The sequence below is a fragment of the Mytilus galloprovincialis genome, chromosome 3 (genome assembly GCF_965363235.1).
Source record: "Mytilus galloprovincialis chromosome 3, xbMytGall1.hap1.1, whole genome shotgun sequence".
Classification (NCBI taxonomy): Eukaryota; Metazoa; Mollusca; class Bivalvia; order Mytilida; family Mytilidae; genus Mytilus; species Mytilus galloprovincialis.
In genome coordinates, this window is record NC_134840.1 from 71260657 (window position 1) to 71404835 (window position 144179).

A 144179-nucleotide genomic window follows, 5' to 3' on the forward strand; every position below is an offset into this window, starting at 1 on the left:
CGAGCCTGCAACTTTTGTTGCAGAAAGCTCGACATAGGGATAGTGATCCGGCGGCGGCAGCGGCGTTAGCTCACTTCTTAAAAGCTTTATATTTTAGAAGATGGAAGACCTGGATGCTTCATACTTTGTATATAGATGCTTCATGTTACGAAGTTTCCGTCAGTCACATGTCCAATGTCCTTGACCTCATTTTCATGGTTCAGTGACCACTTGAAAAAAAAGTTCAAATTTTTTGTAATGTTGAATTCTCTCTTATTATAAGTAATAGGATAACTATATTTGATATGTGCGTACCTTGCAAGGTCCTCGTGTCTGTCAGACAGTTTTCACTTGACCTCGACCTCATTTCATGGATCAGTGAACAAGGTTAAGTTTTGGTGGTCAAGTCCATATCTCAGATACTATAAGCAATAGGGCTAGTATATTCGGTGTATGGAAGGACTGTAAGGTGTACATGTCCAACTGGCAGGTGTCATCTGACCTTGACCTCATTTTCATGGTTCAGTGGTTATAGTTAAATTTTTGTGTTTTGGTCTTGTTTTTCTCATACCATATGCAATAGGTCTACTATATTTGTTGTATGGAATGATTGTTAAGTGTACATGTCTAGCGGGCAGATGTCATGTGACCTTGACCTCATTTTCATGGTTCAGTGGTCAAAAGTTAAGTTTTTGAGTTTTGGTCTTTTTATCTGATGCTATATGCCATAGGTCAACTATATTTGGTGTATGGAAATATTTTATGATCTTTATGTCAGTCGAGCAGGTTTTATTTAACCGTGACCTCATTTTCACGGTTCATTGCACAGTGTTAAGTTTTTGTGTTTTGATCTATTTTCTGAAACTATAAGTAATAGGTCAACTATATATGTTGTATAGGAGCATTGTTAGCTGTACATGTCTGCCTGGCATGGTTCATCTGACCTTGACCTCATTTGCAAGGTTCATTGGTCTTTGTTTAGTTATCTTGGTTAATGTTAAGTTTATGTGACAGTTGTAATAAAGCTTTATACTTAGGACTGTCAACATAATATCAATGATTAGTATAGAAGGCGAGACATTTCAGCGTGTACACTCTTGTATACTTATTACTATGTATAAAGAAATGTCAGGTTTTGGACTAATTGCAAAAAAAGTGGGGGGGATGATAGTTGTTTTCATTTTTAGCTTTTCTCATCACTTGGCGTCCGGACGAATGAATGTTCCTTATGAGGTGTTGACCAAGTGTTGTTACTTTGTAGCCGATCCATCATCCAAGATGGCCGCCAGCAGGGGACTTAGTTTAACATATGACCCTATGGGAAATGCATACAAATGACTTCTTTTAGAGAACCACTGAATGGAATGAAACCAAACATAGCATGAATGTTCCTAATGAGATACTGACCAAGTGTTGTTACTTTGTAGCCTATCCATCATCCAAGATAGCCGCCAACGGGGGACAGAGTTTAACATAGGACCCTATGGGAAATATATACAAATGTCTTCTTTTAGAGAACCACTGAATGGAATGAAACCAAACATGGCATGAATGTTCCGTATGAGGTGCTGACCAAGTGTTGTTACTTTGTAGCCGATCCATTATCCAAGATGGCCGCCAGCAGGGGACTTAGTTTAACATAGGACCTTATGGGAAATGCATACAAATGACTTCTTTTAGAGAACCACTGAATGGAATGAAACCAAACATAGCATGAATGTTCCTAATGAGATACTGACCAAGTGTTGTTACTTTGTAGCCTATCCATCATCCAAGATAGACGCCAACGGGGGACTTAGTTTAACATAGGACCCTATGGGAAATACATACAAATGTCTTCTTTTAGAGAACCACTGAATAGAATGTAACCAAACATGGCATGAATGTTCCGTATGAGGTGCTGACCAAGTGTTGCTACTTTGTAGCCGATCCATCATCCAAGATGGCCGCCAGCGGGGGACTTAGTTTAACATATGACCCTATGGGAAATGCATACAAATGTCTTCTTTTAGTGAACCACTGAATGAAATGAAACCAAACATAGCATGAATGTTCCTAATGAGATACTGACCAAGTGTTGTTACTTTTTCGCCATTCCAACGTCCAAGATGGCCGCCAATGGGGGACTTAGTTTAACATAGGACCCTATGGGAATACATACAAGTTTCTTTTTATAGAGAACCACTGAATGGAATGAAACCAAACATAGCATAAATGTTCCTTATGAGATGCTGACCAAGTGTTGTTACTTTGTAGCTGATCCATCATCCAAGATGGCCGCCAGTGGGGGACTTAGTTTAACATAGGACCCTATGGGAAATACATACAAATGTCTTCTTTTAGTGAACCACAGAATAGAATGAAACCAAACATAGCATGAATGTTCCTAATGAGATGCTGACCAAGTGTTGTTACTTTGTTGTCATTGCAACATCCAAGATGGCCGCCAGTGGGGGGGACTTAGTTGAACATAGGACCCTATGGGAAATGCATACAAAAGTCTTCTTCTAAAGAACCACTGAATTGAATGAAATCAAACATAGCATGAATGTTCCTTTCCTTATGAGGTGCTGGCCAAGGGTTGTTACATTTAGCCAAATTTTATATTTTTTATATGATGTCAAAAACCCAAGTAGAATCAGGTGAGCGATACAGGCTCTTGAGAGCCTCTAGTTTTTTTTTCAAATTTCTCAAATCTAAATTTTTGAAAAGTTAAAAGAAGAAATCTTTAATTGCACAATATTGTGCAATAAATTTGTAAGATCTTGACATTTGTTTTGTCTCAGAAACCCATATTATGTCAAAAATTTGATCGCAATCCAAATTCAGAGCTGTATCAAGCTGGGATGTTGTGTCCATATTTGCCCTAACTGTTCAGGGTTTGACTTCTGCGGTCGTATAAAGCTGCGCCCTGCAGAGCACCTGGTTTTATATAGATTAGACTTGGTTTTCCTGTTCGATTTGTTTTACACTGGTCATTTTTTGGGCCCTGTATAGCTTGCTCTTCAGTGTGAGCCAAGTTCTGTTCTGTTCTGTTTTGTAGTATTCCTCCACTATCTTGGAGAACCGTTGGTATACATCGTAATACGTCCACTACTGAGTGGCTCCGAGTTGAAGCCCGTACTGTGACCTATAATTGTTTACTTTTACAAATTATGACTAGGATGGAGAGTTGTCTCATTGGCACTTATACCACATCGTCTTATATCTAGTTGTTGTATTTTGTGTTTATACATGTAAGCTGTGTAGAACTTTGTCCTTCGGCCATTAAATGTTCTAATGGTACATTGGGATGGCACCTAGATAGTTGAAGAGAAGGAACAGTACAGATATCTGGTTCTAAACAAGAATTTCATTGTTTTCGTTTGTAATAAATAAGACTGCTGAGAAAAAAAAACTTATAATCGCATGAATTTTTCAACCATGAAAAAAATGATAAAAGATTCCAAATGTATGGTGTATGTGATTTATACAAGTTCTTAACATATGGTTCACCTGATCCTGATTTCGTTTTATTGATCAATGATCAATGTTAAGTTTTCGTGGTCTAGAATCCTTATCGTAGATTAGCAGCAGTCGATTTTTATTTGCATAAATATCAATAAAGTAGTTAAAACGTATTTACAGGTAAAAACATTTAAATTTAGTTTCAATATGTAGTTCTACCTGCACCACAAAAACATAAGTTTCATAAATATTTAATCGAATCATAATAGAAATGAAATGACAATTTGGAGATATATATTTTGGTCTCTAACACATTGGCTGTTGGTGTTTTAACGCAACTTTTAAGCGGCGCCACTTTATGGCTATTTCGTGGTGGTCAGTTTTTATTAGTGGAGAAAACCAGCGACCTTCGATAGGAAAACTGACAATCTTAGTCATTTAAGATTAGAATCCCGCATGGGCGGTATTCGAACTCACAACATCAGTGTTAACTGGCTAGTGATTACAGTAGTATAACTACTTAGACCACTTGGTCACCAAGACCACTAGTTTCTTATAAAAAGTGGTGTCATTGGCAATAATACCCAAAATTCTTTTTTTTTTTAATTTATAATGACAACTGTAATTTGTTATTTCAGTTTATGCAGCAGAACAGCTCGCAACATGGATATATACTAGTAAGATCAAATGTATAGAATTCTTGCTTCATATTTTATTCAGAAATAAGGAATCCAGAAATCATGCTCCAATGATCAGGATCACTATAAATTTTCTCGGTGTCGCCGTTTCTATGCTTTATGTACACACGGTCTTCTTTCTTTAATTTCATAACAATGTTAGCTGAACCTGTTTGAGGACCTTGTCCTGGGTACATTCCGACAGTTTTTTCATTATTTTTCATAAGATATGAATGGAAGTATGCTCCATGTGCAGACATTGTTGTTGCAGATATTTGATAGAATCCTTTCCTTGGTGCTGTGAAAATTCCAGTATTTGGGTCAAATCCTTTCCCCTCATTGGTCAAAACTTTATCAAACGGAACAACTGCACCAGAGCCAATGGATTTTGTTGCTGACAGCGAAGCTGTGAAAGCAATCACAATCTTCTTGCAGCTACAGGTAGACGGTTCTGCTAAAAAATATGTTAATTATCATACAACACATGTGTCATTTTAAAAACAGAAAGTTAAATGAAATAATATAATAAAGATAATCCATGGATTGAGTTTAGTTTGATCAAAGATTTTAACTGTAAGGTTATGTTTAAAGTAGATCATTGGTTTGATGTAAATTGTTACACGTGCCACCATTTGTCATTTAAGTAGTGTCTATGTTTCAGAAGGGGGGGGGGGCGATACCTTTTTATGTTAACCTGTTTTGGCCTTTTCAATGAGTTGTTAACTGTTAAATTAAAACTTGGAACGCTTTTCCTCAAGTGTGGTTTATCCCAGAATTTGTATTTGCATGAGTAACACGTCGGGTGCCACGTGTGGTGGAGGATCTACTTACCCTTCCGAATCACCTAAGATCACCCTGATTTGTTGTGGGCTTTGTGTTGTGGTCTTTTGTTTTTCTGTGATATGTTAGGTTATACTGTTTGTCTTTTGATTGTTTTCCTTTTTTCCATGGCATTGTCAGTTTGTTTTCGACTTATGAGTTCAATTGTTCCTTTGGTACCTTTTGCCTCTCTTACATATCAGGAAAACTCAATGGACAGTCATTTCATGTCCATAATCACATTTTTGAATTTCAATTTGCTTAATACAATTGTCAATTAAGCATTTAAATATTATGATATATATCTAATGATGCTTGTTTACAAATTGAAACACATTGGACCAACACATTTCTATGAACATCTCAATCAAGGAAACACGACTAAGGGGCTTACCATGAAATAAGTATCCAAACCTGCTATTGAATGTTTATGATTAGTATGCAAAATGCTGATATAAATAGAAAATGAATATGCTAAATACTATTGAAAGAACATACCAGAACTAGAACCCTTTATCTTCATCATCATATTTAGAAGATCTTGAAAGAGTCCATTCTCTAAAAAAGATATATAATTAAATTTAAACGTTGTTATAGAAAAATATATTTATTCGAACATGTTTACATTTCATTTCATATTTTCTTCTATAGATAATAAAGTAATCTGATTTAATAAATACTTACGAAGTTGAGTATCACAGGCAGACTCCACTTTAACTATCTGTGCCCATATCATAAGAGCAATCATAAGTGTCCTAAACATTGTGTTCAAGGGAAGTGACTTGTTTTATCAAATAAATGTTTTGGATGTTGTTGTTTTCTCTGCGTCTCAACTTGTATTAATACTTAACTGAAACCCTGCAAGCTGTTCTATTTGTATATCATTAAATGATATATGATTTCGATTGATTATATAGGACATGCAACTAAACTTTTTTTCCAAGAATTTGTTACAAAAATACTTCTCTAAATCTAGCTGCGGACCGTAGCTCTTAGGTCGTTATGTTATTTTTTAAACGACCGCAAAAATTGAAAAAAATTTGGTCGTATAATTATTGGTATGACCAAGGAGGTTATATGAGAAGGAGAGTGAACACTCTGCTTGATACAAAATTAGCATCCCCAGCCAGGATAGAAGTTCGATCAGAGAAAAATTATAAAATTATAAAGAAACCGACATGTTTGTCACCCACGTACTTGACATGGCCCTCTGATGTACCGGGCTATTAGATAAATCGCATATGTCACGTGATTGTTATCAGTGACTGGGTCATTAAAGTTCAGGTGTATTTTTGTTAACAATGTCTTCTTCTTCTTCTTCTTCTTCTTCTTCTTCTTCTTCTTCTTCTTCTTCTTCTTCTTCTTCTTCTTCTTCTTCTTCTTCTTCTTCTTCTTCTTTCTATGATGAATGGCTCGGTGTTAGTTTCAAGGCTGTCATTATACTCGGGAAAATGAAAAGGTAAAAATCAATTATCGACACAAAGAAAAGTTGACTTTTTGGGTCCCTATCGATAAGTTTGTATCATACAGATTCAGATCCAGGGGGCTAGGGGCCCGGTCGATCCCCTCTCCTTTGTGGTCAGTCAGTACCCGCTTACAAAAAGTTCTGGATCTACCACTGGTATAGGCAATGATGTGAGACCGTGTATCGATCTTAAATTACACAAAATCAACATCTTTATGAAAATCTTCTAATATAAATATTTTAAATTTATGGTCTTCCAACTGCTGGCCAAAGCATAGGTCCAACAGGTCATACACTTTATCTGGAAATCTCAATTTCATGCAATACTTCTGTATATTCCACAAGAGTTGTAAGGTATACAGACACATATAAAGATATATGTTAAAATAATCATATGGATCTACATGTATCATTTTTATTTCAGGTACTGTATTTGAAGGGTGAAATGGCAAAGCAGACACAAGAGATGAGGAAATTAGACCTTCAGATAGAGTTGCTGGAAATAATGAAACAAGACAAAGAGAATACTCCACTAACATTTTCTCAACTTTTAATGAATTAAAATATTTATTTTTCTTATCAATTAACAATTCTTTGCAAGACAGTTTTCACTTGACCTCGACATCATTTAATGAATCAATGAACAAGGTTAAGTTTTGGTGGTCAAGTCCATATCTCAGATACTATCAGCAATAGGTATAGTATATTGGGTGTATGGAAGGACTGTAAGGTGTTCCTGTACAACTGGCAGTGTCATTTGACTTTGTCCTCATTTTCATGGTTCATTGGTCGATGTTTAGTCTTCTTGGTTAATGTTAAGTTTATGTGACAGTTGTAATATAGCTTTATTATGTAAATCAATTGTATCTGATTTTATGCCCTTTATGGGCCCTGTAATTTTGGGAATAAAAATATTCTATTCTATTCTATTTTATATTAAGGACTATCCACATAATATCAATGATTAGTAAAGAAGGCGATATTTCAGCGTGTGTACTCTTGTTTTAATTCTGGCTATGCATTTATTTGGTATGTTTATATTCGTTCATATCGTTTGCTTTACATCCAGTGGCAAATATTTCATGCATGTTCATGATGAGAACAAATTAACAAAGAGTACAATATGTATAATCAGACCCCTCACACGATTTTGTAATATGCATGGCGTTACACTTATCCATACAACGCAATCAGATTATACGGATGTGCCGGCGTATTTACACACCCAACAGTCTATGGAAGACCCATTTTGCGACAAGGGTTTCACTGATTGCACGAACAAATTCCAAAGGATGACTTTAAATATATACCTTAATCAAGCCTTGGGGTAAAATGTCATTCAGTGTACAATTAACAATCGATGATGTTTAAAAAAGCGTGACGACCGACACTTCGTAGTGCCAATAACTCATATTACCGCAAGTGTATTTATGAACTCATTATTTGCTAAGCCTTCAATTCAACATGTCGAATGCATGTGTTTTGAGAAAACATAACTTGTATTATTTATCACAATTTTATATTGGATGAAAAAATGAAGACTCTTGTGTATTAAACATGTATTTCAGTTGAAGAAAACTCATGCGATATGCTCTCTAATGTGTCTACCATCCTGTTCTCCTTCAAAATTCGGAACTTGCACTGGCTGGTCTTGCTGAACATGTACACCACAAACATCTTCCAAAGGTTCATTCCTTGTTAAAGCTATGTTATGTAGAACAGCACAAGCACCAAACACTCGACAGACTTTTTCTGGTTTCATTCTGACCTGAAATTTAATTTCATAATTATGGGCAGGAAGATATCTTTCAATTTAAAAAAAAAAAAAAACTGTTTCAGAAGTGTATTCCCATCTACAATATTGTCTCCTGGAAAATTACCCATGCAGATATCAACTTTAACAAAAAAAAATACCATGTTAATGATTATTTGCACTGCATCCTAAAAAAAAAATACCGATAGTTACGTAAATAACAGGTTCACTATAATCCCTATTAACTGCGGCTCATTCTGTAACAATTGTCTCTAGTTTTTCAGAGCTTCCATTTAATTTTTATGGGGATAGTGTCGCTTGTATGAAATTTAAAAAAGTCAGGACAAGAGTTTCGAGTAAAAAAAGAAGCAGGATGGAAGTGTGAAAAATAAAAAGGCATTTTTCATACTAGCCCCCCCCCCCCCTCAAACAATAAATGGTAGCTCCCTAATTAGTATCCTTTTTATAATTAGTTTCTTTTTTGTGTCCCTTTTTACTCAATATATTTTTTTCTTCATGGCTGAAATTTTTTGGGCATTTTTTTGTATGAAACTGCTGAGGTTAATGAACCATTTAAGCTATGCATCACTATATAGGATTATCTCATTGTTGAAGGCTGTACAGTTACCTATCGATGTTAACTTCCAAGTAATTTGGTTTCTAGTTTGGAGTATTCTCATTGGCAATCAAACCACCTTTTTGTTATCATATTTTAAAGTATTCTATAATTATTTTTACCTCAGAGTGTAAAACATGAAATCTTCTCTTTAAGATTCCAAAAGCCCTTTCAATAATGGATCTTGTACTGGAGTGTGCTCTATTAAATCTTTGCTGGTGTCTTTCTCTGGGATTTAGATAGGGTGTCATGAGAAAAGGGCGACATGCATACCCGCTGTCTCCTAGTATCAAACCGTCTGCAAGTCCTCTGTTGTTTGTCTCCAGGTAGTGACATAGGTTTGATGTGTTGAAGATGTGGGAATCATGGGTTGACCCTGGCCAGTTAGCAGATATATTGGTAAATTTTCCTGAAAAAATATTAAACTGATTTAATTCTATGAAGAGTACTAATGAATGTTACAGTTAACTGCAGCTTGAATAAAGGTCACTCAGTCTATTGCTACTTGTGACAAATAAGAGGGGGTAAAGGAATTTATCGGGACTCCAGTTAAAAATGATATTTTTTTTCAATTAAAAAGTGTAACTCAATAAGAACTATTCTAATTTTCATTGAGGCTTATTGAGGCCCTAAAAATGCATACAGATGAATGAAACTATTGGTATATCCAATAATTTTATTATTTATGAATGTTCAAAATCTTTTTCAGTGAAAAAAATATGTGTTTCCTTCAGTTTTAGGGTGGGGGTTCCTGATCGAGAAATCCTGGGCTTTAAAACACAAAATCCCGAGATCCAGAAATTCGAAAAAAGAATTCCCGGATCCCGAAAGGGTCATTCCCGAAATCCCGAAAAGTGTCATTTTTGAAATCTTGAGCTTAAAAACACCCGATCCCCTACAGAAAAAATACAACACTAATATTATGCTTTCCTTCATCAACATTGTAAAGATTAGAAATAGCACATATAAATAAGTGGCACGTATAACCACACTGTTTGGAGTCACAGGCGCGCTGTCTTATTGGAAAAGATAGCACACAATGACCCGATCGTCGATCGATCACCTTTAATATTTGGGTCGTATAAGATCGAGGGCCGAATTCTTCTTCTTCTTCTTCTTCCAGTTAAGCGGCCGCAATCAACTGTCTGATTATTCTGCCACTGTGTGTTGCGCATGAAAGTCCAAAGAAAATAAATTTAGTTATATTTACATTTTGTGAAAGTTAAAATCCTATATACAGGTGCTCATTAAAAACAAGTGTTTGTGTCTATTTTGTTAGCCGAGCCTTGAAGCATCCAAGACTCGGGGCGGTGATAGTGGAAAGTGGTAAGGCATTCCATTCCCGTATTGATTTTGGATAGAATGACATTTTCCTTATATCCGTTCTACAAAGAGGAACCTGGAAACATCCAGTCCGAGTTGTTCTTGACGCTCGGTTTGTTGGAATAAGCCTAGATGTTGCATCTATATTAACTAGGCAGTTAGTTATTTTGTACATCATGCACATCCTTGTTGTTGATCTCCTCTCTTCTAGTTGTTGCCACTCGAGTTGATTTATCATGGCGTCTACTGATGATGTGTTACGGTATTTGTTGGTAACATACCTAGCCCCTCTGCGTTGTAACATCTCAATTTTTTTCTTGTTGTTCTGTTGATGGGGGTCCCAAACTGCGCTTGCATATTCAAGTGTTGGTCTGACTAATGACTTGTATGCATTTTCTTTCAGTTGTTTGTTACTGATGTTTAGATTTCTTTTTAAGAACCCAATAGTTTTATTTGCTTTTTGGCAGATGTTATGTACATGAGTACTCCAATTTAAATCTGAGCTGATTGTAACTCCAAGATATTTTGCATCCGATACTCTCTCCAGTACATGGCCATGAAGGATATAATCTTTTGAGATTGGATTTCTTTTCTTGCTGATGGTCATGACATTGCATTTGTCTGCGTTGAATTTCATGAGCCATCGTTGTTCCCAGTCTGATAATTTGTTCAGATCCTCTTGCAGTGTTGTTGTATCTGCATCTGATGTTATTGTTAGATAGATGATTGTGTCGTCGGCAAACAATCGTGTTCTAGATCGAACCCCCTCTGGCATATCATTAATGTAGTAGAGGAAGAGTGCTGGTCCAAGGACTGAACCTTGTGGTACACCTGATTCTACATCAATGAAGCCAGAGCTTACACCTTCAACCACTACTGACTGTTGTCTACCACTTAGGAAACTCTGGATCCATCTGTTGGTTTTTCCATCAATCCCGTATCTATGTAGTTTATGGATCAGTAGTGAATGGCTTACTTTGTCAAAAGCCTTGGAGAAGTCCATGATTAAGCAATCAGTTTGCTTTCCTTCGTCCAGGTTTTGCGTGATATCATCTATGAATTCGATGAGTTGAGTTTCGCATGATATTTTTTGCGGAACCCATGCTGCATAGGATGTAGGATATTATATTTGTCCGAGTGAGCCATGATGTTGCTGGTAATTATGTGTTCCATGATTTTGCATGATATACACGTTAAAGATACAGGGCAGTAGTTCTCTGCTTTGTATTTTTGGCCTTTTTTAAAGATTGGACAGACGTTGGCTGATTTCCAGTCTATTGGTAAATACTAACCATATGTCATTGATGTTACTTTTGCTGTTTGTCATTGTTACAATTTCATTCTTAATATTATTTATATCTTCCCTCATCTTATCCCAATTTGCTTTGCTGTATAGAGGAATCTTTCTTGCTGCTTGCTTTTTTCTTGAAGGGATGACACTTATTTCAGCAAAGACGATGTCATGATCAGATACTCCTGGAAGTATTTCCACCCTTGTAAAACTGTTAGGATGATTTGTTATTAGCAAGTCAAGTGTGTTTGTCTGCCTTGTTGGTTCTTCAACAATCTGTAAGAGACCATTATCATCCAGTATATCTCCGAATCTTTGATGTATTCCAACATGTTGTGTGTTATCTTTTAGGCATTTTGCTTTCCAGTCCCATCCCGGAAGGTTGAAATCCCCACCAGAAACTATGAAGCAATTCTTAATACTTGCTGTTTGATCAATGCTTCTTTTGTATTCCAAATATCCTGGTTCATTTGCTGTCTTTGGATTGTAAAATGATGATATATACATATTTTTCTGGCCAGCCAATTCTATTTTACACCAGATAATTTCACAATCTGTGTCGAGCTCTGGAACAGGTGAACTGATATATGTATCTTTAATGGCAATAAGTACACCCCCTCCACATAGCTGTCTATCTTTCCGGTATATCTTATAGCCAGATGGAAAAATCTGTGAATCCTTTATAGAGGAGTCAATCCAAGTTTCCGTTCCAATTACGATGTCTGGGTGTGTGCTCTCTACAAGATTTTTAACTTGGCATTGTTTTGTCTTTATAGACTGAAAATTTACATTTAGTATTCTCAATGGTGTGGTATTGTTTTTTTTTTTTTTTGTAGCAATTCCTACTTGATCTATCGGGTGTTGAAGAATGAATAGGTTTTATTCCAGTTTCAGTAGGTGAATTGTTGGCTTACTGACGAGAAAGTTTAAGGGAGATAATAACAAAGGTAAACAAATAAACAGACGAAGAGGAGATCAGACACATGAGATTAACAAACTAAAAAAGTACCTTCGTAATCACACACAGCCTGCACGTTCACACTATGGAACCCCTTTCTGATGACAAAAGCTGCCTCGTCCTCTGATGGCCCTTGTATCTTGATGTGTGTGCAATCAATGCACCCCAAAACATTTGGGAAGTTCATTTGTCTGTGGAAACCACACTTCATCCTGTTTTTAGAATTGATGTCTTTTGGCCACTGGATGAAGTTGTCTTTCACATCAATTAAAGCATTGGTAACACCATTCACTGCTCTAGATACAGTTGCTTTGTCGTAGCCCATTGTATCTCCAATTACTTGTAAAAATGACCCAGAGGCATAAAACCTCAAGGCTATGCATACTTGTTGCTCCACTGTTAGAGCAGTTTCCTTTGCTGTAGATCTTCTCAATTTATCTCCCACAATATTGCATATGTAGGCTATAGAGTCTTTTCCAAACCTATATCTTATCCTCATTTCATTGTCAGTCAAATTGTTTAGATGTGAAACCATTCCTCTGAAGATTCTCTCTTTTCTTTGCCTAGGTACCATTAACAGAGCAGCCATTTTATCAATTAAAACACTTCGTTAAGTATTTAACGAAGGTCTATAGCAGCGTTAGATTTTATAGAAGTTATAGACAGTTTAACGTTGCGTTAAATCTAACGTAGAGATGAACAACAGGATTAACCATACGTTAAATTTTAACGAAGCGTTAGCATATTTTAACGACAGCGTTAGACTTAACGACAAGTTGAACAACCGGCCCCTGTAGTATTAGGTACCACCTTAATATATAAATTGTTACAATTGATTGTTGGTATCTTAATCCAACCTTACCACATATGTTGTGAACACAAAGTCATGATTATCAGTGATGTGAATTGAGATGATAAAAACGTTTTACAGGTACATGCCTTTACATAGTATTTTCAGGTACTGGTATATCATTTTTAAAAGCTTAATAAGAAACGATCACAGGAGCAGTCAAACTTGGCTCTCTTATCATTCTGCTACTTTGTTATATGTTTTGCTTTTTCAACATTTATAGAAACACAAGAAAAAACATTTTAGTAAAAATTAAAAAAAAAAATGATTATGTACAATTTCAGATAAATGGTGTAAGATCAACCATAAACCTGGCTATTGGTAATGAAGAGAAGGTATCAGCATGGGGACCTGATGCTATCTATAAAATACAGGAAGCAGCAAGGAAAAAACTTTTGGAGTAAGTCAAATTTTCTTTATTTGTCTTTCTTTACTTATTTCTAAAGATTTATACTTACATATGCTACCAGTATTCCTTTAAGACTCAGTGGTTTCTTTTGGTTACATATGTTGAAAGAAAGCTGTGTAATAAAAATCCATGACATCCCCCATAAGCCAAGTCAAACTGACCCTAAATGTTTCTCCATCAAGTACGACATATGTAGCAATTAGAGCTAAAAGGTGTTATATAATTTATATTATTATTTTTTTTAGAGTTGTATACAAGAAACGAGAGCGTGTTGATCCTGTAAATTACAACAACCCATATTCCTGGAATCAGGTATGTTACTGGTGATGAATTGTTTTTATACCCTATATATCTGTTGTTTCCAAAAGGATGCAACTGTGCTCCTTGTGTAATGTTGTTTAAAAGTTGCTTCAAAGGATTCATTTTTTCCTGCGTTTTATGATTCATATCAAAAGTTTTATATCTGATGTTGTCAATCATTTACAAAGTCACATTATTATTGTGAGGCGTATCTAACACATGGTCATAATAAGTACTAACATTTTAGCTTACTTGTTCACATAAAAAAAGGGCTGCATTACAGTGCTTATAATGTAGACTATAAATATACTGATCCCCATGTGCAAACCCGTTGTTAATTAAAGTTTGTCCAATAATGTAAATCAACAAGTTTTGATTACATTGTAAAGATTTTTTAATGAATAAGCTTTTTTTGTAAATTTTAAAGTAGATTTGAACAAATTTGTTGCATGATTAATATTTCCTGTGACATTTCATCAATTAACACAATCACAAAATGCACCATTCTTGCTTTCATAAACATAAACATCTCATTATTTCGCCCTGGATTTTGGTCATATATATATATATCCCTATAACTTTATATAAAACTGGGAAATCTCATTTTGAAATAGGTGAAATTGGGGTTCAAATAGTTAACCCTATAAGAGAAGTCAAGTTCATTTTCAAAAGACAGGTATATTTCTGCAAAATTGGACTATTCCAAACAGCTCATTCTATTTGATTAGTTGAATTACACTGGGAATGGTATGTTCCAGAGAGACCAGTCCATTTTAAATACATTTTATCCAAACCACAGTTAATCATAAATGATATGATATAGTATTCAGGTACTGAGTAAAAGTCAAGGTTGATCATTCATTCATCTTGCAGTCATTTTAGTTATACATGATCACATTTCATGGTTAAATTTCAGTTAATATTGCAGGTTGTTTGCAAAACATAAGATTTGTGTTCACTTATGATAAAATTTAGAAAGTTGTTCACTTGAAGTAAATACTTAACAGTAATTATTTTATTTTCTACATGAAGACTTATGTGTGTTATCTAGTTTCTTTGAGGCAACCTAACAATATTTACAATGAACCATATCATATATTACATCCCAGCTCCTTTGTTCTAACAGGGGTGATCTGAGCCGGATCACACCTTCCAGATCACCCCAGTTTGAGTTTCTTTTTTATGCATGCTTTCCTTTGTTCTGTAACATTTTGGCGGGAATGCCAAATCCACTATAAAACTTATAATTAATTATACGGAAAAGACAATCTATCCAAATTCACGTCGAAAAAATCCAGTGCATATGCTGGGGTTCGAACTCAAGACCTTTAGCATATCAAGCCACGACACATTCCACTACACCAGGACGACTGGATACCAACTATCAGTAATGTAACATAATTCAAGGAAGCAAGATATTTTTATAAGTGGGGCGAATTGACAGACCTGTATTCAGTGGGGTTCAAACCCTTTTCGTTAATAAGTGAGTTGTCAGACTGATACTTCAATTTGATTTTACACTTTTTCAAATTGAGCGAGTCGGTTAACAAGAGTGGGGCATTTTTTTTTTTATAAAGTGGCGATATAGTGTGGGCCGATTGGCCAGTGGGGTGAGTTGACATTATTTGATATCTACTCATCGTGTTCGGGGGTCATTAAGGGTATACATCATACAGTGATATATAAAGTATATTATAATGGTTATGTGGTGTTCGCACCTAGATTTTATGAATTGTAAATGGTTTTTCGTCTAATCTTAAACAGCTGGGATGTAAAATAGTTATCCCATTCGGACTTGGTGCGTCAGTGTTAGATCACCCTCTGGCTTTCGGCCATCGGGTTGATCTTACACTGACACACCGCGTCCTCGTCGGATAACTATTAATTATCTTTGAGAATATATACTGTGTTTGTTGTCTCACTTCTATTAAATAGTTTTATTGTCATGTATTGTAGTTTCAAATAGTTCAATGAAAGAAAAAAAATCACCACAATTATTTGTTCACTTTAATTTAAACTGTAATTGAACTGCTCCTCGGGGCGTCTTGATTGACAAATAAAAAAATTTGTTGTTATATTTTAAAGCTTTACACCCAATAAATAAGTCTTATGTTTATAGTACATGTCTCTATTGGCTTCAAAATGCAATTAAAAGTACAGTATTGGGCATTTGTTAGTAAGACAGCTGTTTAGAACACTCTACTATATATCAATAAATAAAGGTCTTTTTTTTTTAGATTTTAGTTCCAAAATTCATAATAATAAAAAGAGAAAAGAGACCCCTTATGATAATACTCCACAGAATGAAGTGAAACATAATATTGCATTTATTTAGTTTGATTAAGAAACCATATTGAACTATCACCACTTCTTGCAACAAAATCCCTAATTGCATCTTACAAAGCCAAGAGCAAAAGGAACACCCCTTTTGTGCCGCTTATCATACCAAAGTCTCAGGGAAGCCTTCAACACTAAGCAAACATTTACACCTCACTAAAAATTGAAGTTTATAGTTTTCATATTTTAATTAGAAAATTTACATGAACTTATCTTAAATTAAGTTATTCAAGTGTTTTATGTATGCAGTAATGTATTTAGTACCACCAAAAGATAGAGGAGTGTTCAGCTTTTGTCAAAATATAAAAAATAAATATTACAGACAAATCTTGGCCCTTTGGTTTGACATGAAAATTGAATTTGTTTGCCATAACTATTGTGCTCTTGACTAGATATTGCTGTTGGATCTGAAGTGATGTACAGAATTAATCAATATATAAATATTTGTAGGTGGATCCCGATGATTTGATCGAGACGTCATTAGAAGGAACTCCTGCTGATGCCCCACATCTCCTTAACCTACACAAAGCCCAAATGTTAGAAGAAGAGGTCTATGTGGATAAAGCAAGTCCTGAGTATTTGAAAGAACATGCACAATGGTTGAAAAAGGCTTCAAAAGAGTGAGTTGATTTCTTGTGTTTAATTATAAGCAATAAAATTGAGAATGGAAATGAGGAATGTGCCAAAGAGACAACAACCCGACCATAGAAAAAAACAACAGCAGAAGGTCACCAACAGGTCTTCAATGTAGCGAGAAATTCCCGCACCCGGAGGCGTCCTTCAACTGGCCCCTAAACAAATATATACTAGTTCAGTGATAATGAACGCCATACTAATTTCCAAATTGTACACAAGAAACTAAAATTAAAATAATACAAGACTAACAAAGGCCAGAGGCTCCTGACTTGGGACAGGCGCAAAAATGCGGCGGGGTTAAACATGTTTGTGAGATCTCAACCCTCCCCCTATACCTCTAGCCAATGTAGAAAAGTAAACGCATAACAATACGCACATTAAAATTCAGTTCAAGAGAAGTCCGAGTCTGATGTCAGAAGATGTAACCAAAGAAAATAAACAAAATGACAATAATACATAAATAACAACAGACTACTAGCAGTTAACTGACATGCCAGCTCCAGACTTCAATTAAACTGACTGAAAGATTATGATTTCATCATATGAACATCAGGCACAATCCTTCCCGTTAGGGGTTTAGTATCATACCATCATAACATATATGAGAAGAACATAACCCGTGTCATGCCAACAACTGGTTTTTGAATAAATGTGTTTAGTTCCGATGCAAAGACCCTATAAGTGAATCAATATTAACGCCAAATAAATAGTCTTTAGAAAAACCACTAATTCAAATGTTCAAGGAAGTCAAAATAAGCTTGTTTGCAAAATTTGACAAAACCATGAAGTTAAATATTTGCAAAAAAAAAATCAATTTTACCTGAATCCATGTAAAATTAACGAACCACTGTAATTTCAAGCAAAAAATCAGTGGAACACACAACAAAACAGCAGAAAAAAATTGTTTATTAAAATAGTTTGGATCTGTGTGTTTTCTGAGCATTATGGAAAAGATCAACAAAAACAACAGGATATATATACATTACCATTTTATTGAAGCAGGTCTTATAAAACAAATAACAGTTTTCATTTCAGTCTGTTCTTTCATTACATTTTACTGAACATATAGTTACTTTTTTATGTATTTATATTCTGAAAATTCCTGAAATATTTGCCACTGGAAGTTAAGCAAACATCAACTAATCAACTTTTTAAATTAACAATGAAATGGATAATTTGAACCTTACCATGCTTTTTATTTTCAGCTTCACAAAGAGAGAACCTATCACGTGTGAGATATGTGAAATGACATGGCACACACCACAGCTGTTAGCAATACACATAGAGACACGCAGACATCAAGAAAAAGTGGCAGCTTTGTACCAGAAAGAAGATTACTGAACAATATTCTCAAGTTCTGTAATGTACCACGAACAGAAATCACTATGATGATTTAAAAAGTACGAACATTCCTGCTTAGCTTCAATGATTATGTTCAGTCTAAGGTCTCAGTGACCTTGTGGAAGGGATGATCTTATTTTGGAGGACAAAATTGTTCAGATTGTGATACAGAAACTTGTTGAATTCAAAGGTTCCGTTGTGTGAAAGAAATTGGTCAATCAATGATGAAGCACCAATTAACTGTTGAATATTTTAAATTCACTGTAGCAGAGGGGCTTTTTGTTTTACATAATTGAAATGGAGGGAAAGAAATAAATTCTGTTGAGTTTTAATTCATAAGTATAACTATATAGAGTTATAGGAGCAAAAATCGATGTATAATCCAACAGATTTCTGAAAACTACTGTAAAAGTTTTACTTAAATTCCTTTGCAGATGATATCAAGGTCTAAGATAGTTGTTTGTTCATGTTTTAATATGTTTATATTTTTTCTATTTTTATTACTCTAGTCATAAACAAAGACATCTGTATATAATCTTAACTCCATACATGAAAGTGTATGTGAAACAATTGATGATAAATGTTTTATATATTAGAGAATACTCATTGGTATCATTTTGAGGGAAGTTTTGATATATGGGATTGTCAATTTTTCATTTCCATTGCTATTCTGTTAAAGAATTATAATTTCAACCATGTGGGAAATTGTATGGGAAATGAATTATCTTATTTCTTTTTGATGTCATTTTGAATTTAAAGTTAAATTTTGTCAGTTTTTTTTGTTTAAATGCATATTAAGGAAAATATGTATGGATTGTTTTGTTAAATGATAACATTGTTGAAAGATAAAAAAAAAATGTCAAAAAAGTATTCTCAAGAGTTTAACTCTGTCTTTCATGTTTTAGCAATCATTTGTTTTTTTGTATCAAGTTCTTGGAAAGGAACTTTCAATTTCATGGAAATTAAATAAAAGTATCAAATAAATTTTCTTAATTTCCTAAACAAAGTATTATATATTCTATATTTGTAGGGCAAATGTATAATTAAAACGTTTAAAATAGAATAATGCATTCACAAAATTTACAGTTTATCACAATTTTGGCATTTCATGATGAGCTTCAATAATGATGATGAATGGCTAACAACTAATGGCAAATAAAAGACATATTCAGGAGGAGAACAGATTTGAAAATGCCATATGAATATCAACCCTGCTATATATAAAGCCAACATTCTGTTTGATGTGAGCCAAGGCTCCGTGTTGAAGACTGCACTTTGACCTATAATGGTTTACTTTTACAAATTTTGACTTGGATGGAGTGTTGTCTCATTGGCACTACTACCAAATCTTTTTTAGTTTTACTAGCCAGATTTTTTAGGTGCTAGTTCACAAGGTAACTGTCTACAGGAAGATGTGACATATTATTCTGACTGTATAATGCAAAAACAGTCTTTGCTCTTACTCTTTAATTCTTTGTGCTTAACAGAGAAGAAGCGAATAAACGTTAAAGGTCTTTAGTTCAACCAGAATGGAAAAAGTAAAATCACAAAAAAAATGAACTTAGAGGAAAATCAATTCGGAAAGTCCATAATCACATGGCAAAATCAAATAACAAAACGCATCAAAAACGAAGGGACAAGAACTGTCATATTCCTGACTTGGTACAGGCATTTTCAAATGTAGAAAATGGTGGATTAAACCTGGTTTTATAGCGCTAACCCTCTCACTTTGATGACAGTCTCATTGATCACAAACTCTATGCCAGCACTAGACCATCCTGGTAAAAAAATGCAGTCAATGAGACAGCAGCCTTATGACAAAAACTAAAAGAGAGTTGTTTTTTATCAGAATTCCTGGAGGTTTTTTTAAATTTTGTGACTAGTATTTTCCAGTTTCATAGTCAATACTTTTGCATGAAAAGGGTGCTTATTCTTCCTGTCAGTCTTTAACATAACTATTTATTTGGTTATTCTTATTTCTTTAAAAAAAATGAAATCTAGTTGAAAGCAAAAAAAAAAATGTAGAACACACTAAATAAGTTATTTAAAGAATATAATGCCGTATTTTAAAATATAAACTTGAAGATTTATACTACCTCCACACAGCTGTCTTTTCCTGCTCTAGTGTTATATGAAGAATTTAATATATAATATTGAATTTATAACAGAAAAGTAAAAAAAAAACGTACTATTCTTCAGGGCTATTGTGATCACTGTTGGTATCATCTAACTTATGATTCACGGATTTTGTTTTATTTCATTATCATTTAAATTATTTGTTGGGTTTTAGATTTGTTGAAAATAGTTTTCTGGCATGTTGTATTCTTGCAAATGTGCCAAATGTGGAGCAGGATCTGCTTACCCTGACGGATTACCTGAGATTATCCCCAGTTTCTGGTGGGTTTTGTGTTGCTTAGTCTAGTTTTTGTGGAAAAGTTGCAGAAAGCTCGACAGGGATAGTGATCCGGCAGTGGCGGTGTTAGCTAACTTCTTAAAAGCTTTATATTTAAGAAGGTGGAAGACCTCCTGGTTGCTTCATACTTTGTATATGGATGCCTCATGTTACAAAGTTTCCGTCAGTCACATGTCCAATGTCCTTGACCTCATTTTGATGGTTCAGTGACTACTTGAAAAAAAAGTTATGTTAAATTCTCTCTTATTATAAGTAATAGGATAAATATATTTGGTATGTGTGTACCTTGCAAGGTCCTCATGCCCGCCAGACAGTTTTCACTTAACCTCGACCTCATTTCATGGATCAGTGAACAAGGTTAAGTTTTGGTGTTTAAGTCCATATCTGAGATACTATAAGCAATAGGTCTAGTATATTCGGTGTATGGAAGGACTGTAAGGTGTACATGTCCAACTGGCAGGTGTCATCTGACCTTGACCTTATTTTCATGGTTCAGTGATTAAAGTTAAGTTTTTGTATTTTGATCTGTTTTTCTTATACTGTATGCAATAGGTCTACTATATTTGGTGTATGGAATGATTGAAAGATATACATGTCTAGCTGGCAGGTGTCAAATGACCTTGACCTCATTTTCATGGTTCAGTGGTTAAAGTAAAGTTTTTGAGTTTTGGTCTTTTTTTCTAATACTAATTGCAATAGGTCAACTATATTTGGTGTATGGAAATATTTTATGATCTATTTGTCAGTGGTACAGGTTTTACTTGACCTTGACCTTATTTTTACGGTTCATTGCTTAGTGCTAAGTTTTTGTGTTTTGGTCTATTTTTCTTAAACTATATGCAATAGGTCAATTATCTTTGTTGTATGGAAGAATTGTTAGCTGTACATGCCTGCCTGGCATGGTTCATCTGACCTCATTTTGATGGTTCATTGGTCAATGTTTAGTTTTCTTGGTTAAGTTTATGTGACAGTTGTAATATAAAGCTTTATATTTAGGACTATGAACATAATATCAATGGTTAGTAAAGAAGGCGAGACATTTTGTGTGTGCATCTTGTTTATGTTTTGTCTTGTGTACTTCTGTTTGTCTTTTTCTTCTTTAGCCATAACATTGTCAGTTTTTTTATCTGTGCCACTTGTATCTTTCACCCCTCTTTTATAGACAAGAATTCCATTTTAAGGAAAGTTTGCAATGAACGAATACTGTTAAGAAACAACTCTTCAATCACATGAATTTTTCACTTTTCTTGGTGCAAAAATATAAAAAGTCAAATCACAAAAATACTGAATTCCGAGGAAAATTCAATGCGGAAAGTCCCTAATCAAATGAAAACACACATTAAATGAATGAACAAATAAAGGCAACAGTAGTATACCGCTGTTAAAAACTCATAAATCCATGGACAAAAAACAAAATCGGGGCAACAAACTAAAACTGAGGGAAACGCATTAAATATAAGAGGAGAACAGCTACACAACATTAAAATGTAACACACACAGAAACGGACTAAGCATTAGACAAAATCCTATGAGAATAACAAATATAACATCAAAACCAAATACATGAATTTGGGATAATCCCAAGATACAACTGGCATATTCCTGACTTGGTACAGGCATTTTCAAATGTAGAAAATGGTGGATTCAACCTGATAAGTATAACGTAATCAAGCATTTAAGAATTTTTTTTTGTCTATGCAACATAACAGTTCACCAATCAACAGGAATATATAAGATAAAATTTAACAGAATGCATGCTGCATAATTTATTAAGAAATCAGGAAACCAGAAAACATGTTCCAATGAGCGCCATCACTGTATATTTCCTCTGTGCCGCTTCGATGTTTTATGTACACACGGTCTCCTTTCATAAGTTGTAGTACAATGTTGGCTGAACCTGTATGATAGCCAGCTCCAGGGTACATTCCGACAGTTGTTTCATTATTTTTCATAAGATACGAATGGAAGTATTTTCCTCTTGGAGACATTGTTGTTGCAGATATTTGATAGAATCCTTTCATTGGTGCTATGAAAATTCCAGAATATGGGTCATATCCTTTTCCCTCATTGGTCCAAACTCTATCAAACTTAACAACAGCATGGGAGCCAATGGCAATGGCTTTTGTAGTTGACAATGAAGCCGTGAAAGCAATCACAATCTTCTTGCAATTACATGTAGACGGTTCTGCTAAGAACAATAAGTTAATGATCATACAATAAACGTGACCGTTGCTAAACAGAAAATTTAATGAAATAATAAAATAACAAAGCCGGATAATTTAGATAATTTGTAGATTTAGTATAGATTGATTACAGACTTGTACTGTACCGTCATATATATATATAGTAGATCATTGGTTTAATGTATACGGTTACCTATGCATCGTTTGTAAGTTAAGTAGTATCTTTGTTTCAAATTCACAATTTCCAGTGAAATCAAATTGCTAAAGAACAGTTACAATTTAAGGTTAATTAAGCAGGCAAGTGTAAATAATTGTAAATTATCGGTATGGAGTTGTATAGTATTTGTACTACTGTGCTTAATCCAGAAGGCTGTGTCCTATCGGCATATCCTAATTGCAACAGTAATATACCGCTGTTCAAAAGTCATTAGTCGTTTGAGAGAAAAACAAATCCGGGTTTCAAACTAAAACCGGGGGGAACATATCAGCTATAAGAGGAAAAAAACGAAATATCAGAGCACATAGGTGCAAAAAAAAAAAAAAAAAAAAAAAAAAACATCTTAAGGTGGCTCGTGGGTACAAAAATTTCAGCAAAAAATTGAACCTTTATTTTTTCATTACAAATTTTATTTATTACACTATTAGTTATTACTTTATGTTATGGTAAAAAAATCAACCCAAAAAACCGATTCGGTTTGGCCCCAGATGACTTTTAAAATGTTTATATCATTGAAAAAGCTCAAATTATCTCCCTTTGGTGCAAACATGCCATTTTTTGGCATTAAATTTGAAATATCTTTTTTTAACTCATCGGTGACCTATATTTTTTATTATTGTTTTCATATAAGCTGTACATAAACTAAATAATTGTAAAATTTAAGCGATTTCTGTAATTAGGTTATTTTTTTATTTCGATATTACCTCTATTTCTCCTATTAGTTCAACAGAAAAAAAGGACATTAACAAAAATGTATGCTTCTTCCGGAGGCAGATTTTGGGCTTAAATGAACGGTGACCCCATTTTTTTATTTCATTTTTCTTTTAAATATATGATAAAGTTCATTTATAAAAAAATATAGCGAAATCCTATATTAGAAAAAAAAATTGATTTATACCCAGGAGCCCCCTTAACATACATAGAAACGAATAATTAGATAAAAACTGCCATATTCATGACTTGGTACAAGACATTTTAAGAAAAAAAATGGTGGATTGAATCTGGTTTTGTGGCTAGCCAAACCTCCGCGCTTTATGGTAATATTAAATATACCGTAAAAAAGTTTTAGCAAATTTGAGTATGTATTCACATCTGTAAATAGATCAACTGCACTTCGGTGTTGACATGAATATCAATAATGTGGTCATTTTTTTTTTTTTATAAATTTCCTGTTAACAAAAGTTTAAATTTTTCGAAAAACTAAGGATTTTCTTATTCCAGGCATAGATTTCATTAGCCGTATTTGGCACAACGTTTTGGAATTTTGGATCCTCAATGCTCTTCAACTTTGTAATTGTTTGGCTTTATAAATATTTTGATATGAGCGTCACTGATGAGTCTTATGTAGACGAAACGCGCGTCTGGCGTACTAAATTATAATCCTGGTACCTTTGATAACTATTTACACCACTTGGTCGATGCCACTGCTGGTGGACGTTTCGTCCCCGAGGGTATCATCAGCCCAGTAGTCAACACTTCGGTGTTGACATGAATATCAATAATGTGGTCATTTTTTTTTATAAATTTCCTGTTAACAAAAGTTTAAATTTTTCGAAAAACTAAGGATTTTCTTATTCCAGGCATAGATTTCCTTAGCCGTATTTGGCACAACGATTTGGAATTTTGGATCCTCAATGCTCTTCAACTTGGTAATTGTTTGGCTTTATAAATATTTTGATATGAGCGTCACTGATGAGTCTTATGTAGACGAAACGCGCGTCTGGCGTACTAAATTATAATCCTGGTACCTTTGATAACTATTTACACCACTGGGTCGATGCCACTGCTGGTGGACGTTTCGTCCCCGAGGGTATCACCAGCCCAGTAGTCAACACTTCGGTGTTTACATGAATATCAATAATGTGGTCATTTTATTTTATAAATTTCCTGTTAACAAAAGTTTAAATTTTTCGAAAAACTAAGGATTTTCTTATTCCAGGCATAGATTTCCTTAGCCGTATTTGGCACAACGATTTGGAATTTTGGATCCTCAATGCTCTTCAACTTTGTAATTGTTTGGCTTTATAAATATTTTGATATGAGCGTCACTGATGAGTCTTATGTAGACGAAACGCGCGTCTGGCGTACTAAATTATAATCCTGGTACCTTTGATAACTATTAACAGTTTAGCTCACTGCTTTTGTAAAAAGTTGTTTATGTGAAGTTTATGTGAAGTGATTTCAGCGATACAGAAATAATGCTTACCGTACCAAGTCCAGTTATTTAATGTCTTTGTCTTGAAATTGAAATAAAATAATCACCTACTATAAAGAATAGGACTGGTTTATTTTGGTTATGGAAATTTTTATCCTTATGAAATACATGAATAATTAGGTCCATAAACGTCTTTATCATTTGATATAGTGATACGGCAAAGCCAATTCGATTTTAGTTTGTTTGCCTTGACATAATTAGTTTGTTTTCGACTTTTGAGTTTAATTGCACATTTGTTACCTTTCGCATCACTTATATACCAGTATAACTCAATGGACAGGCATTTCATGTCCATAATCACATTTGTGAATTTCGTATACATTTGCTTACAAGTAAGCTTCATTTATATATTATGATTTATCATATCTAGTGATACTGTACACACATTTGAATATCCCTTTGTTACCTTTCGTCTCACTTATATATCAGTAAAATTCAATGATATATCATTTCATGTATTGTATTTGTATATACATTTGCTTACAGAAAAATCAACAATCAATAAGGCTAAATTTGTATATCATGATATATATTTAAGATGATTGTAAACAAATTGAAACAATTGGATAAACAAATTCCTATTGACCTCTCAATAAACGAAAACACGACAATGGGACGTACTATGAAATAAGTATCCAAACCTTATATTGAAAATATCACATCAGTTTGCAAAATGCTATTGACAGTAGAAAATGAGTAGCAAAATGATGTTTTATGTAGAAAATGAGTATGCAAAATACTGTTGAAAGAACATACCAGAACTAGGACCTTTTATCTTCATCATCATATTAAGAAGATCTTGAAAGAGTCCATTCTCTAAAAAAAAATAGACATACTTAGTTGTTATAGAAAAAAAGACTTACTTAGTTGTTATAGATTTTTTTTTAAATATGTGTACATTTCCTTTCATATGTTCTTCTTTTCTTCTTTGAAAGACAAAGTAATCTTTTTAAATAAATACTTACGAAGTTCAGAATCACAGGTAGACTCCACTTTAACCATTTGTGCCCATATCATAAGAGCAATCACTGATGTCCTAAACATTGTGTTCAAGGAAAATGTAATGAAGTAAATGCTTTGGATGTTGTTTTTTTTTCTAATGCATCTCAACTAGTATTTATACTTTACCGAAACCTTGCAAGCTGTTATATGTGCCTATCATTAAATGATATATGATTCATATTGATTAAGTGGGACATGCAACTCAACATTTTCCAAGAATTTTTCACATAAATATTTCTCTAAATCTTGTCATTCTGAAAATGATTCCTATGAACACTTGGTTGATACCACTGCTGGTGTATCCCCCACCCCGAGAATATCACCAGCCCAGTAGTCTGTACTTCGGTGTTGTCATGAATTATTGATATGGTCATAATTATAAATTAACTGTTTACAAAACTGAATTTTTGAAACTAAGCTTTACGACCTCAGGATTTTATTACCTTAGCTGAAATGATGATTTTGCAGAGCTTTTGGAAATGTTTGGTCCTCAATGCTCAATGCTTTATTTGGCATTTATAACTTTTGTTTTATTCGAGCGTCATTGATGAGTCTTTTGTAGACGAAACGCGCGTCTGGAGCAAATACAAGATGTCAATCTCAGTATTGATAATGAGTTTATTTCCTCTGTGTGTCAGTTTGTGAATGAAGGACTTTCAAAACTTTTCTAACTCTGAAATGATGATTTTTCATATGAATACATTATGAAAGTGGATAATAACAATAGAAAAAATTAAATGATAAATGACCCAAGAAATTGATTAAATTAAGACAACCGGAAGATATGCCATTCTTTTGAAGTTATTGTAATGAAACTTACAAACACATAAGTAATAAAAAAAAACAAGTGAAACTGTGAGCTACTGCTCACTGATGATACCCCCACCGTAAGTGGATAGTTTTAATAGTGTAAAAATATTCAAGTGTTCGGAAAACAGGAAGTTGTTGAGTGATGAATCTGAAAACGCATCACACGGTATAGCTGACATGTATAAATCCTGAAACCAAATTTCAGAAATCTTTGTATTGTAGTTCCTGAAAAAATGTGACGAAAATTTTCAACTTGGTTATCATGTGTAAAATAATACAAGTGTTCGGTAAACAGGAAGTTGTCGAGTGATGAATCTGAAAACGCATCACACGGTAAAGCTGACTTATATCAAGTCTGTAACCAAATATCAGAAATCCTGGTAGTGCAGTTCTTGAGAAAAATGTGACGAAAAATTTTCAACTTGGCTATCAGGTGTAAAAATGATACAAGTGTTCGGTAATCAGGAAGTTGTCGAGTGATGAATCTGAAAACCCACCACACAGTATAGCTGACTTATATCAAGCCTGAAACCAAATTTCAGAAATCCTGGTAGTGTAGTTCTTGAGAAAAATGTGACGAAAAATATTCATGGGACGGACGGACTTACTGACAGACTGACGGACTGATAGACTGATGGACTGACGGACTGACGGAAGGACAGACAGAGGTTAAACAGTATACCCCTTTTTTCAAAGCGGGGGTATTAAAATAATGCAAAATGGTAAGTGTTCGGTAAACAGGAAGTTGTCGAGTGATGAATCTGAAAACGCATCACACGGTAAAGCTGACTTATATCAAGTCTGAAACCAAATATCAGAAATCCTGGTAGTGCAGTTCCTGAGAAAAATGTGACGAAAAATTTTCAACTTGGCTATCCGGTGTAAAAATGATACAAGTGTTCGGTAAACAGGAAGTTGTCGAGTGATGAATCTGAAAACGCATCACACAGTATAGCTGACTTATATCAAGCCTGAAACCAAATTTCAGAAATCCTGGTAGTGTAGTTCTTGAGAAAAATATGACGAAAAATATTCATGGGACGGACGGACTGACTGACAGACTGACGGACTGATAGACTGATGGACTGACGGACTGACGGAAGGACAGACAGAGGTTAAACAGTATACCCCCTTTTTTCAAAGCGGGGGTATTAAAATAATGCAAAATGGTAAGTGTTCGGTAAACAGGAAGTTGTCGAGTGATGAATCTGAAAACGCATCACACGGTATAGCTGACTTATATCAAGTCTGAAACCAAATATCAGAAATCCTGGTAGTGCAGTTCCTGAGAAAAATGTGACGAAAAATTTTCAACTTGGCTATCCGGTGTAAAAATGATACAAGTGTTCGGTAAACAGGAAGTTGTCGAGTGATGAATCTGAAAACGCATCACACAGTATAGCTGACTTCTATCAAGCCTGACACCAAATATCAGAAATCCTGGTAGTGCAGTTCCTGAGAAAAATGTGACGAAAAATTTTCAACTTGGCTATCAGTTGTAAAAATGTAAAATGGTAAGTGTTCGGTAAACAGGAAGTTGTCGAGTGATGAATATGAAAACGCATCACACGGTATAGCTGACTTATATCAAGACTGAAACCAAATATCAGAAATCCTGGTAGTGCAGTTCCTTAGAAAAATGTGACAAAAAATTTTCAACTTGGCTATCAGGTGTAAAAATGATACAAGTGTTCGGTGAACAGGAAGTTGTCGAGTGATGAATCTGAAAACGCATTACACGGTATAGCTGACTTATATCAAGACTGAAACCAAATATCAGAAATCCTGGTAGTGCAGTTCCTTAGAAAAATGTGACAAAAAATTTTCAACTTGGCTGTCAGTTGTAAAAATGTCAAATGGTAAGTGTTCGGTAAACAGGAAGTTGTCGAGTGATGAATATGAAAACGCATCACACGGTATAGCTGACTTATATCAAGACTGAAACCAAATATCAGAAATCCTGGTAGTGCAGTTCCTTAGAAAAATGTGACAAAAAATTTTCAACTTGGCTATCAGGTGTAAAAATGATACAAGTGTTCAGTGAACAGGTAGTTGTCGAGTGATGAATCTGAAAACGCATCACACAGTATAGCTGACTTATATCAAGCCTGAAACCAAATTTCAGAAATCCTGGTAGTGTAGTTCCTGAGAAAAATGTGACGAAAAATATTCATGGGACGGACGGACTGATAGACTGACGGACTAACGGAAGGACAGACAGAGGTAAAACAGTATACCCCCCTTTTTTCAAAGCGGGGGTATGAAAATATAATTTCCATTTCATATTTTTGTAAATAGTTGGGATGTCAACGAGTACTCTGGTACTCGCTCGGAAGTCGGAGTACTCGAGTACAATTTACACGTACACAAACAATAACTGATATCATGATAGGTTATTTGTAGAAACGGCGGTCGGAAATTCATTGATTAATTGACACAAAAGAACAGAGGAATAAGCTATGTTTGTAGTACGTTTGCCTTTTGTGAATATGTTTATGAAAAATAATAGCAGAAACACTGCATCCCACCTAAAATCTAAACTTTTCAATAGACGTTTAGATTCACCCGAGTACTCGAGTATCACGACCGAGTATCCGAGTATTAAATTTTAGATCTTTTGACATCCCAACTTATTAGAGAAAAAAAAATGAATTCAACACTTTATTAACATTCTAGTTTCGAAGCACTTTTCTGCATTTTTTTTAAATTCAATTTCTGGTAGCTAGGATGTTGTACCGAATGTAATGTGAAACATCCGACCAGAGGAAAGAACTGTTTGAATAGAGAGATGGAGCCAATTTCCCAAAACAAATTAACACAATCCTTCGCTGGCATGGATTTTTTTTACTTATATTATTTCAAAAGAGGTTAGGGCCAATTTTGATTTTAGTTCTCTATAATTCTTTAGATACTCTGTCTGCATCAATAAGATGTTTACCTTCTGGAAACTATTAAGCATTATTACTCGGTTGTACTTTTTGAAGATTTCACAAACTTTGCTTTGACATTGACAAAAAGCTCAGCAGAATCTAAATACGTTTTTTCGATTTCATTTCAAGATTTATCAAGTCAATTCCTTTAAACGTGTTATGGTGTAACTGGATCCCTGCATCTTTGGACTGATGAAGTGATTGTGAGTGTCTGACATTTTTTCCAAAAACTCGTCGTTATTCTGATCTACATAGTCTAACATGCCAAAAGAAAAATAATAATTGTATCATTCAAAAATCAGTTATCGAGGCTGTCACAATGAAGTTATCTTCCATTTGAATATTCACCCTTTAGCCCAACCTACAAACGTAGATTTTATGCCAAACAAACGCACAAATGACTTCAAATAACGTCATCTTAAACCAAACACTTTAACGGGTGGATTCCGATTGGAATCGAGCTTATTGCTCCACAAGAATGAATATGACATTTTAATTGCTGATCATTTGTATCAACAATACAGAATCAATATCAAAATATTACAGTTTTTTAAATAAAATTAGTTTAAACACTTAAAAAAGAAACACATTGTCGTTTGAGGTAAGTTCCCAAAAATTCTTTGGTCTTTACAATCTACTGGAGATCTGGTTTAGTCTCCTGAATGTTACTGTAATACACACAAAAAAGAAAACATCAATTCGTAAAATGTGAAATAAGAAACCCAATATTTTTTCGATTTCGAAAAATATGTGTTTTTAATAATTTTTATGCAAAAATCTGATCTGTTGTGGAATGCTAAATAAATTGCCTCAGCATTTTTGTCGAGCCTGCGAATTTTGTCGAAGAAAGCTTGACATAGGGATAGTGATCCGGTGGCGGCGGCGGCGTGAGCTAACTTCTTAGAAGCTTTATATTTAAGAAGGTGGAAGACCTGGATGCTTCATACATTGTATATCAATGCCTCATGTTACGAAATTTCTGTCAGTCCAATGTCCTTGACCTCATTTTCATGGTTCAGTGACTACTTGAAAAAAAAGTTAAGATTTTTTGTAATGTTAAATTCTCTCTTATTATAAGTAATAGGATAAATATATTTGCTATGTGCGTATCTTGCAAGGTTCTCATGCCCGTCAGACAGTTTTCACTTGACCTCGACCTCATTTCATGGATCAGTGAACAAGGTTAAGTTTTGGTGTTCAAGTCCATATCTGAGATACTATAAGAAATAGGTCTAGTATATTTGGTGTATGGAAGCACTGTAAGGTGTACATGTCCAATTGGCAGGTGTCATCTGACCTTGACCTCATTTTCATGGATCAGTGGTTATAGTTAAGTTTTTGTATTTTGGTCTGTTTTTCTTATACTGAATGCGATAGGTCTACTATATTTGGTGTATGGAATGATTGTAAGGTGTACATGTCTAGCTGGCAGGTGTCATCTGACCTTGACCCCATTTTCATGGTTCAGTGATCAAAGTTAAGTTTTTGAGTTTTGGTCTTTTTTTCAAATACTATATGCAATAGGTCAACTATATTTGGTATATGGAAATATTTTATGATCTATATGTCAGTCGTGCAGGTTTTATTTGACCTTGATCTTATTTTCACAGTTCATTGCTCAGTGTTAAGTTTTTGTGTTTTGGTCTGTTTTTCTTAAACTAGAGGCAATAGGTCAACTTTATTTGTTGTAAGAAAGAATTATTAGCTGTACATGCCTGTTTGGCATTGTTCATCTGACCTTGACCTTGATCTCATTTTCATGGTTCAAAGGTCAATGTTTAGTTTTCTTGGTTTATGTTAAGTTTATGTGACAGTTGTAATAAAGCTTTATATTTAGGACTATCAACATAATATCAATGATTAGCAAAGAAGGCGAGACATTCCAGTGTGTGCACTCTTGTGTAAACATTTATTACTAGTATATATAATAATTTTGTTAAATGCTTTAAGAATTAACCATATATAAAACACCTGAATCTAAACAAAAAAAATGTCACATATATAAACTTTTTTCACTTATAATTGCAGGGTAAAAACAATCAAATTTTTAAGTACTTGAGATTCATTCAAGGCCTACAAGTTTCCTGCATATTGTACATTTTACCTGGGAGTGTTCACCTGAAATTCATGGTTAATTGTTCAACACTGAGTTTTCGTGATATGGTCTGTTTCTCAGTCACTTCAATCAAAATTTCAACAATACTTAGTGTATGGAATAATTATAAGATGTGTATGTGTTTGTTGGGAGATTTATCTTACCTTGACTTTGTTTATGGCTCATCGCTTAATGTTTTTGTCATCTGGTCAGTTTCCTATGACAGCAAGACAACTATATTAGATATATGCAATGAATGTTAGGTGAACATATCTGCTCAGCAAGGTTTATCTGACCTTGATCTCATTTTCATGGTCCATTGATCAACATCAAGTTTTGTTATGGTTAGCTCTATTAAAGCCATGTTAACTATATTTGGTGTATGAAATGAATGAAAGGTGTACATGTATGTCCGACAGAATGCATCTGATCTTGACTTACTTTTTAAGTATCATTGATAAGCTTGTTCACTTTTAACATCAACTTCAATCACCCTCAGAAGAGCAAGCGAGAAATTTAAGCGTGTGTATTCTATTTTAACATGTAAGTGAAAGTTTAAGGCATGCTTGTTTTAACAAGACATGGATGTTTAATTTTCAATCATAATTGCATGCCATTTATACAAAAGCCATTAGGTATTCATCATTTTCGCACAAAACTGTATTCCATACACCTCTCAAAACTTATGTTTGGAAACAACTATTACTAACCCTCATTCAAACCAATACAAACTTACAGCTGACATTTCGGATATTGGACGTCACAGAAGTTTCAAACCAGTTTGCATTTGAAAAGATGAAAAAGATTCTTTGTTAAACTTTGCTTTGCCAACAAAGGTTTCGATGCCGTCAACTTGGACTTCAAAATACTAATGAATTTTCTGATTCAGTCGAGGATTATGCCAGGCAATGGGCTAAACGCGAGAAAAAAAGACGTAGATACTCTTGTCGAATGGTATAAGGTTGTGAGGTCGTTGATACAAATTAGATTAAAACAACTGAATAGGTCTATCAATACCCATACTACGATACTACGTCAATCTACAAAGTCCCAAATGTTGCAAAACACTTGTCCTACCTCTATGACAAACATGTTGTTGTCCCCACAGACAAAGCCCCAATTAACATAGTTTGTGTGTTATTCTCAAAAACAAAAACTGTTTGATAAATGAATTAGGTATTGACAATTCAACCAGAAACTCAACATATACCCTAACAGACTTGGGGTCAATTACATTGGAATGTAATTAATTAAATTACACATTACAGACATTACATTGCAAAAATAATCAATTACATTAATTGCCATTACTCCGTTTTTTTTTTTAATGTAATTAATTAAATTACAATTACTTTACTAAAGTAATTAATTAAATTACAATTACTTTACTAAAGTAATTAATTAAATTACAAATTACAAATTATCATAAACAATATACATATATAGCATGTGTAAAATATTCATGTAAGCTTAAACAATTTGCATTTGATCTTTATTAGTAGTTTTAATGTTTTGTCATTTAGTCTACATCTCTCTGGTCTTAACATGTTTACTTTGCCAGCAATTCTTAATAGTCTTTCGACAGGAGATGATGTGGCAGGTATCACTATATCATAAGATTTGTTGATAGAAGAGGGAATATGTTCCTATTAACTTAATAATACATTAAGGGGTATTTAGATCTTAGAATGCAATCATTCAATAAAAATAAGAAGAATAAATGAAAAATGTCTTCATTTTTTTTTACTTATAAATATTAAAAAGTGCTCTTGTCACAAATTGAAAATAAGTTTTAGTTCAATGATGTATAATGTTTAAATATTAGCCAAATATTTCTAATTAGATTAAATACATGTAATAGTGGCATTGTCCCTAGGCTGTTTTATTACACATTTTAATCTGATTAATTGCTGGTTTTTTTTTTACAGCAGTTATTTTTATTTCTGTAATCCTTTTGTGTGTACTTATTTGACAAAACGGTTGTGTGCAGTGATTTAAAATTCTAAATGAACAGTTTCAGAAAGATTATTCAACAATGTTTACACTTTTATTTTACCATGCCTACATGTATTGATGGTACATGTATAGCGTTTTAGCCTAGGATTTTTGTTTAACAAACTGATTAAATACTAATCAATCAATTTAGATCTTTCTTAAAAACAGAACAACACTAATATATGATTCTCACCTTATTATCTTGAATTATTAAGCAAACGTTTCTGTATGTCAAATGAATAATATGAAACTTTAGAATAAGTATTTACCTGATATATCAAGATTTGTTGAATAAATATCATTTTACAATTTATATTAATATAATTTTTATCATTAGCACCATACAAGTACATGTAATTGAAATGTAATTCAATAGTAGTTCAGCATTGCATGCTTTTTTCATGCTTATTAATTAAATTACCATTACATGTAATTTAAAAAATGCTCAATTACACATTACATTCAATAACACGAAAAATTGTAATCTATTACACTCAATTACCATTACATTTTCAATATCCCGTCCCTGTACCCTAACGACAATTACCAAATAGGAAATCCTGGATAATCATAGATCTGTTATGAGTTCCTTTTGAAGAACTGGATCTTACATCACTATATTGGATACCTAAACTACATATGAGTCCTTACAAACAATGATATATTGCTGGGTCTTCCAAGTCCTCCGCGAAACTTTTTTCTAAATCATTAAGATCTATTTTATCAGCAATAAAAGCCGAATTCAAAGTTATTGTGAAACTGCTTATTCTAGAGGTGACCTGAATCAGATGTGGATATTCAAAATTCTTGAGCCCTGTTATATAGTACATACAATCTAAGACTCTTTTATCTTGCAATAGTATTAAAACATTTGACTTTTCTACACTTTAAACAAGTATTCCCCATTCCGAACTAAAAGACAAATTGAAAGAGTTGGTATTGCTTTGTCTCATGCGAATGGCTCACGTAGATACAAGAATCTAGTCTTAGGGAGGTATAAATATAAAAAAGAAGATGTGGTATGATTGCCCATGAGACAACTCTCCACAAGAGAACATAATGACACAGAACTTAACAATTATAGGTCACCGTACGGCCTTCAACAATGAGCATAGCCCATACCGCATAGTCAGCTATAAAAGGCCCGAAATGACAATGTAAAACAATTCAAACGAGAATACTCAATAAAGCCTTCTTTGTAAAGAATCACTCTGATTCAAACGAAAATTTCTCTGAAACTGACATTTTCAAGATGCTTGATTTCTTGATTGATAACATATTTGTTACGTTTGGAGGACGTGTTTTTCAACAGACTGTCGGCATTCTAATGGGAACCAATTGTGCCACTCTTCTTGCCTACTTGTTTCTTGATTATTATGAGGCTGACTTTAAACAGGAACTTCTTAGGAAGAAAGATAAGAAATTCGCAATATCCTTAAATTTACTTTCCACTATAAACAATGATGTTCTCTCATTAAATAATTCAAAATTTGGTGACAATATTGAACGCATCTATCCCGTCGAACTAAAGATAAAAGGATACAACAAGAACAGTCAAGTCAGCGCCTGCATACGGAGTATATATCTCCCAATTGATACGATATTCCCGGGCTTGTATTTCTTATCATGATTTCCTTGAAAATGGGTTGCTGTTCACATGGAAGCTATTAAACCAAGATTTCAAATGCTGAAGTTGAAATCATACCTTCGTAAATTTTACGGACGCCATCACTAGTTGGTTGACCGTTGCGGAATATCCGTTTCACAGATGATATTGGATATGTTCTTAATGGCGTAACTACAATCCCGTTCATTTTAACGAATGTGACATTCCGAATTATACTTTTGACCGGGTTAGTGATAACATGTGCAACTCAACGGGTGCCACATGCGGAGCAGGATCTGCTTACTCTGCCGGAGCAACTGAGATCACTCCCAGTTTTTGGTGGGGTTCCTGTTGCTAGGTCTTTAGATTTCTTTGTTGTGTCTGGTGTACCATTTTTTTCTGTTGTCTTTTTCTTTTTAAGCCACGGTGTTGTCAGTTATGTTTTTATCTATTGAGTTTGACTGTCCCTCTGGTATCTCTCGCCCCTCTTCTATATACCCAGGGGTCGAAATAAGCGCTGGTCCGGTGGTCCGAGACCAGTAGAATTTGTGTCGGACCATTAGATTTTGTCAGTTAGTGGTCAAGCGAACCAGGAGAAATTTGTCGATAAAAATCACTGATTGCAAATAAATAAACCTGCGAAATCAATTACACGGTACTGTGGGTACTAAGTATAACAATTGATCAAGTTAATTAATATATCGGGTGAGCGTCCTTCACAACACAAAATGTGGAAAAAAATTTAGGAGTGAAACCGCCTGACAAAAATATTTATTTGATCTGGTCCAGGCTATTGAAATGTGGAACATATCTGGACGGCACTCCAGACGACCCAGTCAGGCACCCTATGGTCGTCACAAGGATTGTGATGACGTGGAAGACAGATAGTCACAATGTTGACATTTTCTGTCCTTCATCTTGATTTTGATTAAAAAAATCATTAAGATTATCAAAGCCTTGATCAAAACCAAGATCAAGACTCTCCGTTTCTTGTCTTACATATGCAAAAGAAAGCATAAAAGTAAAAGTATACAACTATCATTTATAATAATGTGTGTCAAATGAATGTCATTTAAGCTGAACAGTAGATTTGCAGCCGGACCACTAGATTTGCAGCCAGACCAGTAGACTTTTCAGTTCACTGGTCCGGCTGTCCAGTACACAAAAAAAGCATAAATTCGATCCCTTTATATACCATACTATTCCCGCAACTTGTTTTCTTATCCCTGAAGTTGCAGCAATAGCTATTGTATTTCCTAATGTCTTAGAACTTTTTTTAACTTATGTAACCATTTTAGCAGATGGTATTCATTTAAAACTCGTTTTATTTGGACTTTTCTCTCACCTTAAGTAGAATACTTGGTGGGTTGGTATCACATTTGTAAACCTACCAGTGCTTCCACATTTTCTTATTTTTATGTTGTGAGCTGCACATTGTTAATTGAAGCATTTTCACTGGGAATATTCGAAAGTTATTTTATCTTATGAACTCACACACAATAGTTTTTTTTTTTTTATATCTAAAACATGTAGGAGGTAGGGAGAAAGACAGCACTAATAAGATGTAGTAAACTACTTCATCAGTTTTTAACCAGTTACTTGATCTTTTTATAAGTTTGCACGCATGTTGAAATTGTGCACTTTCTATTATAGAGTGGTAAACATTTTATTTTCAACTTTTTTTACATTAGTGTTGCCATGAATTTAAATGTTAAATATGAACTACCTTTGTCAATTGCTTAAGACGTTTTTAGTGAAACATGACCATTTCAGTCATAGGATTTTTTTATAATTATTATTTATGGTCTGATTGAAGTAAAAATATCATTTTTTATCTAATAGTATAAAACAATAGCTGAAATGACCTCATTCAATTATGACTTTTCATCACAAACAAGAAGGTCTGTATCATATCTTGAAATTGACAATGAGTGTCGGTATAGAAAAAACTTTACAACAAAAGAGATGATTCAGCGTCCCAAGTAGGAACTTTCCATTTTATGTAGCAAAATTCCAGCAGCGCCTGCATATACAGTATACATCTGTCAGTCGTTCGTTTTATGCCATGACATTGTCAGTTTATTTTCGACTTATGAGTTTGAATGTCCTTTGGTATCTTTCTATCTCTTGATGTTAAAATTGATCAAAGATTTTTATAGTAAGAATAAGTTTATGGTATGCTTAGTTTGGTGTATATCAATGCTACCATTTGTAAGTTAAGTAGTGTCTATGTTTCAAAATCACTCTGCTAATGTTCTTTGTCTATACGTCATTTTGTTAATCTTTGTTGACATATTTGCTTGTTTTTATAGTGATGAAAAGTTATAACACAATGTTGACTGCTGTACCCGAATGTTTTACATGTTTACCTATTATGTCGGTTTGTTTTGTTAACACATCTAGGTCAATATGAAGACATGCATGCTATCCATTCGTTTCATATGTTTTGAGCTTTTGTTTTGCTGTTTCCTTAGGGACTTTGCGTTTAGAATTTCTCTCGGAGTTTGGTATTTTTGTTATTTTACTTTTTTGAAATTATTTGTTAAGGTCTTTAGATTAATTTAATTTGAACAATCATAAGTTAACACACTTTATCTAAAAGGAAAGACAAGTATTACGTATGTAAGAATCTAAGAAAGGAAATGCATTGTTTGCTGAAAAAACACCAGACAATATGAATAAAAGATCAAATATAATTAGAATGTGTATTCAGTGGTAATGATGCCATAAACATGCTCCAATTATTACAAACTACTGTTGATTTCCTCTGTGCTTCTAAGATGCTTAATTCGAACACGGTATTTCTTTGATTGAGTACCGTTTTAACTGAACTTTGTTATATCTTTTTTATGGATCTTAAGTTTATTCTTAGTATTTAGAGACATTTCGATGTTTTCCTCGGTTGTGTTTTTGTAATCATGATTTTTTTTCTATCAATCGATTTATGACTTTTGAACAGTGGTATGCTACTGCTGCCTTTATTCAACGCTCTATTATTATTAAAAGAAACATTAAAGAATTTAACTTGAGAAAAATTGAGCAAAAAAAAAACAACTCATGCAATTTGATGTTTTGTCTGACCCTTAGTCATATATTTGATTTTTGGTGGATGGTTGTGTCATTGACAATGCGGGTACTTCTCATTATTGTTGTGTCAATTATTTTCACTAGGGAATTGATCCCAAGTTTGTCTTATTAAATCATACTACAGTTTTAATCCATAACCATCAATTCACACATATTGAAGATGTGCACCTAATGTTATAGGATTTTCTTATCCCAGGCATAGATTACCTTAGCCGTATTTGGCACAACTTTTTGGAATTTTGGATCCTCAATGCTCTTCATCTTTGTACTTGTTTGGCTTTATAAATATTTTGATATGAGCATCACTGATGAGTCTTATGTAGACGAAACGCGCGTCTTGCGTACTAAATTATAATCCTGGTACCTTTGATAACTATATAGAGTGTTTTTAGATATTTTTTTCTCTTTCAAAAAATTGGTGCACGAAAGATAGTACCAGTAGGGTATAATAAACTCCTTCTGTAGTTTACAAACAAGATCCTTGAATTGATATAGGACGATGAGGTATGAGTGCCAATGACACAGCTCTCCATCCAAGTTACAATTTATAAAAGGAAACCATTATAAGTCAAGGTAAGGTCCTCAACACGGAGCCTTGGCTCACACCAAACAGAAAGTTAACAAGAGGCTCTCAAGAGCCTGTGTTGCTTACCTGTATTTACTGATGCTTTGAAATCCTGTAAATAAGGTTAAAATCGTAATTAATAGTATTAGATTTTATATATTATAATGATATCGTGGATAATAACTAAAAACTGCAAAACTTAGAGGCAGCAATCCAACAACGGGTTTTCGGGGTGATCTGAAAATTACCTGGCAGATAAATCTAAATCTGATGAACATTTTTGCCACCTGTAAGATTTGCTCTAAATGCTTTAGTGTCAGAGATATAAACAAAAAAAACTGCAGTTTACCCCTATGTTCTATTTTTTACCATGTCGGCCATGATGTTTGGAAGGCGGGGTCATCGGACACATACAGAGTATCTCCATCTATACTAAAATTCAGGAAAATAACCAAAAACTGCAACATTTCCTAAAATTACTTATTCAGGGACATCCACCCAACAATGGGTTGTCGCATTCGTCTGAAAATTTCAAGGCGGATAGATCTTAACCTAATGAATATTTTGAATCCATGTTAGATTTGCTCGAAATGCTTTAGTTTCAGCGCTATAGGCCAAAAAAAGCATTTTACCCCTATGTTCTATATTTAGCCATGTCGGCTATGTTGGTTGGCATCCGGGTCGTCAGACACATTTTTTAACTAGATACCCTAGTGATGATTGTTGCCAAGTTTTGTTAAATTTGGGCCATTAGTTTCAGAGAAGAAGATTTTTGTAAAAGTTAACAGACGACGACGACGAGAACGGCGTACGCCTAGTGATGAGAAAAGCTGACTTGACCTTTCAGGTCAGGTGATCTAAAAAAAAGGCCCCCAAAAATTACTAGTGTTAAACCATTCAAACGGGAAAAACAACGGTCTAATCTATATAAAAAAGAAAAAACAAAACGAGAAACACTTATGAACCACAAAAAAACAACTACTGAACATCCGATTCACAGGTGACTTGAAGTTCTTAAAACGTTTGAACGCATATTGAAGTTGATGACCTCCTAATTAATAAGTGTGTTTCACTGTTTTTTCCTGCTATTTTTTCCATTTTATAGATGTGTTGAAATGATCACTATAATCAACCATTTTTAATTGTTTAAAAAATACCTCTTTATTTCAGTCATAGAAATATTTTGGCTGGAATGCTGTCTGATTAAGGTATACACTCCATCATCCATATGTCTTGTTATATACAGTACAAAAAATTTAAAGTCAAATACCTTCATAGCTCTTTAAATTGATGAAAGTTTTGCAACTAATATCTGTATGGGTAATGTAAGGTATATCACTTAATTCAAAAGGAAAGACAAGTTTTAGGTATGTAAGAATTCATAAATGAGAACTATTTGTTTGTGCAACATAACAGCTCACAAGCCAATATAGATATACAAGATAAAATAAAATTATTGTCTCAAATTTTATTCAGAAATAAGAAATCCAGAAAACATGCTATAATGATTGCTATCACTATAAATGCTCTCGGTGTTGCTTGCATGCTTAATGTACACACGGTCTCCTTTCTTTAATTTCAGAACAATGTTTGCTGCACCTGTATGATGACCTCGTCCTGGGTACATTCCGACAGTTTGTTTATTATTTTTCATAAGATATGAATGGAAATATTTTCCATTCGGAGACATTATTGTTGCAGATATTTGATAGAATCCCGTCTTTGGTGCTGTGAAGACTTCAGAATTTGGGTGATATCCGTTTCCCTCATTAGTCCAAACTTTATCAAACTTTACAACTTCGTTTATGCCAATGGATTTTGCAGCTGACAGCGAAGCTGTGAAAGCAATTACAATCTTCTTGCAGTTACAGGTAGACGGTTCTGATAAAAATAATATGTTGATTATTATACAATTAACGTATCGGTTTCAAATCAGAAAGATAGATTAAATGATATAACAAAGATAAATCATATATTAAGTTTAGTTTGATTTAATAAAAAAAAAGAGTGTTGTTGTAAGGTTATAATTATAGTAAATCATTTGTGTGATAAGAGATATCTATAGTGTGATGTATACAGGTATCTATGCCACCATTTTTAAGTTAAGTAATGTATATGTTTTGAATTCACAATTTTCCATGAAACTCGAATTGCTCAAGAGCAATGCAATGGAAATTTACAAAGCTGTAAAGTGTAAATAGTTGTATGGACTTATATAGCATTTTTGTTACTGTGCTTAATTCAGAAGGCTGTGTCCTGACAATATACAAATTGCTCAAAACGTTTCAGCAAATTTGAGTATGTATTCACCTCCACAAATAGATCAACTGGTAAAACAGTGCAAGTCCCTGCTTGAGTAAAAGATTGTTTGTGTGAAGTTATTTCAGTGACACAAAAATAGTGCTTACCACCTTTATAGAATCAATTTGTTAATGTCTTTGTCATGAAATTGAAATAAAATAATCACCTACTAAACGATCGGGAACTGATTTTAAAAAGGTCCAACTCGGATATAAAAACTTTAATCTAATGGAAATTTTATGAATAATTAGGTCAAAAAACGTCTTTAGCAATTGATAACGTGATAAGGAAAAGCCTCCTTGCTTTGCACAGTAAATGAATTTAACAAACCATCGACAGCAAAACATTTTGAGACACTCATATAATTCTGATGTTTGTCTTTTGATCCTTTTTTTAGGTTTTTATCCCATGGCATTTAGTTTAAATACCCGTTTGGTACCTTTCGCCTCACTTGTGTTTTAGTAAAAGACTAGATATGGACAAAGACCCTCTCTGCTTTTCTGCTCTGCCATATGCATTCGTATAGGTCGACGTTTTTTTTTAAGATTTAATAAACAGTGGTGTTGGCTGCAACTTGAAATTAACTGCTGTCTGTAGGTCACAAATGATTCCCCCGCCTGACCATAGGAAATTATAAGTTCAACATTATGTATGATTATGTAACTATAAGAGGAGATAGCTGGACAACTGTGATATCTTATGAAGCTAGTACCAAAAAAAATGACTAAGTCCAAATAACTGTCATTTTCCGAATATTTGAGAAAAAAAATCATGTGAACAAGCACACCTTCATTTTATGTATAAACATCCTACAAAATATTAAAGTTCTGCGTCCAAAACTGAAAAAGGAGATAGCCGGACAAACAATGTATCCTAATCAGGATACACGGACGTACAGACGGACGAACGGACAGACAGGGGTAAATTATTATGCTCCTCGACATTTTGTCTCAAGGGAATAGAAAAAACAGCAATTAACCTTCAGTTATATATCATGATACATATTTAAGATGATGCTTGCAAACATTGAATTCAAACAAATTAGATAAATTAATCCCTATTGACCTCTTGATAAAATCACGACATAATGGCGTACTGTTAAATATTATCCAAACCTGCTATTGACAGTATAAAATGAATATGAAAAATGCTATTAGTAGAAAATGAGTATATAAAATGCTTTTATAAGTAGAAAATGAATAAGCAACATGATGATATAAGTAGTAATAAGTATGCAAAATGCAACCATAAGTAGAAAATGAGTATGCAAATTACTGTTGAAAAACATACCAGAACTAGGACCTTTTATCTTCGTCATCATATCAAGAAGATCTTGAAAGAGTCCATTCTCTGTAAAAAAAAAAGATATATTCTTAAATGTACCTATTTGTTATAGAAATAGAGAGATTTGTTATTCAATCATTATACATTTCATTGCATATTTTCTTCTATAAATGGTAATGCAGTCAGTTTTGATAAATACCAAACTGTTTTGGCATATTTGAATTTACCTCAACAAATAGATCAACTGGTAAATAGGTTGTTTTTGTAAGGTGATTTCAGAGATATAAAAAAAAATTGCTTACCATCCCAAGTCCATTTATGCAATGTCTTTGTGATGAAATTGAAATAAAACAATCATCAACTTTAAGATCAGGAACTGGTTAAAAAAAGTATAACTTGGATATGAAAACTTCTATCCTAGTGAGATGTTATGAATAATTCGCTCAATAAACGTCTTCAGTAATTGGTATAGTAATAGGGAAAAGCCTTTTCCATTCTCAATTTTATTCTTGATAATCACATTAAATGATTTTGTTAAAACAAACCATTGACAGCAAAATATTCTAAGGCAACAACACTAATAATACTGTTGTTTGTCTTTTTATCGTCTTGTTTATTAAATTGCAATCATGGTACCTTTGACTATTAGTTTGTTAGCCATGGCATTATCAGTTTGTTTCGACTTATTTGTTTGGATATTTCTTTGTTACCTTTCGCCTCACTTACATACAGGGATCGATTACCTCAAAATGTAATCGATTAAATTACAATTACTTTGCTAATAAAATGTAATCGATTACATTACAATTAAAACTTATTTCAAATTTAATCGATTACATTTCTTTAAAGTGGTCATGATAACTTTGGATTACTTGTGATTACATTGTATTTTGCAATATCAAGGAATTTCTTAAAACTTTTTATCCTAACGTAAAAGCTAACTTTGTTGATTTTTTTAAAGGCTTTATTCATTCATATTATTTAAAAGAATATAGACAATTACAATGCAACATGTGTACTTTGATAACATAGCTATAGACAAGTGTTCTTTCTCTATGTAAAAGATATAACTTTGGTTTTTTTTCTACAAATTTTAACCAACTGTGCAATTAACAAAAAACCTGAACAAATAATGAAAAATTAATTAAGTACAGTTTTATTGTCTGTGGTGACATAATTGACTAAGAGGCTAACAAAACCTTTAAACAGACTTAATAAGAAGGGATATAGTTACGATACTGTTGTCTGGTCATTAAAGATTGCATATCTTGGCTTTAATATTGATTCACTTATATGGCCTTTGCATCGGAATTAAACGCATTTATTTAAAAATCAGTTGTTGGCATGACACGGGTTATGTTCTTCTCATATATTTTATGATTTTATAATACTAAACCCCTAACGGGAGGGATTGTACCTGATATTCATATGATGAAGACATAATCTTTCAGTCAGTTTAATTAAGGTGTGGAGCTGGCATGTTAGTAACTGCTGGTAATCTGTTGTTGTTTATGTATTATTGTCATTTTGTTTATCTTCTTTTGTTACCCCTTCTGACATCGGACTCGGACTTCTCTTGAACTGAATTTTACTGTGCGTATTGATATGCGTTTACTTTTCTACATTTGGTTAGAGGTATAGGGGGAGGGTTGAGATCTCAAAAAACATGTTTAACCCCGCCGCATTTTTGCGCCTGTCCCAAGTCAGGAGCATCTGGCCTTTGTTAGACTTGTATGATTTTTAATTTTAGTTTCTTGTGTATAATTTGGAGTTTAGTATGACGTTCATTATCACTTAACTAATATATATGTGCTAATGGGGCCATCTGAAGGACTCCTCCTGGTGAGGGAGTTTCTCGCTGCATTGAAGACCTATCGGTGACCTTCTGCTGTTGTCTGTCCTATGGTGAGGTTGTCGTCCCTTTGACACATTCCCCATTTCCATCTTCAATTTTACATCCATGATAAATGTTTTTACAGGTTTTAGTCACTACTTCCATGTTTTTAACACACAATAGATGAGCTAGGATATTAAAATTGTTTTGCCTTAATTGAAATATCAATAAGGTTGTAAGTGGTTAATTGAAAATGAGTGTAAAAAATTAAACTTGCAACGACAAAACGAATAATTTGAAAAAATAATTAAAGACTGGAATAAAGAAATTTAACTATGTTAGGTAAGATAGCTCTTGTTAAATCATTAATCTTACCGAATATTACTTATGTTGCGTCTGTAACCGTAATTGATAAAGAATACCTAGCAAAATTCAAAAAAATAATATATAGTTTTATATGGAATAATAAACCAGAAAAAGTTAAAAGGGATATAATAAGATCAGATCAACTAACATATAAACAAATTAGACAGCAACTTATATGGGGCAATAAAAATATCAAATTAAACGGTAAATGTCTCATTTACAAAAAAACTAGATAAACAGTAAAATTTTATTTATAAATGACATTATTGATAATAAAGGAAAATTAAATCAAAACATGATCTTAGATAAAGTATCCTGCCATGCTAGCTGGTTTTCGGAATATTCTAAATTAATGAAAGCAATACCAAAACAGTGGTTACAAGAGCTAACTAAAGAAGAATCAATTAAAACAAAAGTTGCTATTGACTCCGAATATAAATTTAAAGATAGAAAAGGAAAAATGTTATCATTTAAAAACATTTCTTATAAAGACATTTACATCTCTCTCTTAAATAGATATTATGAAAAACCAATAGGATTTCAAAAATGGGACGAACATGTTTATCTTAGAAAACAACAGAAGCAAAAGACAACAAATGCTGAACTATATCTTTTGTTATATACAAGATAATAAATTCATAATGTTAAGATGGAAATATCTGCACTACATTTTACCAACCAAACAATTACTTTTCTCTTGGAAAATAACTAAAACTCCGCTATGTAATATTTGTGATGTCATCGAAGATTATAAGCACTACTTTTTGACATGCAAATTTTTGAAATCATTTTGGGATCAAATAAAACTATTACTTGATAAACTTAAAATAGGACATCATATAATATCAATTAGATCACTTTTGTACGGATACAAAATAAACGATACAAGTTATGATGTATTAATGATTTAATAACAATTATAATTTTTACTGTATACAAAGGATACTATATATCCGAACAAAAAAAACAAAACACATTAATGTGTTTGAAATTTTTAAAAAAGAATTTCTTCAATATCATGAAATATTGATAAATAAAGAAGGCAAATATGAAAAATTCCATATTCTGGTTGCAGCAAAAATTAAATTAATTTCATGAATTAGAATTTATAATATATCATGTTATCTTATTTCTATTCAGTTGCATATATGTCATCATTACTATATATATATATATATATATATATATATATATATATATATATATATATATATATATATATATATATATATATATATATATATATATATATATATATATATATATATATATATATATATATATATATTGTGCACTAACAAGTATCAACCTTATCACTGAAATGCTATATACTAACGTTAACGAAGCCGGGATAAGGTACCGGCACTTTATGTATCCCTAACAAATGTAAAATTCAAACAAAATATTAAAACACTTTAAAAAAAAAAAAAAAAAAATTGGTTAATTAGCATTATCTGTTTGAAATTGTTTAATACTTGATTTAATAATATCATAATAATTATGGAAAACTTACATGACATTGGAGTAAATAGTTATCAAAGGTACCAGGATTATAATTTAGTACGCCAGACGCGCTTTTCGTCTGCATAAGACTCATCAGTGACGCTATATTAGAAGTGTTCAATTAAGGAACAAAAAATGCTTTCAAGGCATATTCTTGTATCGTAAGAGCTCAATCTCACAACGAAACATTGGAAAGGCAAATTCCTTTAGTAAATTGTTAACAAAATAAAACACTTGGTTAGATAAAACTTGTTATATAGATAATACAATTTATCCCATTTGATAAAGTCCCATCATAGTGAATGCTAGTTACATAATTTTTCATTCATGCTTTAAATTTTTCTTATATCCATATTGTCTCTCAAAAACTATTTTCATATATATACAAGATTTGTAATCAGCAAGTAATCATATGAATGTAATCTTAAAGTAATCTAAAAGTAATCATGATTAAACCTGGATAATCTATTACATTATGATTACTGATAACATAGGATTACACTGCAACATGTAATCGAATACTGTAACAGCTGATTACGATTACTGATTACGATTACCCCATGCCTGCTTACATATCGGTAAAAATTCAATGAACAGTCATTTCATGTCCATGGCCACATTGAATTTGCATATACATTTGCATATAGAAAACCAAAGGTTCATTCATATATTATAGGACATATCTAAGATTAGGCTTGCAGGGGCGGATCCAGCCATTCTCAAAAGGGATAGGGGGTCCCAACTCAGGAAAAAGGAGGGGGGTTCCAACCAAATATCTTCATTCATATGCATTGATCGTCCAGAAAATGGAGTACCAACCCACGGACCCCCCCCCCCCAAAAAAAAAAAATTGATCCGCCACTGGCTTGTAAACAAATTGAACAATGGATAAAAAAAATTCCTATGGATCTCTCGATAAATTTAAACACGAGAAGTTAGCGTACAAAGAAATATGTATCCAAACCTGCTATTGAACGTATAAAATTAGTATGCCAAATGCTATTGAAAGTAGACATTGAGAATGCAAAATTAAGTGAAAAAAATATAGTATGCAAAATTCCATTATAAATAGAAAATGAGTAGAAAGAACATACCAGAACTAGGACCTTTCATCTTCATCATCATAGTAAGAACATCTTGGTAGAGCACATTCTCTGAAAAAAGGTATATCATACTTAAATGTACTTAGTTGTTATAGAAAATATATTTTTTATAAAATATGTGTACATTTCCTGTCATATTTTCTTCTTTAAATGGCAAAGTAATCTGCTTTAATAAATACTTACGAAGTTTAGAATCACATGTAGACTCCACTACAACTATCTGTTCCCATATCATAAAAGCAATCACTGGTATCCTAAACATTGTGCTCAAGGGAAGTGGTTTGAAGTAAACGATTTGGATGCTTTTTTGGGGGCATCTCAACTTGTGTTTAAAATTAACTGAAACCTCGCAAGCTGTTCTGTGTGTATGTTCTCATTTAATGATATATGATTCGTATTGATTATATAGGACATGCAAGTCAACTTTTTTTCCAATAATTTGTTTCAATATTTTTTCTGTGAATCTTGTCCTCCTGAATGACTTTCCGAACTTTACTAACTTTTATTTGCATGATTTTTTTATATGAAAACATTATGAAAGTGTGATGCTTGGTTTCTTGATTGACAACATAATTGCAAAAGAGGGACGAAAGATACCAAAGGGACAGTCAAACTCATAAATCGAAAATAAACTGACAACGCCATGGCTAAAAATGAAAAACATAACAGACAAACAATAGTACACATGACATAACATAGAAAACTAAAGAATAAACAACACGAACCCACCAAAAACTAGGGGTGATCTCATGTGCTCCGGAAGGGTAAGTAGATCCTGCTCCACATGTGGCACCCGTCGTGTTGCTTATATGATAACAAATCCAGTAAATAGTCTAATTCGGTAGGTCACATTCATGAAAGGGAACGGGATTGTAGTTACAACATAAGGAACATATCCGATATCATTTGTGAAACGGTTATTCCATAACGGTCAACCAACTCGTGATGGCGGTCGTAAAATTTACGAAGGGATGATTTCAACTTCACCATTTGGAACTCTTGGTTTAATAGCTTCCTTGTGAGCAGCAACCCTCTACCAAGAAAATCATGATAGGAAATGCAAGCACGGGAAAATCGTATCAATTGGGAGATATATACCCCGTATCCAGGTGCTGCTGGAATGTTGCTGCTTAGAAATGGAAAGTTCACAATTGGAAAGCTGAAATCATCTCTTTTGTCGTAAAGTTTTGTTTTCAACCGACCCTCATTGTCAATTTCTAGATGTAAGTCAAGATATGAGGCCGACTTAACTGTATCTGTAGAATCCTTTATCTCTAGTTCGATTGGATAGATGCGTTCCACATAGTCACCAAATTTTGAATTATTTAGTGAAAGAACATCATCTATATAGCGGAAAGCAGAGTTAAAGGATATCGATAACTTCTTATCTTTCTTCCTAAGAAGTTTCTGCACGAAGTCAGCCTCATAAAAATAAAGAAACAAGTCGGCAAGTAGAGATGCACACTTTGTTCCCATTTGAATGCCGACAGTCTGTTGAAAAACACATCCTCCGAACGTAACAAATATGTTGTCAATCAAGAAATCAAGAATCTCGATAATATCTGTTTCAGAGAATTTTTTGTTTGAATCAGAGTGATCCTTTACAAAGTAGGATTTATTCCTCCCTAAGACAAGATACTTGTATCTACGTTGGCCATTCTTTTTAATGAAGCAAAGCAATACCAACTCTTTCAATTTGCCTTTTAGTTTGGAATGTGGAATACTTGTGTAAAGAGTAGACAAGTCAAATGTTTTAATACTGTTACCAAGATGAAAGAGAGTTAGATTGTATGTAATCAAACGTTTGGAAGACGTGTTTTTAATCAGGTAAAATTAAAAGAAGTAAGCATTAACTTAAAATTCACGTTCCGGTAGATATATATAGGTGATGTCCTCTCATTGAATAATGCAAATTGAAGTGATAACGTTAAACTTTACAATAAGTGTCGGCAGAGAAGAATACTTTACGACAAAAGGGATGATTCAGCTTTCCAATTGTAAAATTTCCATTGTTATATAGCAATATCCCAGCAGCGCCCTGCATATAGGACAGATATATGTAAGTTAATACGATATTCTGTTTCTCTGTTTTTGTCTGTTGTTTTCGATTTATGCGTCGAAATGTCCTTTGGTGTCTATTTCCTCTCTTAATTGAAGTGAAGTTTTATCAAAGATTTTTATTGTAAGGACCAATACCACCATTTTTTCTGTTAAGTAGTGTCTGTGTTTCAAAGTCACAATTTTCCTTGAAATCTAGTAGTCAGTGATATCGAGTGATATAACAGATTTTGTTATCGTGAATATTTGTTCTTATGAATTTTACGAAATTTGAACATCGGATGACTTCTGGATTTAGCTTGACATTATCATAAAGGGATCTCTGATTTATTTTTGACGTTCTATTTATGAAAAATTCATAACGCTGTAATAAAATATTTGCACCCATTTTGAAGTTGTGCATTGCATATTATTGCATTGAGTTGTATAGAGTTTGCATTCAACTTTTTTCATTTTATTTCTCCATTTATTTAATTGCTTATTATAGATAACCGTTCTCGATTGTATTTAGTGTCATTTGCCTTTTTGAATCTTAGATAAACTGTAATGCAATTGCTATCTGATTGATGTATACCAACATCACCTTTTAATCGTGTTATCAAAGAACAAGAATTTGAAAGTCAAATGTTAAAAAAGAGGGACGAAATATACCAGAGGGACAGTCAAACTCATAAATCGAAAATAAACTGACAATGCCATGGCTAAAAATGAAAAAGAAAAACAGAAAACGATAGTACACATGACACAACACAGAAAACAAAAGAATAAGCAACACGAACCCAAAAACTAGGAGTGATCTCAGGTGCTCCGCATGGGTAAGCAGATTCTGTTCCGCATGTGGAACCCGTCGTGTTGCTTAGGATATTTAAATTGATTAAGTTTAAACAAATGTTAGCTATATGGGTGCATATTATGTCATCTGTAACAATTTATGAAGGAAAATATTTCATCTGTTCAACAGAACATCTCCCCAGACTACATGGATATAAGATAAAAATGTAACAGAATTCTTGCTTCATATTTTATTCAGAAATAAGGAAGCCAGAAAACATGCACCAATGATTACCATCGCTGTAGATTGCCTCAGTGCCACCACGATGTTTAATGTAAACACGGTCTCCTTTCTTTAATTTGAGAACAATGTTAGCTGAACCTGTATGATAGCCTTATCCTGTGTACAATCCTACGGTTTTTTCATTATTTTTCATAAGGTGTGAATGAAAGTATTTTCCCTGTGGAGACATTGTCGTTGCAGATATTTGATAGAATCCTTGCCTTGGTGCTGTAAAAGTTCCAGAATTTGGGTCGTATCCTTTTCCCTCATTGGTCCAAACTTTATCAAACTTAACAACTGCACCAGAGCCAATGGATTTTGTGGCTGACAGCGAAGTTGTGAAAGCAATCACAATCTTCTTGCAGCTACAGGTAGACGGTTGTGCTAAAAGAAAATCGTTAATTATTTTACAACATTTGTGTCGGTTTCAAAACATAAAGTTAAATGAAATGATATAACAAAGATAATCCATGAATTTAGTTAAGTTTGATCAAAGATTTTATCTGTTATGTTATATTTAAAGTATATCATTGGTTTGATGTTTACTGTTACATGTGCCACCATTTGTCATTCAAGTAGTATATGTTTCAAAGTCAAAATTTTGTTTGAAATTCGGATTGCCATGACGGGTAGTATATAAAAAAGAAGATGTGGTATGATTGCCAATGAGACAACTTTCCACAAGAGACCAAAATGACACAGATATTAACAACTATAGGTCACCGTACGGCCTTCAACAATGAGCAAAGCCCATACCGCACAGTCAGCTATAAAAGCCCCGAAAAGACAATGTAAAACAATTCAAACGAGAAAACTAACGGCCTTAGTTTATATAAAAAAAAATGAACGGAAAACAAATATGTAACACATGAACAAACGACAACCACTGAATTACAGGCTCCTGACTTGGGACAGGCACATACTTAAATAAGGTGTTAAACATGTTAGCGGAATCCCAACCACCCCCTAACCTGGGACAGTGGTATAACAGTACAACATAAGAACGAACTATAAAAATCAGTTGAAAAAGGCTTAACTCATCAGATGGACAAAAATACAAGTGGACGTGGCCGGGTACTTGTACATCCCGCCAACAAAAAAGACACTAGGAACAGGTTCTGGTTTAGTGCAGAGTTTCTAAGTTAAAGAAAAGAATATTGGAACTATTTTCTTCAAGTGTGGTTTATCCCATAGTTTGCATTTGCATGAGTAACACGTTGTGGTGTGTTATGTATACTGTTTGTTTTGATTTTTCGATTTTAACAAATTTTTATTGCCATATAAATTAAAGAAAACACGACCAACGGGCTCGATTCAAAAATTGCTATTGAATGCATATAATTAGTATGCAAAATGCAGTTATAAATAGAAAATGAATATGCTTAATACTATTATTAAAGAACATACCAGAACTAGAACCCTTTATCTTCATCATCATATTTAGAAGATCTTGAAAGAGTCCGTTCTCTGCAAAAAATATATACTTAAATGTATAAGTTGTTATAGAAAATATATTTATTCAAATATGTATACATTTCATTTCATATTTTTTTTCTTTAAATGATAAAGTAATCTGCTTTAATAAAAAAAAAACTTACGAAGTTCAGAATCACAAGTAGAGTCCACTTTAACCATCTGCGTCCAAAACATCAGAACAATTATAAATGTCCTAAACATTATGTTCAAGGGAAGTGACGTGTGCTATCAAATAAATGTTTATAATGTTGTTGTTTTTTTGTTTGTTTTGTTTTGTAGCTCAACTTGTATTTATACTTAACCGAAACCTTGCAAGCTGTGATATGTGATTCGTATAGATTATATAAGACATGCAACTCAACTTTTTTCCAAGAATTTCTCTAAATATTACCATCCTTGACACGAATTCCTCGTCGTTGCAGTTTGCGAATGAAGGACTTTCCAAACTTTAGTTACTCTTATATATGATGGTGTTTCTTATGAAACAATTATGAGAGTGGTTGACATTTGCTCCAAAAATGAAATGAAATCGTACAAGTTAAAGCAACCTCCCTTATTTGTGGTATTGAAACTTTCAAATGTATTAGTTATCTTACCTCCTAAAGATTTATGGGGATATGATTGGTTTACGGACTACACGTGGTGACTATATATATTTGGTATAGGGTGCCTAAAACACATGGCTAGTTACCATATTAGATATGCTTCAATGGATTGGATATCTTCTGGAACCTAATACGCATCAGAACTATGTTGTTCGTTATGATTATTTTGGAAACTGCTTGAAATTAACCAAAAGGTCCGAAGAACACGAATTGCTCACCTTGCAAGAATATAGCATTTTGATATCGATTTTGCAATTGCTAATCATGTTTATTAACAATACAAAATTAAATATCAAAATAGTCTGACCGTCTATTCTAGTTTTTGGGATAATGGACATTAAACACTAAATATAGAAAAGCATTGCCATTTAAGGGCAATAACTCATATAAGAAGTCATGTGTTTGTTTCGTCATTGAGTCATTTGATAATTTTGATGTAGATTTTTGCATTCTGAATAGTTTCCCTCCGTTGTTTGTTCTCTGTGTACCATGGTTGTCAAGAACTAAGACAGATGATGCATGCAATTTATGTTCTATTTCCATTGAAGGTGTTGATGTTTGTTGATTCGGTGACAGGAACAAACAAAACAAAAAACATGTTACTATCAACATTTTTCTTATGGCTGATGTTGATTGATATTTGTCAAGTGCTTTCCGAGAAAAAAGGTATGTTGTAGCCCACTTGGTCTTAATGACAAGTGAGTTGTTCTCATCACTTGCCTGTGTGCATGTTTGCGATCGTCGTCTGTTGGTATTTTAAAAGAAGAAAGCCTTTCAAATATGCACAGTACCTCTATATCTTACCGCTACGATATTTCATTAGTTTCCTTCAAATAGTTAACTTTCCATTACTTTATTTTTGTTGATTTTCTTTGGCTAATGCAACTTATAAAATGCTTATGCCTCAATTGGTTAGATATGTTCGTATCTCATTACTTTATTTGTTTTCAATTGGTACAAACTTTGATTGAATTTAATCACAACGCGATTCTCTATCATGATCTTCTTAATACTTTTCTGTTTACCAGGAGATTATGAACCAAGGATTCATATACATTGACAATTTGATATTCGGGATCGGGGATAAAAAAATAATATTCTGGCCTAGTATTAAGTGGGAAAATATATAACTTTACCCAAACCACGAAGAAAACAATACAGGAAATAGTTATGTTCAAGAGTAAAATAAATAAGCCATATTACAGTGAATTGACTGTTGGTGTTGCTCTTCAACTATTGCAACCCATTCAAAACTCTAAGCGAATTGTAATTTGTTTTATCAAACCAAACTGTTCAACTTGTCACAATTTTGAACAAACTGTTGAGTCAAATTGTGAAAGTGCAAGGTGATAAAATAAAACATACTTACAATCCTATATAATATTCATCCACTTTAAGTATGTTGTGAAAAATCAGTTTGATAGTTTGTATAGATATTCTTTAGTCATTCTCATGCTAAAGGTGAACTGTTGTAATTTTGAATTGCTATAAAAATGTCCTTACTATAAGCTTTCATATAGTTTTTCTTGTGAAAAGTCTTCTATATTCATAAGAATCAGATATCATTTGAATTAAAACAACATATATTCATTAAACTATGTGTAATTTAAGTCTTATAGGACTGTAAGTATGTTTTATTTTATCATTTTGTACTTTCATGACTTGGCTGTGGTTTTCTACAGCAGTTTGTTCAAATTTCTGACCAGTTGAACAGTTTTTTTTTTTTTTATAAAACAAATAGCAATTTGGTCAGAATTTTGAAAAAGTTGCCATTGGTGGATAACAACACTAAAAGTCAAGTCTCAGTAATAGCAGGTGATGATGAATATTGCATTCATGGCGATAAAAATGCTAGAAAATCAAATGGTCGTCCACTTTAAGGGTTTCCGGCATGTTTATTCTTCCGGAGTCCCGGATGGACTTCATACTACTGCGTTAGTTTATTTTGTGTGTGTTGCATGGTTTAATACTTTTTTTCAAAGTGTGTATTGTTTCTTTTGTTCATAGTCTTGTCTTTCTTTTTGTCCTGCAAAGTCTTATTTCGAATTGATTTTAAACTTTAACATGTGTTCATGTTTTGGAAGTACGGATTGTTTCTGGATTTGGAGATGTATAACTAATAGACAATAGCCGTTTACAAATCTGCCTTGACATTAAGATTAAGTCTTAAAACATACTATAACTAACAAAATTTTAACATGAGTACAATGGGTTTCGCCAGTGGACTTGGAATTGTTGATATATATAACCAGACTTGTTACGATTGCAAATTAAACAACTCTACACCAGAGACCAAATGACAAAAAAGCGTTCCGCCTTCAACCAGGAGCAAAACCCATACCATGCATATGGCAAGCTTGAGTATCGTTTTGTGTACTTGTTTGCCTGTTTATATATTTTTTTCCTTCTTGGTAAGTGTTGTTTGTTTAAAATTAATTTCATTTCTCCATCGTCCCCTTGAAATCGTCTTTTTAATGCGTAAGAATGAATCAACTTGTAAGAATCTACTAGTAATAAAAAGTTATGTTGAAACTTTCGCAAATGTATGTTTTATGGAAACATAAAAGTTTAGAAATTATCTTTTTGATCTCTTTTAGATTAAAAAAGATGATTAATAATTGTACTGTTTATCACTCATTACGTACGATGACAAGTTTTATTGCGGAATTAACTTCAAGTCTGTATTTATAATTTTAAACACTTATTAAAAGTTTCTGCATTGAAATACTGAACTGATTTAACATTGGAATGTGCAAGTTCGTGTCCTCCTTGTACTTTCGTTGGTGTTGCAATTTTGAAAACAGCTGAATAATTCTGCCGCCAATATTACAGAATAGGTCGGCATAAATTCATTTCGGTAGATCAGACACCTTTTGTTTGATTTCAGTAACTGAGAACATTTTTTGATATTGTACTGTTTTAAAATGTGTGCATGTAGTTGTGTGTTTCTTGTCTGCCACGAAATTCGTGAAAGGAAAGACTTGATGAACCTTAACTAATTTCAATACTTTAAGGGTAAACTTTTTTTTACAGTCACACTTTCACACTGAACAATTTTTTTTATGATAAAATAGCAACATATGATAAGGAAAGGTCACAAAAATTAACATCTAACGGAAATGTCACGAAAATTTCACAGATACCATGTAGATTAAAATCTTGTCCCTCATTAATCCGTATTTTAATAGTTTGTGGTCTTAGTTTTGATATTGTAAACGTCATTTCAAATGTTGGAACAGTAACTGGCATTCTTTTTCAAACACACAAGGAATTTTACAAAACTTTCATCGTAATGGAAACCAGGAGATAGTATTTTGAGCGAAAACAAATCATACTCGTCTTCTTTTTTTCAATTTTTGTTCTCACCCGTAACGACAGTCTCGCAGACGAGACAAAATGATCCTACATGTGTCGGTGTCATTCAGGACGGTTCGTGGTTGAATATGCTAATAGGCATCATAAGTCCTCATGAAATTTAATCAAAATTGGACAATTTTTTTTAAGCGTCTTTATCAAAATTTTGTTATCTCGGTTTTTTTATGTGTTTTGTTATTATTGTTTGTTGTTTGTTGTTTGTTGTTTTTTTTTTTGTTTTTTTTTTGCATTGGCTATTTCGCCAGCTCTGATTAAAATGCCCTTATTCTAAAGCCGACAAAATAGACTATTTCTATATAGAAATTGCTATTTACCGGCACCAGCAATATCATGAGTGAACTTTCTATTTTGAAGGTTCTTTAATTTAATATTTTCTTTAATATGAAAAAAAAAAGTAAAATCACAAAAATACTGAACTCTGAGGAAAATTCAATCGGAAAAGTACTATGAAAAAGTATCCGAAACGGCAAAATAGCCACTGCCTTTTTTGTCAGTCACTATCACTCTTTTACGCCGACATTAGCAGTCGCAGGAAAGACGCTGATATCGCTATTACTTCTATACTAATATACTTTCCAGTACATTCTAAAGTGCTTTTACGGATTTATCTCATCATGAACATTTAAAAGACCCCAAAAATTGCAAGGACATATATAAGTGCATGAGTACGTGCGGAGCTAGTACATGAATTTGTGAGGAGCTAAATGATTGATAATGAGCCAAAAGAGCCAACATTTATCTATCAAATGTCAAGCGAAATTATTCATATACAAAAAAATATATTCAGTAATGCCATGGAAGTAATATTTAATATTACTTACATGGTTATGCATAACTAGAATATTAGTTTTATGTGCAACTGTTATTTCAACGGAATGTGATTTTGGCTAATATGTATACATTTTAAAAAAGAAAATGTAAATTGCGATCGAATGGACTGTTCATGATATCATCGAGTTTGCTTAAAAAACCAACTACTCATAAAAATCTTAATTAGTGCCAATATATAAAATAGTTTACAAATGGTTCTGTAACACTGTGTCTTTGTATTACTGAACAAGCTATGTTTGGGAATTTTAGTGGCAACACCATAGTCCTTCAATTTATGTTTAATTTCAACCACGGTCAAATTTGATGACGTAAAGCCTTTATATCATCATTCACTTTTGCAGTCGGTTGTCCACTAAATTTTTCAGACATCTTTAACTAACACTGTACTTGTATTCAGTGTTATTTAAAAAACGCGAGTTGGTATTATATGATTTTAACGGTTTCAATTGCCGGTAACGAATTTTGTAGAACACTACCATCCTCTGTCCTTACAAATATTTTCTTATACATAAAATGTAGTCTAGGAGAAAGTCTAATAGTAAAATCAACTGTTATAGTTAGTCCTTGTCCATTAGAATTATATTAGTTAATCCGATAATTCCACGACTCTCTTGGTGGCAGTCTACTAAAATCGTCTACCAAATTCAGTAATGCAGTTCATCTGTTTGAAAACAATATCTGTATACATCCACGTCAAATCTTAAAGACACGGAGTGACATCTATTCCCGGGTTTCAGTCTATTTCGAATGATATCTTCAAATGTGTTTGCTGCATTTAGGCGATCATGAGGGTTAATATTGCTACATTGTAGGCATATATTCACAGAGAGAGATCTCTGGTCAATGTGGCATGTTGTTTCCCACATTGTGTCCGGATAGCCACACCATTTTACTATAGGAATAGATCATCCTGAAAAGCAATTGTATAAGGTGTTAAAGAACTCAAGTACAATTATCAATATTTTTCTCGATTTTAGGAATTGCCAATAATTGCTGAACCGAGGTCAACGTATTATAACAGGGGTTTTCGTCGACCCTGTTATATTTAGAATTCGGGGGAAAAGTCACCAGATACTGATGAAACAAAACTAAGTTTAGCTTTACGATGGTTTATATACAACTTCTTCAATAGTGCAATACATTAATTACAATAAAAGTACAACGGTAAAGATTCCGAAAAGACAAAACAAATGGTAATTCCAATAAATGTTCTATACTAAACACAATGAATGTCACGTATCATCAAATATTTGTCCCCCAAAGTGGAACTCTACCACAGTCAGTGTGAGAATATGGCTATTGAACATTACCTTATGAAAAACATATCTAGATTCTCAGGAGGGCAAACCCTACCCAATTGTTTATGCAATTAACTTTATATTCCTGAAATATTTGCCACTGGATGTTAAGCAAGCAACAGCAATTTAAAAAAAAATCCTTGGCATATAAATATGAATATCTAAATTATTGAATACAGACAGTAGATAGTTGAGTCTTTCAATTGATAATTTTTGTTAAGCGTTTTGCCACTGACTTGTTGAAGCAAGCCATGCAGTGGAAAGGTCAAATGCCTATGTTAGGAAACTAACAAAGAATTGTTTTATATGATTGTGTGTTTAATTACAAATGACAGACGCTTAAATTATGTGAGAAATCAAGCCCTATAAAATTAAATATCAAACTAAAAATTGATTTAGTTGTTTAAACGTAATATTAAATGCAAATATACATGTTCCACTTTGTTTAAAAAAATAGTTCTTTTCATATACTCGCATATTCAAAAGTCGTCAAATGATAAAGTAAAGATGAAAATTCTGAAGTCGATATCACACTGGGTTATTGCCTTGTAGAACCTAAGATTTGAACAAAACACTGATTCCCCGGCCACCCGTCAATTCCAGATATGGTAATTATGTCATAAAATTAATATATACTTGACGCCTGACGACTGGCGACTGATGGCTTATATAGTCGAGATCAATAAACACCTAAAATGTGAATATCAATTCATTTAGATGTACTTGTCTTTAAAGGAAATTATTCTAATTACTTTCAAAATAAATTCGAGTAAAAATTCAAACAAAATCAGGCCAAAAACAAGTATTCTGTAAGGTTAGCAATAGAAATTATGAAAGGGTGAACCAATGAAATTACAATATCATACTGTTGATTTTTGTTGCCATTTATGCATAAGGTACGCTTCACTTTAAATTTCGAATCTAAAACGATGTACTGCAGTGACTGTCTATCATTTTTTTTTTGTAATGAAATTCCCCCCAAAAAAAGAATTCGAAATGAACATGGTTTATAATTATGGTTCAATTCAAAATGCGAGCTCATTATTTGCCCATCCACGATGTCAAGGTAGAACAGAATAAGCATACAGCATCAAATACTCTATGTTTATGGTATGAATGAAGAAGATGTGGTGTATATAGGTACACGTCAACGAGACAGCAACCCAACGTCAAATATTATAATTAAAAGACATTTCCAGGGAAGTATGTTGTCTTCAACAATAGACAATAATCAACAATGTCTTTTCAAAATGTCAGTTTTAAATCGAATCGAGTCTATAAAAGTTGTGAATAAATTAATAGGAAACAATCAATGATTTGCCATTAACGTTTATTTCGTATCATAAATCAAAACAGAAAACAAATAAAATGTATATATAGCTTAAGACAGACGTGACTCCCCCCTTTTTGTTTTATCTCGATTAGTGGACGGGTAATACGACGAACGTTTTACTTTAAAGTAACAGTTAGAAAAAGATACACAAATCAGTTACTATCATCAAACTTTTATGAATGCCATATATATAATAGGTATTGAACATATTTTATCTTCTTTGCTTTTAATGGAATATCGTGTTCGGAATACTGGGTCATACTGATTTCGAATAAAACTTCTTTTCATTGTACTCGAAATGATGGTAGTGGACAGACTTTAATGAATTATTCAAACTACAGCTTTTAATACTTGCAAATTTAGAACGGGTGATATTTTTTTAAAACTCTACATGCATAGATTTCATGATTCGGGAGAGGAGCTTGACTCGTAGTCAAATGTACAAAAATCAGACAGTGTAGCCACCATAAAATAGTCTTGAAATTTGGTATCACACAGATCACTAAATAAATTGTACTATACGTTTTTACTAATTACTCCTCATTGAACTAATAAAAGACTGACTCTGCCTGAAAATTAGTTTACAAACATACTGCATTTGATTTTCGAATAGTTACTTAAGGATGAAATGTTATTTCGTGTGAAAATTCTTGAAACTGCATCAAACCCATTTTTTCGTCCTGTTCTTCTATGACCATAGTCTAAAATTCGTGTTTATTAAAGAATGTCTGTTTTTTCAGTCATGTAGTGTTCAAATATTATGTATGGGGATATTTTCTCTCTTTTCCTTTTATTTTCATTTCTAATAGACTTGTATTTGTGGGGAATAACTTTAGTGACATTTTTCTTACTTTTATTTCGGGTCGTAAGCAACTTGTATTTTTGAAGAAAAAAAACGACCACAGAATTGAAAAATAATGATATAGTGGAATAAAAAAAATAACGTGGTAGTATAAAATACAAGATAAGTACCTTTCTGGGGTTCTGTTCCTTTGCTATAAGTCTTTCTATCTGGAACGAACCATCAATGATTTGTCTGTTTACTACTTCTTTCTTAGCACTACGAGGCTGGCAAAGGTTCACCAACGCATAGACGTTTCCAGTCAAGATTATTCATTACGGCGACAAAGATTATGTGCAGATGTCATTTTTTTTTTTTTATAAAGATAGCTTTCATTATCGAGTCTGTAATAGTTCAAATATTCGTGTGCAGCAATTTATTTAATTGCCTTCGTTTTATTGGTTTGGTAATATTATAAAGAATATTCCAGGTGACCAGCGCCTGCTGGGGACACTTCAGGTAACACACTAGCATGTCATAATTCACGTGTACATGCTTTACGTAGATGTCAAGTGACTAAATAACGATTTCTTAAATATGTTTTCATCTGATTAAAATATAAACGCAATTCAATGAAGGAATTTATTAACAAACATAATTATAATATTATGTCTTATAATTAAAGCACATCCATCATTATTTTCATTTTCTGTAAGTTATATGTTGTCAGTAATTAAAAGACAAAACACTATCTCGAGAACACTATACATGCATTATTCTGTGAAACATGATCTATAACATATTATACACACAGACTACTGTCTTGCTGTAATTATATCAACAAATACATTGTACCTCTGATGCGATAGTGTGCAAAAATACCCATTTTTAAATAACATAATTACGGGGGTTATCATTATGATATTTTGAAATAAAAAGTACCATATTATTCCTCATTATCCCCCGTTTTTCATGATCTAAGGGAAAACTTTACATTCCTAATGCAAGTTATATTAATTTATTTTTAAAAAAGTGCCATATACAAATAATCCAATAATGTCCCTATATGGACAGTCAAATTTTTCATGACTGCATTACTTATTTTCAAATAAAAAAATACGGGTCAGTCATTAACTTTATTTTAAATTTGAAAACATTATTTGAAAGACAATAGAATTGTTTTGTTCATTATCACAGGGAAACTGATGAAAAGTGTACTGGATTCATGCTACAACCATTAAAAGAAATATATCCTTAATAATCTATATGAATTTTTCATTTTCCTTATTGACCGATACTAATTAAATCTAACGCATGCGCGGCAGGGGAGGGACACATTCTTGGATATGCGGATTGTTAGATAGGGTGTTAACCTGTCTCATAAAACATTACATATTTTTAAACGGAGACTTTCAATACCATATGCAAACTCAGTTCGCGCCCTATGCGATAAAGTAACGGGAGTTGTAAGTTGGAATGCAGAATTCTGTCTGTCTGTATTTGTGAGTGTTTTTGTTGATTTCTCATTAACGTATAATCCCAATCACCACCATCATTTCCCTTGTCTATATTTCAAACACGGATTATATTCTTCGAATATTTCATTGTTCACAGTTGCGTAATGATAATCATGAGCATAAGAAAAAAATTTGTTCGATTTGCAGATTTAGCAATAAAGTTTTGGTATATGGTAATGATTACGAATACTGATATAAAAAGAAGATGTGGTATGATTGCCAATGAGACAACTCTCCACAAGAGACCAAAATGACACAGAAATTAACAACCATACGTCATCGTACGGCCTTCAACAATGAGCAAATCTCATACCGCAATTCAAACGAGAAAACCAGCGACCTCATTTGTTTACGAAGTATATTTAAAAAAAAGCACTAGAGTGCTAAATCTATAATAGTTAAGAAAACAAGCCAATCAAAAATTTATTATTTATTTCTTCATTAATTTCAAGCTTTTTTCCTGAATTTTAAACTATAGCAAATCGATGTCCATCATTTTAAGCTTAATTTTTGTAGAATCCTCAGTTGCACCATCAAAAGGCACACCACTCCACGTTTTCCCATCGTCTGTTCGAAGAGAAGGAATGCAATCTGCTGGAGTCAGGGCTTGTGTATTGCCTTTTTTCAGCAGACGTTTTCTCTCCCATGGCGGTGCTGTCAATTCAGCTTCGGGTACTTTAGCCCAAACACTTTCAACTTTCAACGGAACAAGCCTCGGGATACCAACACGTTTAGACGCATTCTCCTCAGCTGTCGGTTTCAATATTCCCAATGATCTCAGTTCACCAATAGTTTGTTCTTCCACTGTCTTCGGTCTGACGATACCTTCTTTTCCAAGTTGATATAATATATCATTCTGACCTGGCCTTTTGGAAGTCACTGGGTTTAATGTATCGAATGGCTCATCGGCAAAAACATTATTCCTACGAACTCTTAAGATGTCGTCATTTTTCAAGAACAAATGAGGCCTTGTTTGTTTTGGTCGAGTTGAATCCTTTTCTATACCAATATGTCGTGTCTCTTTAACATTGTCTTCCTTTATATCTTGACTGTTTTGCAAGACTTCTGTGTTTTCTGGTAGCTTTGATTTTTTCGTTTCATTCCCATACATGCAGAGGCGTTTTTCCGCATCGCTAACAGGTTGAAATGTATTCTTCTCTATGTCGGCTGCTGTATCAGAATGAATAATCTGATTTGTCACTGTACGGTTAGACTGATTGGTAAATGCTGGAACCGTGTTTTCAGGTTTTATATCATCCTGTAACTTTTTGTTCGTGCCTGTAGTTCCATGGTTGTCAGATTTGTTTGGGTTATCGTTGATAATTTCGATCAAGGGAGTCTCTTCATCACTGAGACTTGACAAACTACCGGTGCTGATAGAACTGCTTTCGGCATTAACGGACGAAAATGTGTGAAAGCTCTCAACTAATATTAGGTTTTCACTATTTTTAGACTTAATAATCGGTCTTTCCTGAGTCGTACTTACATTGACGCCCATAGTGCAGTCCATACAACTTCCTCTCACCACGTTGTCCCCCAACGGTTCCTATAACGCCGGTATACGTCATTTAATTGTCATGTCTTAGTTACAGGATTCGTCAAAAAGAAAGGCGCGCTTTCTCCTGTGCAATGGGGTCTGCAGCTGGCAAATGCAGTCTTGAAGCCACAGAACAAAGATCAGCATCACAGTCCTTGTCAAGCAGCACGGAACTTTTACGCAAAGAAATTCAACATTCCAGACGAGTTGGTAGTGGAAGTTCAATAAAAGAAAGGAAGAAATCAGCAAGCAAATGTTACACAGAAAAGACGTATGCTCGTAGATCGGCGGGTAAAGGACCAAAGTATTTGTACAAAAAGAAGGAGACACGATTTGTAAATACAACGCCGTTTCCATATACTCGGCCGAAATTAGTTCGCATGAAAGCCAAAGATAGCGTTTTAAATAGTGATAGTCACGATAGGTCAAGATTCTCTACTTCATACAGTTACAATGTTAAAGGTACAGTTGTCCAGAGAGATGTTCTTGACCTTCGTAAAGAAGATATTTTTACTGAAGATAGACGAAATTATTGAAAACTTTGAAATTCTCTGGTTTTAATTTAGAAGACTTTATTACATATTTACATTCTGTTCAATTAAATCTATAAAAAATTGTAATAAAAATATGATAAAATATACTTTCTGAGATTTCCATGAATAAAAGGAGATGTACTTTAAACATTTGTTGTCGTTATTATTACAATAAACAATGATAGAAAAAAGACAAATATATCGCAATGATAATAATCTTTGCGCAGTGTATATAAATAAAAGTAGGTATGTGTGTGTATGTCAGCAAGACATTAACCCAACGACATAAGTATCACAAAATCATGAGAAGGACAACAGATAGGCCTAGTCTTCAACAGTGGACAAACGTTTATATGCATTACTTCAAGGTCTAAAAGGTCCCATATATAATCCCAAAAAGGTAGTTTGATTTTACGTGACGTGTTTCTTGTGCCAAAAAAATATTTAGTTAGTCTGTGTAACTCTGGAAAACTAATAGATAATCCAATATTGAAACCATTTTTTTTTCGCAAATACTTATCTTCGCTTTATCCCTTTCAAGCAGACTTTGAGGAGAGTTGACTCATTAGCAATTGATAATACCGCATCTTCTTTTTTTATATTTGCGATGATATAATTTCGCGATTTACTTATTTCAAGATGCATTTATGCGAGAAGAACATGGTTTTACTTACTCGCGCATTTTTTCTACTTTCGAAGATAGCGAAAAGTAAATCGGTCGCGAAATTTAGTTGATTTATAGTATACCATATACTTACTAACTATACTGAAGTTTGTGGCAATACATCATCCTTCAAAGATTCTTTTTCTAGCTGGACGTAAATGCATTTTCAAAAACACTACAACAAGTACAAGGACGTAATTCGGTCAGTACATCACGATTTCATGTCAAAATCCATCAAAATGACAGTATTCCTTTATATAACTATTTTGTCTTCTATGCAGCATTTTAAAATTATCGTGGAATGACTATTGTGTTTCACGGTGTCTTACGAAGTGCAAAGTGGCTTGTTTACTTTGATAATTTCGTACCGGCTTGCATGTTGGTTTGATTGTCCGGAGTCCGGTCCGAACATAGTTTCAGTGCGTACCGTTTGATTGATGGTTGCTTGCTTTATATCCAGTGGCAAATACTTCATGCGGATATTATAACTAAATAAATAGGATAACTGTAATAATTCGCAGAAATAATCAATTATCAAGTTGAAATAAGCATAATCATTGTCGTCTCATCCTGGTCATTAAATGTTGTAAACATGCAGATTTCTATCTTTCAAGTATCACATCACTGTAAAGACAATGTATGTTCTTTATATGATCTGTCTTTTATTTGACTTCAAACTTTTTGCTAATAATCATTAACGCTTCTGTGTAGGTGATGATATAATTTGTCTTCAAACAAAATTGAGAATTTGATCTTGCTTGCAAATAAGAGTTGTTTTTTTATTTGGGATAAGAAAGCAGAAAGTTTTTTGTTGTTGTTGTTTTTAAGGGAGCAGGAGCCGTCCCACATATGGAGCTACATATGTGAATAAGTGATTAATGCAAAGACTTCAAAGTTCCACTAGTTAAGTTGAGAAGTATTAAAAACCCCGGATCCGCATCTGGTTCATGTACCAATAATCATGTTAACCGCTCATGTACCAAGACATCAGAAAAAAAGGTTGTAATAGACGACAAAGCTATAATATGTTTTATCTAGGCCAAATTAATTTCAATATAAATTAGGAATAAAAAAAGTTGCACATCCGAAGTGTTAGTATCTATACATAGAAATCCAAATCTGTTGCAAAACATAAATGGTGGTAGTAAGGTTAGATTATTTGAAGTGCCTGCTATGCAACTTATTGATTACTATGGGCAAGTATGTGCCAGCATTAATTTAAGATTAGAATGCAATTATCATTTCCAAGAGCGTTTTTAAAATAAACATGTTACACAGGGACTCGGTTAGCAGATTAAAAATTTGTTAATCAATGTTTTTTTTATATCTTTTCCATATCCGTATACTGAAAAAAAATACTAGTTTTTTTCAGTATACGGATATGGATAGTAAAGTGCCAGTGGCGTAGCTAGGTAATTTTCAAGTGTACGCCCGAACCTCGGTCAGGGCCTAAAGGCCCCTATTGGATCCAGGCCAATGAACCAGCTGGTAGAAGATGGGCGGGTGCTAAGCCTTCGGAAGTTTTAAAGTTATTGAGAATGACATACCATTTCTGTTACTGAAAACTCATATCAATAACAACATTCTGTAGATTGAAAATGGTTATTTTTTTATGTTTAATCTATTCATTGTTTATTTAGAATCGTAAATGAACATGAAATGATTAATTTTCTGAGTTGTTCAGGTGCAATATTAAAATGTGTAGATAGAAACCCTGGTTCTTGCCTGAAATTTTTCATTTCAGTGATATTTATTTATCAGTCCATTACAGGATTTAAACAAATGAAATATTTTCATTTAATTTCTGCACAGGTTTTATGACAAAATATGGAGGTTTATAAATTAATCATGTAAATTAACTCGACATCATAATTACCAGGATGGAAATTTATTCTTATGCTATACGCGTTTTCCTCCAAGAAAGTTTCATTAACTTTGACCACGGTTTTACAAATAATTTATATGCACCAAATTTTAACCTCAGAATGTAAATCAAGTTCAAGAAATTCCTTTTAAACATCCATAAATTACAGAAAACTCATCATATATAATTTCGTCATGATGCGCTGGATACTCTTTTGACCATAAACAGTTTTTTTTCAGCTATCGCAAAATCATGCGATAGTTTGACATAAATAGCTATTGATATATTAAAATTTTAACCACATACTGAACCACACAGTTATAATAAAAACAAATGCAAACCCCATTTCGAATCTAAGTACATAAGGACATTCTTTTAAAAAAGGAAAGCGAGTATAGAAATCACGGAAGATTTAGACTTTGACAGAAAATGAATAAATATATAAATATGACACCAATTTTGTCATTTTTATTCGAAATTACAAGCTGAGACTACTATATACTAAGTTATAGTAGTCTCAATTACAAGCAATTGAAGAAAGACTTAGAAGGTTGATGTACTGTTAACCAATTCTTTTAATAATATCTAGATGAAAATATTTTGTTTTACCAAATTCAAGTGTACGCCCGGGCGTTTTGACGTAAACGTAGCTACGCGCATGAGTGCACATTGCTAGAAAACAAAGAAATATCGAAGGCATCGTCAAATACGTTAATAAAGTAATACAAATAGACAGGAAATACTAAAAAAAATATAAAAAAACATTGATTAACAAAATTTTAATCTGCTAACCAAGTCCCTGTGGCAAAAACCGGAAGCTGAGACCCTATACGAGTAATTTCCAATGTGTTTAAAACAAAATAAAGAACTTAAGTCGGTATAAATGGCTAAAAAATTGTAAGTTGCTCTTTATTGTTTTGTAATTTTTGCTTATATTCAAAATTGAAATAGATAAACAGATCAGCAAAAATTAATATAAAAAAAACTTCAATCTAATTAAAAACCGATCTCTCATCACTCCCGTTTTCTGATATCGCGACATATCAGAAAACGGGAGCGATGAGAGATCGGTTTTTAATTAGATTGAAAAAACTTACGACTTAGATTGGTCTTAAGTCATTAACAAATCAGTATACTTACGATTAATCTTTGTCGTAAGTTTTTTTGTGAAATCGACCACTGATTTGGACCCATATATATATATATATAGGTTCCATTCAACACGGATTCTTGTTTTGATTTATGAACATTAAATATGTCTTTGAAGATAAAAACATAACTAGCCCCGCATCATTTTCTATGTTTTGTGGACCATGAAATTGGGGTAAAAAATAAAATTTGGCAACAACATTTGAAAGATCATATCATAGAGTACATGTGTACTAAGTTTAAAGTTGATTGGACTTCAACTTCATCAAAAACTACCTTGACCAAAAACTTTAACCTGAACCTGACAGAAGAAAGAACGGACGCACAGACCGGAAAATATATTGCCCCTCTACTATCGTAGATAGGGCATACATATGTTATACTATATATATGTACAGTAAGGAGTCAATGATTCTACAGCTAGTCAATATTGTTTACTTTGGCATTGCAGATTCATTCATTACTCAGAATGTTTAGGAGGTTTTTACACTAAATCTGTTGGAAGTGTACCAATTGATACTTTTATATGGGAGAACATGATTCAATTATCAGTTGCAATTGGCTTTGAACTAACACTTAGAAATTGGAGAAAATATAACAACTTATTTTGGAGTTTATTGCCTCATAAATATTGATTTTCCTTTTTATAGGAGTTATTGGCTGTTAGTAAAAACTAGAGGCTCTAAAGAGCCTGTGTCGCTCACCTTGGTCTATGTGCATATTACACAAAGGACACAGATGGATTCATGACAAAATTGTGTTTTGCTGATAGTGATGTGTTTGTAGATCTTACTTTACTGAACATTCTTGGTACTTACAATTTTCTCTATCTATAATAAACTTGGACCTTTAGATACAGTGAAAAATATTTTGTAAAAATTTACAAAAATTTACCAAATTAGTGAAAATTGTTAAAAATTGAATAAAATGGGCAACAACTCCTTAAGGGGTCAACTGACGATGTTGGTCATGTTGACTTATTTCTAGATCTTACTTAGCTGAACATTATTGCTGTTTACAGTTTATCTCTATCTATAACAATATTCAAGATAATAACCAAAAACAGCAAAATTTCCTTAAAATTACTAATTCAGGGGCAGCAACCCAACAACAGGTTATCCGATTTATCTGAAAATTTCAGGGCAGATAGATCTTGACCTGTTACACAATTTTACCCCATGTCAGATTTGCTCTAAATGCTTTGGTTTTTGAGTTATAAGCCCAAAACTGCATTTTACCCCTATGTTCTATTTTTAGCCATGGCGGCCATCTTGGATGGTTGGTCGGGTCACCGGACACATTTTTTAAACAAGATACCCCAATGATGATTTTGGCCAAGTTTGGTGTAATTTGGCCAAGTAGTTTCAGAGGAGAAGATGTAAAAGATTACTAAGATTTACGAAAAATGGTTAAAAATTGACTATTAAGGGCAATAACTCCTAAAGGGGTCAACTGACCATTTCGGTCATGTTGACTTATTTGTAAATCTTTCTTTGCTGAACATTATTGCTGTTTACAGTTTATCTCTATCTATAATAATATTCAAGATAATAACCAAAAACAGCAAAATTTCATTAAAATTACTTATTCTGGGGCAGCAACCCAAAACCGGGTTGTCCAATTCATCTGAAAATTTCAGGGCAGGTAGATCTTGACCTGATAAACAAATTTACCTCATGTCAGATTTACTCTAAATGCTTTGGTTTTCGAGTTATAAGCCAAAAACTGCATTTTACCCAAGGTTCTATTTTTAGCCATGGCGGCCATCTTGATTGGATGGCTGGGTCACTGGACACATTTTTCAAACTACATACCCCAAAGATGGTTGTGGCCAAGTTTGGATTGATTTGGCCAAGTAGTTTCAGAGGAGAAGATTTTTGTAAAAGATTACTAAGATTTGCGAAAAATGGTTAAAAATTGACTATAAAGGGCAATAACTCCTAAAGGGGTCAACTGACCATTTCGGTCATGTTGACTTATTTGTAAATATTACTTTGCTGAACATTATTGCAATTTACAGTTTATCTCTATCTATAATAATATTCAAGATAATAACCAAAAACAGCAAAATTTCCTTAAAATTACTAATTCAGGGGCAGCAACCCAACAACAGGTTATCCGATTTATCTGAAAATTTCAGGGCAGATAGATCTTGACCTGTTACACAAGTTTACCCGATGTCAGATTTGCTCTAAATGCTTTGGTTTTTGAGTTATAAGCCAAAAACTGCATTTTACCCCTATGTTCTATTTTTAGCCATGGCGGCCATCTTGGATGGTTGGCCGGGTCACCGGACACATTTTTTAAACTAGATACCCCAATGATGATTTTGGCCAAGTTTGGTGTAATTTGGCCCAGTAGTTTCAGAGGAGAAGATTTTTGTAAAAGTTAACGACGCCGGACGACGACGGACGACGGACGACAGACGACGGACGACGGACGACGGACGCCAAGTGATGGGAAAAGCTCACTTGGCCCTTTGGGCCAGGTGAGCTAAAAATGTAGGAACTTGGTTAAAGTGTAAATTCCCAAAAGGATCAGCACAACAATCTACACTGAAAATTGAAAAAAAATCTATAAACTAATTTGGAGTTTTGCACCTGAAATATTATTTTTTGGCAATTAAGGAGTGTGCACTGCAAAAATATTCTGCTTTAAAAATCAATCTTATCTGAAAGTTTGCCCCTGATCTGATTTTAAGCATTTTTCATTTTGGCTTTTATCTAGAAACTATAGGAGCTATGTCAAAACATGTTGAATGTAAGAAATGGTCAGCAACACAAGAGTAATCTAGTATGTGTATGTTAAAGTCCCAATAAGCAAACTAGTGATTTTTTCTTCAGACACATGTGGGCTTCTTGTTTTGTGTCTTGTACCAATCTATTCAGTAAAGCCATTTGTAACTGATTTTTATAATCTGTCCTTATGTTGTGCTGTATCACCCCTTTGATAGATTAGGGGCAGGTTCAGTTTCAGGACTCACAAACATGTTTAACACTGCCACATTCTTTGTGTGTCCAGTCAGGAACCTTTAGTTCAGTGATTGTTGTTGGAAATTGTATCGGTTTAAATTAGGCCATTTCATGACAGGTCATTTTAAAGCGGACTATATGGTATAGGTTTTTCTCATTGTAGAAGGCTTTGGTATGACCTATAACTGATTAACCATTCACATCATTCCAACTCTGGTAGCTTTACCATCATTTGGCTCTTGGTTTTTTTTAGCAGTATCTGTGTCCATCTTTAATTGTCAGTTTATTTTAAGCTGTACCTGAATCAAGTTTTATCTATATCAATTTAATTTTCTACATACAGCTGTAATTTTATTGTGATATTTTACTGCATGTATATTTTTTGGGGAAAATGATTTTTTATTTGAGCAATGTCTATGTGATTTTTAGACATAACTATGCAGTCTTTTGGCTGTGAGAACTTTGTTACTACATTATGTATGATATTTAACTATCCTAATCACTGAAGGCAATACAATACCCATGGCTGCTCTTCATTTTCACTTATCCATTTATTGTCTCAACTTTTATATACTCTTTTCTGTATACATGTATATACATTATTTCTCAGAACTCAGTCTGAGTTCCTAGAATAAGACTGGGTATTGTAATTGAACATCTCTTCATGACAGCAGTTAATAAAATCTAAATCATAACAGTCAATGTTGTCATTACAGGACGCCAAGGCAAAGCATGTGCCCTTATTAAAAAACTGCACTTCTGGGTTCATTTTAATATCTAACATAAAAACAGTGAAAAGCAATTTAGAGGGAAATGCTAAAACTAGTTTTACTGTATTCAAGTACCATCATCTTTAAATTGTATTTCAGCAATGATCCCACATATTGAAGTAACAACACATGTGTATAATGTCTCTTAAATACTTTTATTAGTAAGACTTATGACAAGCTTTACAGCTATGCAAAGACAAACATAATGCAGAAGACACAAAATAAAAGTGTACAATACGTTTGCAAATTTTTTTTCTTGATAAAAATTACACTAAAGAATACCATGCCTATATTTGAAGATGAGAAAGGTATGGCTCTTCTAAATCAGTTTCCATGTCTGTCAAAATTTAGTTTCACTAACAAAATATATAACTTTACTAAGGTATTTTCTTAAAACTAACAAAATTTAAAGAAAATAATTCTTTGTTATCATTGGTTCTCTAGAAAAACTTACAATTTTTTGTTATAAAAATGTTTTTAGAATGGTTATTTATTCTTGAACAAATTTCTAACGGAGTCCTTCAAAATTATAGTATGCTCTGTTTCACAAGTCATGTATGCCAAATAATAATCGTTTTTCTGGTCATTTGCAAGGGTTCTTTAAACATGTCAAAATCATCTAAATATTTCAACTTTCATTGACTGCTATGTATAATGTTATGTCCTTGGTTAAAATCATGAATTGTTTAGGTTACAAATCAAATGACACTATTGTTCTTTTCATTTTTACATGATACACATTAATGTCTATTGAGTATAGTGTCCAGGTAACCTAAATTTTCAGCACATCTTTTTAAATGCGGGGCTGTTTCGAGATATAAAACACCAGACTATCTGTGCCATTTGAAGCAATGGGATGAACAGTTTTAGAATTCATAATCATTTATCAACCTTTTGAACAAAAATTTAAATCTTTACACATTTTTGTTTTATTTAGGGCTATTCCATTAAAAGGTATGTGGAAGGATAGAAGAGTAAGTTTAATTATTGAATGTGGGTCATTGGTCTTTTTTCAGTTAACATCTATTACCATTATGGAAAATTATCTAAAAAACGGTTTTGGTTGTAGGGATATTTTTAAAGTCCCTTCCTACCCTCCCACATACATTTTTAATGGAATAGCCCTTACATCCTAGTTGCTACATGTTCTCCCAATTCCATATATTCACGTTATTTTTCATAAATAAAAGTACTAAATACAATGCTAATAATACAGCTTCAAATGATAAATAAGCAGTTTTCTTCATGTCACATGATTTAGTTGGTCGAATAAATAATAAACAGTTAGCAACAATGCACCATCAACAACCACCAAAATATTGCACTAATATTGAATAGAAATAATCTATATAAATCATTGTTTTTCCGAAGATATAGAACACCAGTCTGTTAAATGTCCATTTATAATATACAGATCTCTGGTCACTGATTTACTGGGTAAAGTCTCTAATGCTCCCATCATAGCACCTACAATATAAACAGATAAATGAAAGATACAGACATTTATAAAGATGTTAACCCTTCTTGCAGGGATTCTGGAAAGTTCTCACTGATAAAATCCAAGATTCTGGATAAATCAACAGCCCAATTGAAATGTTCATTGCATTTAAAAAATACTTGCAACAACCTTTTGTAATGAGCTTGCAAGACAATATTTCAAACGAAACAACCCTAAAAAGCTTTCATATAGTTTCAATAATCAAGTCCCCTAGTTAATGCATTTATCAGATTTATTATACATCTTAATCTCATAGTTGCGCATTTAATATTAGTGACAAGACAATCAATCATGATTTCTCCTATAAAAGAATAATAGATCTACCAACTTCCACATTTATGGGGAATTACCCTTATGAGAGATGTTGACCTGCATGTAAATTCTTTCATTAAATATGCTGTATACTTTAAAGGGTCACTAGCTACGAGATGTATAAAAAATCTAAAGTATGATTTTATTTGTTCAATCATTAATGAAAGCAAAATAGTGAAATAATAATTTGCTTTTATCAGCTAAAATGGTTTAATTTTGTCAAATTAAGCTAACAAAAATAATTTAATTGATAATGAATTATTTACTTGCAAGTGAATAATCTTATCTTATTAAATCTGTATTCATGTGAACTCCAATATAGCCCCGTAGAAAGAGATAGAATAATGCATGCATTGTCTGTGTATGGTTATTTAAAGGAAAAGAATGTCAACATTGAAAGTGAAACAAAGGTAAATAATTTGATTAACTGATTCGATCCACAAAAAATCATTCTTTTATAGGTAAAAACAACAATAAACATAGATTTTTAAACAATAATACAAAGTTTCACAGATCTATAAAATCCAATTGCACAATTTGCTTAATCTATTTATATCCATGTTTATGTTTACATCGTTTATATGGTCATAGAAGGTAAACTTGATAGTTAATTAGATGGCGTCTTGGCTAAAATTCACACGAAACAAAGCTACATCTTATTGAGACCATGTCATGTAAATTGATTATATTATACTTTTGATAGTTTGGAAAATTGTTTTTTACATTGTTATAAATAAAATATGAGAATTTGAGTCAAATCCGTGAACATGAATTTGGCAGCTAGTGCCCCTTTAAAACATGCAGGGTTTGAAAATAGTTAAAATGACATTTTTGTCCTTTTTTCACAAATTGTAATGATAAACGCATGCAATAATTTCTGAATTTACAGTATCCAGGTTTTGCCTCTCAAAACATAACTCAACTTTTATTTCATATTGCCTGAATATGGATTAGCTAGACAAGCAAAAAAAAAAATATATATATATGGAGGCTATCACAAGTTAAACAATAAACATTTCTTTGCTATGATATAATTTTACCTCCAAGCCAAGCAGCATAGTTTTGTTTTGCAGGCATTTGATGAAATCTAAATTCTTTAATAGCTAGACTATCCTTGTACTTTGGTTTCTCTAACAAATCATAAAGTTCTGCTCTAAGTCTGTGATGAAAGCCAGCTAACATTGATGTGCCACCGATTATAACTATATTCTCTGATAATACTTTCCTCATATCTATGGGACACTGAAGGTAGGTACATGAAATAAAATAAATCTAATTATAGTTATCATAAAAATTCTTTGACTGTTCTATCTACTACTAATATATTCTGGTTATTGTAAACCTTATTGAATGTTATGACTTTCCACCTCATTTATTTTTTTTCGATAAATTAGGCCATTAATTTTCTCCTTTGAATTGTTTTACTTTTTTCGTTTCAGGATCTTTTATAGCTTTTTATGCCATATGAGTTTTGCTCATTCTTGGAGGATGTAGGGTGCCCTTGAGTTGTTAATGTCTACATCAATCAGTCACTGGTGGAAAGTTGTCTATTGGGAATCATACCACAACTTCTTATATTCATATTTATTGCCAACTCCAAAAAATATTGGTTTCTAATTTTTTTTTTACTTCTACCATAATATAATATATAAACTAATTTATAAATCTAAAACATTCGTACATTGCAGATATTCTTTCTTTTTACCATTGCTCCTCATTGTAGCACAAGTAATGAGTTTTCGGACAGGGAAATAACTTATATACAATATACAATTGTAATTTTACTAATTTCTGCTCACTGAATGATTTGATGTCCAATAATAATTACCTGTATGATGGCATCTAATATAAGTGTTGATACTGAGACTTCTTCATTATCTTGTTCAAACAAAACTTCACAACTGTGCTCTCTGTATATATATATATAAAAAAAAAAATATTGCAACATTTTTCATCAATGCTTTTGTTCAGTATGCAAATAGTGTCTGGTATGACGATAAATCATGATTTTCATTTAAAACATTATTCTAATTAAACTCCATGTGGTGAACCAACGCCTGTGTGAATCATTTCGTTAGAGTCCCTGAAGTGGATACCTTGGTATGCAGGGTTGTCAAATTATGCAAATAAATGCAACATTAAAATAATACTCAAATTGACAACAACACTTCGAATGGTCTGCAATTTTATTTGCTATGGTCTACATGTTTCGCCTGCAAGGCAGGCTTCATCAGGACAATTTTTATACAGATATTAATCCCTGAAGTACTCAAAGTGGTGCAATTTGACGTCGTCATGGTGAGAGAACAATCAAAAGTGAAAGTAGCAATACAGAGTTATAAATAGATAAGATAAATATAGAAAATTAAGAAAATTAAGAAAATTAAAGTTTGTTTACAATTGTAAACAAACTTTAATTTTCTTAATTTTCTTAATTTTCTACAACTTTAATTTTCTTAATTTTCTTAATTTTCTATATTTATCTTATCTATTTATAACTCTGTATTGCTACTTTCACTTTTGATTGTTCTCTCACCATGACGACGTCAAATTGCACCACTTTGAGTACTTCAGGGATTAATATCTGTATAAAAATTGTCCTGATGAAGCCTGCCTTGCAGGCGAAACATGTAGACCATAGCAAATAAAATTGCAGACCATTCGAAGTGTTGTTGTCAATTTGAGTATTATTCTAATTAAAGCAACTGTTTTGTGACCCTCATCTTATGGCAAAAGGTCAGCATTTCAAAGATGCACCTCAGTCCTGCAAACATGTACCTAAGGCCACACCAATCTGATTCCTTGTTCGATGGACCCGCCCGCACCTATTTTTTTCAAAACAGAATTTTTTATTTTTTTTTATTTTCCCGCTTTCCGCATCTGGAAATGTAATCATGTCCATTTCCCGCACCGTTTTTTTTTGTAAATATTATAAAAAGATATCAACTTTTGTTTTTAAAATCAGTCTAACCTGTATATAACGATTTTAAACATAAAAGCACCCCACCACACTTTGTAAATATCTGTGAGAATATTTGTTTCAGCATGAAACCTATTTATCTAAAGTGGGAGTGCTCCGATATAAATTTATAACGGCGGAAATACCTGTAAAGAACAAAAAATTGGTTACTTTCCCCCTTACTTATATTCCCTATCAAAAAATGTTCGTTGTTGGAATAAAGTACAAAGAACTTCTGAAGGATTTGCCTTCAACTGCAATTATATTGTATGCTGGCGAAACAAAACTATCCATAGCTGCTGCATGTTTATGCACCTGTCCTGATTGATTGAGGGGCCTGTCGTTCAGCAGTTATCGTTTGTTGATGTTCATTGGTATTTTCCCGTTTGGATATACATGATATATAAATTAGATCGTTGGTTTTCCTGTTCGAATTGTGTACGCTAATAATTTTGGGGTCCTTTATAGCCTGTTGTTTGGTCTGTATCAAAGCCCTTTGTAAAAGCCGTACTTTGACCTGTGTTTGTTATTATCAGGTTGAGAACAACCCTCCCTCAGCATGCTCAGACAAGGGGTCATTTTACTGATGTAGAAAAGAAAATAGAAATACCAAGGATTTGTATAGTTCTTCTATACAAAACCTTTGAAAACTTAGAATTTTGTACTCAAAAAGAGGAGAGTTCCATCATATTTTAAACAACTTTTTCTAAAAGAGGGGTCCACTTATTTTGAATAATATTAAACTGTTAAAGTAAATGTGTTAACATGGTTAAAGTCCAGGAATATTACAAAATTCTTGGACATGTTTTGACCATTTAATACCAGATAGATATATAGTTCTTTGAGAAAATATGAGCCCTTTTGTACAAACAAATATATACAAATGATATATATTATAACTTATATTGATCCCTCATAAAACATGTAAAAGGGATATTTATAACATTAAGGGGTTGTCCCCAAACTGATTATGACTTGGATGGAGAATTGTCTCATTGTCAGTCACTCATACATAGACCAGATTTAATTATTTCTTGGTGAACAGGGGAAAAATACTTCAGAAATTAAAGAAATGTCAAAGTACAAGTGATAAATCAAGCTTTAATATTGTCAACACCTACTATTTTATGTTTACAAAAAAAAATTATAATCGCTCGCCTTTACTTTTCAAGCTTCGCCTCAAAAATTTGCAAATTAAATATTTTTTTATTAAAATTTTGAAATCGCTCGCTCGCCCCAAATTTTGGAGTCCAAAAATCCGTAGAACAAGAAATTAAAGTGGCGTGGCCTAATTATATGATTGTTTGTTTTTGCTTCTTATAACTGGTTGCAGACAGACATGCCCCATGGACATGAATCCGTGTTCTTCCCAGGGCCTTTTATAATTAGCATCATGATAATATGATGCTATAATCTTGAATGTGGTGCTATCTGAAGTGGTTTTCTTATACTGTGAATTCATTTATTTTCGTGGGTATCAATTTTCGTGGATTGCTGAAAACTTGCATATTCGAGGATATTTTATTTCGTGGTTTTGCCAATCTCTGTATTCAAAGCCTATTGAAAAAGTGCTATTCGTTTAACATTTGAATTCGTGGTTCACCTGTCCCCACGAAACCCACGAAAATTGGTATCCAACGAATAATAATGAATCCACAGTAGATTGTGTTATGGATGTGATGCAAGGCTTCTAAAACGGTCATATAATTCGGACAATTGTATTATGTCCAGTAAAAGTCCGGCTGGGCAAAGCAAGAAATGGTCATCTACTTTTTACCGTAGTTTTTAGGTTTTCTAAAGAGACGGTTATTTTAACATAATTTGCGATCTTTTTGACCAAACCTTTTGCCTTTAACAGCCACACATTTCCAGTCATAAAAGTGACATGATGATTTTAAAAGTACATGTACTATCAAAACAACCCCTACTTTAATATCTTCTCATTTTAATCAAGGCTAATTAGTTGTCGAACAGCTGAAATTTACCTGTTCAGGTGACAGGTAAACTATTTTGAACCGGACATTGATTGGTCTATTCAAAGTTGTTTTCTTACATTTCAGCAGGTTTGCATCTAATTAATTTAGTCAAATTTTAAATGATCAGAATTACGTTCACAAATATGATTTTATGAAAAAAATAAAGGTGATAATGAAAAATCGTCAAAAGCATGTTGTTTGAAACAGAGACATGTCTCTGTCTGAACTAGAGTAGTACAAGTGCGCGCAGGTGTGCAATTTAATTATGAACCCTAATTTTTTTTTCCAAAAATGCTCTAATTGTCATTGATACCTTTATGTCACGTTTATTTCAAATATTTTTTAAAGAAATAACGTAGAAAGATGTGATGCTATACTTTTTAGAAACAAGATGGTATTTCAATTTCTCCTGTTAACCAAGATGCTAAATGAAATATCTGGGAAGAACACTGCATGCATGCATTGGTACACCTTTAATATTCTTGTATCTTTGTTCATTGGAGTTCAAAAGAGCACATGCAATCACAAATTAAATTTTTAAAAGCCATTGTTATAATTCAGAGACATATGGCTCCCAGTTACCTGAATATATGTTACACATGCAAATAGCTTTAGTAACTGACAGCCAGGAAAATACTATATAATTACCCAAATTACTAGAAATATGATATTTGACCCCTATAAAAAGAATATTCAACACAGTAGGAAAAGGTAACTACTATATAAATTTACCAGTAATATACAGTATATTGTTTTACCTTCATCCTAGAGATATAGAACATGAAGAATGAAGTAAATGAAACATACCTAATTTCTCCAGATATATGTAGAATTTTACCTCCGTCCAGAGGATATTCTACACTTGGAGGTGGAGTTGGTAACTGTAAAAGTTAATGAAAAATAATAATGTTAATAAGCAAAAATTAATCATTCATAATCTGATATTTCCAGAAACTATATCTTTATTGTAATACAAATACTTTTTATTTATGTAGATTGAAACCAAAAGTTAGCATAGAGCTTGACATTAATTTAGGCAAACAATAATCAATTTAGCAATCAATCTATGGAAGTAGTGTTTGAAATTATATCCTAGATGGTATAATGCATTTTGCAAGGTCACAAATATCAATAATACAAACACTATTTCCTATACCTTGTTTTGATTTACTGTGGATTCATTATTAATCATGGTTAATCACTTTTCATGTATTTTCTGGGTTCCAGTGAACCACAAATGTAAATGTTCAACACAATACACATTTAGTTTAAACAATATTTTATTTTTTCAGAACGTGCACAAAATATAATTATACAATATAAATACTAGGATTCGGAAACAATAAAAACTTTATATATAAATATAAATATTAAATAAATGTGAATACATATTTTCTATAGGCTTGTTTGCAGACTTTTGTAAAACCACAAAATCAAATATTCACTTACCGGTAAGTTTAGATTTTTCCTTAATCCACAAAAATTGGTACTCATGAAAAATCAGTAAATCCACAATACACTTGATATGAGGAGTGAATAATTATATAACAACAATATCTACCTGGTCTTTACTTTCTCCCTTCACAGTTACTTCATGTATCTCTTTGGCCCTTTTTAAATTTGTCACAAAACAGCAGCGAACTACAAAATACAGCAGTCATTTAAGAAACCTTATGTTAAATTAATGTATATTTCATAATTGTGTATAACTGCACCCTCTTTTCATCCCCAACCCCACCCCAATTGTTTGAAAAGTCTAGTTCACTGCAAAAAGCCTTTGATAGGAAACTTTTGAACTCTGATGTCCATAAATAACAAAGGCGGATCCCTGGGGGCCTGGGCCCCCCATTTGTGGGAAAAATTTGGTTGATAATATAGGGATGTCAGGTGCATAATGGTATATTTTATTACATGCATATGCATTTAAAACTAGAGGCTCTCAAGAGCCTGTGTCGCTCACCTTGGTCTATTGTGCATATTAAACAATGGACACAGATAAATTCATGACAAAATTGTGTTTTGGTGATGGTGATGTGTTTGTAGATCTTTCTATACTAAAAATTCTTGTTGCTACAAAAAACTCTATCTATAAAGAACTTGGCCCAGTAATAACAGTTGAAAATATTTTCTAAAAAATTTACAAAAAATTTATGTAAATTGTTAAAAATTGACTATAAAGGGCAATAACTCCTTAAGGGGTCAATTGACAATTTTGGTCATGTTTGACTTACTTGAAGATCTCATTTTGCTGAACATTATTGCTGTTTACAGTTTATCTCTATCTATAATAACATTCAAGATAATAACCAAAATTTCCTTAAAATTACTAATTGGGGGCAGCAACCCAACAACTGGTTGTCCGATTTGTCTGAAAATTTCAGGGCAGATAGATCTTGACCTAATTGACAATTTTACCCCATGTCAGATTTGCTCTAAATGCTTTAGTTTCAGAGATATAAGCCAAAATCTTCATTTCAACCCATGTACTGTTTTTAGCCATGGCAGCCATCTTGGTTGGTTGGCCGGGTCACGCCACACATTTTTTAAACTAGATACCCAAATGATGATTGTGGTCAAGCTTGGTTAAATTTGGCCTAGTAGTTTCAGAGGAGAAGATTTTTTTAAAAGAATACTAAAGTTTTTGAAAAATGGTTAAAAATTGACTATAAAGGGCAATAACTCCTTAAGGGGTCAACTGACAATTTTTGTGATGTTGACTTATTTGTAGATCTTACTTTGCTGAACATTATTGCTCTTTACAGTTTATCTCTATCTATAATAATATTCAAGATAATAACCAAAAACAGTAAAATTTCCTTAAAATTACCAATTTAGGGGCAGCAACCCAAACGGGTTGTCCGATTCATCTGAAAATTTCAGGGCAGATAGATCTTGACCTGATAAACAATTTTATCCCCTGTCAGATTTGCTCTAAATGCTTTGGTTTTTGAGTTATAAGCCAAAAACTGCATTTTACCCCTATGTTCTATTTTTAGCCATGGCGGCCATCTTGGTTGGTTGGCCGGGTCACCGGACACATTTTTTAAACTAGATACCCCAATGATGATAGTGGCCAAGTTTGGTTTAATTTGGCCCAGTAGTTTCAAAGGAGAAAATTTTTGTAAAAGTTAACGACGACGACGGATGCTGGACGCAAAGTGATGGGAAAAGCTCACTTGGCCCTTCGGGCCAGGTGAGCTAAAAAGGATTTGAGTTTTAGATTACACATACCATCCTCAACTATAGGCATTTCACACTGTTGTTTTTGTATGCAAGTGAAGATATACTGTGACTTCATTATTATTCGTTGAATAACAATTTTCGTGGGTTTCATGGATACAGCTGAACCACAAATATAAATGGTCAACGAATGACCCAAATGATGATTGTGGTCAAGCTTGGTTAAATTTGGCCTAGTAGTTTCAGAGGAGAAGATTTTTTTAAAAGAATACTAAAGTTTTTGAAAAATGGTTAAAAATTGACTATAAAGGGCAATAACTCCTTAAGGGGTCAACTGACAATTTTTGTGATGATGACTTATTTGTAGATCTTACTTTGCTGAACATTATTGCTCTTTACAGTTTATCTCTATCTATAATAATATTCAAGATAATAACCAAAAACAGTAAAATTTCCTTAAAATTACCAATTTAGGGGCAGCAACCCAAACGGGTTGTCCGATTCATCTGAAAATTTCAGGGCAGATAGATCTTGACCTGATAAACAATTTTATCCCCTGTCAGATTTGCTCTAAATGCTTTGGTTTTTGAGTTATAAGCCAAAAACTGCATTTTACCCCTATGTTCTATTTTTAGCCATGGCGGCCATCTTGGTTGGTTGGCCGGGTCACCGGACACATTTTTTAAACTAGATACCCCAATGATGATAGTGGCCAAGTTTGGTTTAATTTGGCCCAGTAGTTTCAGAGGAGAAAATTTTTGTAAAAGTTAACGACGACGACGGATGCTGGACGCAAAGTGATGGGAAAAGCTCACTTGGCCCTTCGGGCCAGGTGAGCTAAAAAGGATTTGAGTTTTAGATTACACATACCATCCTCAACTATAGGCATTTCACACTGTTGTTTTTGTATGCAAGTGAAGATATACTGTGACTTCATTATTATTCGTTGAATAACAATTTTCGTGGGTTTCATGGATACAGCTGAACCACAAATATAAATGGTCAACGAATGACAAATTTGATATAGGCTTGTATGCAGACTTTGGCAAAACCATGAAATCAAATATCCACGTGACGAAAATGCAAGTTTTTTCAATCTACGTAAATTGGTATCCATGAAAATAAATAAATCCACAGTAGTCATTATAACAACTTACCTTTGATGTCTTCCAAAAGTTCCTCAGTTAAACATTCTGTAAAAAAGACAACAGTTTAAAACAATTTAAAACCTGATTAGGTCACATACAAAAATCAGAGATACAAACTGTCTGTTTTTGACATCATGTTAAAATGATTAGTTTCTTTCCAAATTGATTACCACATAGTTGTGCAAATGTTCACATTTTTCACTCAAAGTTCATTGTAAATTCAGATATTTTGTGATGATTTCTTCATTGTTTAATATGCAGTTTCGTGCCAATAAGAAATTTCATTCAAAATTCTAATCTCGTTATTTAAATACATGATTTTCTGAAAACCAAACTATGTCTCTAATGAAAATACCGGTAAGTGTATTTTTTTTTACAAATATAAAGATTCAGTTCATGAAACCTTCTTTTCTTCAGAGAACAATTTCAACTAAGCATAATAGGTCAAAGATTTTCATTCTCAGAAGCTAATTTTACAAAAGATTCATCAATATTTCTGAAAACAGTATGTAAGGATGTGTGTCTCCAATAATATTGATACCCTGGGTTCTTTGTTTTAAAAATCTGGAGTATCAACCTCTTACAAAGAATTCCATTTCATCAGGTGTTTAGGGCTGTCTTGGACTTATGTGGTGAGGTGTAATATTTTGCTGTACATTGATAGCCTTACAGTGACCTTAGATGAAGAACAGCAACAAAAGTGCTATGCCTCTTCCTTTATCAAGTGCCTGTCATGAATATCCTACTTTTGATATTACAATCTTATTATTTTAGATTTTTGTTCTTACCTGGAACTTCTGAAACAGGTTTGTCTTCTCCATCTTCAGTTATTTTAGCAGTGTCCTTTAACAGATCTTCTATCTTCCTATAAACAATATCAATGTTTGTTAACAAGTATTATCTCTCATAAACATATATAAACATATATGAATACATGTACTGAAATACTGATATGCTTGCATTTTCTAGAGAAAAAGGTGATCTCAATATTTTTTAATTGCTACACATAAAGCTAGATCTTGATTTCATGTTATATTATCTTCAGAATTTACACGTTCTCATTTCTTCAAATTTATAATGGTCATTTTGCGGATATAAAACACAATGTTATGTGGTCACAAGTCTAGAATAAAATTTGTTTTAACAGGCTTGTTCAAGTTTGAATAATAATTTGTAAGCTATTTGATTATTTTACGTTTTGATTTTTCATTTCAATTGATCTTTTGGGTAAGTTTAACAAGAATGTGTCCATAGTACACAGATGCCCCACTCGCACTATCATTTTCTATGTTCAGTGGACCGTGAAATTGGGATAAAAACTCTAATTAGGCATTAAAATTAGAAAGATCATATCATAGGGAACATGTGTACTAATTTTAAGGTTGATTTTAAGGTCCCTCTACTATCGTAGGTGGGGCATAAAAATGCATCCCTGTTGCTTATTGCTATCTACTGGAACACATATGTATAAACCTTACCTATGTACTGCCTTGCCAGCTACAGGTATAGCTTGTAAAGCTTTGATAACTGGAATGCCTTCATAGACCTTTATACAAATTAAGGAAAGTCATTGGAATTCAGGTGAGTCAATGTAGTTCCTCTAAAACACTTCAAATATGAATATAGCCAAAGTCTTAACATATAGCTTGTATGGCTAAGAAATGTATTGCTAGAATTTGAAAGGGCCTTCTCTATTTCTATACAAGAATGCTAGGAATTAGTGCTACCTACATAGTTGCCTGCCAGGCTCTAGCAAATATTTTATAGTTTATACAGTGGATTCATTATTATTTGTGAATGACAATTTTCATTAAACAAATTTCAAGTTTACAACCAGATGCTTCGCAGGGCGCAGCTTTATACGACCGCAGAGGTCGAACCCTGAACGGTTGGGGCTAGTATGGACACAACATTCAAACTGGATACAGCTCTGAATTTGGATTGTGATTAAATAGTTGACACAGCATAGGTTTCTGACACAGAATGAATGTGGTCTAATGAACTTAAAATGTTTTTTTAGCTTTTGAGCTATTCAGTATGCTGTTGAATATTAATCCTTTGATATTTGAAGAAATTTTCTTTTTCATTTCTGAAATCTGAACTAAGAAAAATTGAACCCCACCAATTTTTTTCACCTCCCCCTTTCCCTTATTCCAACCAGGTGCTCCGCAGGGCGCAGCTTTATACGACCGCAGAGGTCGAACCCTGAACAGTTGGGGCAAGTATGGACAAAACATTCAAGCGTGATACAGCTCTGAATTTTGATTGTGATCAAATTTTTGACATTACATGTTTTTTTTTTACACAAAACAAATGTCAAGATTTTACAAATCAATTAAAGATTTCTTCTTCAAACTTTTTAAATCTAAAATTAAATAGTTGATCATGACACAGCATAGGTTTCTGACACAGAACGAATGTGGTCTAATGAACTTAATAGTTTTTTTTTGCCTTTGAGCAATTCACTATGCTGTTGAATATTAATCCTCTCAAAAAAATGTTTGAAGAAATTTTCTTTTTATTTATGAAATCTGAAATGAGAAAAATTTAAACCCCCCCCCCCTTTTTTTTCACATCCCTGTTTCCCTTTTTCCAAAACTGATATCAATTCAAATTTCTAATGGAGTTTGCAACAATAACTACTCTTTTAAATACATCATAAAATATTAAAATGTAAAATAAAGTGCTTGTTATCACTGAATGGTAAAGATTGGTTGGTAGTAAAAGTGAATATACATTGTTTATTGTATAAAACAATAAAAAAAACTTCATCAGCAACATTTTATATTGGCAAATTTCCAATGAAGTTATTTACATAAAGTTATTGGCAAATAAAAATAGAAAATGACATCATAGTCATGTCTGGCAAATGTCCAACATACATTATCTAAAAACATTTTAGATAAGATAAGGAAAAAAAGCTTCATCAGCAACATTTTATATTGGCAAATTTCCTATGAAGTCATTTACAAAAAGTTATTGGCAAATAAAAATAGAAAATGACATCATAGTCATGTCTGGCAAATTTCCAACATATATTATCAACTACTATTCTATACAAAGAAAGATAACTCCAATTGAAAATTAATTGCTATTGCACAATATTGTGCAATTAGATATTTCTTGCTATTGTGCAATACTGTGCAATTGAAAATTTCTTGCTATTGCACAATACTTGATATGGAATCCTGATTTGGACCAACTTGAAAACTGGGCCCATAATCAAAAATCAAAGTACATATTTAGATAAAGCATATCAAATAAGCCCAAGAATTTAATTTTTGTTAAAATCAAACTTAGTTTAATTTTGGACCCTTTGGACCTTAATGTAGACCAATTTGAAAACTGGACCAAAAATTAAGAATCTACATACACAGTTAGATTTGGCATATCAAAGAACCCATTTATTCAATTTTTGATGAAATCAAACAAAGTTTAATTTTGGACCCCCATTTGGACCAACTTGAAAACTAGGCCAATAATTAAAAATCTAAGTACATTTTTAAATCCAGCATATCAAAGAACCCCAAGGATTCAATTTTTGTTAAAACCCTTTGGACCTTAATGTAGACCAATTTCAAAACGGGACCAAAAATTAAGAATCTACATACATAGTTAGATTCGGCATATCAAAGAACCCCAATTATTCAATTTTTGATGAAATCACACAAAGTTCAATTTGGACCCTTTGGGCCCCTCATTCCTAAACTGTTAGGACCAAAACTCCCAAAATCAAACCCAACCTTCCTTTTATGGTCATAAACCTTGTGTTTAAATTTCATAGATTTCTATTTACTTATACTAAAGTTATGGTGCAAAAACCAAAAATAATGCTTATTTGGGCCCCTTTTTGGCCCCTAATTCATAAACTGTAGTGACCTCAACTCCAAAAATCAATCCCAACCTTCCTTTTGTGGTCATAAACCTTGTGTTTAAATTTCATTGATTTCTATTTACTTATACTAAAGTTATTGTGCGAAAACCAAGAATAATGCTTATTTGGGCCCTTTTTTGGCCCTTATTTCCTAAACTGTTGGAACCAAAACTCCCAAAATCAATCCCAACCTTCCTTTTGTGGTCATAAACCTTGTGTCAAAATTTCATAGATTTCTATTCACTTAAACTAAAGTTATAGTGCGAAAACCAAGAAAATGCTTATTTGGGCCCTTTTTGGCCCCTAATTCCTAAAATGTTGGGACCAAAACTCCCAAAATCAATCCCAACCTCCCTTTTGTGGTCATAAACCTTGTGTTAAAATTTCATTGATTTCTATTCACTTTTACTAAAGTTAGAGTGCGAAAACTAAAAGTATTCGGACGACGACGACGACGACGACGACGACGCAGACGCCAACGTGATAGCAATATACGACCAAAAAATTAAAATTTTTGCGGTCGTATAAAAATGATCTCAATTCAAATTTCTTATGGAGTTTTCAAAAATAACTACTCATTTAAATACATCATAAAATATAAAATGTCATACAATCATGATTTAAATTAATTTAACTACTATTCTGGACAAAGAAAGATAACTCCAATGCAACATTTTATATTGGCAAATTTCCAATGAAGTTCATTAACCTAAAGTTTTTGGCAAATTTCAAATGGAATTTATTAATAATAAAGTTTTTGGCAAATTTCCAATATACATAATTTAAGAGCAGTTTAGGTGAGATATTAAAATGAGTTTCAATTACAAACCTTACACTGCTTTTAAATTATGTTTTGCACTTAAGTAATTGTCCATTAACCTGGAAACCCATTTCCCCCCTTTTTTGCATCTTATTCCTTAACAGTTTAAGCCATAACTCCCAAAGTCAATACTTACCATCCCTTTGTGGTATTCCAATATCCAAAATCTAAATACATGGTTAGATTCATCATATCAAAGAACCCCAAGAATTCAATTTTTGTTAAAATCAAACTAAGTTTAATTTTGGACCCTTTGGACCTTAATGTAGACCAATTTGAAAACGGGACCAAAAATTAAGAATCTAAATACAGGGTTAGATTCGGCACATCATAGAACCCCAATTATTCAATTTTTGATGAAATCAAACAAAGTTTATTTCATTGATTTCTATTTATTTATACTAAAGTTATTGTGCGAAAACCAAGAATAATGCTTATTTGGGCCCTTTTTTGGCCCCTAATTCCTAAACAGTTTGGACCAAAACTCCCAAAATCAATCCCAACCTTTCTTTTGTGGTCATAAACCTTGTGTTAAAATTTCATAGATTTCTATTGACTTATACTAAAGTTACAGTGCGAAAACCAAAAGTATTCGGATGCCACCTCCAACGACGACGCCAACGTGATACCAATATACGACCAAAAAATTTTCGATTTTTGCGGTCGTATAAAAAATTGTAAATCACAAGTTAAACATACAAATGATAACCTTTGTAATATAATAAAAGAAATTAAGATGTCTACATGATTTTTTTTGACACGGTCTAAGGATACAGGTACAACAACTGTTTCTGAGTATCCAAGATCGATAACTAAACCAGTGTTGGTCCCCAAGGTCAACATAGACAACAGGTGACCAGCTCCAAACATAACAGATGACACCTGGAATATATTGAAATGACATGTTTATTATGATGACATACATGTATAACAGCTATAATGTCTTTAAAAATTACTCATTTTAATTTGCTTTAAAACACATAGATTTTAAATCTTTGAGAATCCTTAATATATCTATTGAAAGCAGTTCTTGAATATGATATGTACTAACCTCAAAATGTATAAAGAGAACTTTGGCTAGGGTTTCTCTCACTTGGGAAGGACATAGTATAGATTCACACACCACTAGTCTTCTGTCTTTAGCATTTACCAATAAACTCCTGAAAAGAGAACAATTTCTTCATAAAAGTTGTACCTACATCTATCAGCTTATTCATGATACAGTTTAATTGTCAGTGTTATCAAATACCTTTATTTAAAAGAAGTCTGTGGAGACATGGTTTTATTTTTTGTTTTTTCAGTTCATCCTAATATCTAGAAGGTCTGATAACAATCAAGGTTATACTATGTATCACATATGACTTCATATTGTTTTTCATATAAGTTTTGTTTTTGAGAATAATATCCTTTTAATAATTTGTTTAATTTCTTTATAAACTTACCTGAAAAATAATTGAAATAGAAAATTTTTGAGATTCTCATATAATTCTTCTGTACTGCTAAACTCCCATATTTTCACAATCTGTAACAGATATAAAGGAATGAATCTATGTTATTTGTTATTTACAATCTTGTTATTTGTTGGCATTAAATTGCACATATGTATTCATGCATTTCCATTACTTGGCAGTCAGGTTCACTCCCAGATGGAATTGGAGTGCCATTCAAGCAATTGAAGCCTCTGGAAATCATTGATTTGCACAATTTCACAGATAAATTCTTTTTTATCCCCTTCTGGTCCTCATTGGAAAAGTGGTCTACATGTCAGTAGTTTGTTTCCTCGATCACTAGCCTATCGTTACTGACTACTCTAGTTAGAAACCTGCTTGTAGCAATGTGTGTTCTACTTGGACCTTAATTGAGGAGGATTTTCTTTTACTGGCATTGAAATACAAGGTGAATCAGGTAAGATAAACAAAAATTGGGCCTAACAACAGGTAACAGTAGTTTCAAATACCTCTAACATTCATATACAGGTACCTCCATGTACCTCCGTAAGTTCTTAAACAGATAAAACATGAGTCATCAACATCAATTGGTATCAAGGTCAAGATACATGTAGAAGAAATCAAGTAGTAGGTAAGCAAAGTTTTAAACACTTTTGTACCACACCTATTTATGTCACATTTTAAGTGGAAACTTATTTATCCAATACAGCAATGTAATGAATTATTGTTAATCATTAAATTACAAAATGGAAAAATGTAATAACTTCAACTTCTCTACTGTAAGCATTATTTTTACACATTCAAAAATACATTTACATGATGTATATGTAACCGAGGGGCGTGGTTACGGGGTCATGATTTTATTTGTAAAATCATTAGAAAAACAATTAAACTATAACGGTCACCAATATCAGGAACTAGTTGTTGCAGTTCACAAAAATCCAACACATTCAAGTTATATAATTTAATTCCAAGCCAAAGTTCTAGTATAACATATACAAAGGATAACGTCAACACAATATGACTCCTACTGTATCTAATGGATCTTACTATTTTCTCTCGTTCTCAACTGAATTTTCAAAGTTTACAATAAGTATTTATACTTAATATTGAAAATAGACAATACTCAATTAACATGACAATACTCAAATTAAAAATGACATTTCATAACTTTAAGCTATAAGTGACAGTATTCACATTAATTAATACAAAAGATAATTATAATTTATAATATTCATATAATCTCATTCTTTCAATTATTTTCACACCTTTAGTATGAATTAACGTCTTTCATATTAATTTCTGTAACTCAATAAATCTGTCTCAAATATTTGAAATCATATGTCACTAATTAAGATTAACACATTATTTGTCTATACATGTAAATATTTAAATTTGTAAAATAATATCTTTTCCAAAAGTCCAATTTCTAAATAAATGATAAAATTAAAATTAAGTCCAAATTAGCCTGGTGACAAATGGCTCCTCCTCAACAAAAAACACGTCCTCGTGTTTCTTAAAGTTAATAAAAACGTCCTCTATTGTTCCTACTGTTATAATTAGAATTAAACGATTGTCTTTGATTGTAATAAACATTCAATGGTTGATGCCGCATCTGCTGTTGTGGTTGTAGTTGTTGTTGTGGCTGTTGTTGTTGCAATTGTCTTATCTGCATCTCAAGCTGTACTATCTTTATTTCATATTTTTCTCTTTCTTCTTTTCTACCCATTGTTGATTCTTTAAATAAATCTAAAGTTTTTTGTAATTGATCATAATCTAGTTGAAGTTCTAAATATATTGGATGTTTTTTCACTATTTCATTGTACTCTACATCAATTTTGCTTTTCTCTAAATGTTGTTGTTTCTTTAAATCATTACTCACTGTTATTATCCTTAAATTTTCAGTCCTTAAGAATTCATTTTGCCAATAAAGATCATTAATATTTAGGTTTTCTGGTGTTGATTTTAATTTATCCAATTCTTCGCGAAATTCCTCATTTTGTTTAACATAAAGTTGAACTCTTTCCCACATTGTATGTAGTTGTTCTTTTAGGTTGCTTATTTCCTCATCTTTCATATTATGTTGATCCTTAAATTTTTCACTGTTGATATTTTTCTCCTTTAATTTTTCTTTTACTCTATTTAATTCCACTTTAACTGAATGATTTGTTTCTAAAACATTTATGAAGGCTGCATTTCTGATATTAGAAAATGGCAATTCGAACATTGGCTGTTTTCTGTCCATATGTTGAATCCATCTTGATCTGTCCCGTTCTGTTCTCCTTTTACTTTTCACTTTGGTTTTCTTTATTGTTGTTTGTTGTTCTTTTGCTTTCACTGACGGTATACGAGCAAAACACATTCTTGCATAATGTCCCTTTTTTCCACATTTGAAACACATTTTAGAATTAGCAAAACAAATTCTGTTATGTAATATTCCACATCTGCCACATACGGGTCTTTGACTAGGAAAGTTCCAGAGTCTCTATTGAGGTCTTAAATTAATATCCATGATGATAGTTGTTCTTTGAAATAAGGAACACTCACTTGCTGCTGTTAAAGGTACTGGAATCGTTGTTGAGCATAGAAGTCAACGTGCCTGGGTCCTCCACCATAATGTAACCGAGGGGCGTGGTTACGGGGTCACAATTTTATTCGTAAAATACTTAGAAAAACAATTAAACTATAACGGTCACCAATATCAGGAACTAGTTGTTGCAGTTCACAAAAATCCAACACATTCAAGTTATATAATTTAATTCCAAGCCAAAGTTCTAGTATAACATATACAAAGGATAACGTCAACACAATATGACTCCTACTGTATCTAATGGATCTTACTATTTTCTCTCGTTCTCAACTGAATTTTCAAAGTTTACAATAAGTATTTATACTTAATATTGAAAATAGACAATACTCAATTAACATGACAATACTCAAATTAAAAATGACATTTCATAACTTTAAGCTATAAGTGACAGTATTCACATTAATTAATACAAAAGATAATTATAATTTATAATATTCATATAATCTCATTCTTTCAATTATTTTCACACCTTTAGTATGAATTAACGTCTTTCATATTAATTTCTGTAACTCAATAAATCTGTCTCAAATATTTGAAATCATATGTCACTAATTAAGATTAACACATTATTTGTCTATACATGTAAATATTTAAATTTGTAAAATAATATCTTTTCCAAAAGTCCAATTTCTAAATAAATGATAAAATTAAAATTAAGTCCAAATTAGCCTGGTGACATATACCTTTTCATTTTTTTCATTCTTCACTACAGAAGGAATAATACATCTTGGTCCAGTTTCACCTGCTAAACCACATCTGCAACAAAGATACAACATGTACAATGCCTAGAGCTATACCAATGCAATTTTATTTGCAGTTTATTTATTATGACTACCGGTACATACATTCTTTCAAAAGAAAACATATCCAGTATTTATCACAGGCACTTGTTTCTATCCATGGGAAGCCCTACTATCATAACAACATACAATGACATATATTTACGAGAAGGTACAAACTACATTTTTCACCTCTCTGCTTCAAACCCTTATATTGCTGTCAATTCATTCCCGAATTTCTTGTTCCGTTAACCATTCGATTCTTTCAAATGGTATGCATTGTATTTACCCTTAGAGTACCCTTACCTCCAATAAGGTGGGTAGGACCTTTATCAGGACTCTGGGATGGGGTGTTTTCAAGCTCGGGATTTCGGATTGACACTATCGGGATCTGGGAATTCTCTTTTCGATTTAGGGATATCCCGATTTAAATTTATTTAAATTTGGGACCTCAAGATTTCGTGTTTTTAAGCCCGGGATTTCAGGATCAGGACCCCTCCTACCCCCCCTCTCCATTACACGTTATCGCTAATCCCGGCCACTTGACCTTTAGATGCATACAACAATCACTTTTCCATTGAATCAGATATTTTGTTTTATGACATCAAGGAATTTGTGTGATATCCAGTAATGGCAGACAAATAGCGATAATGTATACACAAGATGTGTCAATAAATTTTCGGCATGTGATCATTTTTAGTCCACCTACAAAATACCTGTGGTATTGTTACCTTTAAGATTAATATGGAATCACAATATTTTATGAGCACTCCGAAGATCAGTCCAGATAATCATGCCGTCTGCTGTGGGTATTTTTTCGATTTTAACTTTTTTTTTATCCCACATTGATGCAGGAAGGCGTCCCAGAAAAAAGTTAAAATAGCCTTGCCAGACGTGATAATTATTTGGACTATCGGAAGATATAATACAAGCCAAATTCTATGAGAAAAGTAGCATTTAACTGTCATTATAGACAGTCCTAGTTGACTTATTGACAGTGTGAGTTGGCTTCATAGACAGTCAAAGTTGACTTGGTCCCTCTTGCCATCCACGCCGAGATGTCCCACATAATAATTTCCTAAATTATAATATAAAACACTTTTTTTACGAGCCGATTAGGGAGCTACCATTTGATTTTTATGGGGGGGCTAGGATGAAAAATTTTGTCCTGCCTTTTTTTTTTAGCTGTAATCTCTGTCCTGCCTTTTTTTTTTTTTTACTCTGTTCGGTCCTGCCTTTTTTTTTTTAGTTTATCCTGACTTTTTTTTACCTTAATTGTCGTCCTGACTTTTTTTTTTTTGGAAGTGTCTCATCCTGCCTTTTTTTTTACTCAAAACTCCTGTCCTGCCTATTTTTTTCAAATTTCATCCTAGCCCCCCCCATAAAAATCAAATGGTAGCTCCCTTATGTGGAAATTGGATAGGGTTTATAGTTGCACACTGAACAGAACTATTTCATACTCTGTCCTTACTTTGTATATACAGCTCCGATGTCTAAAATGACAACATTTTTATCACTGCTATAACTTAAGGCTTCAAACAGCGGCATTTCCACCAAATATATGTTCAGGAATCGGATTTTTCATTACCGGAAATTTATTAAAGTTCGATAACTCGAAATGGTAGAAGTTATTACCGAAAGATAATTTAAATATCTATACATAATAACGAACTGATTTAAAAAGAACACACCATAATTTTTAAATAAACAGTTGAATATAACAATACTTGATAAAAATAAAAAAGTAGATTACATTCTAACTAAGCTTTCATTAACAGGACCAATTTGGTATTTTAACCCCTTATTTTTATGGCTGCTGGATAAATTTGATTAAAACAGAATATTTTTATTACCAGTTGAGTTAAAGACAGAATTGATACCATTCTATGTAACAATATAGATACAGATACTTTGAGTAAATTTATGTGTCGTTACTTTATAACAACAGAAACTTTGTTGTTTTATAAATGAAATTCTATAGCTACTATGCATTATTGGTTTTGGTCATTGTTGCAGGCAATTAGAGATCAACAGTTACTTACAATGATGATGATTGATTGATTGTGTTTAGGTTTTATCATTAAATTGTTACCTTTATGCTTGTTTCTCTGTGTCTAATTCTATGTGGGCAGTGGCGGATCCTGAAGTTTTCATAAGTGCCTGCCTAAGAAGTGGCCCGGTCATGCTTCAGTGATTCCCTATATAAGCAACCAAATTTTTCCCAGAAAAAGGGGGGCCCGGGCCCCCTGTAAATCCGCCTCTGGTGGGATGCAGAGCTTTTAAGCCCTGAATCCTAGATCACCACCCTTTGGTTCATATCAAAGCTAAACCATTCCCAGCAAATACAAAAAAAAAACAATAAAAATAAAGAAGAAATAAAATAAAAATAACTGCAAACAAGAATGTGTCCATAGTACAGGAATGCCCCATCCACATTATCATTTTAATTTCTATGTTCAATAGAACGTGAAATTGGGGTTAAAACTCTAATTTGGCATTTTTAAGAATTTTAGAAAGACCTAAAACCGTAACCTGTAGTGGAACAGACAAACAGACGGAAGGACTGATGGACGCATCAGACCAGAAAACATAATGCTCCTTTACTATTGTAGGTGGGGCATAATAAAATCAGGTGACAGGATATTTAACGCATCTCTAGAGTAACAACCCTTGAATACTTTTTTTGTATCAAACATATTATATGAAAATAAGATGTGGTGTAATTGTTAATGAGACATCTCTCCACCAGATCAAATGACATAGAAGTTAACAACAATAGTTCACAGTACAACAAATGGAAGTATTTAATGACCTTGACAGGCTATACAGCCCTTGCACAGTAAGTAGTTTACAGTACAAACTTCAACCATGAGCAAAACAAATACCGCATAGTCAGCAATGAAAGGTCCAAAAATGACAATAGCTTGCATCTCTCTAAGTCTATATTTTAGGTGATTTATATGACGGTCATGTAGAATCTTGTATGTTAATAACATTATATTTGTTATACTGGTATGTGTATGTCCCCCTGAGGACCTATTAGATTTGGAAAAACAAATATCTTTATCTTTATCTATTTTATCTTATAAGCCTTATAAGTCCTGGGAAATATATTTCATGACTGTTCAGATAGATATAAGAAGATGTAGTATGAGTGCCATTAAGACAACTCTCCATCCAAGTCACAATTTTGTAAAAGTAAAACCAATATAGGTCATAGTACGGTCTTCAAAAAGGATCCTTAGCTCACAACTAACAGCAAGCTATAAAGGACCCCAAAATGACTTGTGTAAAACCCTTCAAACAGGAAAACCAATGACCAGATGTAGTTGACAATGGTGACATCACTGGTAATTTCTACTTATGTTTCAAAGATGTGATACACAAATTTTAAGGAACAACTAAGGAGAGTGATATAGGCATTTTTCATGTTTCTTAATTTTGTATATTGCAATTGGTAGTCTGGTACCTTTTGAAATATTTCCAAATAGTTTATAAACAGTTGGGACATAAATAATTCTTAACAAGTTAATATTTTATTACATTTTTATTTCATAACATTATTAACATAAAGTAATCAATGGTTTCAAATAATGACAAAATAAATTCTAAACAATGCATTGTGAAACTAACCAGTTAATTAAATATAATACCATTTTTTTTATTACTGTAATAATCTATTTCATTCAAGTTTACATAAATTAAATACATAACAATAAAAAGTTCATAAGACACCATGATGCTTCTAATTCAAACAAATATCCATATTTGGCACAAACCTGTGTGTGTTTTGAACACCCTTATGGTATCCTTCACTTAATAATTCATAAATATATCAAATATTTAATTATTTGTGTTTTATATTTTCAATTTATTTCAATCACAAATTCTGTTGAAAAATTATGCATAGCATGTCTTTAGATGAATTCAGACAGCACAGAAAATTTGTAATTTTGTATCATTTTTTCCACATTGTAATTATGTTTGTAGTTGTACTGAAAATACATTTCAATAACTTATCAAAGTGGTAGAATTCATATATTGATATGTTATTCAAAGGCATAAATGCCCATGCATAAATCTTTTCAAAGCAAGCAAACAACATTTCTAGTTTAGGTGTTTCTTTCTTTCAATAATAAATTATATATAAAACAAATTTTCAACATATTTACTCCTAATATTTTATAAATAATTATAAATGTACACAGTACATGTCTGGCAGTATAAAAAAATGTTTTATGTCAACATAATATAAACTTATAATCCTTGACCTTGAAATGTTCATCTGATAGACCAGCTATTCAACCTTCATAACATTCATAACATTAGCACTATTTTCCTGGGACTATAACATAATATATTAGTCCTAGTATTCACTCAACAAAATGCAAATACTATAAACTTCCTTATGCAAGCAAATTATCAAACAAAAATGGAAATTTACACGAATAAAACTAAAACTGGGAACTCCAATGGAAAATGTAAAAATGTATGATATATCATCCATAATTTTGGTATGTGTTTTACTTTATCATAATATGAATTATTGTCCTAACCAATAAAACATTAAGCATCAACCATACTGAAGGTAGTTAACTTTAAAGTTTCGCAGTGCCAAAAAGAAATGATGATATGTTGTAAAACATAAATGTTAAATTTTCCCATGTATAAGTTACTGAAATGTTGTGTTCACCCATATTCCCTGAGAAAATAAGTTCATGAACAAATAGACAATAGACAGTTAGGTTAATATTAATTGACAGAAGTCATTTATCAACCCTTTACTTAAATACTTAGTTGGGATAATACCTAGCCTCTCTATTGTCCTATAAAAGATTAAAGGGAGAATATTAAGTTTTTAAAGCTGGGTCACCTGGGGAGACTAAATAAATCAAGAAAAATGTTACCAGTTGTCTCCCTTACTGAGGGGAGTAATAATTAACATTCTTTACTGAACAACGGAACAAAAGAAGACAACTATGGGTTGATTTCTACTTACCTAAACAATATTTTCTAGTATCACTTCTGAAAAATTTGTTCCCTTACATCACACACATTAAAACTAATTGATACACATATTCTATCTATGCAAATGCAGTCATTGAACACAAGAAGACAAATGCAAGCAGATGGAAATACATACAAATTGTAATATTCCATTCCGTCTAGAATTTATATTAGACAGGTTATTGCCAACTACAGATAAATAAGATTTATGGATAAGCTGGTTCTCAAGATACTAAAGTGTGTCCACTAAGAGTAAGAATGGTTTTGCATGCATAAAGTTACATTTGTCTTAATGGTTAATAAATGTACATACTTAAAAAATGCTTTTATACAAATCTTATACATGTACATCTATATTTATACACTTTATAGAATATAACTGATATATTCCTTTTTGTCATGGTTTGCTTATTTAGAAACATAAAATGTATGTTTATAAGAGATAAATAATGTATGCATAAACAATATATATTAATCATAAATTCCGATGCTATTAATTTTTTTTACCAGCGATAAAAATGGACATCATACATGTATAATTTGAGTGTGTTAAATCCTAGTTTACCTACAAGGATGTGCGATGCAATCCCAGATGATTGAACGATTTCCTTCTTTCTAAATGATCATTTATCTGGATTTATTTCGTACTAATTTATTGTAAATTCAGAAAATACTTTTATGTGATTTATTTTTAATAAGACAAAAATATAAAATTAATTATTTGTATTGTGATTTCAGAAAAATCGGCATAAAAAATATACATATCAGAATGTGAGTTCTTGTTATTGCTATAATCACCAAGTCGCTTTATTTGCATTAAAAAAACCTCAAAATAATATCTGAATTTACAGTTATCAGATATAACAGTAACCTTCTGAAGGACTTAAACAAAATCTGGTGAAAAGATATCACATTACAATCAATAAGACAAAATCTTGCAATCAAACCTATAAATATATTTATAAAATTCAGAGGTAAAAAACTTCACAACCATCAGCACTGCACCAACCCCCAAGGAATTCTCATTAACATAGCACTTTTCTCTTGAGATTATGCTTCATAAATTATCAAGTATGTCTATACTCTGAGGTTTAACCTACATATGATGAAATGAACAAAACTTTCCATATTTATACATATCAACTTTCCCATTATAATGGTTAAATAAGCAGTATGGTTATTGAACATAGAAAGAAATAAGTAGAACTTGTCTTTGAATATTTGTTTTTATAAATTTATTCTCGCCTTCAAAAATGTTACATACTCCTCCCAGTAATAAAAATATTGTCCCTGTATTCTCTTTAAAATCATACTGTGATTTATTCCCCGTTTTCAATTGATTAGGAAATGTTTACTCCTTATATACTAGTATTTTCAATATTAAATTTGGATGCATATAATTAAACAAAATGGATAAATCATATTAATTTCAAGCATCTATATATAAAAAATGATATGTGGATGGATAAAAATCAATGCCATGAAATATTAAGAAACAACAAACACTAATCAAACAGCACCCCTTTTAAAGTTACAAAATCTTATAACAGTAAATCAAATCAATTATTTTTTATTACCATCACAATAAATAATATAGAAAATTGTATTAAAATTAAAAACCCCAAAAATAATTTTGGATGATCTAGTTTATCAGTTGATTCTTTTATGTGTGTCATTCATCTATCTATCTAAAATGAGTATTTTCTTGATAGAAAAAATGTATATATGTTCTAAAAATTAAGTTGACTGCATTCCTAATTCATTTTGAATGTTGATTATTGAATCATTTCCTCCATAAACACACCTTATCGTTCTATGAACTGTGTCCCTTTCAGCATCCTTAACGTGTCCCCTTTTCTGTCTATATACACTGTAGTCACCACTAGAAATGTCTGATATCAGGGGCAGATCCAGGATTTTTAAAAAAGTGACATAAATGTGTAGTCCCTCTGTGCCATAATTGATAAATATTCCAAATAAATTATGCATATTCTATAGAGATTTTAAGATTATTTTTTTTAATTTTGCAGATTGCCAACATTTAAAATAAAATTTATATGAATGTAATACAAAATCAGAATAATTGAATTCAATGAACACTATTCTCTGTAACCCAACAACAAATAAAATTGAAATTTTTTTTGGGCAGTAGCACAAGTCTTTGGCATACAAATTTGCATGAAAACTTATGCACAAAACTCAATCAAAATTATGAGGAAAGGTTAAAAAGCCAAAACATAAAAAAACCATGTGAAATTGCTTATAACATTGTAAACATAACAATGTTAACAATTAAAGGGAATGAGCACAATATTTCTCCTGAGTATTGTAATTCAAATCAAAACAAATCAATTGCTATGCCTATTTAAGAATATATTTTTTGTTTCTTCCAAGCATAATGCCATCTGAACTTAAACCTCCAATATAATTCATCACTATTTCAATATAGAAGAAAAATGCTAACCAGCTACAACTGTCAGTAACAGTAATCCCTTAGAAGTCGTTTAACATTCATTTTTTAAAATTTGACTTGGTCAAACATAAAACTAGATCAAGGTTACCTAATTGTGTCTATGAATATTCATATTTCTATCCAAAATGTCTAAGAAAATATCTTTTCTTTGACCTTAATAAGAACCTTAACTGCATACTCGATCATATATAAACTGCAAAGGTGAACTTTTTTGTATGAACTATACAACTATCAAAATTTCATCTACTAATAAATTATTTTACAGCTGCTTACATTTTACCTTCAAAGCAACAAACTAAACCTTGACCGTCCTCCATAAAATGCAGGTTAAGGTTACAAAATTTTGTATAAAAATTAACAAATCCAAGATGTTATCACTAAACAAATAAACATCCTTTATGAATAAAGGTTGCTTCATTCTGGAACGTAATATTAGAGGAAACAGTGACAAATTGATGAAATCCTTTATCCTTTAAAGGATAAGCTGATGTTGCAAAACTGAAGAGAATGTAAGCTGTAGAAGATAAGTGGCAGCAGTTGTTTTGACCAATGGTCAAACTATTACAAAATGTAACATCTTTACCCTATGTAGAATGAAAACATTCACTTTATAATTATTTTATCTAACAAGTTTAAATATATCCATGTTTAAAAATAGATAACTTATTGAAATATATGACAACACTTTCGTTTTTAATTACAAAAACAAAATTTACATATCTAATGCTAAACAGTACAAAATTACCTTTATAAGGTGAACAGATATATCTGATTACTAACTAATACACATCGTACAGCAATATTATTGCATAAAACAGGGAGATCTTTCATTTACTGATTGTACCTAATTAGCAATAATTATATAAAATAACTACTTATATCACTTTCAAAATAATCAAATAAAAACTACAAAGTTTGTCAAATATTTCCAGAAGCTGAAAATAATCTAATTACAAAATATATAGACTACATGGATTCCTTAATAAAACCATAGATTGGAGTCTACAAAAGAAAGTTACATTTCAAGCGACCTTACTGATTTCCTGAAACAACCATTTAAAGTTAACATTACAGATTTGACTGTATACCCATCAACACTCTGAGGATAAGCATTTGCTAACTGTAACTCTAAACTTGATGAAAACAACTCAAACAAAACAAAACTAATTTCCATAATCCTTAGATAATTTCTTTAGAACAGTTTATCGGTTTATAATATTAAATGAAAGCCAATGTCACAATGATAATGAAAATAACTGGGCTTAACACTATGAGACCAAATAAAAAGGCCAGTAAAATAGAACATTTCATGTGTGCAAAATACAACAATGTTGAGGAAACTCTGGCCAGTGTTTCTAATGTCTGAATCATTCAAGTGTTACTAATGTCTGCATCATTTTTTTGTTTTAAAGACAAATATGATTGTAATTATATGGAAAAAAAAAAACAAATGTAACTTTTTTTTTACAGAGTCTCTGTTACTGAGAATATTAACTGTTTATATAGACAACTTGTGATTTAAAGAGGGATTTTTTCATTGAAAAAAAAAAACAAATGTAACTTTTCTTTTACGGAGAATATCAACTGTTTATATAGACAACTTGTGATTTAAAAAGGGATTTTTTCAAGTCGAGAATACTACTCATACTTTAAGAAAATAACCATCTAACGTGTCCATAACTTTTAAATATCAAGCAAAAATGTAAAAAAAATAATCACAAAACAAAAGTGCTATTGCTATCTTAAACTTTAATTTTCTTATCAAACAAAACTAATGATAATGTATTTCTATCTAACTGTCTGTGTGGAATAGAAATTTTTGCAGTTTTCCTCCTACTCTTTTTACTGCACTTGACTGTCTTGGAAGACTTCTGTTTCCTGTATACCTTTGGAATAAAAAAAAAGTAAATGCAAATCAATTAAATAATCAGAAGATTAAGATGCAGGTTTCCAACTGTTCAAATTGATCCCTATGAAAGTCAAATTAATTTATTAAACCTATTGTCTGTACATGTATATTCTTATTGTGGTTTCATTTATTTTCATTAATAACATTTTTCATTGAGTGAGAAAAATGTCATTTTTTGTGAATATATGATAATGCCAATGTGAGCAATCATATCGAAAATTTGCAATTTCTTGAATTTAAATTTGTGGTTGACATTTACCTCATTGATTGAAAAAAAAATTACTTTTAGTGAATACAGTCGAACTTCGTTGTGTCGAAGTCGAAGGGACCAGACGAAAGTATTTGACTCATCCGAGGTTCGACTAATCCGAGGTCGAGTGTGACGTCATATATTTGAAATGTATGAAATACCAATATGTGATTTCTGTAAACTAGATGCATGTTTATTGATCATTGTGCTTTTTTGATATGATAATATATGATTGTGTATTTATGTTCCGTATTTTTAAGATTCAACACACAACATTGACAAATAAAATCAATACACAAATATTTACAAAGGTCAGTCACTATAATTTATGGAATCACTCGCGAAAATATTTTCATAACTAATCTTTAGAGAACGTCAGTGTTCATAGATTAAAAAGACCGACTTATAATAATTAATAAAATATTTTAATCCTTTTAATTATTGTTCTTATTCTAATGGTTAATTTAATCTCAGCTTGGGTCATTAAAATTCGTTTCGTTTTTATACCAAGTGAAATAGGTTCGGCACATTCAAGTTCAGCTTGGACGATCAACAAAGGTGTTGATTAGCGGTCATCATAAACATGTCATTTTAACTGTTTTACAAACAAGTATGTTTACACAGCTTTAATCACTATGGAATTTACACAGCTTTAATCACTGATGGAAATGAATAGGTTAAACAAGAAAAACATCCGTTATGAATTTTATTTTTAAAGTTTTTATTTCTTTCAATTTTTCTTTTTTAATTTTGAACTTCGAGACATCAGGGTCAATTTACATTAATTTTACATCGACGGGACTTAAGAATTACCTCGACTTAATCGAGAATTTGAATTATCCGAGTTCAACTCATCAGAGGTTAAAATGCATTGATCAAACGGGAAATATGCCAGGACCGAGAAATTACTTCGACTCATCCGAGTTTTTGACACAACCCAGTTCGACACAACGAGGTTCGACTATATATGATAATGCAAAGTCTGTGAACAAGTAGAAAATTTGCACTTTCTTGAACATTTAACAATGTTTAAATTTGTGGTTGACATTTATCTATGTTATCAACAGAAATTGGTATTCCACAAATAATAATGAATCAGCAGTATGCTAAATAAAAAGTTCCAGTATAGCCTTTTGTCTGCATTAAACAGCATGGCATAAGGTTTTTCAAAACAATCAGTAAGAAGAAAAGCAAGTGAAATTTAACCCCTACTTAACTGATTGTGATTGAATTTTATGTTTAAAGTCTTGCATGGTATCTATAAACTCAACAGAATTGTTAAGGCCAGATAAACAAATTCCTAGATTTGTGTTCTAAAGCAGCTTTGTAATTACTGATCTTCTATTCTGTAATTTAATTTTTTGTCATGTAAAAGAAAAATGTGTAAGGGTTCCGCGGAACCAAGTGTCTTGTCTACTTTTGCTGTTAATCGCAGGCTCAACAAAAGTGAGGAAAAAAATCAATAAAAATATTCCTCTTGATACTATATTTTGATTGTAAAAAGCTTCTGTCCAAGTTTGGTAAAAATCCAAGATAGTTTATGAATGCAATATATGTTTTAAAAACTTTAACTGCAGACTGTATGTAATGTTAACTGGAAAAAAACTTAGTCTATTTATATGTAAAATACAGACATGACAGATACACAGGTACAACATTAAAACAAAATTTCCTTCTAGATACTAGCTTTTGATCATAAATAAGCTTCTGTCCAAGTTTGGTACAAATCCAAAATAGTATTTAAGAAAGTTATTAAAATTTTTAAAACTTTAACCACAGAGTGAATGTAATATTTCCTGGCAGAAAAACTAAGTCCATTTATAAGTAATATATGGAAAAATAGAATTTTATTTTTACAAAATTTACTTCTGTATACTATCTTATGATCACAAACAAGCTTCTGTCCAAGTTTGGTACAAACCAAGGATAGAGTAAGAAAGTTATTAAACTTTCAAAAACTTTGACCACAGAGTGAATGTAATGTTTTCGGGCAAAAAAACTAAGTTCATTTATAATAAAAATACGGAAAAAATGGACTTTTATTTTTACAAATTTCCTTCTGGATACAATCTTATGATCATAAACAAGCTTCTGTACAAGTTTGGTAGAAATCTAGAATAGTTTAAGAAAATTATTGAAATTTCAAAAACTTTAACCACAGAGTGAATATTTGTGAACTAAAGTCGAAGGCTCGACAAAAATGATAAGTTGAATGTAAAAATTCTCCTATTTTCGAGAACTGTTAAAAAAATTCCATTATTCGTCCATATCTTAAATAAGCACATTATACATTGTTATACTTACCAGGAATTGTGTTAGATGTCATTTTAACATTTGCTAACATTTCATCCAGTTCTCTTTCAAAATCATCAGGACTAACATCACCTATCAAAATCAAAAGAGAATTCTAATTATAAACCATATACATGCACAAAGAAATTGGCTTTTATACTGATGTGAAAACAGTTCAACCAATTAACATAAAACAAAAACACAACAGAGGAAAACAGAACTAAATCCTATATGAAAGGGTATTTGTAAACAAAATAAGAATTGACAATCTAATTTTTGTCTTTTGCCATTGACTGTACTAGTACATGGGCTGGTGAAGCTAAAAAAAAGTTTACATTATGTATTTAAATGTGCATTCTCAAAAACCAAGAAACATTACGTTTTTATCGATATGGGCTATCTTAATCTTTGTTAAGGGGGCTCCTGGGTATAAATCAATTTTTTTTTCTAATATAGGTTTTTGCTATATTTTTTTATAAATGAACTTTATCATATACTTAAAAGAAAAATGAAATAAAAAAATGGGGTCACCGTTCATTTAAGCTCACAATCTGCCTCCGGAAGAAGCATACATTTTTGTTAATGTCCTTTTTTTCTGTTGAACTAATATAGGAGAAATAGTAGTAATATCGAAATAAAAAAATAACCTAATTACAGAAATCGCTTAAATTTTACAATTATTTAGTTTATGTACAGCTGATATGAAAACAATAATAAAAAATATAGGTCACCGATCAGTTAAAATAGATATTTCAAATTTAATGCCAAAAAAAGGCATTTTTGCACCAAAGGGAGATATTTCAATGATATAAACATTTTAAAAGTCATCTGGGGCCAAACCGAATGGATTTTTTTGGGTTGATTTTTTTACCATATCATAAAGTAATAACTAATAGTGTAATAAATAAAATTTGTAATGAAAAAATAAAGGTTCAATTCTTTGCTGAAATTTTTGTACCCACGAGCCACCTTAATAGGACTATATTTCTTCTTTTGTTATGTTTTTGTAAAGAATATCTTTTAAAACATCTGAATATGAGTGGATTACACAAATTATAATTATTATACCTTCTGAATGGTTAGCTGGAACATTCAATCCATCCATGGTACTAGCTAATTCTTCTGTCAGACCATTACAAGAAGATTGTGAATTATCAGGAACGACTTCTAGTCCTTCAATAGCATTTGCTAATTCTTGTGTAAGTCCATTTAATGTCAGTGAAGTTTGGAAATTAGGTTTGACTACAGCATCTTCAACATTAGTCCACTGTTCAGAATCGTAGCTCCCCACACCAGAGTCAGTTTCCCTATTAGCTATTAGTTCTAATTGTCTATTGTTTATCACAACATTAGATAATTCAGAATTTTGAATATCATTTTTATTGCTCTTTTCTTCTGAATCTGAATTCTTTGGTAGAGGATTTTCGTCATTGTTTGATTGCACATTTATTTCACTATGATCACCATTTGCATCCATGTCAGGAGTCACAACACTAACAGTACTTAATTTTGTGTCTGTAGACTCTGAAACATTGGAGTCTTTTGTAGAACCAGTTTTTGTAGAGTCATCACAGATAATTTGGTTAAGAAATTGGTTTACACTTTCATTTACAAGAGCATTAGTAACATCAGAAACAGTCAACGGTTCTATTTTTGGAATTGATGTTATAGTGATTTTATCACCATCACTGTTCATTATATCTGAATTATTTGGAATTTCACTGGATGAGTTTATTAGCACTGGCTGTAACGGTAACACTGGCGTTGAGGACGATAGTGCTATTGGATGTTCCCCTACTGGTGGTCGTATAGAAGGTATACTTAAACCAGAAGGATGGGGAGCACATTTCGTGACTGTGAATATTTTACGGGCTTTCACAGAGGGACAGAACTGTGGGGACAGAAGTAATTCCCCAGGAGGAGTTGTAATAACAGAGTTTGGAGCTGAAAATGGAATGTAATCAACAGGTTCTTCTGTACAACGAGGCGAATCTAAAGTGACTTCACGGGGACAGTCTGGCATATATAATAAACTAGGCCGTCTAACTTTATCACAATGTTCAAAATATGTCATCTCTGATTCCTCATCATCATGTTCTTTAGCCTGTTTGGCTTTCTCTAAATTTTTCTCTCTTTCCAATTTATAAAACATTTCTCGATTATCCTCTAACTTTTTGTTAATGTCCTGCAGTAACCTTTTTTGTTGATCTGCATAGTCTTTTATTCCCTGTAAATAACACCAGAGCTAAAAGCTATAAATTCACTATATCTAAATTTGAAATGATTCATGCATTCTAATTGGTTGACAGTTTAAAGTTTGATGTTGTATAATTAAACAATTATTGGCAACGGCAACATTTACAAAGACTACTTTTTATAAATTTTGATGAACATGAAGTGTGCATTTTATTGCTTTTTGTAGTTGTTTAAAGCATTCAATTTTTTAAAATTATTGAATGTGCATACATTTAGTTGTTTTATTGATGTGTAAAGTGTTGACATTTCACATATTTTTTATATAAAGTGGATTCAATAGATGAATAAATCTTTAAAATATAAACAAGAGTGCACACGCTGAAATGTCTCGCCTTCTATACTAATCATTGATATTATGTTGATAGTCCTAAGTATAAAGCTAAGCTTTATTACAACTGTCACATAAACTTAACATTAACCAAGATAACTAAACAAAGACCAATGAACCTTGAAAAAGAGGTCCAGGTCAGATGAACCATGCCAGGCAGACAGGTACAGCTAACAATGCTTCTATACAACAAATATAGTTGACACATTACTTATAGTTTAAGAAAAATAGACCAAAACACAAAAACTTAACACTGTGCAATGAACCGTGAAAATGAGGTCACGGTTAAATAAAACCTGCTCGACTGACATAAAGATCATAAAATATTTCCATACACCAAATATAGTTGACCTATGGCATATAGCATTAGATAAAAAGACCAAAACTCAAAAACTTAACTTTGACCACTGAACCATGAAAATGAGGTCAAGGTCACATGTCATCTGCCCGCTAGACATGTACACTTAACAATCATTCCATACAACAAATATAGTAGACCTATTGCATATGGTATGAGAAAAACAGACCAAAACACAAAAATTTAACTATAACCACTGAACCATGAAAATGAGGTCAAGGTCAGATGACACCTGCCAGTTGGACATGTACACCTTACAGTCCTTCCATACACCGAATATACTAGCCCTATTGCTTATAGTATCTGAGATATGGACTTGACCACCAAAACTTAACCTTGTTCACTGATCCATGAAATTATGAGGTCGAGGTCAAGTGAAAACTGTCTGACAGACACAAGGACCTTGCAAGGTACGCACATATCAAATATAGTTATCCTATTACTTATAATAAGAGAGAATTCAACATTACAAAAAATTTGAACTTTTTTTTCAAGTGGTCACTGAACCATGAAAATGAGGTCAAGGACATTGGACATGTGACTGACGGAAACTTCGTAACATGAAGCATCTATATACAAAGTATGAAGCATCCAGGTCTTCCACCTTCTAAAATATAAAGCTTTTAAGAAGTGAGCTAACGCCGCCGCCGGATCACTATCCCTATGTCGAGCTTTCTGCAACAAAAGTTGCAGGCTCGACAAAAAGTATGTTGTATGTGGAATAAAACTTGCTTTGCTATGGAATATTGTGTTGTTTCCTTTTTTCATTTGATTGGTGTTGAGGGCTTTCTAGTAAGTCTACCGTTACTGTTTCATGTGTTTGTAAACTTTTATAAAATGTTGATAAATTTCTATAAAGGAACACTTACAGTTTCTTTCTTTAAGTCCTTATCCAAGTCCAGTCGATGTAAAATATCGTTGACTTTAAGTGATAATGATAATGCCATCAGACCAGCTGTTTTTATCTCATTTTCCCGCAAATCAATCCGTAAAAAATTCTGACTGTCTGCTATTACTTCTGCTAATGCTACTGCTCCTATATTAAAGAAAGGTGAATGATGTATTATTTAATGACTATATTTCTTTACTTTTGCCTTTATCTTTTTTATATCAAGCTGCAGTACTAAGAATGATTGTTCTCAGCCAAGAAAAGTGAAAACTTGATGTTAAACGCCAATGTTATAAAATCATGTATAAGTTGTTTTTCATTTATTGATGTGTTTGAGCTTTTGATTTTACAATTTGATTAGGACCTTTCTGTTTTAAATTTTTCTCAGGAGTTCAGTATTTTGTGATTTTATCTTCTACATGTATAAGTTTAAATGTATAACATGAAATAATACTTTTATTATTTCAACATGCAGAGGTTCCATTTGAGTACTTCACATCAATAGTATTAACAATTTACAAATAATTGGGTTAGGTTTTATGCATTTCTTGTGAATGTGAAATAATTGAAAATTTCTCCTGCAGCAAATTTACAGATATCTGTTTGGTTTCTATTGGCAGTAAAGTCGATAAGTGCTTCCTAGGTCAAGTTATACAATTTTCAGCTAAAAAAAAAAATGATAAAAAAATTTAAAAGCACCTCCTACAGGCTACACATAGCTATCAACGAAATAGCACAATCAGAATTCAATATACAAAATTTAAGCTTTGAGGATAATAAAATAACTCAGATAAAGTACTAAAATATCATCATTTCTTTCATTCAAACCTTCACAAGTGACTTTAGTTCCCTGTAGACCAAGACGTAATAAAGATTTGTTCTGTAGAAGTCCCTCCTTCATTTGATGAATTCCTTCGTTTGTTATATTATTGTGTCCTAAGTTTAAAGTTTCTAGACATTGTGTAGAGGTCTGAAATAACAAGTCAATAAAAGTATTCAAAAAAGTTCATTCATAACATTCTATGATTTTTTTAAGATTAAAAGGTTGCAGTGATTAAGTGATGACTGTTTTAGCCACTCAAGTTAAATAATATATGTTGGATGGGAGTTCAAATAACTTTTCTAGATATCTTTACGTAAATATTTTCAATTAGATACGCGGGTATGTTAAGGCATTTTTTTCAGGGGCAAATAACTCTTGTGATGCTCATGAATATTAATGAGTAACGTTGCGTCTCCATAGTGACGACGCTGTCCGCTTCATTTCTCTGGTCGTCAATCGCTCTTGTATTTTGATCTTTTTATTGATAAACTATGCAGAACTAGATAAATAATGATAATTTCTTGAAAATAAAAATAAAATGTCACATTATTTTACAAGCCATAACTTGTATTGTATGAAAATCCTACTTGTCGATCTCGCAACGGAGGCGTGGCTTGTTTTCCTTATTTGGAAAACCGATTCAACAGGAAGCTTGAACCACATGTTTTGAACGGACGGAATGTTTTTGTTGCAAGAGGCGAATAATGGCCTATGTACCCACGGATTTCAGCTTACAAGCCGAATTGTACGCCATAACTTGACTATGAGTAAGTATTCTGTCGTCTTTTTGCTGTTTTCTGTAGCCGACTATCTTCATTTTGACAAAAATCTACCCTTGAAGTTGAAATTCTCCCCCTTTTTTTCATCTGATTTAGAAATTATCCCTGAACCAAGGAATTGCATAGTATACTATGCCTGAACTGTCTTAATTGCAAGTCCTTTCATGGTCCACAGTGTTTATGTGCAGTTTAGGTGAAGTTTTAGAATGAGCTGTCCAGGAAGTTTGTTATGCTATAGTTTCACTTGTTGATGTAAAAAAAACTTAAGGTCTAGTGTATTCCATGGTTGGCCAGCTGACAGTCAATCTGTTTGAATTCATGAATCATGGATATGATTTTTTTTGACAGCGAGTGATATAAGAACATGAGATTGGCAATTATAATAACAAGCTGCTGGTCTAAAAATTTTGCATCTGTAGAAGAAGACACTAGACTAAATTTTCAACAAAGACCCCACCTCAATATTATCAATAGGAACTGTAGTGAGCACCTTTATTATCACAGAGTTTATAACTTTGCAGACAGTGTGTAGGCAAGACACTTCCAGATGTTCTAAAGTTAGCTATGTCATGTATGTACATGTACAAACTACATTTTCCTCAATTTCAAAGCTGCATCATGAATGCAAGGTCAGTTTTTTTACGTTCTAAAACAACAAAAATTCTAGATTTTTATTCACATAAAGACTCGAAAGACTTAAGAGTAACTGTATGCTGATTGATGTTTTATTCTTAGGCTGCCGCAGGCCAGATTCTTATTTTCTAAAGAAAATTTTGCACAGTACGTATACTAATACACCTTATCGCTAATCCCGGCTGACCCGGCCGCTTGAACTTTTGACGCATACAACAATCACTTTTCAATTGTGGCGTCAGATATTTTGTTTTGTGACGTCAAAATTTTACGGTAACCTGTGTGATATCCAGTAATGGCGGACAAATAGCGATAAGATGTATTCGTCTGTAGTGTACAAGCAAATGTAGTACTTACTGAATAGAAATTCTGACAGACCTAAAAGAAGTTTTTAAAAACCTGGGCTATTTGTCCTGTACCCAAGTGTAAATCTTATATATACAATATATACCCTTATTTTATTCTGTATGCTTCATGTTTAAGTTCTTTAATATGTATATGAATAAAAGGAGATGTAGGGCATACCCGTAGCCAGGGGGGTTCGGACGAAAACAAATAAGCACTTAAAGTCAATGTTCTGTTCGAATTGTGACTGTTAAAGTCGAGTTTGTGAGTCCGACCCCCCCTTGGAAATTCCTGGTTATGGGCCTGTAGGATGTACATTGTACATTTTGTGTGTACATAATTATAATTATATCATGAGACAGCTACAGAAGTTCTTTCTGTTCAACATTTTGTACTACCAGAATAAGGTTCATTCTGTTGCTATACTAGTTACAGTCTTTATGAATATAAGTAAAATTGAGAATGGAAATGGGGAATATGCCAAAGAGACAACAACCCGACCATAGAAAAAAACAACAGCAGAAGGTCACCAACAGGTCTTCAATGTAGCGAGAAATTCCCGCACCCGGAGGCGTCCTTCAACTGGCCCCTAAACAAATATATACTAGTTCAGTGATAATGAACGCCATACTAATTTCCAAATTGTACACAAGAAACTAAAATTAAAATAATAAAAAACTAACAAAGGCCAGAGGCTCCTGACTTGGGACAGGCGCAAAAATGCGGCGGGTTTAAACATGTTTGTGAGATCTCAACCCTCCCCCTATACATGTACCTCTAGCCAATGTAGAAAAGTAAACGTGTATAAAGGCCACACCAATTTAATTCCTTGTTTGACCAACCTGCCCGCACTTATTTTTTTCAAAACAGGATTATTTTTTTTTTTATATATTCCCCCTTCCCGCATCTGGAAATGTAATCATGTCCATTTCCCGCATCATTTTTTTGTATATATTATAAAAAGATATTAACACTTGTTTTCAAATCACTGTCTTACCTGTATTTATTTTTTAAAACCTATAAGCACCCGACCACACTGTATAAATATCTTGTGTATTTTTTTTTATTAATAATTTATAAACCTATATACATTGTATCCCAAGTGGGAGTACTCCGATATAAATATATAACAGGAAAAAATGCCTGTACATTGGTTTCCTTCCCCTTACTTACAAAATATGTTCGTTGTCAGAACTTCTAAAGAACAGTTGGCTTCAATTGCAAATATAGTGCAAATATATTGTATGCCGGCAGAACAAAACAACCCATACTCGCTGCATGTTTATGTACCTGTCAGGATTGATTTGGGGGCCTGTCGTTCAGTAGTTTGTTGATGTGGTTCATAGCCTGTTATTTCTCAGTTTGTATATATATATATATTGGATAGTTGGTTTTCCTGTTTGAATTGTGTACTCTAGTTATGTTGGGGGCCCTTATAGCTTGCTGTTTAGTCTGGGTTATAGCCCTAGCCGGTGTAAAAGGCCGATAAATGACTTGAATTTGTTATCGGGTTTGGAAGAACATTTCTTCAAGTAAGGGGTTATTTTACTGTTATAGAAAAGAAAAATAGAATAAACCAAGGATTTGTATAGTGCTACTATATACAAATCCTTGGAAAAGCTTAGAATTTTTTACTTAAAACGAGGAAAACTACATCATATTTGAAACATCTTTTCTAAAAAAGGGGTCCACACTTTCTGAATAATAGAAAAGTAAATGATATGTGTGGTTGATTAAAGTCCAGAAATATTACAAAATTTGTAGACATGTTTTGACCATTTAATACCAGATAGCTATATAGTTCTTTCAGAAAATATGAGGCGTTTTGTACTAAAAAGTGTTTTTTTATAATTTTTTTTTATAAAATATATATTATAACTTATATGACCCCTCATAAAAGGGATATTCTATAACATTGTGGGGTGGTTCCCAACTTGATTATGACTTGGAAGGAGATTTGTCTCTTTGGCACACATACATATACCACATCTAATTATTCAATTATTTAATGGTGTACAGGGAAAAACACTTCATACATTAAAGAAATGTCAGGGTACAAACTTGTGATAAATCAAGCTTTAATATCATGAATATTGCCAAAGTCTAACATTTTATGTTTACAAAAAAACATTATAATCGTTCGCCTTTATTTTTCATGCTTCACCTAAAAAATTGCAAATTGAATATTTTTTAATTAAAATTTTCAGATCGCTCGCTCGCCCCAATTTTTGGAGTCCAAAAATCCATAAAACAAGAAACTTAATCATGAATTGGTCATGTTGGTGTGGCCTAAAAAGGAAAATTAATATTATAATTATTCTGGGCCCACCTTTTCTGGAGGAAATTTATTTGTTGGCCCTTCTTAGGTAGTAAGTACAGTGGGCCCCAACTTATGAAAATTTGTGGATCCACCACTGAGATAGCATCACATTCAATCATATACCTATATGTGTATATGGTGTTTAATGCTAATTTGGTATAGGCTTGGAAGTTAGAACATTCACTGTTCTGAAATGTACCTGTATAATCATTTAAAAAAATAAGACATAAAATAGATTTGTCGTTTCGGAATCTTATGCATTCTGGCTAATATTTTCAAAAGCGTTCACCAAAAAGTTGATTGGCTTAACACTTACTAAATATTTGAATTCCATCCAATGATGTGGCGTTATTTTCATTTTGGTGTACGAACAATGAGATTACCATTTACCCATAGTCCTATATATAGATTATGGAAAAGGTGAATTACTAGCTGAACCTTTTTGTTTCAAATTGGAGGCTGGAAACAAGCATATAATTTAAATTCGTTTTGGTTTGAATTAAATTAAATTAACTAATATAAAAAAGAAGATATGGTATCAATGCAAATGAGACAACTCTCCACAAGAGAACAAAATGACACACAAATTAACAACTATATGTCACGGTACGGGACTTCAACAATGAGCAAAGACCATACCGCATAGTCATATAGTCAGCTATAAAAGACACCGAAATTACAATGTAAAACAATGTAAAACAATTCAACATGTTCAAACGAGACAGGCACAACTATTTCATTGTATTTACATACATACATAATGTAGCGGAGTTATTTTAATTTTGCAAAAAGTTTTTATTTTGATAGTGACTATTTTACAAAAATGTTAGGTGGATATTGTTAAGTTTTGAACACATCTCTTTTCACAGAATTTTTGCATGTAAGTTTGGATTACAATATAATTAGTCCTTCATGTTTATATATATATATATGAAAAATATTTTTATCAGTAATACTGTTATACTGCTTACTAGATGTTTTTTTTTTTTTTTTGTGTACACGATTGTCAATTGTTACTTTTTTTTTATTACAGGTTCAAGATGACAATGATGAGAACAAAAGTGCAAAAGATAAGCCTTACATGTACATTGCAATACGTGACTGCAGGATGTATGAACCGAAAACATGGACAACATGTGTTCAGGGCAACATAACTTTTTGAAATGGAATAAAGATAACTTTCCAACCAGACGTTCCACAGCACTTGTGATCATGGTGATGTCAAACAGCATGTTAAAAATGATTAAAAACAATATAGTAAGACTCAGCTTAAAGGTGAAAGGAGGATCCAGTTTTTGACACCCACTTTTTCTTGCCTGTTTTTTCTGTACAGAAAGAAAACCCTCCATTTAAATAGAATGCAGAAATTTAAAGTGACTGTTAAATTGTAAAATTAACAGAACCTACAGATGGAAACATGTGTAAAGAAAAAACCTCATGTAATCTATAAAGTAATTCAACATCTTGTAGCAGCCTCGTAGAGATCGTTCCACAGCCATGACAGCAGTTAAGGATGACCAAAGGTGAACAGTTCTAGTTTTCATCATGAACACAGACATGTCACACAGAGATTAATCTAAACAAGTACAATTTGATTAAAAAGAATGTGTGCTCATATACATGTACGTTGTACAATTTTGTACCTGTATAGTGGAAAAATTACATGTGCAATTTATTATGAACAAAAGACCAACATAAAAGGGCTAAATGTTATAGATATCTGTAAATTTACATTATGTTCATAAGAACAGCTGCAGTATCAACATTTGAACAGTAACATCATCCATTAATTTTTTGTCAAGCGTGTGTATCAAAACATTAATTTGATTAAATATTTCTATTTATGCACTGTACTTGCATTACAATTTCATGAGTAATAAGGCCAGTTTGATTTCAGATTTTTATGAAAGTTCTTGGATGTTTCATCATGTTCATCACAACTATTTATAGGTTACTGTACAGCTTTCAACAATGAGTAAAACTCTTTATCATTTGCATTTATACATACAATTACCATGATTACATTTGTACATGAGTTATGCTACCTTTAATACACAAATTAACAAATAATGACAGACAGCAACCAAAAAAGAACAACATAAGCTTTAGCTTAAGCATTTTGAGAGACTGGCACATAAAATGTGACTTGGTAAATATAAAAAAGAAGATGTGGTATGATTGCCAATGAGACAATAGTCATGTGATCGTAAACATGTTTTTGAGAGTTTTTCTGTGACATTAACATATATCAGATTAAGAAAGGGCATTAAATATCATGTACATGTATGGGTACATACAAAATTAAGAAAATGTGGTTTCATTGCTAATGAGACAACTCTCCCAAATAAGGGCAAGCAACTAAATGATGTAAAAGTAAAAAACTAAAGGTCAGTATTAGGCCTACAACTACGAGCAAATTTCATACAACATAGTCATTTAGCTGAAATGCTCGTCTTGAAAATTGTACTGCCTTTAACAATTGAGGGTGTTGCAGTACAAAATTCAATAAAAAGAAACCAGAAAAAAAATTCAACCTTGAGAAATCCTTAGAAAATTATGTAAATAATGACAAATGAAACACATGAAACATGCAGTGGTGAATACAGGTTCAAAGTTTGAGATGCAGGTTGTTCAATAGAAGGTGGTACCATGTACTTTTATGGTGACTTGAGAAACAACGGTATCACTCAGATTACAATTCTACCTTGACAGGTAAGTTTGTATATAGCCTATAAAATACTTATTTAGCCTTGAGAATTGAAAGGTCACTCTATCCCATTCATACAATAGAAGTTTACCTATGAGGATCTGAATGGGGTTTACAGAATAGAGAATACATGTACATGTAATAGCAAAAAAAATTACAGAATAGGGAAAATAAACCAAAAAAAAGAATAGAGAATAATGGGGTGCAAAAGTCTAAAGAATATCTGTGCAAAATAAAAAGGTAACTTAGGTAACTGTAATAAAATACTGATAATATAATGATCAATGTACAGAATTGATAATTAATCTGTAACAGAAAGAATAAATAGTAATATCATTTTCATGAGAATTTTACAGAATGAGAGTTATTTTTAAGGCTATTAAAAGAAAAATGCCCTAAAAATTTAAAGAATACAGATATTAAAAAAACGCATCCAGGTCCTCATGTCATTTACATTGTCAAAATATAGGACACACCATCTAGTCAAACTGGTTTTAAACTAGACATCTAGTCAAACTGGTTTGGTATAACTGACTGTTTCTTTCCCTAGATGTCTATTTCACAGTGACCTTATGTGTTTGTGCTTAGAGTACATTGTACTGTCATATTTATTGAATTTCTGTTTGGACATGACCTATACATGCAAAACAATGGCTTGAGATTCCAATTTTATAGGAATCAATATAATCTTTAAAAGTTTATTCTATTTGAACTGATATTAGTATAATAAATTAATATTTGGAATTTTATCCTGGTTGATGATGTTTATTTTGGGACCAAGAGGTTTTCTTCATTCTTGTCACACTATGATTATTTTTACCTTCAATGTACATTTAAAGATAGAAAAAATATCAGCTCTCTTTTAAAATATTTTGCAACTAAATAATCTTTCAAATTTTAGTGTAAACAAAAAACAAGACAGTGTAATAGATAAGCTGCAAGCATAGTCTATTTCTATAAAGTCAAGGAGATAGTTTTTTTTATATCTGAAAAAAATCTACCATGTAAAGAAATATACTATTCAAAGGCCAAAAATAACCCCCAAAATTAAACATTAACAGATTTTGAACAATTAAATCAAGATGCATAAAATATAAGTATTGGTCAGAATATATTTTTTTTCTCTTTAACATTAGCACAATAACAATAAAGTGACCTTAATTTTGGACAAGGTAAATGGCATGAAGCCAAATTCATCAACTCCTATTGTATGAATGGGATAAACTGACCTTTCAATTCTCAAGGCTAAATAAGTATTTTATAGGCTAAAAACAAACTTACCTGTCAAGGTAGAATTGTAATCTGAGTGATACCGGTGTTATTCAAGTCACCATAATTCTAATGTTACGGAAAGTTTCATGTACATTCACCAGCTAAATTTAGGATTTTTATATTCTTGCAATATACATTGTATTTAAAAGAATCTACTATAAGGTAAAGAGTGTCGGTCAACATGAATGACATGTAGATATCAATGAATACCAGCAATTGACGAAATTCAAACTCCGTCATGTCTGTATATAATGCAGAAAAAAGAAAAAATATATCAAAAGCTCAATCAAAGGTGATTAAAAAATATAAAAGCCACAATTTGGTACTAAACATGAATCCCAGTAAAAGTTGAACTTGAAGTATGTTCCATTAGACTGTATTTGGACAGAAAACATACTTTCAGTTGTGTTAAATATACAGATACATTGTACATGTAATCATAAAATATTGCTATTCCATTATCAAAATAAGACACAGATGAGACTTCTACCATTGTCTTCGCTTATTTATTTTTCTTCCGTAAAGTTCCATAACACATATCGCCTATTGTAAACCACTCAAACTGTATACATGAAAATTCAGAAATAATTGAAAGCGAAAAATGTGACTAGGTAAATATCGTAATAATAAGAACTTGCATTCTTAAACATTTGTAACTGAAACATGCACTTTTATGAGGAATTATTAGAAATCTCAATAAATAAACATTTTTTAGTAAAATTGAGAATGGAATTTGGGGAATGTGCATGTCAATGAGACAACCCAACCAAAGAGCAGATAACAGCTAAGGCATCCATTCTTGAATACATGCAATAATAAATGATCTTATACTGGAAATAGTGTAATAGATGCAAAACTTTCAGTATATATTTACAGTTTTAAAAAAAATTGCTGGGTATCCTAATTTCACATGTTTTATAAACTGATTTTATTTTAAATAATGAATCATTTTTCAAAAATATATTGAAAATCGACATATATATATATGTGAAATCTAATTTGGTTAGTGTTGGTTATATAATTTCTAAGTTTATCCAGATTTTTTAAAGAGGGGCGCGGGTCAACAAGAAACTTGTAAGCAATACATGGTCACACAAAGACTTTAATGCAATTTGTCTGTTTTATATCAAATAAGGAGATGTAGTATGATTGCCATTGAGACAACTATCCACCAATTGCAAGTTCTAATGAAATAACTTTATAATTAAGTAATTACATGTACACTATAGGCAAATTCCTCCTTTGACAATGAGAAAATTCATACTGAATAGTGGGCTAAATATGGCTTGGCCATAAAAAAAAAATCATTTGAGAAACTTAACAGCCTAATGAATAAAAAAACCAGATATGTTGACAGACATGAACCAAATTAAAACAAGCCACTGACCCTTTAAAACTGTAAAACACCAATACAAAATATTTTTTTTGGTCACAAAATTAAATGTGATGTTTGATATATACAAAAAATACATGATAGATGAAATGTAACTGTATGCGATTACTGACTGGGACATCAATTTTGGAAATGAATATCCTTGCCTAGTAAGAATTGGAAAAACACAAAATGGTGGGAAAAAGTGAAAATAATTTTTCACACAGCAACAGCAACAGTGATCAACCCCCACCAAAAAAATATGTCTGTGTAGCAACAGATGAAGAAAACTTTGAAGTTGCCTCACCCTGAATAGAAATTATCTTCCATTTAAAATTAAGTTGATTCTCTATACTTTTCAAGACTTCTGATTGGATTTGTATTACTGATTTTCAAACATATTTTACAACTGAATATGTCAGAACTGCTTGTTTTCTTTATATAATATTTAATGCATACTATTAGCATAAATTTACAAATCCACATTTAATAGAAAGGATTTAAATATGTTGAGATCAGTAATTTATATAGCAAAATCTAGCTATACCCCCAAAAAACAGTCTGACATAGTCATTATAATCACCTGGGGCTGGAAGAAAATAAATGGTTGACTAACAGGACCACGGTCAACTTATAACATACATTGGCGGATCAGGGGGGAGGGGGGGGGGGGGGGGGGTTGGAACCCACCTTTGTTTGGACGATCAATGCATTTGAATGGGAGATTATGGTTGGAATCCCCACTTTTACTCTGGGTTGGGACCCCCACCCCTTTTTTTTTAAAATCATAAATGGCTGGATCCGCCCCTGACATATATATCTAGAACTCAGACAACCAACAAATACACTATAAGACTACTTTTCAAAGTTTAAGCGACCAAATTTGCATAGAGATTGGTATTACAAATTATGTATGAAGGTGGAACTGCACATATTTTGTCAGTCTCTTTTCCGGGAAAATTCGATTTTCTACATACAGTTGAAACCTGAAGAAGTGCGGCAAACACGCACAACTTGTTTTACTATCGTCGGTTATTACAAAGGTCGAATGATTTCAACGGATATTGTCAATAAGATCAATTTATGTTGAGGTTTAATAATGTAAATACTCCAGAATCGTTAACTGTGACAAGAGTTGCGGTTCTTTGATGATTGTTCGGGTCGTCAGTGCGCTTGAATGACATAGACAATTTATCGAAACCATAGTTACGAAATCTAAATTCACAAAAAGCGGGTTGCCAGAGACGATATTTCTCAAAAAAATCAACTGAAATAGAAAGCTGTAGTTATTACCTAATAGAAAAGTGCTGCGCGCTTAATGAATATGAAACAGTAATCAAATTAAGAACGAAACTGTGTACAAATTTATCGTTATATGCTGACGGGTAAACTAAAAATATTATTTTAATTTATTATGTTCACTTCTGGAAAATCGCGCAGCACTTTTAAGCAACGGGAAAGCACAAGGATTCGTTTAAAAAAAAGTTTGTTGATTTTTATTTAGTCTAGTAACCCGTTTTTTGCCAATTTGATTAAGGCATTTTACCCCTGTGGAAGTCACGTGACCTAGGCGATCATGACCAAAATTTCGGTTTACTGATATTTGTTGAATTTATATATTCATGTAGTAAGGATAAGATTGATGAATTGTTGTTTAAACAATTTTATTCTTGAAATATCACATTTTGCCCCTATTAAACGTTTAAAAGTGCCTTAACCTACCTGCGTATGAAGTTTTTGATAAATATAAAGTGAAAAATAATTTATATATTTTTTCTTGTTTTATTCATCATTTTGAAAATACTCTTTAAATCATAGTTATTAGTTTTCATATATAGTTCTTCAAATTATCTTTGGATTTTTATATTTGTACATATTTTGTGCATTGTGTCTCATAATCCAAATACTATGGCTGGGTATTGATTGTTCTATTCATGTTTTAATGTATTGCATAATATGCATGTCAATCAATATGTGACACAATAACAAAATAGATTATATTTTTTTTAATATTGAAGAGACAAGCTTATAAAAGTTTGTTCCATTTCAATTAGCATGATTAAGTCTACATACAAGAGCTTTAGCTATGGATGCCATGCCTTGATAGGTAAGCTGATTATTCCACAGAACCAGAGTATTTAAACCTTGGTCTAAATTCTGTTCATATAAACCATCACATACATGTGTAATGCCTATGTCCTGAAATGAAAACAAATTATGCAATGATTGATTGGTCAGTTTTGTAAATGTTATTTCCATTCTAGAAAAAGCAATGCATATCTAAATCATGATACATTTTCTTAGATCTCTATAAGAGTCACAGCTCAGTATCATCAATTTCTAAGGACTCTATAAGTACATGAGTTCCAAATACTGTAATTTCAGAAATTATTGCAATTTTTTTTATTATTGCAAATAATGCAACAGGGTTATAATTGCAATAAAAACTCGCATTTTGAATATATTTTTTTATGAATTGAACAGAATTTCTCTCAATATCACAAAAAATTAAATCAAATTCTAGTCTAAAATGACAAAATCCCAATAACAAATGCATGCAATAATTTTTTTTTGTTCTTTATACTTTTTCCCATGAAACTAACCTGTAAAGGATTATTTCTAAGATCCAGTAACTCTAGTACATGATTATACTTTAGTAGACTCCCTATCTGTATTCCATCTGTAGGCATTAACTTGTTGTCAGCTAGAAACAGTTCTTTAAGAACGTCGTTCATCTTTATAGCTGCAACTGAAAAAACAACAACAAAAGAGATAATAGAGATACATGATACATTGAGCTATTATAGAAATCCATGTTGACCAGCTTGCAAACTTTGACAGCTTTATGCAATAGAAATTTCCATAGCTCTCTGACTTCTTTTAAACTGAGTTTTACTGTGCATATTGATGTGTGTTTGCTTTTTCTACATTAGCTAGAAGGGGAAGGGTTGAGATCTCACAAAACATGTTAAACTCAGCCGCATTTATGCACCTGTCCCAAGTTAGGAGCCTCTGGCATTTGTAAGTCTTGCATGATTTTCATTTCAGTTCATTTATGTATTTCAGAGTTTAGTATATATGGTGTTCATTTTCACTGAACTAGTACACATTTTTGTTTAAGGGCCAGCTGAAGCACCTCCAGGTTCTTGATTTTCTATCTATGTTGAAGACCCATTGGTGGTCGTTGACTGTTTTCTGCTCTTTGGTCGAGTTGTTGTTTCTTTGAAACATTCCCCATTTCCATTCTCAATTTTACAGCTCATTGATTAAACTTACCAAGTATGACCAGAGATCGGCCAGACAAATAAGTATTTTCTAAATGGAGTATTTTAAGGAAACAACCCATCCTGAGGGCTCTTCCCATAATAGGTAACGATCTTTCATTAATATCACAGCTTCTGGCATCTAGGAATGTTAAAGCAGGAGTCTACAATAAAAAGTTTAATTGAATTCACACATAATATAGATAATAAGTTATTGTATCACTTACCAGACTAGAAACAACCACTCCTCGTGTTGCCTTTAAGCTACATTTTTTCAATGTCCTGGACATGGTGTGATAAGATTAATTTTTCGGTTTAAGCAGTTGGTATTATAGTAAAAACGTATATGACCATATATCCAGGTACAGTTTCAATTTTATTAAGTATTTGATTTAGGCCATAGACCACTTTCTTGTATAAATTTTGGTCTATTTCAGTAACTTCGAAATTAATCATGGACATAATGATTTCAAAATGAATAAGGATCATCTTTTCTATACAATATACACATATAAGCAGGGGTCGAAATTAGCGCTGGTTCAGTGGTCTGGGACCAGTAGAATGTGTGTAGGACCCATAGATTTTATCAGCTGGTGGTGCGGCAGACCAGTAGAAATTTGTCGATAAAAATCACTGATTGCATTTGCAATCTCTGTTTGTTTACAAAACAATTTACCTGTGAAATCAATTACACGGTACTGGGGGTATTACAATTGATCAAGTTAATTAATATCTCAGGTGAGCGTCCTTCACAACAATATGAAATGTGGAAATTTTTGGAAGGAGTTAAACTGCCGGACAAAAAATCAAAAGGAAGATCAAAAGGAAGATCGAAATTCTTTCCCTTCCTGCTCATTCTGCTGATGCAGAAAGGGGGTTTTCTGAGATGAAACTTGTAAAGAATGATTGACGATCAAAATTGCGCCCAACTGTTTTATCAGATCTTTTACTCATTTTGTTTCACACTAGAGATATAGCATCATTTTATCTGGTCCTGGCTATTGAAATGTGGAATATTTCTGGACAGCGCTCCAGACGACCCAGTCAGACACCCTATGGTGGTCGTGAGGATTGGGATGACATGGAAGACAATGTTGATATTTTTTCTGTCCTTGATCCTGATTTTGATCAAGAAAATCATTGAGATTATCAAAGCCTTTATGATTATCAAAATCAGAATCAAGACTATCCCTTTGTTCCTGTCTAACTTATGTAAACGAAAGCATCAAAATAAAATTAAACATCTATCATTTATATTAGTGTTTGTCAAATGAATGTCATTTCTGCAGGACCAGTAGATTTGGAGCCGGACCAGTAGAGTTTTCAGTCCGCTGGGTCGGCTGGCCAGTACACAAAAAAGCTTAAATTTGACCCCTTCATATAAGGTTGCAATATTATATGAATTTCAAGAATTTGATTTACCATCTGCAAACTAGTATAACTTAAAGTTGGTGAACTATATATATATATATATATATATATATATATCCTCTTTTCATCTTAGCATGGGGTACTTAATAAAATGATAAAACAAACCAATAAATACCTTTCTGACCATTTTGGCACAAGACTGCCAGCCTCTGATAGATATACCTTTGTTGAAGGAAACATTCACTTTACAAGCACTCTCATAATATTCTATCATCTCGAATATTGCTACAGAAGTCTGCAAAACAAAATTCATGAATGAAGTGATTGACAGTTTACAACTGTGTATTTAGTTTAAAAAAATTCATGCATATTTGGAATTTTAATACCAGTAACAATACATAAAAGTAGTAATTTAAATTAGATAGGATTGGGGGAAAAATCTGAGAGGATTTTTATTTGCAACTTTGTAAAAGAGAGGAATTGGTTAAAACCTATGAATTTCCATCAGTACCTAAATGAACACACTTTTCTTATATAGATTAGACTGTTTTCTTGTTTGAATGGTTTTGCACTAGTCATTTTTGGGGCCCTTTATATCTTGCTTTTCAGTGAGAGCCAAGGCTTAGTGTTTAAGACCATACTTTGACCTATAATGGTTTACTTTTACAAATTGTGACTTGGATGTGAGTTGTCTCAATGGCACCCATGCTACATCTTTTTATATCGTATAAAAATACTGAAGGTGAAAACTATTTAAAAGTTATGCTATTAAATTTTACTGTAAGAAAACAAAGAAATCATGTATAGAACAGTATTTCTTCAAATTTTTATATTATTCAAGAATAAATAAATTTGGTGTATTTACTGTCTTCTGATTGGCTAAAAGAATTGGCTTTATTTTCAATGTTATCAATTTTTATAGAGACACGCCCACTCTAACGTTGTGTATTCATACGCAAACATCTGTGTACGTTGTTATTGGTATTAATATATATCTTTGAGCATTATTTTTTATAGAAATTTATTTATAATGAATGGCAATAATTTATTTTGAATTTATTGAACCATAAAATTAATTTTTGACTGTTCACATTTAACATAATCCGCTTCGCGGATTATTCAATGTGAAGAGTCAAAAATTAATTTTATGGTTCAATAAATTCAAAATAAATAAAAGCCATTCATTAATACAAAATGTGATAAATAAAATTGAGAATGGAAATGGGGATGTGTCAAAGAGACAACAACCCTACCATAGAACAGACAACAGCAGAAGGTCACCAACAGGTCTTCAATGCAGCGAGCAAATCTTCACTTGCACCTGTGTGATTGATTGGGTAGATAAACTTTAAGAAGTCAGACTTATCGGTTTTGGTGTTTTGATGACTAAATTTCATTTTTATCTACATGTAGGTTTATAATCAATTTAGGAATTGTCATTTAATTAGAGCTACTTTCAAACTAAAATACCTCCTCATCTAAATGTGTTCCCTCCAAATCAACACATTGAAATTGAACAAACTTAAATATTTCTTCCAAAGTCTCCACATTCTTCATGTCAAGTTTTTCACCTGTGAACAGAAATAAATATAATTGATATCACTATTTTATGAAGTATCAGATAAATTTATGGCCAGTCCTTTATAAATACATGTATGTAATCTCTGTAATATAACTTAATTGATTCTTTCATTTTTTTAAAGGTCATTCTGAAACAAAGGTATCCCTGTATATCTGCCTGAAATGAAACGTGCAGATTTTACAAAATGTTAACCTTGTCAAAAATATTTAGATCAAACTTATGTGAGAAATGTGCTGTAGGAAGAATAGGCACATACATTTTAGGTAGCTATTTAATTTATTACTTACCTTTTAAACTCAGGATTGCATAGCGTTCACCAACATTTTCTATTCCCTGAATAAATAATGACAGAATACAAGATACAGAGACTAGCTCAGTTGATGAATATTAAATTGAGTTAGTTCTTTTTAAAACTAGAGGCTCTAAAGAGCCTGTGTCGCTCACCTTGGTCTTTGTGAATATTAAACAAAGGAAGCAGATGGATTCATGACAAAATTGTGTTTTGGTGATGGTGATGTGTTTGTACATCTTACTTTACTGAATAGTCTTGCTGCTTACAATTATCTCTATCTATAATGAACTTGGCCCAGTAGTTTCAGTGGAAAATGTTAATAAAAATTTACAAATTTTATGAAAATTGTTAAAAATTGACTATAAAGGACAATAACTCCTTAGGGGGTCAATTGACCATTTTGGTCATGCTGACTTATTTGTAAATCTTACATTGCTGAAAATTATTGCTGTTTACAGTTTATCTCTATCTATAATAATATTCGAGATAATAACCAACCAGGTGCTCCGCAGGGCGCAGCTTTATACGACCGCAGAGGTCGAACCCTGAACAGTTGGGGCAAGTATGGACAAAACATTCTAGCGTGATACAGCTCTGAATTTGGATTGTGATCAAATTTTTGACATTACATGGGTTTTTTTTACACAAAACAAATGTCAAGATTTTACAAATTTTACAATTAAAGATTTCTTCTTCAAACTTTTTAAATCTAAAATTAAATAGTTGACACAGCATAGGTTTCTGACACAGAATGAATGTGGTCTAATGAACTTAAAAGTTTGTTTTTGCCTTTTAGCAATTCACTATGCTGTTGAATATTAATCCTCTCAAAAAAATGTTTGAAGAAATTTTCTTTTTATTTATGAAATCTGAAATGAGAAAAATTTAACCCCCCCCCCCCCCTTTTTTCACATCCCCGTTTCCTTTTTTCCAAAACTGATATCAATTCAAATTTCTAATGGAGTTTGCAACAATAACTACTCTTTTAAATACATCATAAAATATTAAAATGTAAAATAAAGTGCTTGTTATCACTGAATGGTAAAGATTGGTTGGTAGTAAAAGTGAATATACATTGTTTATTGTATAAAACAATAAAAAAAACTTCATCAGCAACATTTTATATTGGCAAATTTCCAATGAAGTTATTTACATAAAGTAATGGGCAAATAAAAATAGAAAATGACATCATAGTCATGTCTGGCAAATGTCCAACATACATTATCTAAAAACATTTTAGATAAGATAAGGAAATAAGATGTAAAAAAACTGCTTGTTATCACTGAATGGTAAAGATTATTTTAATTTATCAGTTGGTAGTAAAAAGTGAATATACATTGTATATTGTATATAACAAAGATTTAAGTTGATTCTGGACAAAGAAAGATAACTCCAATTAAAAAAAAATCTTGCTATTGCACAATATTTTGCAATTAGATATTTCTTGCTTACTATTCTGGACAAAGAAAGATAACTCTAATTAAAAAAAAATTTGCTATTTCACAATATTGTGCAATTAGATATTTCTTGCCATTGCGCAATACTGTGCAATTGAAAAGACTTGCTATTGCACAATACTTAATATAATAATTTTAGATCCTGATTTGGACCAACTTGAAAACTGGGCCCATAATAAAAAATCTAAGTACATTTTTGGATTCAGCATATCAAAGAACCCCAAGATTTCAATTTTTGTTAAAATCAGACTAAGTTTAATTTTGGACCCTTTGGACTTTAGTGTAGACCAATTTGAAAACAGGACCAAAAATGAAGAATCTACATACACAGTTAGATTTGGTATATCAAAAAAACCCATTTATTCAATTTTTGATGAAATCAAACAAAGTTTAATTTTGGACCCCGATTTGGACCAACTTGAAAACTGGGCCAATAATCAAGAATCTAAGTACATTTTTAGATTCAGCATATCAAAGAACCTAACTGATTGATTTTTTGTCAAAATCAAACTAAGTTTAATTTTGGACCCTTTGGACCTTAATGTAGACCAATTTGAAAACAGACCAAAAGTTAAGAATCTACATACACAGTCATGACAGTTAGATTCGGCATATCAAAGAACCCCAATTATTCAATTTTGATGAAATCAAACAAAGTTTAATTTTGGACCCTTTGGGCCCCTTATTCTGTTGGGACCAAAACTCCCAAAATCAATACCAACCTTCCTTATATGGTCATAAACCTTGTGTTTAAATTTCATAGATTTCTATTTACTTATACTAACGTTATGGTGCGAAAACCAAGAATAATGCTTATTTGGGCCCTTTTTGGCCCCTAATTCCTAAACTGTTGGGACCTAAACTCCCAAAATCAATACCAACCTTCCTTTTGTAGTCATTAACATTGTGTTTAAATTTCATTGATTTCTATTTACTTAAACTAAAGTTATTGTGCGAAAACCAAGAATAATGCTTATTTGGGCCCTTTTTTGGCCCCTAATTCCTAAACTGTTGAAACCAAAACTCCCAAAATCAATCCCAACCGTTCTTTTGTGGTCATAAACCTTGTGTCAAAATTTCATAGATTTCTATTAACTTAAACTAAAGTTATAGTGCGAAAACCAAGAAAATGCTTATTTGGGCCCTTTTTGGCCCCTAATTCCTAAAATGTTAGAACCAAAACTCCCAAAATCAATACCAACCTTCCTTTTGTGGTCATAAACCTTGTTTTAAAATTTCATAGATTTCCATTCACTTTTACTAAAGTTAGAGTGCGAAAACTAAAAGTATTCGGACGACGACGACGACGCCGACGACGACAACGTGATAGCAATATACGACGAAAAATTTTTCAAATTTTGCGGTCGTATAAAAACAGAAAAATTTCCTTAAAATTACCGATTCAGGGGCAGCAACCCAACAACGGGTTGTCCAATTCATCTGAAAATTTCATGGCAGATAGATCTTGACCTGATAAACAATTTTACCCCCATGTCAGATTTGCTCTAAATGCTTTGGTTTTTGAGTTATAAGCCAAAAACTGCATTTTACCCCTATGTTCTATTTTTAGCCATGGCGGCAATCTTGATTTGATGGCCAGGTCACCGGACACATTTTTTTAACTAGATACCCCAAAGATGATTGTGGCTAAGTTTGGATTAATTTGGCCCAGTAGTTTCAGAGGAGAAGATTTTTGTAAAAGATAACTAAGATTTACGAAAAATGGTTAAAAATTGACTATAAAGGGCAATAACTCCTAAAGGGGTCAACTGACCATTTCGGACATGTTGACTTATTTGTAGATCTTACTTTGCTGAACATTATTGCTGTTTACAGTTTATCTCTATCTATAATAATATTCAAGATAATAACCAAAAACAGCAAAATTTCCTTAAAATTACCAATTCAGGGGCAGCAACCCAACAACGGGTTGTCTGATTCATCTGAAAATTTCATGGCAGATAGATCTTGACCTGATAAACAATTTAACTCCGTGTCAGATTTGCTCTAAATGCTTTGGTTTTTGAGTTATAAGCCAAAAACTGCATTTTACCCCTATGTTCTATTTTTAGCCATGGCGGCCATCTTGATTTGATGGTCAAGTCACCGGACACATTTTTCAAACTAGATACCCCAAAGATGATTGTGGTCAAGTTTGGATTAATTTGGCCCAGTAGTTTCAGAGGAGAAGATTTTTGTAAAAGATAACTAAGATTTACGAAAAATGGTTAAAAATTGACTATAAAGGGCAATAACTCCTAAAGGGGTCAACTGACCATTTCGGTCATGTTGACTTATTTGTAAATCTTACTTTGCTGAACATTATTGCTGATTACAGTTTATCTCTATCTATAATAACATTCAAGATAATAACCAAAAACAGCAAAATTTCCTTAAAATTACCAATTCAGGGGCAGCAACCCAACAACAGGTTGTCTGATTCATCTGAAAATTTCAGGGCAGATAGATCTTGACCTGATAAACAATTTAACTCCGTGTCAGATTTGCTCTAAATGCTTTGGTTTTTGAGTTATAAGCCAAAAACTGCATTTTACCCCTATGTTCTATTTTTAGCCATGGCGGCCATCTTGATTTGATGGTCAAGTCACCGGACACATTTTTCAAACTAGATACCCCAAAGATGATTGTGGTCAAGTTTGGATTAATTTGGCCCAGTAGTTTCAGAGGAGAAGATTTTTGTAAAAGATAACTAAGATTTACGAAAAATGGTTAAAAATTGACTATAAAGGGCAATAACTCCTAAAGGGGTCAACTGACCATTTCGGTCATGTTGACTTATTTGTAAATCTTACTTTGCTGAACATTATTGCTGATTACAGTTTATCTCTATCTATAATAACATTCAAGATAATAACCAAAAACAGCAAAATTTCCTTAAAATTACCAATTCAGGGGCAGCAACCCAACAACAGGTTGTCTGATTCATCTGAAAATTTCAGGGCAGATAGATCTTGACCTGTTAAACAATTTTACCCCATGTCAGATTTGCTCTAAATGCTTTGGTTTTTGAGTTATAAGCCAAAAACTGCATTTTACCCCTATGTTCTATTTTTAGCCATGCCGGCCATCTTGGTAGGTTGGCCGGGTCACCGGACACATTTTTTAAACTAGATACCCCAATGATGATTGTGGCCAAGTTTGGTTTAATTTGGCCCAGTAGTTTCAGAGGAGAAGATTTTTGTAAAAGTTAACGACGACGACGGACAACGCCGGACGCAAAGTGATGGGAAAAGCTCACTTGGCCCTTTGGGCCAGGTGAGCTAAAAAAAAGAGTTAACTGTAAATTCAGAAATTATTACATGCATTTATTATTGAGATATTGTAATTTTAGACTAAAATGTGATTTTAAATTTTGCAATATTCAGAAATATCCTGTTTCATTCATATAAAAATTTTAAAATGTGAGTTTTATTTATTGCGATTATAATCATGTCGCATTTTTCGCAATAATAACAACATCTCAATATTTTGGAATTTACAGTACTATACATAGATATTCCCTCAATGGCTAAGATAGTTTTCATCATATACTTCTTATAAACTTTCTAGAATTCAAAATTATTGCAGAATCAAATAATTCCTTGTGTTTACCTGTAATTGATTTAGTATAGTGGGAATAGGCTTGGTGTTGTGTTTTTTACAGCTTTCTTTGTATGAATTAATTAGATCTGCTGAAGTCCAACTTGGTGCTGAAAAAAATAAATATCGACCATTTATAAAGAAATAATTCTTTATCAGATAACATATATAATTACATAAGTACTTTACACTATATCACTTTTTTCAATTATGTTTAATAATCTGAGTGTCAATTTTGCTTACAATATTCTAAGTAGGTTTCAGGTAAACATATCTATTTGATCCTCAACATACTAATTCCTACTTTAGATTTCAAACCTGCAAGTATCAGGTAGCTACGACTCCAAAAGTGAAATAAATCCTGCATATGTTGTTCTGGTCCCAAGTCAATCCAGTCCCATAGTAAAATAAGGATTCTAATATGACGACCTATTATAGTCAACCAGTATAATCACATCTTTAGCGCAAACACAGTAGTATACAAAAACGGCTGTTCCACATTATGACCAACTTATTTATACTGCCAGATATTCTCAATTTTCAAGTTTACTTAGGCCATTTAGTTTCAGATACAATATATTTATAAAATTGAGAATGGAAATGGGGAATGTGCCAAAGAGACAACAACCCGACCATAGAAAAAAAAACCAGCAGAAGGTCACCAAAAGGTCTTCAATGTAGCGAGAAATTCCCGCACCCGGAGGCGTCCTTCAGCTGGCCCCTGAACAAATATATACTAGTTCAGTGATAATGAACGCCATACTAATTTCCAAATTGTACACAAGAAACTAAAATTAAAATAACACAAGACTAACAAAGGCCAGAGGTTCCTGACTTGGGACAGGCACAAAAATGCGGCGGGGTTAAACATGTTTGTGAGATCTCAACCCACCCCCTATACCTCTAGCCAATGTAGAAAAGTAAACGCATAACAATACGCACATTAAAATTCAGTTCGAGAGAAGTCCGAGTCTGATGTCAGAAGATGTAACCAAAGAAAATAAACAAAATGACAATAATACATAAATAACAACAGACTACTAGCAGTTATCTGACATGCCAGCTCCAGACTTTAATTAAACTGACTGAAAGATTATGATTTCATCATATGAACATCAGGCACAATCCTTCCCGTTAGGGGTTTAGTATCATACCATCATAACATATATGACAAGAACATAACTCGTGTCATTTCTACAGCATAATAAACAGTCCATTTCAATTTATTTTTCATGGTAAAATTTCATGAAACAAAAATTCTGCGAAATGATGTTATTATCTTGGCATGGCAAAGAAACAAGGTGACGTCACAAATATTTTTCCGTAAACAAAAAATTCAAATGTTAATACCGGGCGTTGGTTTCTTTTATATATATATGCATCCACAAGTCTTGCTAACTTCTACAGAAATCAAAATCAACATATATGTTTTATACATGTGCTGCATAATTATCCATACTAATCATGCTACATGTAATCTAAGCCTCTAAGGTGATGGATTGATACATTGTATGTATATAAATTAAAAATAAGTTGGTGAAAAAGTGTTGTGATTAGTTGTGGGGCAATTTCTCATGGATTCATGTCCAGTAATGGCAAAAATTATAGATATGTGCATAATGTGTTGATTCCAATGGCTATTTTGCCAGACAAGCTTTACTGTGATGTTCCACAGCCCCAGCATGTCTGACAAGAATTCTAGTCAAATCGGCACCTGGTCAAATCGGCACCCGGTTTAGTCAATTTGGCATCTAGTCAAATTGGCACAGGAGCGACAAAGGATTGAGCAAGAACGTATTAACTTCTATTTCAAAATTCCATCAAACAGAAAGTTATACTCTATTTTACACATATATTTTAAAAAAAGTATACAGCAATATTATTTACCCACGAAAGCATGTTAAACCCAACACGCCCGAGCCTTTTGAATAAAATAGCTGAATAGTGATCCCCAGTCAGTAAACTCTAGATAGATATGAGGTCTAAGGTACGGACCCTTTTAGTTTGAGGGGGCAGTCTGAGATATTTGAAAGAAAAAGTTCTGACCCTGATTTTTACCTGAAACAAAAATGCTGGCCGTATTTGGATTGAAAACAATAATCTTGTTGACATTTTTGCTTTTAGAAACAACAAAATTATTTAGCATTAAATGAACAAGTTGAATAAAAAACAGGCGTAATTTATTTTGGTGTCAGGGATTTCATGTACATCCCATATCTAACCGGAATGTCGGTTTCGCCGAACATACCAATATATTGAATACTTTTTTTCAGGGCCCGACTGAAACCTGCCTGCTAGGTGTGGCCTTTGTGACTCCATTTGTCGATCGTCATTCATAAATGTGTTGCCATTTCAGAATAATTCGTAGCCTTTTGTTGGTTTTGAACCCGTCACTTCCCATGTTGGATGAAACCTTTCAAGCATACATTTGGATCAAAGTTGTTGTTTTTCTTCCTAACTTGTGTCTGTCATATAATAGCCCTGAGTACATCTTGTTTACAACAAGAAATCTGTGAGGTTACTCTAACTAAACAAACAACGAAAGAAAATTTTCCATATGTCCATTTTTTACTTACAAGTCCCACATCAAATATATTAGTACATAACTTTAGATCCATCCAATCATTTTAAATTCGACAATAAATGGGGAAAATACGGCATCAAAATGTCCAACACTTACACTTTAACTATAAAATATACATGCCGATTTGACTAGATGCCGATTTAATCAGGTGCCGATTTGACTTTATCTATAGGTGCCGATTAGACTTTTTCTATGGGTGCCGATTTGACCTGTACCAAAATCAGCAGTTGGAAGTCAGAGTAATCTCTGACTAATCCCAATTCTGCCCATTTTTTTGTCATCATGTGACTTTATATGTGAAAAATCAGATCATATCTACACAGACTATTTTGACGCCCGTATTTTGTGTAATTATCTATCTAGATGAAGATTAGACATGTGATAAATGCTAAAATGTGCTTTTTACTCCAAACAGTACACACCATTTTTCCAAGGATCTGGAGGTTCAAGATAACCGGACACAGGTTTATCACCAAAAAATTTCACATTTCTTTTCAATGGGCTTTTCTTATCTTGATTTTGTGAAGTGTTATTTTCTTTTGTATTCGATAAATCAGCTTCCGATTCATCTCGAGATGCATTGTTTACTTCCTGCATATCACATTTAGAATCACCAACAGGTGACGGTTCTGTTTCTTCCACCTTTTCTGTATTGTCATTGTTGTTTTCTGAGTTAGCAGTTGTTGTAATTTCTATTTCAGACATTTTTCCAGTGTTATGTCATGTTATCGACTCTTTTTGTTGGATTGAATGACGAAATAAATAATTCAATTTTATGAAAACATTCTCCATTTTCATTACACGCAATCAATCAACTGACTTTTGTAAGACTTTTATTGATTGGACAGCTGTTTTTCCATTAGCCAATCAAAAAGCCTGATTTATTTTTGTCTTTGGCGGAATATTTGATATTTCTACTTTCTGTTCGAAGAGGGGACAAGAGAACCAGAAATGCTGAAAACTTAGTGCTTTACAGAAAACTAAGAACACAATAATTTGTTTCTCAACAATCAAAAGCATCAGGTGATTTATTAGCCTTTTTAAGAAAGAGCTGATATATGTTTATACAATTTGGAAATCAAATTTAAAAACTGAAGAAATGAAAATATTTAGCACTCCATTGGTACACTGCCACTAAATTATTTCTTGACCTACATGTTTATATCATCATCTACCAGAGACTTCAAGTCATCATACATCCTTTAACTGTTTGTGAACACATATCGTCTGTATACTGAGTATAAACTGAGACTACTATAACACCAGACCTGCCAACTTTTAAAAATCTCCATGGGGGATTTAGTGCGTGACCAGATTTTTAAGGGTTACAATTTTTGCGATGTTTCTGTTTGCATTGTTTTTTACTCCTAAAATAGTCTCATTTCTCTTCTTTTTACTTCTGGTATACAAATGATAAGCTTGGAGGCCTTGGTTTTTTTTCAATGGCATTTTTCTCCTTTCTTCCAAAATAACTGAAGAATAGAGAAAAATGGCATTAAAAATAAAGGATTCAAAGTAGAGACCCCTCTTTTCCCCCTCCAAAGTCCTTCTTATCTAAGAACCATGACTGAAAAGACCTAAACTTACATGTCCTAAAGTTAGAAGGATGAATACAGATTTTGATTTAGTTTTATCAGAGAAAATAGATAAAATGTGAGTTATTTTTCTTTGTATTCAGAGGTGCTCTTACCAGCGGAGGCTTATACAGTAACACAGTAGTAGTGATAATGAAATGGCGTCGATTTTAAATCAACAAACACATGACGTCTGGATTTAAAAATTAAACGGATTTCAAGATAAACGATGTTTTCTTGAGAGTTCATTACAGTTCTTATCTTTCAATTAATTATGATTTTGTTGTGGAACTACGGCAATCGTTGCAAATTGTGCTTGTATGATAAATTGATTAAAATTTAAAGGCTGTGACTCACTCTGACCAAATTTGTGTTTACAAATTAGTTTTGAGGATTTTTATGACCCATTAGGTAATATGATTACATACAACAACTAATTATGACACCTGTTGTGACTGTTGATTAGTGTAGGGTTGTTAACTTGATATAATATATCCCCAGGTAAAAATTTTTAAAATTGATCAGAAAAACTTTAAAATCGGTAACCAATAACTTTTTTCGGTATATTTTGTGAAAATCGGGATTTTGACTAGTTTTACAATCCTGATATCAGGATTCGGGTTGAGGGATGAAAATGGGGATGAAACCGCGAAAATTGGGATAGTTGCCAGGTCTGTAACACACGTCATGTGTTATAGTAGTCTCAGGTATAAATAGGACCGTAACTAGGCCTCAAAAGCTTGGTTAAAAGCTCATTAGAGCTTATAAATGTTTGTATACCTTGCCGACTCTTAATAAAGCTTATTTAATCATATTTATATTTACTCAGGAATAGTTTTAGATGATTTTATAAGTATGAATTTAAATGTAATTCAATACATTTTTTTTTATCTTTCAGATAATGCCACCCAAGGCAAAGGCAGGCTCTGGTATGTGTTATTGGGCAGTAAAATAAAATCACATTGATAAATAAAAAAAGAACCATTACCCATATATTTATATGTTGTAGTTTTAAGTGAGAAATAAAGTGCAAGTTCCAGCCCTGCTCATGGAGGAAGTAAAGAATTAAATCCACCCTAAACATCATAAGGTTGATTTTCTAGGCACTAATATATATGTCATTTATGTATAATTGAATATTTTGATATACTACAAACTTTTATCTATATGATTAAAATTTTGATGTAAGATATGAAATTATAAGGAATTGCTGTACAACTACAAAATTATGCATTAACCCTAATGATGCTTTTTGGTGCCACCCCCTTTACCCCATGATGACGCCTGTATAGTTCCTCGATCAGTTGTAATGCTTGCGACTCACTTTTTCTTAAAAAAAATGTGTATCAGACTTAATAAAATTTGTATCTAATATAAAAAGGATATTCATTAGAATATCTGACTTAATTTCATTGATGAAATATTTGTTTTTAATACTTTAAAACTGATGATTTTTTTTGATTGAAAAAATCCTATACAAATTCAGTGTGTAAAAAAAAAATCCACAGAGGAAAGGGTCATAACTCTAAATTGAAGACATTTATGTTCTATTTTGATCATGTTGATACTGTTTTAAACTAATAGACAACATTTCAAGTGGACAAGATAAGAATACAGTCATTTACATATATGTATATAATCATCATGAAATGCCCTGGTTTCTAACAGTTACTTGTCTGCATTAACAAAACATGTCAACTTTGTATATTCAAAGCATGATTTTATGTCAAGCTCCACATGTAAATAAGTTTGTCTTGTGTAGCAAAGATTTTATTTATAGCTCAAAAGAAAACCAGAGCTCCCAAAGCACATAAATTACCAGACCCATTTCCAAAAGGGGAATTACTGAAGGATTTTGGGAAAAAACATTGGCGCCTAGAAGAAGTGATTGGCCAGGGAGGATTTGGACTTATATATCTAGGTAAAATTTATATTATTGTTTGCTCAATTTTATTTGTTGGGATTCTGTAATGAATCATCTTTATCAAAGTAAATGATGGTATCAAAATTCCTAATTGCATTTTTGTCAATTATTACAGAAAGCATTGAAAATAAGAGTGACATAGACTTCTTGTACATGTATAATTCATAAATATGTATTGGCATTATTTAGTGTTCTAGCCAGGATTTGAAAACGGCAGGATGATAGTCAGAAAAAGGGCAATTTTATGCGTGAATGACATTAAAAAAAGGGCAATTTTACACGTAAATTTATACATCATTGAAAAGAGCCCAATTGTGTCTCATAATTAATTAACACATAATTTTATTATGCATTATTGAAACATCAAGTTTCAGTTGAAATGGAGTTGTGTAATTTAATTATTTTGGTTCATTATTTTATAGTTCATAAATTTATAGTCATCATGCTGAAATCCTCTTCAGAAACTGTTGCCTAACTCTGTATATTAAGCTGTCTTGTAGTTGCTGTCTGACACCTCAGCAATCTGACCAATCACATTTTTCAACATTGGGAATTCTTCATTGCACTTGATAAATCAGTTAATGGAAGTATAGATGCAAAATATAATTTCAAAATATTTATTTTTGAAGTGTATTCAAGTGAAAATAATTTAAATTAATATTCTAATGTGCATTTGCATTCAATTTGTTTTATAATCTTTTTACGAAAAGAAACATAAATTTAAGTAATATATTTTAAACAGGTGATAAATAAGGGGAAGTAATCAAATCTTTTGTCAAACTTTTTTGAAATTCACACAAATTATTTATGACTTAAATCTAAGGTAATTGGTGTTAATTAACAATGTGTTTGACACCAAAGCCATCAGGTAAAGCCTTACACTTAATTGGACAGCTTGCACAGGTAGCTGAACTTCCTGTTAATGGAACAATTACGATTTTACCAGTATTTTAAAGGCAGGGTGCTCGAGGAACAACAGAAAAAAAGCATAGCTGTCAATAAAAAAGAGCGGGCGCTGCACCCTGTTCAAACGTAGCTAGAACACTGTTACTGTTTACTTAAAATAGAGAGGGCAAATGGGGAATGTGTCAAAGAGCAGAAAACAGCTGAAAGCCACCAATGGGTCTTCAATACAGCGAGAAAATTAGTTACTTTCAATAATTTAAAAGGAGTCATTTAAGTTGTTCTTGTTAATTGTAAGAAATTAATTACAAAATAGTTACAATAGTAATTATGATGGATTTCATTAAAGTAAGAAATTGCAGCACAGTTTATGTACAGCATTTGTACAGGAAGAAATGTTGTGGGATCCCATATAGAAAAGAAGGAACTTAAAAAGAGATATTTCCAGATTAACAAGACAGGAGACAAATGCTGCATGAAACTGTTAAATTAATTAAATGACTATTGATGCAATTTATTATTTTTATGAACAGTACATACATGTATATACATTTAGGAGGATGTATATACATTTAGGAGGCGTATCGCTAAAAAAATTAAATACATGTTTTTGACAATTTGACAATTGATAAGATTTTAAAATATAAATTCAAATATATAATCAGTTTTATGGAATCACTCACCCTTTAAAAAAAATTATCAAATGTTGCAATAAAAATGACTTAGACTGTTTAAAAGAAAAGTGTTATCTAAGCTATCTGATCTGGTAATAGTAAAGCTAAAACCTAGATTCTGTATCTTTACAAACAGAGATTTGTGTGTTAACTTTTTTTAAATGCGTTGAGTGTCTGTTCATTGCTCTACATGATGTTTATTCTCATAATGGAATAAATTTTCAAATGTTTTTTTTTAATTCTTTTAGCTACCCTTGTAGATGGTACAAAAGATGAAACTTATGTTGTTAAAATTGTAAGTTCTGATTTACAAATGATTTAGAAGAAAAACATTATATTTTAAATACAGAGAGGGCTACAGTGTTTTATGATTTGTTACTTTTATATTTATTTTTTGGAAACTAACAAGGTAATTGTGCATACATGTATAATTTCTGCTTTTTAACTTTATTAAAACCCTTTGACATTTTCAATATGAATAATTTTTTCATCAAAAATATTTCTGCCTTATGAGAGTGTCAGCTATGTTCAAATGGAATAACCCTGATAACTTCTAATTCGTATCACAATTCACTTGTTTACATTGAGTTCCAGCTTCTGTGATGGGTCCCATCAAGATCGCCTAGTTTTGGAGTGCAGTTGTTTGATCAGAATTAACATATAAATATAACAATTGCTTAAACGTGTACAGCATATTGAGAATGCTTTTCATTTTCATTTGATATCCTCTTGACAGTACATTGAACAGATTTGTACATTAAACTGTTTTTGCTCTGTTCACCTGTGTGTAAAACTGATACCTGCAGGCGAAGTATTTAGATGAATTGCAATAAAATCTCAAATAATAATGTGGTAATAAGAAAAAAAAATCCTAATAGCCAAAATATATTTAGCCATGTATGTAAACATAATTTGATATTTCAGGAACCCATAGCTAATGGACCATTGTTCTGTGAACTCCATGTGTATCAGAGAGTAGCTAAACCAGAAATGGGTGAGTATGGACCCTTGTTCTGTGAACTCCATGTGTATCAGAGAGTAGCTAAACCAGAAATGGGTGAGTATGGACCCTTGTTCTGTGAACTCCATGTGTATCAGAGAGTAGCTAAACCAGAAATGGGTGAGTACAAGTACAGAAAAACTTACATGATAGTCAATCAACCTTATAATCAAAAATAGATATATGCTGCAGAAGGAATTGTGAACATATTGAAATATTTTAAAACAAAGTAAAAAAATATATTCTCATAAATCAAGCAGTAAGTATAAGACCCCCCTTCAAAAAAAATATTGTGGTAATAAGATTTATATGGAATTTAATTTTTTAGCTCACCTGGCCCGAAGGGCCAAGTGAGCTTTTCCCATCACTTTGCGTCCGGCGTCCGGCGTCGTCGTCCGTCGTCTGTCGTCCGTCGTCCGTCGTCGTTAACTTTTACAAAAATCTTCTCCTCTGAAACTACTGGGCCAAATTGAACCAAACTTGGCCACAATCATCATTGGGGTATCTAGTTTAAAAAATGTGTGGCGTGACCCGGTCAACCAACCAAGATGGCCGCCACGGCTAAAAATAGAACATAGGGGTAAAATGCAGTTTTTGGCTTATAACTCAAAAACCAAAGCACTTAGAGGAAATCTGACATGGGGGTAAATATGTTTATCAGGTCAGGATCTATCTGCCCTGAAATTTTCAGATGAATCGGTCAACCCGTTGTTGGGTTGCTGCCCCTGAATTGGTCATTTTGAGGAAATTTTGCTGTTTTTGGTTATTATCTTGAATATTATTATAGATAGAGATAAACTGTAAACAGCAATAATGTTCGGCAAAGTTAGATTTACAAATAAGTCAACATGACCGAAATGGTCAGTTGACCCCTTTAGGAGTTATTGCCCTTTATAGTCAATTTTTAACCATTTTTCATAAATCTAAGTAATCTTTTACAAAAATCTTCTCCTCTGAAACTACTGGGCCAAATTAATCCAAACTTGGCCACAATCATCTTTGGGGTATCTAGTTCAAAAAATGTGTGGCGTGACCCGGTCAACCAACCAAGATGGCCGCCACGGCTAAAAATAGAACATAGGGGTAAAATGCAGTTTTTGGCTTATAACTCAAAAACCAAAGCATTTAGAGGAAATCTGATGTGGGGTAAAAATGTTTATCAGGTCAAGATCTATCTGCCCTGAAATTTTCAGATGAATCGGTCAACCTGTTGTTGGGTTGCTGCCCCTGAATTGGTAATTTTGAGGAAATTTTGCCGTTTTTGGTTATTATCTTGAATATTATTATAGATAGAGATAAACTGTAAACAGCAATAATGTTCATCAAAGCATGGAAGTATAATACTTCCATGATCAAAGTAAGATTTACAAATAAGTCAATATGGCCGAAATGGTCAGTTGACCCCTTTAGGAGTTATTGCCCTTTATAGTCAATTTTTAACCATTTTTCGTAAATCTTAGTTATCTTTTACAAAAATCTTCTCCTCTGAAACTACTGGGCCAAATTAATTCAAACTTGGCCACAATCATCTTTGAGGTACCTTGTTTGAAAAATGTGTCCGATGACCTGGCCATCCAACCAAGATGGCCACCACGGTTAAAAATAGAACAGGGGTAAAATGTAGTTTTTTGCTTATAACTCTGAAACCAAATCATTTAGAGGAAATCTGACAAGGAGTTAAATTGTTAATCAAGTCAATATATATCTGCCCTGAAATATTCAAATGAATTGGACAACCGGTTGTTGGGTTGCTGCCCTCCAATTGGTAATTTTTAAAGAAATTTTGCTGTTTTTGGTTATTATCTTGAATACTATTATAGATAGCGATAAACTGTAAACAGCGATAATGTTCATCAAAGTAAGATCTACAAATAAGTCCACATGACCTAAATGGTCAATTGACCCCTTAAGGAGTTATTGCCCTTTATAGTAAATTTTTAACAATTTTCATTAATTTGGTATATTTATGTAAATTTTTACCAAATATTTTTCTCTGTTACTAATGGGCAAAATTCATTATATATATAATTGTAAGAAGCAAGAATGTTCAGTAAAGTGAGAACTTCAAACACATCACCATCACCAAAATACAATTTTGTCATGAATCCATTTGTGTCCTTTGTTTAATATGCACATAGACCAAGGTGAGCGACACAGGCTCTTTAGAGCCTCTAGTTTTACTTAAAAGCAAGCAGAAATTTTATAAAAAGATGTGAAACAAAACAGCAATTCTGCAGAAATTTGATTTTTTTCCTAGCTGTTGGCTTATTCATGTGATTGTTACCACAACTAAGCTTTTATCATTTACTAATTATTGTTTAGTATTTTAATTTACAATTCCTAAATATACTGAAACCAACTATGCTTTAATATCAGAATGCTGCCAAATTTTAAATTATTAACAAATAGATTTTGATAATATTTCAGTTGATGAATGGTGCAAAGCAAAAAAGATGAAATACTTAGGAGTACCTAAGTATATCAGCAGTGGAACACATACACGAGGGAAAGAGACATTTAGATTTATGGTGATGGAAAGATTTGGTACAGATGTACAAAAAATATTTGAAAAGAGTGGTAAAACATTTTCCAGGCACACTGTGTGTGCATTGGCTCTTAGATTGGTAACTATTTTTTATTTGATAATCGTATTTATCGCTATTTTGTGCATTTTTCTTTTGATCTTTTTTTGTGATAATTTTCATATCATGCTTCTCGCTTGAGATGGAAAAATTATCGCTAGAAACTAAGGAGGCCATGTGGTGTTGCTAACGAAATTGACATGAAATTGACATGAAATTGACAACGTCGTCATAGGTAAAATAGCGATAAACAGATTATCATTGGTCATCTCAACTCGATTGCTTTTCTCACTTTCGCTGTACCAGCTCAAGCGAGAAAATCAATCTCGTTGAGATGATCAACGATAATCTATAATTATCATCAAAGAATGAATATTTAATAAATTTTTAAGATACAAGACAAAACATACAATTTGGACACCATTTTACAAACTTACCTAGAAATGGTAAAGACTTTTATGCATGTGCAATTGTAACAAGTGTAATATATGATAGGAAATTTGAACACAATCTATAAATGTATTATTTATAAATATGACATGGATGAAAGCAGGACAATATCATGTCAGAATTGAGTAATTTGAAGAGACACATTTGGAATATTAATCAATTGTTACAATTACATGGCAAACAAAATAATTTAACATCACCTCATGTAAATGTCCTACCAGTCATCTGATAATTTCTTGGTTAATTTATTTTTATACTGCACCTACGATAGTAGAGGGGCATTATGTTTTCTGGTCTGTGTGTCCGTTTGTTCGTTCATCCGTCTGTCCCACTTCAGGTTAAAGTTTTTGGTCTAGGTAGTTTTGTATGAAGTTGAATTCCCAACAACTTGAAACTTAGTACACATTGTCCCTATGATATGATCTTTCTAATGTTCATGCCAAACAAGAGCTTTTATCCCAATTTTAGGGTTCACTAAACATAGAAAATGATAGTGCGGATGGGGCATCTGTGTACTAGGGACACATTCTTGTTTTTTGTTTGTTTGGTTTTGTCCATGTGTTATTGTGCTAACATTTTACATGCAGAAATATGATTGATTTTTTGTGTCTTTCTTATTTCAGCTAGATACATTAGAATACTTACATAATAAAGGTTATGCCCATGCTGACATTAAAGCTTCTAATTTACTGACTGGCTTCAGTCATGGAAAAGAACAACCAAACCAGGTAATATAGAATATACTAAATTCTGTCAATTATTGTATAGTTCAATTTACTATTTTGAGAATTAAAATATGGTTTTGAAAAATTTAATTTAACAAACCAAAAAATCAAAAGTTTGCTGATAAATTCGAATAAAAAGTATCCTATTTTGAAAAGTTGCTGACAGCAAAGATATATTTTACTTTAGGGTTGTTCAATCAAAATAAATGTAGCAGGATAGGAAGAAATTATATTTTAGACAGATGATTTGTTGGTGTTATGCCCATTTAATGTCTGCAAAATTGGTGAAAAAAAAGCTAGTCGTTTCTTGTGTATATTTTTTTTTTAAGTCCCTGCCTATATTTACCAATTCTCCCAGATCAATTTAATGAAATAACTATTTTTTTCAACTGTTACTAAAAAACAGGAATTAAATATCTACTAGGGTAGACAGTGATTGGCTTCTGACACTGCTATTAATCAAAATCAAAGCTTTTCTGGTTTCTGCTATTTGGGTATCAATTTCAAAATATATCTAGCTAAATTTGACAGCAGTTCTAAAAGATTTGATAATTTTGGTTGGAAAAATGTCTTACTGCCAAAACTTATATTACTAATATTTCAATAATGAATTTTGGTACACTTTCTTTAAATCTTTCAATTTTCAAACATATTTTTACCAGGTATATCTAGTTGATTTTGGATTAGCTTACAAATTTTACTGTGATGGTGTTCATAAAGAATATAAAGAGGATCCTAAACGATGCCATGATGGCACAGTAGAATTCACAAGTACAGATGCTCATAAAGGAGTAGGTCAGTATCAATTAACAAGGAAGCTAAAACTCAGTCATCAAATACTATTATCTAGCAACTACAAGTAGTTCTGCAATTGAATTTTATTCTTCACATAACATATTTACACTGTATTAAATCATCAGTCAGCAGGAATAAAAGGAATTAAAAGTTATGTGACAGCAAACCAAATACAAAAAAAAGCATAATCTGGAGATCATTGTATTATATCATCAGTTAGCAGGAATAAGAAGATATGCAACTCAACAGCATATCAAATACACAAAAATAATCAGTTAGCAGGAATAAGAAGATATACAACAGCAAATCAAATACAAAAAAAACCCATAATTTAGAGTTCAACCAATGGTCTCCAACAAAAGACAGGTGCCTGTAAAAATATCAGCTCAAAATCATACTGAGGCTAAAAAGGTTGAGAATAATACCTTATTTGTATTAAAGTTATTCATTCAAGATATTTTTGTAATGGAACAAGAGACTTTACACCCATGTAGTCACTGTGCTTGGTTGTTGTTTTTTTTTTTTTTTTTTATATTGAACAACACATGCTGTTAATATTTTTTATGCCCCACCTACGATATTAGAGGGGCATTATGTTTTCTGGTCTGTGCCTCCGTTTGTCCGTTCGTTCGTTCGTGCGTCCATTCGTTCGTTTCAGGTTAATGTTTTTGGTCAAGGTAGTTTTTGATGAAGTTGAAGTCCAATCAACTTGAAACTTAGTACATATGTTCCCTATGATATGATCTTTCTAATTTTAATTCCAAATTAAAGTTTTGACCCCAATTTCATGGTCCACTGAACATAGAAAATGATAGTGCGAGTGGGGCATCCGTCTACTATGGACACATTCTTGTTTGTTTTGGCATATTACTCTGCTTCTATTGTAACATATGATTTGATATTTGGTCTCAAATTAATGAAGACATGATATATTGCCAATACTTTATTGTTTATTACCATTAGCTGCATCTAGAAGAGGTGATATGGAGATCGTAGGATTTTGCTTGTTACAGTGGCTATGTTCACGGCTTCCCTGGGAAAATAATTTAGAAAATAAAGATTATGTAAGAGATTCCAAAATAAAGTAAGCTTTATTTATTTCATGTAAATTTATGTAGATAAGCCTTTAGACATATTTAGAAAGTGAAAGGTTATACGAAGAGAATTAATGTATTAGTTACACCTTGAGGGTGTTAGCCCAAATTTGTATATCTAATTTACACCAAGATATTGTTGTCTATGCAGAATGTTAGTTTTCAATAATTTAGGAGGAGTTCCT

General features: G+C 32.4%; 4 protein-coding genes, 1 long non-coding RNA gene and 1 pseudogene across 11 annotated transcripts in view; 3 read left to right on the forward strand and 3 right to left on the reverse strand.

Annotated features, from left to right (window-relative positions):
- Positions 1-4116: 4116 nt before the first annotated feature.
- On the reverse strand, positions 4117-63580 carry LOC143068832 (complement C1q tumor necrosis factor-related protein 3-like). 6 transcript variants are annotated; one of them, XM_076243153.1, is made up of 4 exons: positions 47894-48022; positions 47702-47761; positions 5421-5480; positions 4117-4557 (listed from the first exon to the last, which is right to left on the reverse strand). In XM_076243153.1, the coding sequence occupies exons 1-4, from the start codon at positions 47970-47972 to the stop codon at positions 4139-4141; spliced, it is 618 nt and encodes a 205-aa protein (XP_076099268.1). In that variant the 5' UTR covers positions 47973-48022; the 3' UTR covers positions 4117-4138. The 6 variants fall into 6 exon arrangements, 5 of the variants coding, with proteins under 5 accessions (XP_076099268.1, XP_076099272.1, XP_076099269.1 ...); XR_012976254.1 differs by lacking the exons at positions 4117-4557; positions 5421-5480; positions 47894-48022 and adding exons at positions 40779-41200; positions 42911-42970; positions 63525-63580; XM_076243157.1 differs by lacking the exons at positions 47702-47761; positions 47894-48022 and adding an exon at positions 26195-26251.
- On the forward strand, positions 12089-19185 carry LOC143069827 (uncharacterized). Its single transcript, XM_076244631.1, has 5 exons — positions 12089-12096; positions 13402-13578; positions 13833-13899; positions 16675-16844; positions 18066-19185. The coding sequence occupies exons 1-5, from the start codon at positions 12089-12091 to the stop codon at positions 18199-18201; spliced, it is 558 nt and encodes a 185-aa protein (XP_076100746.1). The 3' UTR covers positions 18202-19185.
- Positions 50776-52569, reverse strand: LOC143068833 (complement C1q-like protein 3; annotated as a pseudogene).
- An 8081-nt stretch (positions 63581-71661) lies between the features above and the next one.
- LOC143066784 (uncharacterized) lies at positions 71662-133087 on the reverse strand. The gene is made up of 25 exons (XM_076239595.1): positions 132696-133087; positions 129702-129799; positions 124628-124673; positions 124229-124329; positions 122934-123053; positions 121401-121551; positions 120728-120873; positions 120198-120323; positions 108702-108843; positions 107854-108020; positions 105111-106269; positions 104055-104135; positions 93583-93688; positions 92016-92088; positions 88737-88816; positions 88346-88454; positions 88069-88176; positions 84079-84146; positions 83389-83465; positions 82610-82645; positions 79834-79913; positions 79080-79153; positions 75166-75247; positions 74378-74579; positions 71662-72994 (listed from the first exon to the last, which is right to left on the reverse strand). The coding sequence occupies exons 1-25, from the start codon at positions 132976-132978 to the stop codon at positions 72882-72884; spliced, it is 3828 nt and encodes a 1275-aa protein (XP_076095710.1). The 5' UTR covers positions 132979-133087; the 3' UTR covers positions 71662-72881.
- On the forward strand, positions 109218-114617 carry LOC143068841 (uncharacterized). The gene is made up of 2 exons (XR_012976255.1): positions 109218-109463; positions 113807-114617. It is a non-coding gene; the product is annotated as an uncharacterized LOC143068841 (long non-coding RNA).
- A 39-nt stretch (positions 133088-133126) lies between the features above and the next one.
- LOC143068837 (serine/threonine-protein kinase VRK1-like) overlaps positions 133127-144179 on the forward strand; it is an 18571-nt gene continuing 7518 nt past the window's right edge. The window contains exons 1-9 of one of the 2 annotated variants that reach the window (XM_076243171.1): positions 133127-133296; positions 134746-134776; positions 135628-135768; positions 137597-137643; positions 138273-138342; positions 140776-140972; positions 142004-142108; positions 142768-142900; positions 143864-143984. In XM_076243171.1, coding sequence (XP_076099286.1) covers positions 134749-134776; positions 135628-135768; positions 137597-137643; positions 138273-138342; positions 140776-140972; positions 142004-142108; positions 142768-142900; positions 143864-143984 — 842 coding nt within the window. In that variant the 5' untranslated portion in view covers positions 133127-133296; positions 134746-134748. Of the gene's footprint in view, positions 133297-134745; positions 134777-135627; positions 135769-137596; positions 137644-138272; positions 138343-138364; positions 138469-140775; positions 140973-142003; positions 142109-142767; positions 142901-143863; positions 143985-144179 lie in introns of those variants that run through there. The other variant, XM_076243172.1, reaches the window with a different exon arrangement.

Excerpts from the sequence above, each read along its gene's own strand:
- LOC143069827 (XM_076244631.1), top strand. Across the intron at positions 13,579-13,832 it reads GCAAGGAAAAAACTTTTGGA|AGTTGTATACAAGAAACGAG; the intron begins GTAAGTCAAATT and ends TATTTTTTTTAG. Across the intron at positions 16,845-18,065 it reads TTGAAAAAGGCTTCAAAAGA|CTTCACAAAGAGAGAACCTA; the intron begins GTGAGTTGATTT and ends TTTTATTTTCAG.
- LOC143068832 (XM_076243153.1), bottom strand. The coding sequence starts at position 47,972 with ATGTTTAGGATACCAGTGATTGCTTTTATGATATGGGAACAGATAGTT. Across the intron at positions 5,481-47,701 it reads GATGAAAGGTCCTAGTTCTG|AGAATGGACTCTTTCAAGAT; the intron begins GTATGTTCTTTC and ends TATCTTTTTTAG. Across the intron at positions 4,558-5,420 it reads GATAAAGGGTTCTAGTTCTG|CAGAACCGTCTACCTGTAGC; the intron begins GTATGTTCTTTC and ends CATATTTTTTAG.
- LOC143066784 (XM_076239595.1), bottom strand. The coding sequence starts at position 132,978 with ATGTCTGAAATAGAAATTACAACAACTGCTAACTCAGAAAACAACAAT. Across the intron at positions 108,021-108,701 it reads AACTAAAGTCACTTGTGAAG|GAGCAGTAGCATTAGCAGAA; the intron begins GTTTGAATGAAA and ends TCTTTAATATAG. Across the intron at positions 92,089-93,582 it reads ATCGGAGCTGTATATACAAA|ATGTGGTTTAGCAGGTGAAA; the intron begins GTAAGGACAGAG and ends TCTTTGTTGCAG.